Genomic DNA, 144,179 nt, shown 5'->3' on the forward strand with positions numbered 1-144,179 from the left:
ATGCCTGGCTTCAGTGCTGTCCAGAATTGTAGCCTTGCCTGCAGCGTCCTGAAGATGGACTAACCATTAGTTATAGATTGTTCAGGTCGTCGAGTGTAATCCTTTCTTAGGCCACGAAGGTCTTTCAGGGAAAAGGACCCAATAGTGACTTCTGATTTTGTGTCAATAATTGGCTTTGAGGGTCCTTCCCCTGGATCATCATTGTCCACTGGCTGATTAGTTTTGGTTGTGTGTTTTCTGCCTCTCATGGTAGGAGCAGCAGCCACTGATTGAGGCTCACTGTCTGGTTTAGCTGCAGGTTTAGGCTCACTGTCTGGTTTAGCTACAGCCTGAGTAGCTGGGGTGTTGGCTGCAGCCTGAGTGACTGGGGTAGCTGCTGATTTATCTCCCTGCCCACCTGCCTCTATCTGCTGCCCTACAGTATTTAACACTGTGTGATTAGCATAGGCCAGGGCTCTGCTTATTGCAATGAGCTTTTTCTCTGTAGAGTCATCATAGCACTTCTCTTTCAGGTATTTCCCCACCTCAGCTGGGTTCTGAATTTGTTCACATGAAAATTCTCAGACTAGGGGATCAGAAAATTCCTTCAGTGTTCCATTCTCTCCCATTCTCCACACTGCTTAGAATTTTCCACGCCTGAGTCTACTTCTGGGTCAGGGGTCTCATCAGCTCCTCTGGACATCTCAGCCCTCGTTCTAGAGAAGTTGCAGACCATATAGAGGAAGCTTACCAGATTAAATGTTAGGAAGGCGATCTCTTTAACATTCACAGGAAACTGAACATTCTCAAAAAGTGACTTAACAGATTCAAAGGAGAAGAAGGAAAGGAAAGGCTGGGAAGCCTCATTCCCTGCTCTTCCTCTGGGTGCAACAAACTGGGTAGAATTACTAATAAACCCCAAAACATGCTACTGGAACTAGGATGCAGGGTAGGATGAAGGAACTATAAACCATACATATCTTGAATGGACTCCAGTACCTTTGTAAACTCCCTATAAATCATTATTACCGAGCCCAGTAAAATAGCTGTTCTAGTCCCTGCCCCTCTACTGTAAAAACTGGACAATACTGGAGCTATTTCCGGATAAGAAAATAAGCCTAGGGACCAGAAAGGTATCAAAACCTCAAAAAAGCCTAGGGACCAAAGCCACATGAAGGCTTCCACTCAGAGACAGCATGAATTCAAGCAACATGGCTACTTACTGCTTTATTCCAACACAGAGTAAGCATAACCAAAATGCAAGCAGTACAGGTTTTTTCTATTTTCTCGGGCCCCACCTGGGAGCCAAAAACTGTATTTGTCCTGATTTAGGGCAAATTTGGGAGGACACCTCTAAAGGGGCTCCTCTAGAAAGAAAGCAGGTTTAAGCATCCCCTCTCCCAGCTGGTTTGGGGAAAAAAAGATTTCCTTGGAGAAAAGTGGAAGAAAAACCTGTTTATTTAACAGGCAAAGCATTCACCACCACAAAAACTGAACAATATTAAACAATAAAACCTCTTGTCAATCTGAAGAGATGACAAACTCCAAAAGTCCTTTTCATGGTTTGCAGCTTGTCTCACTCAGTCTGTTACCAGTGCCTCTGATGCTGGAAATGCTGCAGCCCAGGCCTGGCCAGGTGGGCCACAGGTGCAAGCTGCCGGTGCTTTTCTGGGTTTCCAGTTCAGAGCAGGTTTAAACAGTTCTAAGGATAAGAAAAACCACAGTCTAGGGAACTTCTCTGCCTCAGCCAGCTAAAAACTAACTAAAAGCAAAAGAAAGCTCTCCCGCGCCGTCTGACCGTTCTGCAGACAACACAGTTCAGGAGAAGGATGCAGAGGAGCAAGGGCAGTTTCTGATAATAAACTCTGAGCTTCTTCTCTCCCCTGCTTTGCTCTTGGAACCAGTCTTAAAAATGCAAAACTTAACATCCAGTATAAACAAAACAGACAATTAAGGATACAAGCATCATAAAGTCACCCCAAAACGCAGGCTGCAAAAAAACTGTCATTGAGGGCTAAAATTCCCATCCAGTGTTTGCAGTCTAACAAGGCAATTTTTGCCAGGAAGTATTTAATATTTTCCTCCCAATACCCCACCCTTCTCTTGACTTGCTCTTTTCTTCCATTTATTTCATAATTGTCATCTGCTATCTTCCATCATCCACTATTAATGAGATTTTAACTCTACATCTTTGATATATTTTTGCTACAATTTACATGCTAGACTATTAAAATAATTACATTTTCTAATGTGCAAATACTGAACACTGTAATTTCTAGCAGCAACATGGATGCCAGCTATATCGTTAATAAATGACAATGATTTTCCTCATATAATTTGAGTCTTGTTTTTAAAGGCAAACAAAAGACTAAAAGTGATACCTCTAACCTTTTAAAGAGCCGACAACTGATTTTTTTTTTGTTGTTTATGTAAACTAGGAGCAACATCTGTAACTGACAACATCAAAGAGTATGCCTTATTACATATCTGGCAGGCTTAGTGTGTGCTAAAAGCTCAATTTTGCTATGGTGTGTGCTTTACTACAAAGCCACAGCTCATTTAAATTTACACCTCAGTAGTGGCCACTTACATAAGAGGCTGCTGGTAGCACCATCTATTATTAGTAATGCCTGACATGTTTTTGGAAAGAAAGAATCACTAATGTTTCCATGCTTCAGGGCACAGGACTGGTATTTTTAGGACTACCTTTAATCTCAGGGAGATGTTTGTGCCATCCTTGAGCAAAATAACTGCCCATGTTATTTTCCTGGAAAACTCAAATTGTGTGTAACCTGTAAAAGTCAGTCAGATTCCAGAGCCTAAAGACCCCTGAAAGATTTAATGTCCTTAGGAAAGGAAGCTGATGCCGTGAAAATGCAGAGGGAAGAAATATTCAGTTCAAATGTATAAGGAAGAGGAGCCAGAGCAGTAGAGCAGTGGGTGGTAACATGCATAAGGCAGAAGCTGAAGACATGAAATCAGAGCTGGTGAAGCAGGAGATGCAGAGTGCCAAAGGAGATGTGGATAGTCAGGTGGAAACTGAGCTGTAGCAGATGGAGGTGAGGAGCAGATGTGTGCGACTGAACTGCACACAGAGGGAGGTGAGGAGCAGATGTGTGCGACTGAGCTGCCTGTCACAGGGGCTGGGCTCTTGTCAGTAGGGAGATCTTTAAATCAGACCCTTGCAACCTAAAGGCACAGGGGGCTCAAATCAGTCTGAGCAAAACCATCATCCTAGAACTCCTTACAGCTCCTTACAGCTTTTCATTGCAGAAAATCTCCTTGGCAAGGTAGGGGTTTCTTTCTGTCTGTAATGCCTCCTCTTCAGCTAAAGCTCTTCTGTTTATTTCTGTGAAATGCCAAAGGGCATAGTGCTGAAGCCCAATGCTTGTAAAGGAACCAATTCTGTTCAAAACTTCAGACCAGGCTAGATCAAGACAGTCTCGATACATACTTGCTTCGTGAGCAGAGTCTGACAGCGCATCTCGTACTGCCAGGGAACAACAAAAACCGGATTACGAATTTGCCTGTTTCAAACACACGCGGGGTAGAACCGGGTGCCGGCATTTCAGCACTGCCCTGACAGGACACTGCCGGGGATCGGTTCCGCACGCCCGAGGCTCCGCCGCTGGCCAGACACGGGCGCAGGGCAGCAGCACCGCCGCCGGGACAGCCCCGCGCCCGCGGGATCGGAGCGCAGCGTGAGCGCAGGCACCTGTTCCGCCACAGCGCACGGGCAGCGACACCCCGGTGCGTTCTTCCCCTCAGCCTCCTCGCTCTCTGCGTCCTAAACACGGCCTCCTCTCCGCTCGGATCACGGCTGCCGGGAGCAGGGAAGGACGAGGGGAAGCTGCTCCGCCGGGACGCCCCGGGCCCTCCCGCGCCCCGCAGCGCTCCCGGGCCCGGGCGAGCCCCGCGCAGGCGCGGAGCGGCCGCGCATGCCCGCAGCGCCCCCGCGCGCCCGGCGGCGGCGGCGGGGCGGGGGGGGCCGGGCCGGGCCGGGCAGGTCGCGCGCTGCGCCCCCGCCCCTCCCGCGCGGGGCGGCCCCGGCCCGGCCCGGCCCCGGCCCGGCTCTGCCCGGGCGGCGCCGCCGCTTCCTCTCCCGGCCCGGGCGGGCGACAGACGCGGCCTCCCGGCGCACGGCCACGGTAAGGGCGCGGTGACGGCTCCTGCCGCCGCCGCCGCGGCGGGCGAGCGCTGACAGGCGGCAGCTGCCCTGCCGAGGGGCCGTCTGGGCTCGGGGGAGGCCGCCGGGGTGTGTGGGACGGCCTCGAGGTGGCGGGGCCGGGGGCCGCTCCGGCGGCACCTCCCACCCACCGCCCTCCGCAGCTACACTTTCGGTTTCGCGCGGGGCGCGGCGGAGGAGCCGGGGCCGTCCCTCTCCCCCCGGCCCCGTCCCTCTCCCCCCGGCCCCGCTGCCTGCGGGGTCCGCGCCCGCAGGAGGGGGCGGCGGGCGGTGCCTGGCGCTGTCAGCGTAAACAGCCCGGGGCAGCGTGGCCTCCCGGGCCGGGCCGGGCTGGGCTGGGAGCGGGGCGGCGGCGGAGCGGGGAGGCGGCTGGGGCAGCGCCAAGGGGCAGCGCCTTGTTTACACAGGGCGTCGGGAGAACATGGCAGCCCGGGTGTGCTGGACACTCGCTGTCATGCGTGATCGCTCCTGCCGTGTCTCGTCCCTGGGATCGCTGTGCACCCCGCGCTGCTTGCACCGCTGATAAACAGCAGAAGTCTGCCGTACTTTTCATTATACCGCGACTGTAAAACGTCGTAGTGGGTGAGCCCAGTTCGTGTTTATCTGTTAGCTTTTTGGATGTGTTCCCTCTTGTCTCTCCCCACTTGAATAATTCAGATTTTCATTCTGCCTGCTCACCCCCCCCCCCCCCCCGCCCCCCTTAAGGCTTGTAACTGTTACCTTTCTTGTGACTTTTCTTTTGTCATTTAACTTCTTTAGCAAAGACAGCACAACCTTCCTGCAAGTTTAGAAACAGTTTCTGGGTCTAGTCCTTATTGCTCTTCCTTCTCCTCTCATTCCATCTCTTATAGTGGACAGGATTAGCTGCTTTCAGAAAGGTGCTGGAAAAAGGATGGCTCTTTTGTGTGGTGCCGTGACATACTCTTCACCTCTCAGGTTTCAGTAGTATCTGGTTCAGAAAGTGCCTGAAGTTTAGACTGTTACACGCATCTTTATGTTCAGTAGTCTCATAAGCAACTCAGGGGCTTCACCTTCATAAAGCTCTCTAACTTAAATATGACAAGTTTTTGACCTGTAGAATATGCTACCAAAGCTAATTATGGAATTTTTGCACAGTGCTTCTTTTTAGAGTATACGTTGGGCTTTGTTTTATAAACCTACATCCTCCCCATTTAATTTAATCGTCTCTGCTGCTTTATTATGTAAAGTGATGAATAATTCCTCCCTACTCTGGCTTGTGGCGGGGTGGAAATGGTTGTTAAGGACCAACAATCAATTAGCTGGAAAGAGGTACAAGTTAAGGGAAAGTATGCGAGACTTCTGTCCGAGGGAAGAGAAGGTTACAGGGTATCTTTAAATAGAGAGCAGTGGGAAGAGAGCCTGCTAATAGGATGAGATGTAGGAAGGTCCAGAAGAAGCCTGCCTGAAGCCACAAAGCTTTTTGCAGAACATTAATAGTTTCTAAGTGATTATAAGCTTACATGTTTTGGGGCTCATCAGCTTTAGCTTTTGAGGTTTCAGAGCAAACTTTGGATGTTCAGATTATCAAAGTATATATGTATGGAAGGAGGTCTTCTAGTGTTTCACTGGATTTGATGCATGATTAATTTGATCCAGCATAATAGTTTCTGTGCATTGAGGAATAAATTTACTGCTTTTTTTGTATGAAAACTTACAAAGTGTGGTGTGGCTAGGACGACTTTGCACATCCCTTATTTTGATTTGTATTTTATAAATTTTAGTGCTTGGTCTAAATTGTGAGGTACTGTAGACTGTGTGGATTGCATGCTCCCTTGACCTCGTGGATGCAAAGATTTACTTTGTATCCTACTTTTGATATAACCTGTGCAACAAATTGTAGCGAGAAGTTTAGGAGTTTTTTCTGCTCAGACAGCTTTGTCAGTAACTTAATTTTACAGTGCTTAGACCCGTTGAGTTTCAGAGAAAGAAAGCCAGGTTGCTATTTCTCCTGCACGTGCCTGTGTGAATCAGATTGCCGGAACTGTAAATATGATCTGGGAAAACATCTTTAAAAAGACTTTTTAGTCAGCATGAAATGTTTTACAGAATGTGCTATGGTTTATATGTATCGGAGTGATAGTGGCATTTACTGCTGTATTTTAGGTTCTGCCGATGAAAGAACACCTTAGTGCCCTTAGGAATACTTGTTTCTCTTAATGGGATTCTGCAGTGATCTGATCTTGGCTGGTGTATTTCTGCTCGTACAACTAACTTAATTTTCAAGCCAACTTTCTTAATTTTTTTGGTTTTGATTAAACCAAAAGAAGGCTGTTTTGAAAAAAAAAAAAAGGCTGTGTGTGATGCTACTGCTGGCTGGAGTCCTGCACTTTCAGTTACATCTGTGTAGGTATCTGCATAAATCTCCCCTCAGGATTTAGGATGCGACCTGAATAAAAGGGGGATGTTGTTCCAAGTACTCTTGTGGTGGTTCTGAGTGCTGTACTAGCAGCTGCCTCTGGTCACTGCTGCCCAGACTTCTGTGTGTTTGTCTTGTTTTTGTGTATGGGCATCTTTTTTCAAGCATTGTGTTTTGAGGGTTTTTTGGCTAGTTTAATAGTTGTGTGCTAATAGAAAGTGTGCTAAAGCTATTTTCAGACTCTTAAGAGTTTTGTTTTGAAATCAATCCTAAATAACTTCACTTGGAGTCTGGCCTAGAAGAGATGACCTTCTCTACCATCCTTTTCACAGTTTTTCAGTTATTATCAATTATTCTGTCGAGCTGCATGTTTGCTTCCCTGTTAATTTGATAGGTGGTTATGCACAGGGGAATCAACTTAAGATACTGTTTTTACAGGGATGTGTTCATCACAGTTGTGATTTGCAATGGTTTTAAGCTTTCTGCCAGAAACATACGAGAACAGTTTGGATTTCTTGTGGGCACATGCTTGGATACATAATGTAGGTCAGATAAGTGTACTATTCAATATGTGAATGAACTGGTATTTTGCAGCCTTTATTGCAAGTGCCCAGTAGCCTCTGAAGACTTGCTTTAATTGATTGTCTTGACCAGTGAAAGTTATAAAAAGTTTGAGTCTTTGTTGTGTATTTTGTGTGGTAAATAGTTAGAAGCTTCTTGCTGTTGGGGCAAAGTATTCAAGATTCAGAATTTTTCGTTTGGTGGGGGTTTTGTTTTTATTATTTGGTGATGGGAGCATGTAGATTTATTTTTGCTTTCCCATGAGATATGTATAAAAATAACAGCCAGGATGTTTCTGTGGTTGTAAGGGTTTTTCCAAATGTTTCAGAACTAGTTTTTCTCTGAATTTTCCATTACCAGGAAGAACAGCAGTGGATGTCAGAACTGTAACAACATGATTTGGTAATTTCTTTTGGAAAATCTATTCTGTGTTTTGCTTTATTGTAAGCATCTATCCAGAGAGGAATTAAATTTGTAGCAAGCATTTTTTTGGTTTTATTTTTAATCTTTCTGCAGGTTGTTCTGTAATTCAAAACTAGTTGTACTTTGAACCTGCTTCTGTGCTTGCTAATTGTATCACTGGGGACAGCCTAGTCTCTTACAAACCTGAATAATCTCTTGCTTTAAGAGTCTGAGTCTAATTGTCTTTTGGCCTTTTCGGCTGACTTAGTCTTGGGAAATGTGAATTTCTGAGCTGATTCCTGGAAGTGACCAGACAACATTTTCCTTTTACAGGAATCTAATGAGTTGGGACTTGCTAGAGAGAGGATGGGGAATAGATTCAGTGTCCTGCTGAAATTTGAGGGAGAAGCAAAAAGTCTTCCATTGAGACATACTCCTTAGGGAAAAGGAAGAAGGAAAATGCTGGTTCATTGAGAAAGGGCTGTGTCTGTGGGAATCTCACATATATGTAGGTGTGTGGGTGTGTTTGAGTGTCTGCTTTAACTTAGAACTTCCAAACCAGACTGAACTGAAACTCTTTTACCTTCTCACTTGCTGATGAGTGGGCTTGTTGTTTTCTCTACCCTGGCAGAGTTTTGAAAACATTGCTGACTGAATGTCAGTATGAAGTTCAGATCCTGTTACATAAAGACTTGGAGTACCTTGATGGACAATTCCACGTATTCAGTCTGAAGATACAGTTTTTTTTAGTGAATGCTGAGATTTAGCATCTCACACATTCTTCTGTGTACTTTCTTTCCTCTCTAAGGTCCTTACTATGATTTCTGCCCCAACTGGAAAATGAGTATTATCATTTATGTTTCTGCATCACCTTAACTTCATTTCTATAGGAAGTCAATGATTCATGTAGAGCTAGATCAGCATAAAAGTAATTGAAACCTTTTGTAACCTAGGAGACAGAAATAACATGTTTCTGAGAGAACCTGATCTTGTAAACAGCATTGGGTGTTTTGAATTGATGCAATTTGGCAGTTACTTGGCCACCTGTGTGGGATTATAGTACCTAAAATATAAATATACAGTAGATGTGGTCTAGTATTTGGATTATTTGCATTGATATTTATTATTATTTATTTTTTTTGCATTAATATTCTGCATGAGAATGAAATTAGCTTTGTGATGTGCTTAAGCAGAGGTACCATATGAAGCACTGTATGTTCACTTAGCTGTGAGTCTGAGTTGCAGGAATAATGCTGATGTTTGAAACAGGTTAAAACATCTATGTTTCCAAATTAAAATGCAATTTAATTTGTTTGTACTTCTATTTTGGGTTATGGTTCATTGGCAGTATTTCTATTGTGTATATAGATGGAGAACTCCAGAAGAAGAGGTTTTGCAATAAAATTTTTTTTTTCTTCTTCTGATTGATTATTTTAGTGTATTGATAAGCAATTGTTTTTCTACTTTACATATTTTTGAATTTAAAGACTTTTGGATAGATAAGGAGTAGTCTCTTTGTTCTAAAAATATGGAGAGTGGCAGGTGTATGTGGCTCCAAGGGATGCCTGTTAAAGGCTTTTCAGCCTGTGTCTTGTTTGGGGAGCAGAGGAGGTCTTAGATTTCTTCTTCATCAAAAGGTGGTGCTAACTTGGAAACGATGGAAAATAAAGTAATAACGTTTGGGGGGGTTGTGCTGTTACAAATTATAGTTAGGTATGAATCGTGCTTTGTCATGTAAAGTGGACTGCCTATGTGAGCAAAACACCCCTTTTTTTCCTAAATTGTGCATATTTTTTCTTTCATTTGAAATGTCTCTTGTGCTTATTCCTTGCTTAGTTTGCAGCTGGCTGGGGAGATCAGCATTTGTAGTTTTTGTTAGTGTAATCTTGCCTGTAGGAAGCCCAGTTACCCTGCATGAATCCAAACAAGCGTTTCCCTAAACGTGCAAGATTAGTTTAGTTTGAACCTGCTTCCTGCTATTGAAAAGCAGACTCACTGAGTTTGCCCATTGGAGTATTGATGATGATTTCTTTCTTCAGTGTGTATTAGATGGTCCTGTTTTCTTGCAGACTTTAGTGATTGTTGTAGCCTTCTAATGGATGGATTTTATTAAAATGTTGGGCCAAATTCTGTCTCTTGTTATAAAGCACCAATCTCACTGTTTGCTGGTGCCCTATGTTGATGTAGTAATGCAGCATGCAAGAGATTTCATAGACATTGGAAGACTTTTGAGTATAAATTATGCAAATAACTTAAAATTATTTTGTGTTTCAGCAACCTCTGCCTAGCTGTTTAAAAGCAGTGGACTGTGAATTCAAGCCTTTGATATCCTGAGGTTATCAGCATTAGTATCTTCAAGAGAGATAACAGTTCTCAAAGAATCTTCGGGGGATGCACCATGACATCAGTAGTGATTGACAATGGAGGCCCTGCCCTGGAGTTTGACAGCAATGAAATAAAAAATCAAGAGGTTAGAAAAGTAAATAGCACTATTTACTATCAAACTCTGAAACCTTTTATCTTAATTTGAAAGAAAATTTCACTGTAAACTTGCTGTGAAAACGATGAAATGGATCTGAGATTGTTGTGTAAGGAGGAAGAGTGCAGCCATTTTTCAAATACCTTTTAGTAGAAGAATTTGTTGTCACAGCAGTGGAAGCAGGAAGTTCTGAAGTCTGCAGTACAACTGTAGACTGGGTTTACAAAATTATATTCTATACTAAGCTTTCTTTAAAGATCTCAGATGGGAGGTATAGAACAAGTTGAGCAGAACAATACACAGACCTCTTTTAAAATTCGCCAGCACAGCATATTTTATTGTCTTTTGCATTCTTATCAACAAATAATAAATATATTCTACTTTTCTGTAGCTTTTAATAAAGATAATCTGGCATGGTTCTTCTTCTGCAACACTAACTGACTATATATGCTTTTACAGACATTTTGATCCTTAAATAAGTAGAGATGAGCATATAGGCTTTGAAGTAGCCTGTTCTTCTGTAATAACTTAGGCACTTAACCCAAAACATGTGTTTGAAAGACACAGGTCAGATGTAGGTACCTTGCAGTGCATAGTCAAAGCCTTTGTTACCTTTCATCAAGCAGAGGGAGAAGAATCACTTCCCACAGCTGTCTTCATTAGAAAGTGTGCTCTTTTCTAATATCTTAAGCTGTCTGGTGCTTTAAATTTTCCTTAAACTCAGGAAAACATTGAGATTTAGAAAGCTCCCTCAAATGGCTGATAACTATCTGTTATTCTTTTAACCTCTTGCTTTGGAAGAAAATTTCCTTTAAAAATATTTGAAATTATTATCATTATTTCATAAAGAATTTAAGAACATAAGAGGAAAACATTGACATAGAGTTAAATAGTGCAGTATTTAGAACTTTTTTTTCTTTTCTTTCCTTTTTTTTCCTTTCTATAGGAAAATGAGCCTGTCTCTGAATTCCCAGCAGTGGTTGTGGAGCCAGTTCCTAGTGCCAGACTAGAACAGGGTTACGCTGCTCAGGTCCTGGTTTATGATGATGAGACTTACCTGATGCAAGATGTAGCAGAGGAACAAGAAATTGAGACTGAAACTGTGGAAACAGGTAGACTTACTTAATTATTTTCTTCCATGAGGTTTTTGTACTTTTAGAAATCCCCAAGGAATGTGTCTACTCACAGGATGAAGGTCTTGACATGGGTTCACATCTCTTTCCTCTAAGCTTAGTTTTGCTGAGGCTTCATTGGTGACAGGATTACCTTGGCAGGTAAAAATGTCACGTTACATTCGGGATGCTGCATTGTAACACTGTGTCTCCTTCCTCATGAGCAGGCAGGTCTTCAGTTATGTCTTTGCTATGTACTTATGCAGGGAGTTTACTAGACAGCTAAACTTGGAGTTTTTAAAAATCAGCTGAGCCAGGAAGCTGGCTAGAATTCAGTTTTATGCTGTGTGTGAGCCACACAAGTGCAGGGCAGCTGGAAATAGGGACTGCATGGCTCTATTTACCCCATCTTCCAACTCTTGCCCCTTCCTATCTGTCCCTTCCTATCCTGCCTTTTTGGTGCAAGAGTTTGTTATGGCTGGTTTGGTTGCAGGAGTGGGTGGCTAGGGGGAATGGATTTGGCCTGTCCCTTTATGTGAAAAGCCTAATACATTGAAATTAACATATCTATCTATAAAATAACAAGTTAGGAATGAAGAAAGGAGTGGAGCTTTGCTGTGAAAGATGAACTGTTTAGTGATAAGCACAAATCTTTCTGTACACCCTCTCTCCAAAGAACATGATCAGGAGGTTTGCATTTTCTGAGGGGCACCAAAGTGTGTTTAAAGTGCCTGCAGAAACAAAAGCTGTGCTGCTATAGCAGCCTAATAACCTCTGACTGTTGGGCTGTGATTCCTGCTGTCCTTCCCTTTTGCTCTGTTGTGTTGCTTCTCATACTTCTCTATGCTAATCTTGCAAGAAGAAAAATAGCAAGGAGACCCTCAACTGTTTTGTATTTTTGTCGAGTTAAATTTCTGTTGGATTAGCTGAGCGTTGGAGTAGGGAGCACACAGAACTGCAATCAAAGGACAGGTCCTCTTGGGCACTCCATATGTAACTACCACTTGACATTGGTAGTATATGCTCCTATCCTGCGGCTGCGTTATTTAGTGCTGGAGTTTAAATTCATGATGTCAGGAAAGCAAAATAAAGGTGAGAGACTGTCTCAGGTGCTTAACTTTGCATCCCATTAAGGCTATATGCATTCCCATCAGATTAGGTAAGTTTCAGTGCAGATTTCTCAGTAAACATTGGATGCAAAGGCTCATCCATCCTTCTCAAGTTGGATGTTATCCTGTAGCGCTGCAGCAAAAATTGCAGGCATCAACTTCACAAGGTCAGCATGAGCTAGTGATGCAGGTTTTGGGACAATACTTACAATTCCAGTTACTGAAATGTGTTTTGAAAGAAATATGCTAATTAGAAGTTCAACAAGTAAATGTAAAGAGAAGTTATGAAATAATGTAGTTCTTAAATTTAATTTCTGACTCTGGTAATAAAACTTTTGAGGATAAGTGAGAAGTGAGAGTGTTCTTCCCAAACTGAGTTTTACAACTTAAGTTTATATTTGAAAACTTTCAAGAGCTTATACTTCAAAGGTTTTTTATTCAGAAGTTGTTTTTTAAACATTAAATATGCTGTTTCTAGTAAGATTTTTGTAGCTAAATGGCTAAATTAATTAAATTAACAGAACAGCTCTTTTAGGATAAAGAGCTGCTGCAAATGAGCTCTTTGTGTTTTTAAGCATAATTTTATGGCCATAATAAACTGGGGGAAATTACAGTTAAAAACTTGTAGCTCTTCTGTAGGAATAGTTTTATGTAAGCTGCTATTCAAAGAAAGGGACAAGGGTGCTTCCAAGCCTTGATATTTGAAAGTATAGTCTTAAAATTTATAGGGCAGTTGATCTGATAATTTTATGTGTCTATGGCTGGAGATGGTAAGAGATGTGTTTTGACTGTGTGTAGTTTGTTGATGTTTTCTGTGTTGCTTTTGTTATCACAGTTTGACATTAATATGTTCTTAAAATTTAGTATGATAAGATAATGATATATTTAAATCAGTTCAAATATTTATTTGTTTTAATAGTTTTCATCTAAGAATTAATGGGCAGTGAAAAGCCAATAAACAGTGGAGGAGAAATTAAAATGAATGAAGATTTTAAAAACTATGAATGCACACCTGGTCCTAGAGTCCATCTTTTAAGTATTATTTGTGTAGTGTATACACTTATTAATCCAGTGTGTTTTCATAGTGTAATTCTACATGACCAAGAGTAGTGGTCCTTGCACAGAGCTAATGTCCAGTGTTGGTGAAAGGAGTGCTTAGTTTAGGCTGTTCTGAGGGAGGCAGTCATGTGGGGCATGTGTTGTGAGTGACACAGCCAGGAGTCTTTCTGAATTATTTCTCATACAGAGAAGTAAGATGGGCAGAGAGAAAGTATGGAAGCCCCGGGAACCATTCATTTTGGTAATGCACTTATTAGCATTTGGTAATGCAATAATTAGCAATGAATTGCATTGCAGGACAGTGAATCTGAGTGCGCTGTTTTTAAAATTTAATTTTGTGGTAGAGATACTGGGCTGTGGGAAGGGAGCAATTTACTGTAGGAGAGAGGTGGTAACAGGTGGCATGGTAATTGTTAATGAGAAAGCAGGCTAAGACAATAAACAAGGTACAATGTTTAAAGAGCATTTTAAGGTGCTAATTTTTTGAAGTATGTTCCTCTATTATGCTAATGATCCCAATTTAGAGAGGTGCAACAGTTTGATTTCTGAACATCTTAGAAGAAAATCTATTATTCCTAAAGTAGTCTCAATAGATTCTGCTTCATAAATGACAGGATTAATTGCTACAAAAATTTTCATGTTATTTGATAAATATATTGTTATTGCACCAAGAATGAGGAGACTTAATACCTTTTGTGGTTCTAGATTCTACAGACAGCATGGTAAATACTAAAACCCATCTTAAAGAATCCTTGGCAGCACTTGAAAAGGATCCCTTTTCACATAATATAACCCCCTTTGTCAGTATCTTTCCTGTTGGCCATGGACCTGACTTTTTTCCATCTCTTGTGACAGTTCATTGACAATTCCAATGACTACTGATTTACATGGTTTATAGCATTACAACACACATTCAAATAGCCTTGGGCTACTTTGCAGTTAATCTAAAGCTTCATAATTTATTAAAATATAACATTATTCTAGCCTCCAGAGATCGGGATTAGTACGCTGTGTGAAAAATGTTGTAGGGAAGCTGCTGTGGGAAAATTTACTTAGGACACTAAAGAGATGATCTGTGCTGTGCACTGAATGGTTCTACTTGTGATTTGCTGTTCTATGAATGGATTTGAGACTGTGTGGACTATAAGGACAGTCAGTGCTGAGCCAAGGGCAGAATCAGGGTCTGCAATTTGGTTTTAATTAAAAAACTTCTCACATTTATGAAAACACAATTCAGACAAAATATACTCTATGGTCATTATAAGTACTCATAATTTGTAGTTAATTCTAGTGGAGTATGGGGGTTTTTGCCCCCCATCAGACTCCTTCCCACTAATCTATCTTGATTCATTAATCAAGGATCATTATTTATAATTAATCCTTTAACTGTAAAATTAATCCATTAACTATAGAAGTAAAACCCAAGTGTCTTTCAGCAAACAAAAAGACTTAGTGGTTCACTGTTTTTATTCTAGAAAAATATGCCTATTTGCTTGGAATAGAAAAAGGAGTTTTCTAGAAAAAACAAAAGATAGAAATCTGGGTCATTTTATGTGACCTTATGACATTCTATGTGGAAGTAGTGAGTGCCTTTTGTAATGATTGGAAGGGGAAATAAAATCGTTAGATTGACATAGAATTTAAATTTCTTTCTTTTTTTGTTTGATATTCTTGGGAGTGGTACCTTTTGATCGTTGAGAACTGAGTTACAGCCTTAAAATTTTGTTTACTGCAACAGTGAACATGTTTATGTCATAAATTACACATCCTTCTTAACAAGTTTTTAATAATGCTCAAATTCTATTGGCTTTCATTTCCTGCAGTTTTTTTCCCCTAAATAATTAGCCCTTCAGTTTTAGGATTTATTAAACAAAACATTTGTAGCTTGCATAATACCAGAAGCTGCTTTCTTTAAGAAGCAGTGTGTCTGAAGTTAACAATTGCTACAATTTTGTTTATTTTGTCACCACGCAGAACCTGCAATGTGGATATAAGGGAGTAATCTAATTTTGGAATTTACCGTAGGAGCAGTATGGAAGGTAACAGAGTCATGGTTTGCAGATCTTGGACATGGAGGATGCCTACTCTTTTAGTTAACTAGGATATATATTTAAGTATTGCCAGTGTAGACCCTGATTCAATTGTTTTAGTGACTCTAACATCTTGTATGAATAGTATTTTTCCCCTTATTTTTTTAATAATCATCAAAGCACCAAGTACAAGATTGGGATTTATTTTTTCACCACAGCTTTAAGATCAAAGAAGAAACAAAACTACTATTTTCAAAAAGCTGAAGTAGCATTCAATTTGTGAATTGTCACCAGATTTTTTAATTTTATGTCCTCTCAGAAATCCTCCCTGTGGTAAAAGTTGAAAGTCTGTTTTGATTCTAAAATTTATTGCCACAGGGGGGTGGAAGATCTGCATTAAAAAAATGTGGATTTGAAAATTACCCTTTCCAGGATGGAAAAATATTGAGCTACAAAGACCCAGAAGTTCAGTTGAAACTATCATGTAAATTGATAGTCATTCTTAAGGAGGGAGGATGTTGAATCAACAGAGAGTTTAGGCTTAACTCTCCCCCAATTAAAACAAATGGATAAATAAAATACATAGTTTAGGGAAATCATCTTCTTCAGAGGAAATTTCAGATTACTGGTTACACAGTTATCCCCATGGGAATCAGCTTTGCATCTCTATGTCCAGTCTTTAGTTACTGCCTGTTCTTCTTTCTGTCTTTATATGTCTTCCCTTATTATGATTAAAACTGCTTCCTTCTACTGTCTCTTATAGGAATTTGACCCTGTGAACTCTGTGGCTTTTCAGATACATTTTCATCAGTTAAATATAATCTACTAAGAACTTGGTACTAGATCTGATTAGAATCTAACTTTTGCAATTATGGTGTGTGTGTGTGTGAGGGATAGATAAAACAGTGTTAGAATTCATTCTGGCCAGACATTATTTGATTAAACTGCTTCTTAGAAAATGAATTAACACAAGCATCTGATGTACTTCTTGTTAGTGCTGACATACTCTGTTGACTGAATGTAATTTCCTTACACTGACAGCTCAGTGAGAGCTTTACTCATGCAGAGAGACCATTTGCTTTAGAGGACAGTGCTGACTACAAAAAAACAAAGAGTATGGACATTCTAACAACTTGATTAAATCAACTCTCATTTTAAGTTGGTGCTGTCTTCCTCTATTACGTTAGGGTCGCAGTTTGGAGACAGGCGTAGGACTGAATGCACTGAGATCATGCGACAACAGCTACCGTTTACCCATGGATGCCCCCTTTTATAGGGGGTTCAGAATTCCCACGCTTGAGCAGCCAATTAGTTGGGGTCTCAGCACTGCCCAGCTCACTGGCCAGTGATATGTCTGCATTCAGGGTTGAATGGGATTGGCTGGGGTTCCTTGTTTGAGTTCAAATCCACCCTATCATTGCCCCACCTGGGTATCAGATTTAAGAAGATCTCCTGACGCAGGGAAGAATGATGCACAGAACTCCATTATATCAGAAGGCTAATTAATTACTTTATCATACTATAACTATTTTACCCTGTATTAGACTAACAAGAACTGAAGAAACTCATGACTGTCTGCTGACCAGACAGTCGACACAGCTTGGACCTGATAGGCTAATTAACATAAACAGTGTCCACCAGAACCCAACCAAGTGATCACCTTGGGCAAACAATCTTCTAACACATTCCACATGTTCAAAAACACAGGAGCAGCAAATGAGATACAAATTGTTTTGATCATTCTTTTCTCTGCTTCTCTCCATTCAGAGGGCATGTGAAGTCCACACCTGGGTACTTGTTTACTCTTATTCTAGAATGAACTAGGCTAGCCAAATTGGGTGCAGTTATGGCCAAATTTATCTGTGCAACTTCAGACCAGCTGCAGCTGTGACAACTCCCCCTTTCTATTTTAATAAATGTAAAGTGTTCTTTATTGTCCTCTGCAGGCGTCTTTTGTAGACAGCATGACAAAGACAAAATGAACCTAGTTCAAGTAAGACTTTCTACCCAAATCTCCGAGTCTAGTATCCTCCAGCCAGTGATGTATCCCATGTATTGTTGGAGTTACAACATTCACATCCAGGAGCTGTCAGTCGAGATCACAGTAATACAATCTTTCAGGCTAGCATGCTGCAGGTCCATTATTTAGAAGTTAAAAATTACAACTTAACACAACAAACAAGACACAATTCAACTTAAAACCATTAAAAACACATATCCTTCTCCCACTGATGTCTCCCAAATATTTGGGTGTTGGGGTTCAAGTAGGGTGACGGGCAGATTGTCTTACCATTGACAGTCTTCTGCCTCTGACAAGCTGTTGGCTTCCTGGGTTAGTTGGGACTTGATTGAAAAACATGAGAACATGACAGTACCCAAGACTTTTGAGGGGGATGCACACCTACTCCCCCTTTGTTTTTTTTTAACAACTTAACAGGAACATAATTCAATCTCAACAAAACATGCACATTTGAATTAAATTAACAAGGTGAAACACTACAGCTGCCTATATGCTTTGTTATCACGTAGGGTCTGCCAAGGAGGCTTCTTTTAACCATGAGGTCTTGGAGAGCCTTTTCCAGATAAGGCTCCCATGTCTACTTCAAAGGAAAGTGGTCCAGCTTCTGCAAAGCCAAATCAGCCATCAAAGTGACTTGCTTTCAATTTTAGCACAGAAACACCTGATGGCATATTTTTCCTGCCACTCAAAGCCATAGCTTGGCCAGACCCAGACTGGGAGGGCTTCCCTATCTCCAGCCTCTCATCACTACACAGTTCCAGCTGAGGCTGCATAGTGCAGGGTGGCGTGAGCTCTTTTATGATACTGTCAGGGTCCCCTCTAGCGTTAATTGGATCAGGGAACCAGGGGCCATTTTCTGGTTCTCCTCCCACAGCTCTGGCAAACGTATAGTTGTCCGTTGGCAGCCGGGTCTCCCAGCTTTTCAGACGCTGACCACGGCACTGACTACCTCAGTGTTTCTCAGGCTTCTCCAGCCCTGGCTCTGTTATGATATGGTGCTTTGTGGTTCCAGGTTTCAGCAACTTTTTGCTGATGCTTCTGGGTTTTGGCACTTGCAGCTCTGCACTGGCACTGATTGTCTTCCAACCACTCCAGCAGGTTCGAAACAAGCCTCCAGGGCTTTCTAACATCCATAGTGACCATAGTGGCTTCTAAAGGTGGTTCCACAAGCCTCTAGTGCTTTATAACATCCATAGTGGCCTCCAGAGCCTGTTGCTCATGCTTTACCCCCTGTTTAGGTAAAAAGAGGGTCCATACCTTAGCAACTGGATTTTCTTCCAGTGAAACACATCATCCCATATTGCTTGGTGCCGTTTTTCTATATATGGGGTATTTACAGAAGGGGTCTGGACTTTGGTTGGCTCTCCACGCTGTGTTTGGGCAGCTTTTTTGCTGCAGGTGGCTGTCCGTGCTTGCCCTCTGTCTCCTCTGCTCTACATGTGGATGGCTGTGTCAATCATGTCGGGTTTCACCACTTAATATGTTAGGGTTGCAGTTTGGAGACAGGCACACGACTGAACGCACCGAGATCATGCGACCATTTATCCATGGATGCCCCCTTTTGCTTCACCTGGGGACTTGTTTACTTTTGTTCTAGAATGAACTAGGCTAGCCAAATTGGGTTCAGTTATGGCCACATTTATCTGTGCAGCTTCAGAGCAGCTGCAGCTGCAACGTTCCTCAAAGGGCTAAGATGAAGCCTATTTGCTAGATAAACAAGATAAAACTTTGCTTGCTCTACTGCAAGAATTAGATGCCACCTACACATTAATGGGGTAAGAGTTTGTCCTTTGGATGTCAACAAATTTTATTTTGTACACCATGCTGCCACTGCTACTGCATCCATGTGAATAGTTATTTTGCCAAGAAATCCATTGCACTTTTAGTAGTTAAATGTTGATGACACTGAGGCAAAATTATTCCCCTCCCATTGCACGTGCTATTGCTTAGTGCTTGGAGCAGTTATGCCAAGGGTATAAACATCTTTGTTTTCAGTAACATTCTGAATTTCGAAACAAAATGCAACTGCAACATAGCTTTTATGTCCTCTTTGTTGGTGTTCTCATTTCTGAGAAATTAAGGAAAAGGGCTCTTTAACTGCTCCATGGACAATAGTATTTTAACATAATGGTAACAGCCGGAGTGTGGTGTCCAGTTCTTTCTAGATTTCAGGTTTCTGCCTTGCAGCATTCAGTGCTCAATTCATACTGAAAGCATGCTGCAAGACTAACTATTTTGTAATGAAGTCTAATTTAACTACACATTTCAGGTATAATTTTTATTTTCTGAGGCTGATGTGAGGCTAATTCAATGGTTTGTGGGTGTGGGGCATTATGGGTTGGACTTCAGATGCACAGATAGATTCTCTTACAAACTCCCTTATTCCAATTGCAGCTGGGAGTGAGAATTTGTAGGCTGTTACTGTAAAGGCTCAGCCACAGCATTTTACTAATGTAGGCTGAAAAATTTGGGGGTTTTTACCTTGAAACTAGAATGCAATGGGGCATCCAAACCCATTGTGATATGAGCGCACAAGAGTTAGTGGTGTTTATTGATCAAAAAGACAGTGAAAAACAATTGACAGTAATACTTTTAAAGGCGATCTGTATATTAAAAGAGAGATTGTAGTTGACAGCAAACTGTAGGATGAGATAAAGCCGTGTCTGAGCAGGACATTTAGTCCATAAAAACATTCAGTGGACTTATAGAATAGGTGTTTGTGGTTATCAGAAAAGCCTTAAGGACTTCAAACTGATGCATCTCGGACAGAGAAACTGCTCAAGTGTGGCATAGTTTATATGCCAGCCTATTACCAGTCTCAAATACTGTTAATTTTGTAAAATCATATAGGGTGCTATGCAAATACCTGACTTATTGTCTAATAGGCTGCTCTGGAAAGAAAGAATTTCCTTATAAAGCAGGGAAGTGTAAATATTGATTGTTTGTGGGTGTGTGGGTTGCTAGTTTGGTTTTTTTTAATTTTTTCAAGACAGATGAATTTCCTTACTCTGCATGCACAAGTAATAATGCTGGAATGTAGACACTTGCTATTTTGATTAAGTGATTTTCAGTGTGTCAGAAGTAGTGCCAAATCCTTAGGATACATTTGTTTTTTCTGTTTGGAATCATTAATTGCTGTATGAATAGTGACATCAGGACTCTTAGTTCACTCAAAGGCACAGATTGTGACAGATGTTGGTATTGTTAGACTTCGGATGGTGTAGTCAAGAAAATGAGCTTTGTATAGTCATGCACCACTTTCCTCAATATTTCCCTGTGTCTTCCAGGGACACTTTGTGGTTATTTTGTTACTTGGACATTTTCTATTGTCCAGTCCACAGTTGGATGGTAATGATTATGTTGATGTGCTGATAAAATAGATGGCTGCATCTTCTTGTATGTTTTCTGGCATTTAACTGTTAAAAATGCTTCTTTGTACTGTTATGTTTGCAATGCAGTAATAGCCATCAACAGTGATGGCCTGCTGTTGAAGACGTCAGCTACTTCTGTAATTATTAGATGGGAATTTCTTTAGGATCCTGGGCAAAACTCACTTTTCTGTAACTTTAAAATTAGTACATGATTTAGGCACTTGGGACAGGGCATGCCTGGACTTCTGAAATTACTTGCAGCTTTTTGAAGTGGTTGGCATTTCAGGATTCAGGCATTTCTGTTACCATTTGCAATATCTTGTGCAGACTGCAAATACTGCCCTCAGACTGTGATAAGTTGATGCTGGCCAAATGCCAGTACACCCACAAAAATAATTTATTTATTTTCCTCTGCTATACTTAAGCAGAGGAGGGGGAAAGAAAATTCATGAGGTGAGATAAGCATTAGGACAAAAACACTTGAAGGGCAAAACAGCCTTAAAGTTTTGAAAGGTGTAAAGAAAAATTTATTAACAGAATTAAAAGAGGATAATGAGAACCAAAAATAAATGGTTAAAACACCTTCCACACCCCCCCCCCCCCCCCCAGCCCTTCTTTCCTTCCCACTGACAGCGCAGGGAGACAAAACATAGGATTATTAGTCAGTTTGTCACTTCTAAAAGTCTTCCTACAGTTCACTTAGGGAGAGGAGTTTCTTGCTATGCCCTTGGCTCTTTCCTACAGGAAATAGTTCTCGTGAACTTTTCCAACGTGGTTTTAATTTTCACGGCAAACAGTCCGCCCAGAACCTGCTTGCAACGTGAAGTCCCTCCCACGAGCAAAGCAGTCTTCCCAACTGCTTTTTTGTGGGCCATTTAACTTATGGGGTGCAGTTTTTAAGGATAAGTTGTTCTAATATAAAAGCAAGGGTCCTTTTCCTCTGTTTCTTAAAGCACGGGTTTTCTTTCTGTTCAAACCTCTCATCCGATCACAGCTTTTCAGCATCCGCACGTTCCAGCACGAGTGCCTCTTTCTCATGGCTGTGGGTGAATGCTGCATCCCTGCATGCACTTCATGAATTGCACTTCATGAATTACAGGGAAACTCTTCTGTTGTAGTCCTCACCACAGCTTGTTGCAGAAGAATTTCAGCTCCGACGCTCGGAGCACCTCCTTCTTCCCCTCCCTCTTTTGCACCGACCTTCGTGTCACCATGTTGTTCTCCTCACGTGTCTTTGCTTTTTCCTTTTCTCTGACTCGGGAGAGAACTGGTGTTCGTAGGTTAGTTTATTCTCAAGTCCTATCAGTTGAAATGTTTTTTATAGAGCTCTGCAGCGCTGAAAGGTTGATGTTGTCCAGGCCCCGCTACTGGGGAATCGCTCGCCGTGCTTCTCTGTATATTGGTCAGAGGGTCTCCGCCAGCGCTGCACAAGCCGCACTGGCTGCCGGCTCCACTCCGTGCCTGTTCTTCATGCGGGACGCTGAAAAAAGAAAAACTTCTGTCGCTGCTTAGTCTTCCTGTCCGCAGCATGGCTGGTTAAAAACGGCCAAATAAATAAAGTCCATTGCGAGCCATGCCGAGACAACTGCAGCCGTGCGGCGCCACCCCGTTTGCAGAGCTGCAGGCAGTGCCAGGATGGCTCCCGGCTGCATGGCTGCACCGGGACAGGGTCCAGCGGCCCCTCTGGGAAGGGGGCCCAGCCGGCCCCCCCCCAACCCTTTGGAGAGCAGGGAGCAAGACAGCTTCCCGCGGTTTTTCGTTCTTAAATATGTTATCATAGAGGCGTTATCAGCTTTTTTCTAATTGACTTCGCAGTGTGCTAATTCTCAGAGCCAGCCAGCGATTGGTTTTGCCAGGCACGGAGGGAGCTGCTAGCAGCTCCTCACAGAGAACCGCTTGCGTGGCTGACTTTTTCCCTCTTCACCACAAATCAATTAATGCCAAACCGGCACACAAACAGATTGCCATCTACCCTCCACTTACTTAAGTTAACTCAAACAACTCATCTTTATAAGAATAAGCAAGTGCTTTATGATAATTGCCTTTTCCCGGGGTAGCTTTGTTTTACAACTGGGGGTTGTACTAGAATACTCCTGAGGCTAAAAGTAATTAAATGCACACAGTTTTTTTCTTTCTGGTTAATTATTTGCTGTCAGTGGAAGGAAAAGGTGCAACTGGAAGGCTGTACTTCTAGCATTTCAAGCTACAATGCTTGTGGAGTAGTTTTCCAAGAGAAACTAATCTGAGAGAATGTTTTCATCATATTTGTAGGAATTGTAGGAAACACAGCTTTGCATAGGAGACTGTGGGAGTGGAGAATGACAATTCCTCTATAAGCCCTGAATGCTCTGTTAGTTTTGAGGACTGTTCAAGGAGATGATTAAGATAATTGATGATTATATTCCAATCCAAGTCCGCAAATCTGATGAGACCCACTGTTTTTTCATATTTTGAATTTACATCTGCTGTTTTGGATGCAATTAGTCACATCCAGCTGCTTTTTTTGAATTGTCTCTTGGTTTTTTAAAAGAATTGGAATGAGTTTTAACTAGTGTATATTGCAGAGAAGAAGTGATACATTTCCTTTATTGTGAACAAAGTTGTCCATATCCCTTAAGCAGAAAGCATGAGCTGATAGATATTTTACTCCTGTATTTATACAAGTATGGAGATACAATTCACTTGTCTTGAAGTTACTTAAAGCTTATGACAAAAAGGAATGTAGTAACTAGAAGCATAATTTTGAATGGTAACTTTGCAGCTTATTTAACATTTTGACTGGGTTTTTTTCTTGGCAGTTAGTAAATGTAGCATGTAGGTCTACCTGGCTATCTTGTTAAAAAATTACAATAAAGTTTATTCTGTGTATAGTAACAGTAAAAACAAATAAAACCCAGTCAACAATAAACTAGCGTAAATAAACATGTTTCTGTCTGACAAAGAGTGATGCTGGTCCAGAATCTGTTCCTCTACTTTTTTTTTACTTTTTCATGCCAGAGAAATAACATTTCTGCAATTTCCTGTGGCCCTGTTCCATTACAGTATTTCTTGTTTCAGTGGGCCACCCACAGAGTAGACTTTGTAGCCCTCTTTTTTAGCCTAGAAAGGAGGCTTTAAAAGAGATTAAAAAGTTAAATGCACATTTACCTTTTTTCCTGTTGACTGTCTTTTTTCCCCCTGAAATAATAAGATTTTAATAATTTAATAATTTAATAATTTAATAATAAGATTAGCATGACAAATCAATCACCATTAATAAAATACCAGAAATAGTATAATTTAAACAGATGAAACTGCAGGAATTTTGGAGAAAGTTGCATTCCTCCTTAAAGACAGTGTTATGCATTAATACTAATATAGATAAGGTAGGCACAGGTAACTTCATAGCTTGTTGTGGCTTTTTGCATATTAATCTTGAAAGTGCACAGGCTCACATTCATATAATTTTCAGGTGTTTGGAATCCCTTGGGCATCCAGTGATATTCTCTCTTGTGTATGATCAGAGAGAGGGAAGAATCAGAGCACTTATGTGCAGCTGTTCAAGTCCATTTCATGTGCACTGGCAAACATTGTGTTAAGTCTGTGCTTGCAGGAGTAAATAAATGCTACTTAAGAAACTGGTGTTAAACCAAGAACTTCATGTTTAATACTCTGTCTTTGTTGTTTTGTTTGGTTTTTTTTTTTCATTTTGGACCTATGGGGTTTGTCAAAAGTTACACAGTACCAATTACTTGCATGCACTTACTCAAGGAGTCCACACATCTCAGGCAAAACTTTATTGGGTATGAGTCAAACACTTCAGTTTTTGACTGAAAGCTGCAATCAATAAATTGTCCTCACTGAATTACACAGCAATCAAAAAAGGAAAAAACTGTGAGTGCACCTTTTCCAAAGTAGGGTAGCGTGAACTCCTATTTACATGAGTGTGGATCTTCAAAGGCATTTAGCATCTCAGTACAGCTTTTGATCTAGATCTAAACAGACAAACTTTTAAACTGTATTTTATTGCTTGAAGTGTGGGTAAATTATAATTTTTAACAACAGGAGGTACGCAGGACAAAGTGACGGGACTACACGGTTATTCCAGTACTCTGTACGTAAGCTGAAGCTATGGTGTTGCTACACCATGCAAGGCTTCCACTTCAATCTGAGGATGTTCTAATGAACGACTATTAAATTTTATTGCACATTTAAGTGTGTGCCCACCTAAAATGCCTTTTTTTTTTTGTCCTTGGGCTTGTCTCCACTAGGAAGATTTCTGCTGAAGAATACAGCAGAGTCCCCTAGTGGAAATATGCTGATGGGAGGAATTCTTGTTAGCACTGCTGTTCCACCTCTCTGAATAACAGAAGCTGACAGGAGCACTCTGCTGCTGGCAAAGCTGGATCTTTGTGAGAGGTTTTTGCCCTCACAGCTGGCTAGGTGCCTTTTTTGTCCATGCTTCTGGCTGTGGAAGAATCTTGACTGGCAAAATTTTAGCACAGACCTACCCTTAGATATCATGGCGTCTCATGAATGTGAGAGTGAATGATGTTACTTGAAGGTCTTGCTCTTTATCCGATGAGGCACTGAACAAATGTAATTCCTTACACCCAGGAATAATGACTGCTATCTACAAAATGCCTGATTTTTCATTTGTGTATTATAAACATTATGTATAAATACAGTCATGAAAATATATTCCTATAATGTCTTGAGAGTTGTAGTGGAGGAATAGTATTTGTCAAGAGTTTGAAGCACTGAATTTACCAGCTGGAGTTGATTTTTGCTGGATACTATTTTGTGATTTCAGTGCTGGGGAAAATTGTTTCTAAGTTGCTCCTTCTGTTCTAGGTCCTAGGACTATTGAAACTTGAGAGGGTAAGAGTTTGTGTACTGTCAGATTGCAGCTGGATCCCTTCACCTTCTTTAAATGGAGCTGTGAAGATGATGTGTTCCAGGAAGGCTCTGTAGGCAGCCGGTGTTTGCTAGATCCTTGACTTAACATTGTAGGCCTACTCAGGTGTGTGGTATTAATGAAGGAATTCCTGTGTGTAATTTCCATGCATAGCTCTGTGTGAGACATACTGGGTTTTTTTTTGGTGCAGCTCTGAAGTTTTACCCTGGGAGTAATCACATACTACCCACATGGACTGGGTCTGACTGGTGCCTCTGTCCAGGCACCTGGCAGGTAATGCTGTGGCCTTACTGACACAGGTGTTCTTCAGGGGAGAGGGGATGCAACCCTAAACAGTAATGGTAGTAGTTGTTTGGTTTTTTTTAATTAAGAGGGCAGTGAAACTTGTTTTTCACCCCACAGATCTTTTCAGAGATGAAGGATGGGTGGGACCTCTGGCTAACTGGAATAAGCCCTGTTAGTCTAACGGAGATAAGGTGGATTGCAGGCACGGAGCTTTTCTGGCAAGTTGTTACTAACATAGGTGCCCCAGGGACTTGTCAAGGAGAAATCTTAATGCGTCAGCGGTCGCCTCGGTGAGGACTGTCCGGCTTATACCGGCAGGCGGTTTGCCCCGGTCAGAAAGTGTCACCGGGGCACGGAGGTGCGGATGGCCGAGGGCTGCGGAGAGATGGAGCGGAAGGCGTTCGGGGCGTGCGGGACCGGCCGGACTGCGCCGCGTCCTTGCCCTCGGGCGCCTCCGGAGCCGTTCGGGGAGGCGCTGCCCGTACGGTGGGGCGGCCGGCGGTTCCCCCGCCCGCGGGTGGCCCCGCGCTGCGGCGGGAGCCGGCGCGGCACTTCCTGTCTGGGGCGGGCAGCGGAAGGACCGCGCGCGCCGCCCCGCAGGAAGCGCTCCCGCCGCCGCGCGCCGTGGCGGTGAGCGCTCCGCCCGCCCGCGGGAGCGCGCCTCGCCGCCGGCCGCTGCGCGCGCCCGCCCGTCAATGTGAAGCCGCTCCGGCAGCGTAAACATGGCGGCGTCCGTGCATGAGGGGCCCACGAACCAGCTCGACCTCCTCATTCGGGCCGGTGAGCTGCGCCGCGCCGGGCCGACGCGGGGCGGGAGCGGGGACGGGCCGGGGCGGGGGGGGAAGACGCGGCGCACGTCGCGCTCCGGCGGCTAGCGGGAGGCAATGGAGGGCAATCAGGAAGTGATCACCTTGGTAGCGGCCGGCCCGCGGCACTTGCCTCCCGGCGCGGGCGGCACCGCCGGGAGTTGCGGCGGGGCGCGCGGAGGAGTTTAGCGGGGTTTTGGAGGCTGGGGCGAGAACCAGGAAGTGCGCGAGGTTGTTGTCCTCCCGCCTTTCCCGGCCCTCTCCTCGCCCCGAGCGCTGCCGCCACGCTGTCTGAGCGGGCAGGCCGAGTGCCGCCGCGCACCGCACGCAGGGCCGCGGCCCGGTCTCCCCGGACGCCGCACCCCCGCGCGCGTCCCCCGCTATTCCGGCGCCTGCCCCCCGTGCCCTTTTAAACTCTGCTCTGGCGGCGGGGCGGGAGGAGGCGCCGCCGGCAGGGCCGCGGCCCCACGTGTGCGACGCGGGGGGGCGGTGGCGCCCCCTCCCCCACGCGCGCCGCGTAGCGGAAGCGGCGCGTTCCCCCGGGGCCCCGCGCGGGGGAGGGGCCGCCGTCGCTGGCGGGCGGGGGGCGCCGGCCGCCAATGGGCGCGCGGCGGGCGCGGGAGTGGCGGCGCGGCGCCGCGGGCGCGCGCGGCGGCGGAGGGAAGCCGACTGTAAACACGGAAGTGGCCGCGCCGCCGCCGCACGTGGCCGCACCTGCCTGCGGGCGCCCCCGGCGGGCGGGGGAAGGGCGGGCCCTTGCGCCGTCCCGGGCCGAAGCTTCCCTGCGGACAGCCCCGCAGCCGCGGCGGGGTGAGGAGGAGCGAAGCGGCGGGAATTCCGTTCCCTGCCGCCGGCCCGTGCAGGTGCCGCGCTTTCTCTGGCCGCTCCTCCGCACCGTCAGATCTTGCGGCCCCCGGGCGCAGCCGCTGCCAGGACGTGGGCCGTTTACCCGAGCTGTAGCACTTTTTCGGGGTTGTGTTTTCAGTCCTGCGTGGTTTGGCCTCTTTCCATTTTGTTATATCTGTCTGGCAACAGGATACTCCAGTGATCGCGGGACTTGACTTAAAGTGTGGTAAAGCCCTGGAGAACGAGCAAGGTTACAACTGACCCAAACCTCAAATGCAGTGTCAAGCATTCAGTTCTCCGCCGAAGTTGTACTAGATCTGATTTTATTTTTGCCTTTACAGCACGAAGCTCAACTTCTAAAAGTAGTCCTTGGAACCATAAACAGTACAGTATGGCATTATAGGTAGTGAATTGTGCAGTGGCTGCACATGAATTTTTAGAGAGAGTCAAGCTTTGCATTGACATGGCAGTGGGTTTTTACAGGCCTAAAGATAAATGCTCTGTCGTTTATCAGTGTATTAAGATATGCTTTCAGAAAGGACCACGTCACATAATCATCATCGTTTATTTTACTTAATGTGGAAAAATACCCAGGCTTTTTTTGGAGGAAGGTGACCCACACCCCAGACATGGAAAAATACACTATAAAGCAGTGAAGAACTGTTCTGCTGTGTAACAGAAGGGGAGTAGGTCCTAAGCATTTTGACACTTGGATCTAGGATGGAGCAATAGCTTGACTTTGCCAGTAGAACAACTTTGATTTCTGCAGGTCTCACTGCTGCAGATCTCAGTGAGTTGTTTTTTACTTTTGATCGTCCGTGAATAGAGAACGTTTAAGTAGTTGGTCATTGTGTCAACACCTTCTTAAGTCACTGTAACTAGATTGCTTGAGAGCAAGCCCTTAGATAAATAATGAATGACCTTTGCATTACTCTTTTTGATGTCCTTTGTCATACTAATCTCATTGGCCCAACCAACTTAATTCCTTTTTTTCCATATTTGCATTGCAGTGAGTGATACCTATGCATGTCTAGTATTCCCATCATCATACTATCAAGATACCATATCTGTTTGCTTTGTTTTGTATGTAGATATCATGTGGATTTAAGTGAGGAATTCTTTATCCTAAGGGATTATAATAATTATATGTTGCTTTTCCCCATGGCTGCTGGTTTCAGTGTTGACAAAACTTCAGTGTTTAATAACTGTGGGAAATAAAATGGACCAAAATTGTTACTGCTTAGTGTTATCTTAATTGCCAGTTGTAAGAGCAACTCTAAATGACTTTACAAAGATATGTTTTGGCTTTGTAGTTAATATTTCTGTCAATATTGGGCTGATAACATATGGCTCACAGTGAAAGAAGTGTTTTGAGATGATTGCTCTCATCTTTGTTACCGGTTTGCCTTTATGCAGTGGGTTAGGTATCATCCTGAAATTGTGGGCAGCTGAGAGTCTTTAATAGAGGCAGGCTTAGGGAAATACTGAAAAACCCAAGAAATTGGTTTTTGAATAAATGTCTGCCATAAAACAAGCAGTAAACTGAAGAATGCTTTCTTTTCCAGTCAAGTTTTGCATACAGAAAGATTTCTGGGCATTACCTATAGAGGCAATTCAACTGCTTTTAATTAATATGTTGTTTAAGCACTGTTATTAACTTCCACTGCTGGTTTTAAATGCTGAAATAAAACAAGCACGTGCGCACCAGTAAACTTTAATGAGGTTTGTTAGTGTATAGGTAGTCACTCTTTACTGAATTCCATGCTCGGAATTGCGAATTCTTCATTAAAATGTTGCTTTGGTTGCCTGATAGTATTAAAGGGTAAGCTATTGTAGGTGCTACAGTTAAGTGTCGGCCTTGTAAAAGCAGACATTGATAGCACTTCAGATTAAAGGGGGGGGGTGGGCTGTAGTGCAGTGCAAAAGAGTACCTTTTTGAAAATTTCAGTCCATTTTTTCAGTTTCACAAATTGCTTTCAGTAATTTTGTTAGTCTTATGTTAAAAGGGGGGGACATTGTTACCAAATGAATATGTTGCCACTATTTCTTTCTGTGAATCTAAAGTGCAGCCCTTTCAGACTTAATTACCAAGGTTAGTATTTTGTAACAGCTGTGGAGAACCTTGAGTAATCTACTATACACACTATTTGGGTAGAAAGTGGAGTTAGCGAACATTAGGCCAACAGTGAAGATAGACATCAACTAGCCTACTTAGCTATTTACACTTTGGATTTGAATTTGTTTTCTGAGTTTTTTTTTCCTACAAATAGATCAAAATTTTAAATTTAAATATTCTAAAATAATGTGCCAAGGACTCAGATTCTTTCATAAAAGCAGTAAGATGAGATTTGATTTTAAAGAATGGAAGATAAGTGGTGGTGTTAGCTCTTATGTGTTCTAGATCAGTAAATGGCAGTTCTCTTGTTACTCAGTTACCAAAGTGTGGAAAATTTATTTCCATCCACATAAATGACTTTGCTTCGTTTGGGCAAGTGACAGTTCTTTCTGAAATGGTTGGATAATGTAACAGACCTACACCTTATATTGTCTACTGAAACGATCCAGTCTATTTTAGCTTTGCGGTCTTGCATGTAGTTGATAGCATACATATAATAGAAATAGAAATGGGCATTTGTAGAGAAATGGGTGAGACACTTCAGTCTTTGATTAGAAATGTGATACTTGCGTATCAAAGTCTTGGGAAGTTGTCTTTTTTGAATTGTGGAATCCTACTAATTTTGTTTTCCCCCCCATCTTTTTTGTGAGAACTGTTGTGCTAGAAGTATAATTTAGTTGATGACACTTGATCTAGTCATTTGCACGAAGAGCCACCTGTTCTTTTTCTTGTCCTTTCTCTGAGAGAGCCTGTTCCCTCACTTCATCTTTTATGATGCCTTTTTTAGCTGTTTTTGGGTACCGTGTCTTCTATCTGAGCACTCTGACATGCTGTCTTCTCTTAGACATTTTCTAGCATGTGAGAAAGATATTTTACATGCATTTGTGCTAGGATACAAATTTCTCTTTTTTTCTTCCCACTGTGTTGGTGCAGTAACCATTCCCTGGGAGGAAATACAAACTCCTGATGTTCACTGGGTAGACAAATGCCTCTAAGGCTAAAACCATGTACTGGGTAAAGGAGAATTAGTTAGCTGTGAAGACTTGAAACTTGGTAATAGAACTGAATGTAGTAAGTGTTTTAATAGCTGTCCTTTTGGCAATGTTAGATTACTTTGTTAACTGTCATGATAGACAGACAGCATGTGTTGTTCAGCCAAAGCCAGAAGTGTTACTATTTTTTGCTTGATATTTTTTAGGTGACAGTTTTAGTGGAGTCCCAAGTAGCTCCCATGGGAAAAGCATTTGTGAAGTGTGTATTTTCAAGCGTCAGAGGCTTTTGTGGAGTAGATAGTGCTGTTTTTATTGGAAGTGGAAGGGCTGCTTAGGGGAGAGGTTGAGAGGCTCCTTTGCTTTTCTGTTGCAGTTTTGCAGTCCTAGTTCCTAATGCTGGTTGTATTTCCTTTTCCTCCACTCTGGTCCTTCAGCAGAATATCCTAGTACTGGAAAAGTATATAGGTGGCTTTTTGCTGTTTCTTGCCTGGTTCCTGCCCTCTGCTAAGTACCTCTTAGTTGTGGTGCAGCATCTAAACTGTTCTCTGTAGGAAAATTTTGTATGCTTTTAAGCATTTTGGAGGTAGTGAATTCAGTACCCTCTTAAAATTGAAATTTGTCATCTGAGTTTGAATTTCTTTACAAAAGTCCTTTATGTACTGAACCTAATGGCACAGAAGCAGCTTTCTGGTTGGAGAAGCTTTGATGACATGCTTTGAATCTTATTGCATGCATTAGAATAACAACATATTAAATACAGATTATTTGGACTTTCTAATTCCAGTAGTGTTGTAGAATTTACACATTTTTTGTCAACTATCTGAATATTGTTCCTGTATTCTGATAATCAGTGAAATTTTTTTATCAGGTAGATGAGGGAAACTTAGTAATCAAATTCTGTGCAACTGAAATTTTATTTAGAAAGGAAAATGTTTGGGTAGAGTGTTTCCTGCTACAGGAGGGCCTCTCTCTTACAGTGCAGGTGGTCAGCCTCTGACTTTGGATATGCCCAAACAGCTGCTTGGGACGGAAGCACTTGGCCAAGCATGGGGAGCATCCAGGGTTTGTAGCTGGGGAAAGGGCTGATGGTGGATAATTTGTGGTGGTTGCCACTGCTTATCCAAGGAACAGAGTGCAAAATAAAGACCCTTTTCTGATTTTCCTGTGCTCTTAGGTAAGCTTTTATTGTTCACAGCCTGGGGTGAAGCAGTGTTGGAATGTCAGCCTTAACAGGCATCTACTGTTCCAAAAGATAAAGCCCTCTAAATAGCATCCCAGGCCATAGCTAATAGGCTGTGGTGGGAATCCCATCAGCCAGTCAGCAGGTGGGCAGCAGGCTTGTTCAGCAAGAACTTTGTCACCTGTAGTTTTGCATTTGTGCGTCTTCCACATTTCATCCACTTTCAGCTTCTGGTTGATATGTTTAATCTCTTTTTTCAAGTTTTTTATCCTTGCATTTGAAAAAACTGCAGTATGCTGGAAGGTTTCCCCATGTGAGCCTGCAGGGACTCTGTGTGTATCTGGTGTTTCCTTAGGTCAGAAGTAATTCTGGCATTATGTTTCCCTGCTTTTCACTAAACGAAAACAAACCTCAAGTTATTTCTTAGACATTTTCAGTAACAGCATACGTGCCTTGAAGTTTTCGTAGAGAGTTATTCCCAAATCCTCTTTAGTTCTGTGATACTAGAGATAGGTGACTCTGCTTCGGCTAAAGATAGATCTCCTGGTTGCTGGCTGCCTTGCTGGAGTGGTTCAGCTTAGAGCAGATGGCCATAAATGGAAAGAGCAACTGAAGAGAGACAGCTACCTTGGCCAGAGTGTGGATAATGGGCAACAGGTGTTCCTGCAGTCACCGCTTTTCAGAACCTTTACAAGGGTGAGGAATATGGAGCTAGCTGTGCATAGAATTGTAGTTTTACATGGTACATTGGGGGGCTTTTCTGTGTTGCTGCCATGTTCAGGGTGCTGTGATCTGCACTGTATCAAACTTAACTGTGCTCTCTTGAAGTTGCATTATTTTTGATTAACCAGTTTTCCTAAACTTTCAGAACTTGAAAAAATAACCGTTTTTACCTTCTTCCCTTAGTTTTTTGCATAAAGCACACCCTTTATACTGGTTGTTGTGCTTTGTGGTTTTTTTAACAACCAACCTGCTAAAATGAACTCAAAATTATTTTTAATGTCAGAAATCAGAAGAGGATATATGTTTTGGAAACTAGTCTTGTATTTACATATAAATATATATATATATATGAATATACATAGACATGTATATATTTATGCACTAGACTGAAAACTTGAAGAGGTGACCTTTAGATTTTAATGGGATAATAGTTGGAGATGGTACTACTTCTCTGTTCTGCTGCGTTAATTTGTAATCACCCTCATCACAATCTGGTTTTTTCTGGTTAATTTGAAGGCAGAAGACAAATCTCAGTATCTTTCTGTAAGCTCTTGAACTCCTCATGGAAATGAGTAGCTTGCTTGTGAACCAGAAATCTAATCTAGGAAGTGACAGTGTCAGTTCTGCTTGTCTTATGTCTTCCCTAAATATTTCTGTTGATAGGAAGGTATAAAAGGTGTGAAGACATGTGATAATCTTGTGTTTTTCATGTTGAAGATTGAGAAGTATAGTTGTAAGGGATGCATGTGGACTTCTATAAGTAACCAGTTCTCATAATTTTTTTGTATCCTTCTGCAGTAGAAGCATCAGTTCATGGCAGTAATGTGCACTGCACAGATAAGACATTTGAAGCTGCAGAGGCCTTGCTTCATATGGAGTCTCCTACCTGCCTGAGAGATGCCAGGAGTCCTGGTATGTCAGCCACAGTCTCTACTCTGGGAGCCATTTCTTCTTCTACTAATCAGTAAGACAAGCAAAGTAGGAAACCTGTTTCTGTGGAGAGCTGTATGCTTTTTAAAACATTTGCCTGCATATTTAAAAACTACTGATTTGTTTGAGTTTTACATGATTTCTCCACCCTGCAACACGTATACTTACAGATTAAATAATTTATCTGAGAGGGGTTGTTGGGAAGAGATATCTGAGTAATAACATATTTTAAATTAATTTTTCCCCCTAAACATCATGGAATACTTTTTCACTGTGCAGGTGACAGAGCTCTGGCACTGATTGACCAGAGAGGCCATGGAGACTCCATCCTTGGAGATATTAAAAAGTACAGGATCCTGGGCAACCAGCTCTAGGTGGCACAGCTTGAGCAAGGAGTTGGATCAGGTCCCCTTCTAACCCCAGCCATTCTCAGTTCTGTAAATCTGACATTTTAAATTGCTAAAATAGTTATTTTAAGGGAGAAGTATTTCTATTCATCTTTCTGTTTTTTAAAGAATACCCAAAACCAATGTGTTGCACAGTGTTACCAGTCGGAAAAATCAAACCTTAATGTTGATGGTTACTTTAACTGATGTCCCTTCTGAAATTATTTAATATATGTTGGATGAAATAATGGTCAAACTGAAATGCAAAAGCTACAAAATAGGAAGTGGAGATCAGAGTAATGATCAAAGATGAAGCTCTAATTTGTTTAAATTAAAGTTGAGTTTGGTTCTGAAGAATATTGCTGCAGTCCTTGTTTTTGCCTAAAGCTACTGACAAGTGTGCATGTTTTGGGGAGTTTGGTTGATTTTCAAGATGACAGGATTTTGGAGCAGAACCTTACTACACTGTTGCATATGCTTTGTTTAAAATAATTTTATGTAAGATACATTACAATAATCAGGTAGAAACTTCATAGGATATTCTTTTTTCTTCTCTTGTAGTGGAAGTTTTTGTCCCTCCTTGTGTGTCCACCCCAGAATTTATCCATGCAGCCATGAGACCTGATGTGATCACAGAAACCGTGGTGGAAGTATCAACAGAGGAATCTGAACAAATGGATGTATCTCCCGTTCCAACTTCCCCTGATATCCATGAACCAATGAAAAAGAAAAAGGGTACATATGGCTTTTTGTAGGAGCAATCTCAAAATTTTACTTCTGTTGTCCACTGCCGTGGATGGTGCAGTTGATACAGGGGAGGATGGATTGGATGGTCTGATCTCTTTGCTCATACAACAGATTGATGGGAGTCTGAAATGTGAGTTCTTAGAAAAATGGGTCTGCATCAAGAAAAAAGAGGGAGCAAGAGAATGGGCTTTGACAAGCCATGAAGGAAGATGGTTTCTGTGTTGTGTCTTTTAACACAAAGTGGAGGAAGGATAGAGTATTCAAAGAGGACTTTTGTGGTGGGTAGCTACTGGTGTCTGAAATGTGGGTATATTTGGTGAGATGGTAGACTTGGGGTTCATGCAATGAAGCAACAGGGTAAATACTAACTTTAAAAAAAAAAGTCAGTTTACAAAATCATGATAAGATCTTCTTTATGAAGTTTTTGTCTTTCCTGTCCAATTGGCATGTATTGGAGGAGAAACAATTCAGAACGATGTTTGATTTCTAAGCATTTTCCTATCACATGAGAGGTTGGCACCTGGTAAGGTTGCTCTCTGTGGTCTAGCAGTTTTGTTAGAAGCATCAATACAGTTTAGGAACATTGACTGAATAGAGGTTCCAGACATGCTGAGATGGAATATTTACTTGTAATTTAGAGGGAAAAAAATGCAATGTAATGATAAAATGATACAAATCAAAAATCTGTGAGTCTTAGAATTAATAAAAATGCACATTATCTTGTCTGCAATTGAGTTAAATCAGCCCATGAAGTAAGCAACCAAATGATAATTACACTGGATGTGTGGTAGTAATCTAAGAATCAAAGTTCATCCATACCTGTGGCAAGGAAACAGGAAGGGGGGAAATACACAAACTGCTTTTTTTCAGCAAAGGCAAACTATAAAATTTTACTCTGCATATGATTAATACTTCTTTTTCCCTATGTATTATGTGCAGCTGGCCGTAAACCCAAGACCCAGCAATCAGCTTTATCTGATGGGTCTCCAGATCTAGGTATAAAGAAGAAACCTAGAGAAGGCAAAGGTATATTTTTCTATTCATTGAGTCTTTAAAAATAAGCAGTGTATATACATGGTATTTATCACAGGAAATGTACATATCTTTAAAAATGTGATGGATGAGATTGTATTGACTTTATTAGAGTTCTATTCAGTGTCTTTAAATTTGTTTGTACAAGATCTAGCACAAGGATGTGTGCTCTAGGAGTCTCCTCTAGTACCCTCCACAGTTAATAGGCTTTCTCGTTTTTTATTTGCTTTACTTTGTGGTTATTGACTTGTGATGTCTTTTGTGTTGTGGATCAACTTAGTGCTACACACATAATTTATTAAGCTACTGCTGTAACACCTGCTTTCAAGTAGAGGCAGCATATGGGCATTTAGAAAGGCAGTGGTTGGAACTAAAGGTAATAAGGTTGGAAATATGATTTCGTAGTTAATTGACAAACTTCAGTGGGAATATATTCCTTGACTAATAGGTTCAGTTTAGTTTAAAGAGGAAAACAAATGATGATGTCTTTCTATACTGGTTGAGTGGAGAATTATGTGCAGAAAAGTTCTAGTTTCCTGATGTTTCTCCTGATAAATAGAGGCTCCTTTCTTGGGCTCCAAGCCCCTGCTATTCATTCAGCAAGACAGACTGCGACATTTGCTCACAGGTTACCTTTGGGGTGGTGTGCAGTGTATCAGCTCTTCCCTGGCTGCAGGTGAAAAATCTGGATCTCGCCTCCACTTGGTGCACTGAAAGTTGTTCTGAAATGTTGCCGCAGCTAGGGGCAACAAAGTTTAGTGACTTGGAGTAGCAACATGAAGGCTAAAAGAGTGTGCAGTGGTTAGCTCCACTATTATTTTGAGATTTGTTTAAAAGCTGTTTACATAATTCCTTATCTGGTTACAGCTCCTGAGTCGTCATGTTTGTCAGTAGGGCAAGGAAGAATGGGACTGACTTCATGGAGATGTTTGCTCATGGAAACCAGTGCAAACACTAATTAAACTTCCCTGCAGTGCCCACAGTTGCTTTAGATTTGGTGTAGCAGTGGACTTCAATGGAGATGACAGATTTTGTATCTGCTATATTTAAAAATACATCTGCTTTCATTATTTCCTTTTCCTGTAGTCCTCTTGAATCCTTACTTTTATTTCAGGTTTTAGTATTACAGCTTTCTGTTACCTGAACAGTACTTTCCAGTTGTCCCAAGTCCTAGTTGCCTGGACAAATATTTTGAAAAAGGAGGCCTGTATTTCTCTCTGTTCTCCTTTTTGTGCTAGTGAATTCAGCTCTATAGCTTCTTGTTTTATAAAATGGGAGATGGTACTGCTCTCTGGTTTTCAGGAGATTTTTTAGCTTTCTTTTAAATTTATTTTATTTCTATGGCCCTTCTGAATGACCTACATATATCTCTTGTTCTCATGAAGTATCTCATTCCATATTTTATACTACAACTGGAAGAAAATAATTTTTTTTCTTGATGTCCTGCAAAATATTTTGTAGACTGGATTTAATTTTTGTTACTTATTTTAAGAAGCACTTGCAAAGGTAGGCTATTTCATATGCAGCATGATTTTGGAAAACCAGGAATTATTCTACAGTTTAGTACTATCAGAGTTAAGTCATGGAGAATGAGAGATGATTGTGCACATTTGGAAAGGGGATCCCTTGTTGGCATTCCTTCCTTTGTGCATTCTGGCTACTTTCTGGTGCAAAGTGAGGCAGCTCTAAATCTGATTGCATTGTGCCCTACAGTTTATTTATTCTCTTGAAATTACTGTTTGCTTTCTGACCCTGAAGCCCACGTATGTTTTTGGAAAAACTCTGTTGCAGACCTACAGCATTTGGTGGTTGACCCAGAAATTCTCTTTCTAAGCAGTAAAACCCCAGGGATTAATTCCCTAAAATCAAGGATGATTTAAAGATTCCTGAGTTCTCTTGTTGACTTTTTCCTCATATAGGTCTTACTCAAATGTCTCTGAAATCTAGTTGAATTTTGGTATTTCTTGAGTAGGTACTTGCTGTTGTTTGGAGCACATTGCAAAGTACAATTTTTCTCTATGAGGTGCTTTTCCAGAAAATGCCACCTGTGTTTTTTTTTACCCTTTGAGGTTTTCAAAGATAGCTGACTTCTCAAAATCTGCAACAGTGGTCTCTAATCTGCCTTAATTTATTTTAATTATCTTTGCATGGCATAACAACTGCTATGCTAGGCCATTAAATCTCAAAAATTTCTGACCTTTTTTCGCACACACGCAAAAATACAATTTGGTCTATGTCCTTGGAGGTAAAGAATTGTTATTAATGTTCTGAGGTTATTATTCTTGCAGATCTATCTTAGTTCTCCCTTCTCAGAAACTTAAGGAGTCTTTTCCAGCTGTACAAATTGGAATGTGATCTGCCTTTTTTCTTTGAGTTCTCTTCCCCTCTTCCTAGATGCACTAGGTCTGGTCAGAGTGCAGACAGACCCTGTGTTACATTCTTTGACATCCTGATAGTTGCTGTCACAACCTCCTTCCTAGGGCTTCTCCAGCAAAGGTGGTGTACCTCTTGAATACCTGACAAGTGCATTCAATTCTTTAGCCTGACTTCATTTTATATCCCCATAATTACAGAAAGGTACATGGGATTTCTGTCCTGCAAATACTCACTTTTAAGAAGTTGGACTGGGTTTGCACCTAGAATGATGTTGGTCACTCTGCAGCATACACTTGGGAAGAGTTAGTAGAACATGGGGTGCCACCAGTTAGTGTGAGAGCCCCAGATCCTGGACAAACTTAACCACAGTTGAGATGGTTTGTTGCTGCAGGTTGTATGCCTTTTAAAAGACACCTATTTATATCCTCCTGTTGTGCGGTGCCATAAAATGTACTGGCATTTTCATGCCCTGTTTAATCAAATATAAGAAGAAAATTCTAGTGCTCATCCTGCTGCATAGATAGGTACTGACTTGGAACACCCTCCCATACTTCTTTTCAAGAACTGAGAGTGGGTGTTGGATTGAACAGGCATGCTCCTGTGCTGTATAGCAGATCACTTGGATTAGCTCCTTTCAGAATGTAAATATTTATGGAAACTTCATTAAACTTAACAGAGTGAATGAATATGTGCAGGTTACATCCTCTGTGTAACATTGCTTGTAACGCAGATCATATGGAGAACTTTCTGTTATCTTTAAAAGTGGTTTTCTAACACATAAATGCTTTCTGATTATAGGAAATACAACATACTTATGGGAGTTCCTGTTGGACCTTCTTCAGGACAAAAATACATGTCCTCGATATATTAAATGGACTCAGAGAGAGAAAGGAATCTTTAAACTTGTGGATTCAAAAGCTGTCTCTAAACTCTGGGGAAAACACAAAAACAAACCTGACATGAACTATGAGACTATGGGAAGAGCTCTGAGGTAAAAACTCTTACATCCTTAGGTTATCTATTACATTTTAAAATCTGATTCTTAATTTTGCCCATAGAAATAGAAAGGTTCTGAAGTTTTAAAGACTTTGCCCTTTTGCAGATTTAGCCTTCCGTCTTGCAGTCCCTGTAACTTTTTATGTTACCAGTAAATGTGCAATTTTAATTCCTGAAGTATGTGTTTAAAAGGTAAGATTTTTTCAGGTAGATCCTGCAGATCATTTGTCAGTGTGTTCTAACAGCTTCTTTCCATACCTCCTTACATTGTACATTTCACTGTGATTACTTCAGGTTTTCTTGTTAGCACAGAACGAGGTTTTCTGTAAAATGTTGCTTACTATTTAATTGTACTTTCCTTGCAGATACTACTATCAAAGAGGAATCCTGGCAAAAGTTGAGGGACAGAGGCTTGTGTATCAGTTTAAGGAGATGCCAAAAAATATAGTTGTCATAGATGATGACAAAAGTGAGTCCTGCAATGAAGATTTGTCAATGCCTACAGATGAGAAGTCCCTGGAAAGAGTGTCTTTATCTGCAGAAAACCTTTTAAAAGCAGCAACCTCTGCACGTGGAGGAAAAAATTCCTCTCAGTTAAGCTGTACCAGAACAGAAAAAGCACTCACCAGAGTTGTGAATATTGCCTCACCAGCTCATGACACATCCTCATCTCATCCTTCTACTACCACTGCTACTGTCCCAGCAACAACAGCTCCCAGGTTTGTGTTAATGGGGCTGTTAAATTTCCAAAGTCCTATTGCTAGATGTGCAAAAGGTTTGGGGTTGGGTTCTTTGCTTGCTGGTTTGGCTTTTTCATTTTCTTGTTATGGTTTGGTTTGGGTTTTTTTAAGAACCAGTTAAAGACCTGTCTCTCTTAGAACTGTCTGTCCTTTTTGTCATCTGTAATGGTGCCCTGTGTTTTGGCCTAAACACACACGTTTATTTTGTAGGACTGTTCGTGTGGCAATGCAAGTGCCTGTTGTCATGACCTCTTTGGGACAGAAAATCTCAACTGTGGCAGTGCAGTCTGTAAATGCAGGGTCACCGTTAATAACCAACACAAGTCCAAACACAGCAACAACTCCAAAGGTAGTAATCCAGACAATCCCTACTGTGATGCCAACCTCTGCTGAAAATGGAGACAAAATCACAATGCAGCCCACCAAAATCATCACGATCCCTGCCACGCAACTCACGCAGTGTCAGTTGCAAACAAAAACGAGCCTGTCTGGGTCAGGAAGTATCAATATTGTGGGAGCCCCATTGGCTGTTAGAGCACTAACCCCAGTGTCCATAGCTCATGGGACACCAGTAATGAGACTGTCGGTTCCTGCTCAGCAGGCCTCTGGCCAGACTCCTCCCAGGGTGATTAGTGCAGTTCTCAAAGGTCCAGAAGTTAAATCAGACACAGCCGCTTTGAAACAGGAATGTGAAGTGAAAACGCTGCAGCTGGTAAAAGAGGAGAAGCCAGTGGATGGAAGCAAGACTGTAACCCACGTAGTAGTAGTTAGTACACCCTCAGCTATTGCCCTTCCTGTAACAATGAAAACAGAAGGAATCATCACGTGTGAAAAATGAAGAATAGGTTTCTTCCATGGACTTCTAACTGTTACGGTTTTGAATATACTGACGTAATTGGGGGGAAGGATGTGGATGCCACCACCAAGTCATAAAGGAGAGTTTTGGAATGTTAATAAACATGCATATGTTGAAGACTTACTGGAAAAAAATTATTTTCCCGTGTTTCAGTGGGAATTAAACCACACTGATAAAAACTGCCTCTTCCAGTTGGGAAACAGCTGAACCTATGGAGAAGGAAAGAGAGAGGGACTGAAAAGGGACCAAACAATTTCACTACGCTACCGGTTACCAAGCTACACTAAGACCTGAAACACTAAGAGAGAGCTGTGTGAGAGTTTTGCCTTGTTTTTTAGTTTTCAGGGGGAGAGGAAAGTCTCATTGTTACACAAATGGCAAATTTGATGCATTTTATGTGCATACCAGCGATTACTACTGTGTGTGCCCACAGTACTCAACTGGTGCTATGTGAAAAACTATGCTACTAGGTATTGTAGGAAGTGAAATAAAGGAGATTAAAGAGCTTCTAAAAGAAGACAGAGGCCTGGAGGGATTTTTGTATCATACAGCTTAAGCAGATTCAAATTGAAAGCCTTAGACTGATTTTCAGTTATCTTTCTTGAAATAAGCTAATGGCTTGTTTGTGTAAAGCTTTTTTATTAAAACAAATTTTTTAAAAACCTTGTACCTAGCACAGTATTGTTATAGAATAACATGTAACATATTTTGTATGGTAGTTAAAAGTCTGTCTAAATTTCTTAATCGTGGACAAAATAGCAGCAGGTTTTCTGCCTTCTGCTGTACCATGCCTGTTTCTCTCACTTAGCCTTGACATCTGTGCATACATTTCAGTTTCAGCTCTACTCTCACTTCAAAGGTCACGCCCAGCATGAGCTTTTGTCAGGTAGTTCTAAACCTGTAAATTTTTTTAGTTGAAGTTAAGAGGGAAGTACCAGTGTTCAGAACGAACTATAATAGTTTGTATATTCAACATTTGAAGTATATTCTATTTTGTTGTACTCTTGTTTCAAAGTGTATTCAAGTAGGTTTTAATGAAATACAGAAAGAAAATTTAATAGTGTTTGGTGTGCTGTTTATTTTTCCTTCTTCCTTTCTGCTAACCTGTTAACCTTCTTTTCTTACTTGAAATCTTCCTGGCATTTATCCTATTATAGATGATACAGTGTGAAATTTTGGGACTTCTCCCTGCTTCAAAGAGCTGACAGTTCTCTCACTCATTTGTTTAAATACCTGTGAAGCTTGCTATAGCTGGTGAGGTAACTTCTGGCAGGGGTCTAGTTCTTACACGTTTTCAGGACGGTGATCGTACGTACACATGAGCTCTGTGAACTACCTAACTGCTCCTCCAGCTACACCAGCTATTGGCTCCATATTTCCAGTCCATCTGCATGGCTTGAAATGTGGCTTACCCTGATTTCAGGGGCACCACACTGGCACGTCAGGCTGTGGTTAGTCAGGTGCCCAATGGACCCCCAGTTCCTAGTGATATGCCCTGAAATGTCTTCAGGGCAGGAACTTGGGTAATCTTGAAATTTAATTGAAGTCTAAATCATCATCTAAGTACTTCATGCCTGGAGGAGCAATTTAAACAGCTGTCTGGAACTGAGGTATTTTGTAATGCTGAAAGACACCAGAATTAAATACTTGATGTGCTGAGAAGCCAGTTACTTGTAGAGTCCCAGCAGCGAAGCCCATTCTTCCCTTCAGCTGGTAAGAAAAGTGGAAGTAACTCCACACAGCCAGGCCAGCACTGGGGGGACTATGAAAGGCTTCTGGAAAAACTATTTTTTTCATCGTCTTGAGTAGGGAAGTGGAGTTTAAGAACAAAATCAAGCTGAAGCAGATAAAAAAGCGTGTGTAAGGCAGCAATCCAATGAGTCAAAAGTTGACAAGTCAACAGATGAACTGTGTTTCTGGCATGGGGTGGAGGACAAAGCCCCTTCACACAAGGAAATGGAGAGAGAAGACAACTTTTTTCCTAAGAAAGAGGTAGGAAAGGGAATTAGGGGAAGCTGGGCAATCACTCGATCAATTTGGCAGTCTGAGAGGCACTAACGTTCTGCATAAAGGGAAATGGAGCAGTGTAAAGAGAGGCAGGTGGTACAAATCTGAGCAAAAAGACAAGAAGAGAGAAAAACAAGTGTTTTTAAACCCACTGTTGTAAGTCCAGTCTGTAAGAAACCCTGTTCTAGATGGCTGTTACTTGATTGTATCTGAAAGAGATGCTGTATCTCAGAGCATGAAGTATCTGTGTCGAGTATTTGTAATTAAGACCTTTCCAACACCTAATTTAGATACACCAGAAGTCAAATGGGGACAAACTATCTTCCTGGAATTAGATAAGGATCTCCAGCTGATGACCTTCTTGTAATGCCAAGACTTCATTATGTAATGGCAAAAACTACAGGAATGAAGGCACCCAACTCCACTACTGGTGGGGTAGTCAGCTCCTCGCCAGCTCTGTGACACTGCCAGTGCTGCGTCTTGCCATGGAACCAGTGATGGTCCTTTGGCTCTCTCCCCTGGCCACCAGTGAGTGGCACATGATACTGGCTGCCAGAGGATACTCAACTGAAGTTCATGAAGTGCTGTGAGAATCTCAATCTGTGTGAGGATGTACTGTAACTGAAATGGAAAGGGGACTAAACCTGATTCTGTAAATAAGTATGTTTTTACTGGTGGTATTGGAGGACGTGACCTCAGGATGAGGGAGCTTTGGTCAGTTTGTGACATCTGAAACAGATGAAAGGAGCACTAGAATATTGAAATGGTTAGTATCTAGCTATACTCCCAGGCCTTTGAAATCCCATTGAAAAACCTGTTTTGTACATGGGTGAAAGTGGGATTCCCTTTTACATGTGAATCTGGTGGTTCATGTGGAAGGGTCCAGGCTTAACTCATCCTTGGCAAGCAGTAACTCGTAGATGTGTGGGTAGAATGAAACTTGAGTGAAGTGAGTGTGCTTTATACAGAAGGCATTGAGACATACACAGACTTGGTACCACTGATTTTGCAGATAAAAACTTTTTATTTTTCAAACCCACCGTTTTAAGTTACAGAATGAAAAGAGTGATGCTGTGTAATCCAGAGGAGAAAAAAAAAAATCTCAGCTGTAAATTGCAACTCAGAATAAATGTCTTAGTATCAAAAATGGGAAAAATTGAAAGGGGAATCCCATTCCAGAGACAACTGCTTTTGTTAGCTCTCTCTTGCATATCTTACCCAGTGAAGGGGTCTGGGCCTTGGCACAACTCAAGTTGTCTGGGTAGAGTGTGCTGAAAGGAAGGCTGAGCGCCTAGGATTGATCCTTTGCTAATTGACTTCATCAACTTTAGGGCTCTGGAGAGTTACATCTGAGTGATCAGGGATGAGTGAGCCAGGGGCAGTCAGAAGTTGAGAAGAAAATGGAGGGGTGCTTGAAGCCTCAAGTTGGTACTCAGCACAACATGTGCAGCAGGGATCTCAGCTACATGTGAAGATTGTTAACTGCCAGAACAAGCTAAGTGCAATTCTGCCTTGTCGAGACAGTTCAAATAGCAGGTGTTAAGCTTATTAGGAAGATCCAAATGACACTATGTATTTGGGATCTAATTGTTCTCCAGGAAAAATAGTGTTTTAATAAGCTTGCAACAGCTTCTGCCTCTCAGCAAATTAAACAAGTGGGTCATTTCTTTCTGCAGCTTGCTTGGGAGTGAGGGAAAAGTGTCACTGCTAAAGCTAAGGCAGCCTTTATTCAAGAGGAAAGCAAGGGATCTGTGGAGCCTTTTTTTAGCCTTGCTATGCTTATAAGGCATACATTCATAAGAAGAGCTTGGAAGACATTTTTTTATTGTTAACAGTCACACTGCTACACAGGAAAAAAAAAATCCTTTCTGCTTCTTCTGAAAAATATTTAGTACTGATATTTATAGCTGGCAGAAGTATTTCAGTGCTGCAGGCTTGCCTTTTGCTGCATAAAGCAAGAGCAATAATCAATTTAAGTTTTCCAAAAGAGTCTGTGTGCAAAATAAATTATGGCATGTACTGGAATAAAAGGGTGAAGCTGCCTGGGCACTTACCAGTTAATTTCTGCAGCCTATCTACCTTTTTATTAAAATCCAGCAGAAAGGGTTCAACATTGCACTGTAGCAATGTAGATCTTCTGAGTAGGACAGTATTAAGAATTGCCTTGAGATGGGAAGAGTCCCCAGCCTTTTCAGTTATTCCACCCCGCCTTGCCTTCAAAATTACCCTTTAAGGAGTTGAAGCAGTGAACAGCTACTGTAAGTCTCTTTCTCCGGGCAACAACAGACAGAACAAGAGGACACAGTCTCAAGCTGCACCAAGGGAGATACAGGCTTGAATTAAGGAGGAAGTTTTTCACAGAAAGAGTGGTCAAATACTGGAATCATCTGCCCAGGGAGGTGGTGGAGTCACCATCCCTGGATGTGTTTAAAAAAAGACTGGATGTGGCACTCGGTGCCATGATCTAGTTGAGATCTTGGAACATGGGCTGGACTCGATGATCTTAAAGGTCTCTTCCAACCTAGAAATTCTGTGATTCTGTGATTCTTTAACAACGTCCAGGATAAAAGAAGAATCCCAGCCCTTTCCACTTCAGAAGAGGTTCTGCAGTGATGGCAGTATCATACATCATATCATGCTCTTTATCAACAGTTTGATTTCTTGTTTAGGAGAATTAAGCAAGGGATGAAAGCAAGGGTATGAATTAAAATGTCTTAAGAATCATAGATAGCATATACTCCACTGTGGGAGTGACAGTGGGAATTCTGCAGCTGTGATAGTTCAGTTCTTGCTGGTAAAAAGCCTCCCATAACTGGGTCTGTGGCTCTATGCCCTGGCACTGAGAATGGTGCTACACTGATGGACACCTTGACTGGCCTGAGGAAAACAGAGCTGCTTATACAAAAGTGAAATGAAATCATGGAGTGACTTCTTTTTCAGTGTGAGTGGTGGGGTGGTTATGGTTTAATTTGTTTTTAAATTACAGATCTGATCTTTGCTCTCAAGTCAGGGCTTTCTACCTCAAGTTTCTTCCAGAGAAGGAAAACTGCCAAAAGGAGTCTGGATGGAAGCTCCAGCTTCTGGTGTGAGTTTTTTGTGGTAGATGAGCAAGGATTTGACCTACTGAAGATACCATCTTATAGGTCTGCATTGTGGTGTTGATTTTAGAAGTGTTTAGCTGCAGATGACTACAGATGTTAATTAACAGGCATTTGTATCATTTCTCCTCCCTTCAAGACCATTTGAGGTAAGGTCCTAAGAGAAAATAATTGTAAAGGAGAAGCTCTGCATCTCACCCACTCTGCACAATTGAGGGCAGCCAGCACCATAAAAAGAAAGCTGTCAGTGTCTAGTTGGTATGAAACATGGCAGCAACGCTCAAAGGTCTGTCTTTTTTGTGGGGCATTGGCAGTGTTGCATCTCTTGCCCAAAATCCCCCCCAAAAGTGCCACCTTCTGGCTTCCAAGGACACAATTTGCTCTTTCTGAAATTCCAGCCAAAGGAGGTGCTGGCATGCTGCACATGCCTGGTAAGAGTGTTCACTAAGGCCATCGGCTCCTTGGTTGTAAAATCCTTTCCTTTGCAGAAAGTCAAATCCACATAAATCCCAGTCTAGCTAAAGGAGCCTCTGCTTGGAAGCAGAGCATTGCCCTCATCCTGCAAGGGTCAGGAAATGTTACAGAGCATGTTACAACTGCACAACAGCACTTCATTTGTTTACCTGATGAGGAGTATGTTTGTGGGAATTTGGGACTTCCAGTCACCAGACTCTGTATTTCCCTTCTCAGCAATGCAAGTATAGTAATTTACGGGCTGTGTAAAGCTCACACCTGTGATGCTTCTTCTCTTCAAATGAGGTTTTATAAGAAAGTGACAGATACAGCTGCATCTTGTAAGGGGCCAGCCTTCCCTGGCACATTTAGCAGCCCTCAGAGAGGAATTCTTGCACCTCACTTTGCCGGTTTGTAGCTTCACACAACTGCTGGAGAGGGGAATATTTACAGTAATCCAGTGTAGGTTTCCTCTCTAACTAGAAGAGTGAGCAGCTTAACAGCTAAGCATAACTCCCTTCCTTTCCCTCCTTGTGAAATTTGGACATTCCAAGCTGGAGAAAGAGTGTATGCTGTGAAGGCAAAGCAGCCATGCCACTCTGAGATTAGGGTTAGGGGTGGGCAAAAGAGGTCTGGAAGGGCATCAGCACCAACTTGAAGCTCAAACTAGTTGAGACAGGTCACCTCCTTGGCAACAGGAACTTGGGACAGTGAAGTGAGAAAGACAGCAGCCAAGATACTACTTTTTTCCAAAGAGTTTTATTAATAAACACCTGAAACATTTCAGAGTTACTATGCACCCTACTTCAAATGGAAATACTGCTTTATTTGCCCTGCCATATCTTCCTCAACTATCTAAATGTCAGCACAACTCCAACTGTTGTCCCTCTTCCCCCCTCTCTTCCTATGCCATGTTCTGGCATAATGGCATGTTTACAACCCATATATGCAATTCCTATGTCACCAGTGATCAATCACAGGAGTCACAGACTATACCAACACACCTCTGTTGTAGCCCAGATGCATTGCCAGAGTTTCCCTGGGTCACAGGAAGAGGCTCCTGAACACTGTCATTCTATGATTTCGAGTCAGATGCAGGATCACCAACTTCTCTCAATAAATAAATTTTATAACAGGTTCCAGTGTAGCTTTAGATTCTGAAGATAAATAAAAGAAAATCTTTCAATATTAAGACTGGCCTTTTACTGAAAAAGCAAGATTACAAATTTAAACCATTTAGAAAAGTAATACTCAAAACAGAGGAAGAAATAGTCCCTGCTTAGCTGTGTCCCCCAGAGGAAGCACAGAAGAGATGAAGGTACGGTCACTGCACAGCCTACAGGCTGTATGTGTGTGACAGATACACGCTCTTTATTCTGGAAAAGTGAGGGTATTACTCTAGGTCATAGTCAGCCTCTCTTTCCTCACCTGCTCTTACTGGAGGGGTCCTTCCTCACACTTCTAATGAATTCGTCATCTCAGGTCATGGAAAAATGACAAGACCACACTATTATGAGCTTAGCTTTTTGTCTAAACTGCATTAAACTTCCTTCATATTGCAATTAGAAAAGATTTAGGATAATCTCACTGGATAGTTAAACCTCACTCCCTTTGGTACTTGCAGAAGCTTAACATGAAATAAATAAAATCAGCATGCTGTCAGGGCAAGATGTTTTACAAACACAAGTGTTTTGATTTAAATACTAAGGCCTCCACATTCATTAGAGGATTAAATCCTTAAAACGGGGCTTAGTGAAAGAATAAAGCCATTTGCCTTCTAGTTTTCAAACCCTGATAAGGCAAGAAGAGCATGACAAGAACACTGGCTTCCTTCTTCCTCCCTCGAAGGCTGCACATTAACGAGGGCTGAACAGCAAGTGTAACTCCAAACAAGTGCCTGAAATAATGGTTAGTCAACAGTATTTCCTCATCTTTCAATAGCATCCAGCTTCAAAGGTTTTCTCTAAAATAAAAGACTGGAGAGTTCAGACACTGCAATACCAGGTGGCATTCCAAGACATTACAGCAGTCTGTCAGGGTCCTGATTAAAACTAAAGTCACACACAAGGGACAGGTGATCAGAAGGGTAATTGAATGAGGGCAGCCTGTTGGGCCCAATTTGCTCTTCAGTCAGCAAGCCCAGGGCTGAGTTCACATTCAAGGCATGCTGGGAATACCAGATATAATCCAGCGTGTGCCGGCACTCTCCAGAGGGCCGGATCTTCCAGGTGGTGTAGGGGGGCTCCGACTGACCATCAGGGCTCAGCAGCTTGTATGCACTGTTTAAATTGAGGCTGGAATTTGAAAACTCCCTGTAGACCTCCTCGGTTGGCTCCGCATTGAAGTCTCCGCAGACAATGAGGGGGATCTTTGCTCCTTGGGTGATGTTCTTCAGGTTCTGGAGGAGGTCACAGCCCTGAGCAGAGCGGAACCTCTCCCAGCCCGTGCGGGCTTTCAGGTGGGTGACAGCGATGCAGAAGAGCCTCCCGGTTTCATGGCACTTCAGCGTCTGAGCGATGGCCACCTGGTTGGTCTTCAGCTTCATGGCGGTCAGCCGGATGTTGGCACTGTTGACGAGCTCGAAGCGTTCCTTGAGGAAGAACATGGCGCAGCCATCTGGCCCGTTGTTATGCTCCACATCCAGGCACGGTGACCACGGCTTCGGGAAGAAAGTGCACTGGTAGCCCAGGCGGCTGAGGAGCGGCTCAAAGGTGTCAAAGTAGTGGTCAACTTCCTGAAGGCACAAGATGTCGGGCTTGTATGCAAGGATTTCCTCCAGGATGAGGCACTTCCTCTCCTCCCATTTCAGAGCTTCCATGGGGCACTGAACAAAGTTGTCTTTGCCTTCCCCGAGAGCTGGAATTAGCAGGGAGAGTAAACAAAAAACCCAAAAGTTACCGATAGCTGAAACAGCCTGTCATGCTCCAGATTTTACCAGTTTACGTGCTAGTGACTTTAAGGGTACCAGATTTTCCAGTAGGTGTGAGAACCCCTTCTCAAGTCACTGGAGTCACTCCAAAAAAATTAAGTTCCTTTTACAGATAAAAGATATATTATGACTTTCTCCCCCTCTGCCCACTACACAAGGGCAAGTACTTCCACATGTGGCTGCTGCAGCATAAGACAAAATAAAAGGAAGTGTGTTAAAAGTGACTTAACTGTAGAAGGTTAAGGCAGTCCCTATGAGGGAAATTTCCCACACCAAAAGATTTTAAGATGAGGCTGCTGCACCGTCCACTTACAGCCTTGATTCAAAACTAGCAGTTAAAATTATTTTTAAGCATTAAGAATTCCCATAGTAGATATGAATTTATGGATAGTTCACCAATAAGGTAACCAGAAACTGAAGAGAAACTTTACAAATAAAACTAAGGAAAAGGATGAGTTTTCTCCGGGGTTAACAACCATCTAAAACTGATGGGTCGCAGCTTTTAGAATATACTGTGTTCAGTTAAGACAGGAATTCAGGGCTACCTATGGCATCAGAGTTGCTTTTATTCCTTTCCTATGGGATGGAAGGAAAGCCACTATTTCAAGTGCTCAAAATGTTCCCCCTGGCCCTCAGTCAGTTGTATCTCATGTAGTTCACTCCTCTCCCTTTGCTCTGCCAGGGTTTTCATTGCTGCATTTGATCTCAAGCTCATACCTTGAGCTCACAAGCATCTCCTACCTTGGGCGAGGATGTTCCACTGCATGACCCGGATGGGGCGGTGGTTACTGGCGGTATTTTTCTTCAGGTTCACAAAGTTCCTCTGGAACCGGGGTGGCCGCTTCTGCAGAACAATCTGACATTCCTCCAGCAAATCCTTGGGGTCTATAGGATCCAGCTGCGCTGAGTCCAGCTGCTCCAGGCAGTCCTGGTGCTGGGATACGGCACCACTGCTCAGCGTCTTGGCGAGCACGCTGTAGAGCCGGCCGGTGCTGTTTCCCATGGAACACACTGCAAGGGAAAAACTGGTGTTAGAGATGGTCCACCACAAATCTCCTCCTCACTTGGGTACCTTGTTGCACTGCCAGCCATTGGCGGTTTGTGCAGGAGCCTGTTCCTGAGTCTGAGACAAAATAAGAAGGATGCAGAGAGGGTTAGTCCTGCGCAGTCTCATATTCTGCCTGTCATCAGGGGCTGCAGCCTGCAAACAGCCTGGTTTAAGACATCATGCTGCTGTCTTCTAAGGCAATAAAGAAGTCTTTCAACCAGAATAGCAGGGCTAAGATTAACTCTGCACATATTGTAGAAAACACAGTAAAGCACACTTTTTCCCTGTTCACAGAGGAGAGAGCCCAGCAGGTGGACAAATGATGCCTGCTCCTTATTTCATGTGCAGCATTTGCTTCTGATGGAGAGGAGACTCTGTATGGCCTGGCACCCTGTGTCCATATGGGATGCCTCCAGGCTGCAAACTCCAGTTAACCTGACTAACCCTCAGGTTAGTATTTAACAGGAATCTCTGATCAGTGTCATTTATCCCCAAAGCAGTAATGTTGTCATGACCATGAAGCAGCCAGATGGCTGCTTAGACCTCAGGATGTGGAGTGGAGAAGGTGGTGTCTCCCAGCTCACATCCCTATGTTCATTCCCCCCACCCTCATTTCTCCCTTTATCTTTTTACTCTTGTGCTGCGCCCCAGCGCAGCAGTTTCCAGCACTCCCCGACACCCTCCCTGGGCCCCAGCCACCTCCTGTTCCTTTGGCCGTCTTACCCACATGACCCACACACAAGCTGCTGTCTCCAGCTCTCCTTGCTAATGCAGCTGGCCCTCACCCAGCCCCGTGTCTCCTACAGGAAGGTCCCCCTCATCCCACATGCGCTTACAGCCGCCACGGGATGGGGATGCATGTGTATCCCTGCTCTGTTTTGCCCTTATACACATTTTGTGGTATTTCTACACAGCGTGTGCAAGAGCTTTCCAACCCTGTCTCAGGAAGGGAGGGCTTTGCTCCTTCAAACATAGGCAGGAAGGGCAGTGCTTGTTGCACCACAGCAACTTGCATAAGAGGTAATGCTGACTGAGTTCTGTTGTTGTCTCAACTTACTTATTTACTCTGAATGCCTTTTGCAAAGGGAATCTTAAGCAAAAGAACTTTAGTGTTGCACTGCTGTTGGCCCACAGTGGTTTTTAAGTAGGTTTATTTGTACATTTGAGTTACTTAAAAAAGGAAGAGGATGAAATCCTCATCTCGTGCTCACATATTGCAGAAGATTTGGCATGCTACCCAACACATCTGCATGTTCGGACTGAACTACAGCACTACCAATTTTAAGAGCTGGTGACAGACATACTGCCTGCCCCTCTAGCCTGTCATTATTGTGATGGACACCCTTACAGTTCAATAAACATACTCAGGAGGAAAAGAAAGACTCTCCAGTACAAGCCCCACGTCCTTGTATTTAGGAAAATGGATACTTTTAAAAGATACTAAAAACTACTTGCTTTAATATGTGTTTTGTGTGTGTAAGCCCATAAGGAAGTTCCAAGAAAGTTGTGAAATGGGAATTTAGATTAGATCTAGGATGTTTCTCCTCACCTCTGTCCTTTTAGTTAAAGTAATAGAGTTCCTCAAACTGAGATGTGATCTTGAGCTCACACACATCTTTCCAGGGAAGCTATGTGTAGTGTTTCCGTTTCTTCAGTCTTTCTCAATTTACAGAGAAATTTACTTCTTCTTAAGAAGCCAAGTGCTGCTGAAGTAAAAGAAGTGGCATTTAATAGTGAGGGAAACACAAAATCCCTAAGCAGGATCCTGACACAGCTGTGAGAGGAGTGGGAGAAGGAATGAAAGCATGCTCTGTGCTGGATACAGAAGGGTGCAGTTTACACACAAGCCGGGCTGTCAGGCAGACATGTAGAAACCCAAAGAAATCAGTAGAACTTTTAATAGATGCTCCACAGGGAGCCACTCACCTATTTTTAGGACAGGTACAACCCACAGCTAAGTGCTGCAACTGGAGATAAGCACAGTGTTTTCTGCTGCATCAGGGCTGCTGTCAGCAGCTGAGTACAGCCCCTGCTATGCCATGGATGAGCATGGCTCATGTGGGGCTCTCCAAAGGAACACTGGGAAATAATAACCCTCCAAGAAGCCACTAGCAAGCTCTTAGGCTGCTTGTGGCTTGACCTGAGCCAGAGGGATGATGTTGAAAGGCACAAGGCAGGTGTAACACAGCTGGAGTCAAAGGTCTGCTGGCAAAGCCCTGAGCAGCTTACAGCTGTTACAGCAGGATCAAGGCTAAGCTCAGCCTCCACCTGCCAAGCTGCAAACAAAGCCACAGTATTGTCTAAATCTCATCATCCCTGGGATCGTGGTGTATCCAGCTCTTTTTGGGGGGGTAAAGCATAGCCTAACCTGTGCTATGGCCCAGAACTGATCTGACAGCTTTTAAAGTCAGTCATGTCTCAGAAAGGAAAAAGAGCTTCAGTCTTCTTTTGAGGACCCAGAGATGATCGTGTGAAAGAGGATCTGGACTGTAAATTAAGCACTTTCAGTCCTGGCATAGGTGGCTTGATAGTTCTAGGCTGAAGGAGGGGTCTCCTTGGGAAGATTCCAGCTTAAGATGACTGCTTATCTGCACAAGTTCTTTACACCCAAAGTGCTGAAATCATGTCAACACAGACTGAGGTGTTCTGCAGAACAGGGGCCAGACCAACAACCTGAACATGGAAACTCCAAACACAGAATCCATTTTGTTATTTCTGCAATGCTGAACCGTGTCCACAGCAGTCCAGCTGTACAACTTGTGCAGCTGTACAAGTCACAGGTCACCACTCTGAAACCTTACAGTGCCAAGTTAAGTGACACTGTGACTTGCTGGGATAACGTGTGCTGCCAGTGCTGTGACACTGTGGAGCTGGTGGGGGCAGAGGCACAAGCAGACTTCTGAACTTGCACTGTAGCAGTGGATAGCAAACATGAGAGTGATTCTCTTGGTGTTATGTAACAGGGAACACCAGCTCAGCAATTACTATTCAAGGTGCTTAAGATCAAAAAGTTCCTTCCTCTCAGCAAGGGTGGTACCTCAGCATAGTAAGGGCAAGGGAAGAATTCAAACTGAAAATTAAATGTAAGAACAGGGTGTAAAGTTGGAAGATTTCTTGCATCATCCAGCACAAAAGAGATGAACTTCTAGGATCTCAGGCAATGAGCCATCAGAGACTTTACTTTAAGGACTTTGCCACAGAAGGGTATTGGGCCCTGACCTTTCGGGTAAGGTGAACAACATTCTCATTTCCTTTCCTTTCAGGTCATACCTCCCAGCACCACTTTCAGCCAGAAGCCCTACCCTGTTTACCACAAGGCTTTCCCTGCAGATGAATGACTCCACTCACCTGCAGTCTGGAGTTGCATCAGCCTCCACAGCCCCAGAGGCTGGCAGCAGCTAGATATGCCCTCCTTGGAACCCCAGTTCCAGGAACAACTTGACAGGCACCATCCCCATGTGACAAAATCTATGCTACCAAGGTATCATACTACATGTACAACCTTGTCTGGGACAGCAATGAGAGCTCGTCAGAGCAAGGCAGAAGCTGCCTGTTCTCAACAGGCAACACCAGAAAGAAGGAACCTCAAATCCTGCCTCCAGTAATATAGGGAATCAGTACTTGGCACAAGCTCTGGAAACCTTTATCTCCATGAGTGCTTTATTAATCATGAACTCGATTCTGCCAGCTCTCTGATGCACATGCTCCTCCTCCCTGTAGCACCATGAAGCTTCAATCCTGCCATATGGCATCCTGGCCTAGCTTCAGCAGGAGGAGCGGAAGCACTCTGCCCCAGCCTGGCTTCTACACTCCTCCTGTAACAGCAGCAATAGGGAATGAACTTACTTCACCCCAACCCCAGCTGAAGGCAGTAGGGCAAAGTGGATCTCCTGCATGCCAGATATGAATTACAGCCTCAGACATATTGCCCAGAGAAGCTGTGGCTGTTCTCTATCACTGGAAGTGTCCAAGCCCAGCTTGGATAGAGCTTTAAGCGACCTGGTCTAGTGAGAGGTGTCCCTGCCCATTGAGGGAGGGCTGGAACCAGATGACCTTTAACGTCTCTGCCAACCCAAGCCATTCAATGATAAAGAGATGGGCTTATCACCCCGCCCACAGCAACAGTCTGGAGCACGGTGGCTGCTGCCCCAGCTTTCAGCAGGAATGGTTCCGGGTGGGCATTCTGAGCCACGGCCAGAGTCAACAGAGGATGGCTTAAGGCTGGATCCGAGCACAGGGGTGCGGTGGGTGCATCACACCAAGGTGGTGTCCACACAGGCACACAATGGGCATCTGGGCACTTCCCAAGTCCCGTGTGGGGAATGAAAAATGGGGTGTAATTATTTACCAGTACAGGTGAATAGAGACCCGATGGCTGCTGCTGCCTCCCAGACGGTAACCTGGGCTGCTCCCACACACTGTCTTGAGTGAAAAGGCCCCGCTGTGAGCCAAGCTTATCCTGCACAAAGCGCAGCGCTAAAGAGGGCAGCTCAGCTAGCCCAGAGCAGGCTCCTGACAGCGGTACGTGGACACCGACCCTCTGGCTCACCAGACAGGTCAGCCCACCGACACCTGGGTTGACTCCAAGCACCCAGCCTACGTGTGGGCGCAGAGGGTGCCCTATCCCCCACATGGAGCCAGAAACGCCTGAAGCTCCGGCGGGCTCGCCGGCGGAGACTGCCGCGATGCTACGGGATGCTGCCCGCTCGCACCGGCTGGGCGAACGCCACGGTCGCTGCCTTAGAGGCCAAGGGCCGGCTCAGCCCCGGAGAGGTGGCTGGCGAGGGGACAAGGAACACGCCGACGGGGGCAGGACAGCCCAGATCCTGCTCCGACAGCAGCATCCCGGCACCAGCCGCCCGGCTGTGACCCCGCGCGGTTCCCGCGGCGGCTACGCGCCCTCCTCGGCCAGTACCCACCTGTGCGGGACGGCGTCCCCGGGGCGGGCAGGCCGCCCGCTGCTGCCCGCGGGGCGGCGGGGCCGGGGGGCGGCGGGTGGGAGCGGCGCCGGGGCAGCGGCAGGCGGGAGGCCGAGGCGGCGGCGGGTGCGCAGCAGAGGGCGGGAAGGGCCGAGCAGAGGCAGCGCGCGGAGCTCTGGTACATGCTCCCGGCGGGACGGAGCGGCACCGGCAGGGATCGGGCGGGATCAGTGGCGCAGCTGGTCCCGTGCCCGCCCCGCGGCCGCGCTTATAGAGGCGGCGGCGACCCGCGCGGCGCGTACATCGGGCACTACCACCCCCACCCGAGGGGGGGAGCGACAAGGTACAAACAAACCCTCCCGCCACCGCCGCCCGGACACCGAGTCCGCCCGTAAAGACCGGCGAGCGCGCTTTCTGTCATCCGTCCCGCGGGTCCCGCTGCCGCTGGCGGAGGACGCTGCGGTAGGAAGAAGGCGCCCCGTGGCCGCTCTCGCCTCCCCTACTCCGGCGTGCAGTGGTCTGGCCCGGAGGGTGTTTCCCGCCGGTGACGCCAGCAAGGGGCGCCCTCTGCTCCCACGCAAGTCACGGCTCGGCGGCCGCCGCTGTGCCCCGCCCGGCCGGGAGCAGCGGGGCTCGGCCGCCCTCGGGATTCTGCGGCGCTAGGGAGAGGCGCTGGGACACTCAGACACGCGCATCCTCCTCCCCAGGCCCGCCACGTCCCCAGGACCACGTGGAGAGCGGGACACTCCCCCAGCGCGGCATCCCGCACGTGCCGTCCCCTGTGGGAGCCTGCGGGGCGCAGGGCTGGGGGGATTTTAGGGGAGCAGCCCCCGATAAGGGGGGGTCTGGGCCGCAAAGCAAGCGTTGTTTCCTCCGCTTCCCGTGTCCTCTTGGTCCAGCGCCCTGTGTCAGGCCAGAGAGGCCAAGGGCAACCCCAAATTCCTGTGCTGAAATTAGGGCAGTGCCCGCAGCTAGTCTGAACAGGCTTCCTTCTGAAAATGTGACTCACTTTTTTTTTTTTTTTTCCTCAGAAATATACTGGTTTCCTTATGTGTTTGATTAACTACCGAGGGGGCCTGGGGGAGGCAGATGTCTTCTATGAGGGATGCTGCTGCAGGAACCAGGTCAAGCTGGCAGCTGGGTCTCCTTAAGCATCCCTGGCTCATCCCTCTTTTTCTCAGGCTTTCTGTTGCCAGAAGGATGGCATTAGGGCACAGCAGCTGATCCCTGTGTTCCCTGTGTTTTGGTGTTCCAGTGCCTGCTATCAAGGTTTTTTTCTTCAGCTTGCTGCCTACTGGGCTGATGGTTATAGCCATCCTCTGGAGGCAAGAGAGAACAGTAGAATCATTTAGGTGGGAGAAGACCTCCAGGATCATCGAGGTAGAAGGTTTTATTTGAATGCTGGTGGCGTTCTTCTCTTGGTGCAGCCCACTGCACCAACCGTACAACAGGATGGGGGACACCCAGAAAAAGGGGCACTGGGGAGGCTAAGGATGCTTCTAGTCCTGTCACATTAACCAGATGGAACCAACAACCCACCCTGCAACCTCCAGATGCTTCAAGAACTGAGTGAATGAATGGTGTTCCTCAAAAGTGTGGTGCAAGCAATAAAAAAGACCATTCCAGAGCAACCTCAGAGGAGTTGCCTCAGTTCAGCAGCATCACAGGCTGGGCTCCACTGCCAAGCAGAAGTCAGGTTTTGGAGAGGGTCTTACTTCTGTTCTTTGTGCTGTCAGGATGAATTACCTGCAGGCTGCCTGTGTGTGTGACATGTGACCTCGTTCTAAGCTGCAAGCGAAGGGGATTTCACAACCTCCCTGAGCTCCCAGAAAATTCGTCTCTTTTGGTTTTGAGCACATATGTAGGCATGCCTCTGGGTACAGGGGAAAGGGAGTTCTGACCTTTCCAGGGACTAAATTGGCTCCAGGGCTGGAAGCAGATGCAAGGTGCCATCAGAAAGATGGGACTTGTCTTTTCCACTGGCATGTCGTAAGATCTCTGACTTTCTAGGTGCTTATCTTTCCTGAGCGTAACAGCTGATCCTGCTTTCCCCAGTGCAGGAAGTACATCTTGGCTTGGGCAACACTGGTTGATCCCTGTCATTGTTCTAGCAGTCTTTTAATCTTGCAGGCTGTTCTTCATGGGCCTAGTCTTTATTTTCCCCAATGAAAATGAAACATGCTTCTTTCTTCTTTCATGTCTTCAAAATCTTTTCTTATTGCTGTCTCCTCAAGCCTCTCCTTGTCCCAGCTCTTCCCCACTGTCCCCTGCATACACCCCACCACAAGTTTGCTCATCTTTCTTTGTGTTACTCTCCATTCCAGCCCCATTTGTCATTGTCAGGTTGTTCTTCATGACAATTTTTTATGGTGCAAGGAACTTTCCTTGCCCTTTGAAGGCAGGTGCATTGTTTGTCTTTCTTTCATCACCTGGTACCACTCTTCTTGCCTGGATTTTGGAAGGCTACTTGTTAGGGGTTCAGACACAGCTTGGGAGAATATCTAGAGTCTTCTGGGATGATGGAGTTAGCTTTTGTTTTTGCCCATCCTCTACCTGATTTGCTTCCTTGTTCAGACTTTTCTGTCTCATTTCCAGAGTTGGGTTTGATCCCTTGAACCATTTTGATGCTTTGAACCCTCTTGGTTCTGACTGATTGCATCCCAGTTTCATCCCTGGAGGCTTGTGCTAATTCTGTTATTCTCATCTGTAATTTTATCTGCTTGCCTTTGTTACTTGTTTCCTTTTTGATTATCAAAGCATAGATTGTGAGTCTCACAAGCCCTCTACTGATTATGTTTTTCTCTCAATGCTGCTTTTCTCTTCAAAAACACATCTATAGAGCAGCTGCAGTTTCAAAGATGGGTCCTAGATGTTGGTGCTTAAACTTACACCTGGCTGTGTGTAGGCTCATCTAGCCCTCCCTAAGCAAAATAATCTAAATGCTTTCAAATAAACTAAAAACCCCAAGAAAGATAATTAGACAACAGGTAGGTAAATAGTACCCCACGAACTTTTCCAGTTTTGTTTTCTGTAAAGTGAAGTAGCCTGGCCTTGGCAGAGAATGCTGGGAACATGGGGGAGAAGCAGCTGGAGAACCTGGGAGGGAAAAGGCTGGAGCCTGGATTTCTCTGCTTTCAAGCATGTGGACCATTCCTTGTAGATATCTCAGGTCTGATTCATATCCTTTCCACTTTAAATACACCAAGAAGAGACAGAGGCTTGACTGCCTTGCAAGACTGGGAGCCCTGGTTCCTTGCAGGGCTCTGCACCTGACTGGGCTTGTCTGCTCTCAAGTCTGGACACCCTTATCACAAGGGCAAACCTATGACTAAGAGTTTATTTCCATGTTTGTTGTGCATTAACGTCTGTAACCAGCTTTTCCTCCCTTTTTCCTACTTCTGGAAGGAAAGAGTGGTTGGTGATCCAAGGGACCATGAGCTGTCACAATGGCCCTGCCATTTCTAGCAGGATTTGGCAAAGAAAATCCCTGACAGTAGTGGCCAAGGGGATAGGTAGCCTGGGTTTTGCTGCTGACAGATTGGAGACTTGGTGGCAGGGAAGCTGCTGGCTTCGTGTCCTGCTCAGGAGATGAGGCAGCTGGGCCCATCTCTGAGCTCCAAATCCTCAGCTCCTGTCAGGCACTTGCTGGCATTCAGGTGCATCTTGTCCTGATGGCTCTTTGTTCTGCCCTCCTGCCCCATGGAAAAAACCTTGGGTTTTCCACAGAGCTGGCTGTTAATCCTCCTCATCTCCTGTTCCAGCAGATTTCTTGGAGCTGCTCACCACCTAGCAAGCTTAGCAGTCCTTAAGTAACTAATGAATGGCAGCACAGTATGTTTGTAATTAATTTTATTTTTCTGGTGACTCAAGTAGTTGGGTTTTGGCCAAACCACCTCTTCATGTGATCTCCAAGGAGGAAGGACAGAAGGTTTCCTGCTTCCTGCTGTACTGCATGTGTTTTTCTCTGCTCTTTTGAGTGCTGGCTTTCCTTAGCCAATTAGTCTGGCATGCTTGCATGACAATAAAAGAGGCACTTGAGAAATAAAAAGAAGTCCCTGATGAAGCTGTTTTCCACACACAATTCTCTGTTCCCAGGATTAGGAAGAGTGGTGATTCAGCTCCAAAATGTGAATCAGTGATTACTTGGCATTCCTTGGGGGTGATTCAAAAGCCCTACTAGCCTTCTATGGAAAATAAAATCCTTCTGAAATTACACGAAAGATATGATTAATTTTAGGTGCACATGACTTAGTGAAAAGAGAGAAGTTCCTTGAGGAATTGATCTCAGCTATCCCATGTGCATCTGACTGGTGTTTCCACAAGCTGGGAACAGTGAGCAAATGGAGAGAAAGGGTCCAGGTGAACGGGTGCATAAGCTGTGAGAAATACTTTTTTCTTAGGTTTTTTTACCTGATCTTACCCTGGAGATGCTGATGTTTCAAACATCCTGCCCAGACTGTTAATCCTTTCCCAATGTTGTGGAAATCTCAGGAGCATAAGGCTGTTGTTACTTACTAAAAAATATGGCTTTAAAGTTTTTCCAGCATCTAATAAAACCAATGATTCTTTCAAACTCCCCTTCCCTGGGATTAGTAATGATCTGAAGATAATAATCCTTCCACCTCCTTAGTCAGTTCCTCCCAGCCTCTCATCCCTGTGTCAGGAAGGCATTTGTGCTACGTTTGGTACTACTGCTCTAACTGCCAACATTTCCACTTGGAAAAGCATGCTCTGGAGCTGCCATCTCTGGGGAGATGGACAGCAATCCCTGGAGTGTCACAGTGGATTAACAGGAGAAAGTCTGTGGCAGTGAGATTCTGCACACCACAGATGGCTGTGAGCGTGGTGGGTTTGAACTTCCTGGTGCACGCACATCCGAACACCTGATTTCTCCCATGAGCAATGCCATCACCTGGAGTTCTGGATGCTTTCCTGTGGGATGCCTTGTGCCCCCCAGGATACCCTTTTCCCCTGTCACGTCACCAGGAGCCCTTCACTTCCCCACCATTAACCTGCTGTGGAGCTTCCTCCCTTCCTGGGCAGCAGGCTGGGAGTGCTTGCCTGCTGTCCTCTCCCTGCCTCACCTTGCTTTTGGGCACCTGGGAAGAAGCTGTGAGCCAGCACTAGTGGCAAACATAGGGATCATGGTAGGTTTGAGGGAGGCTGCCCTGAAACAAGTTCACCTGAGGTGAAGTAGGGCAGAGATTTAGGTGTTTAAAACAGGTGGCATTGCCATAGATGGCCAAGATAGCTTTCCAAAGCCCTCAGCTCTCATTTCAGTCAACCATTTCAGTCACTGAAGCATTTCACAGCTCTGCCACTTGAACCCAGTATCTGTCTTGCTACCCAGCAGCAGGTCTGGGTAGCAGATGGTAAAGTGTTCCAGGCAGTTAAGGAAGAGGGAATGATAGTGACACTTCTGACATCTTGTTAAAGAAACATCCATGTCACTTCATCTCAGATATGAATATACACTACAGTGGGGATGGTTAAATAGAGTACTTCGTATTTAGAAATAGGTGTCTTTCTAAGAGGTCTCTGCCTGTGGAATCAAAATTTCCAAGACTTCTACATGAGGCAGCCAGACTTTGTCTTGACTTTCTCAGTACCTCTCTGTATCTACTTTCTGACACTTCGTAATTTTTTGAACACTTATTTATGCTCCAAGGATCTGCTATATGCCTTTTATGGGCAAAGCCATTTTATTATCCTTCTATGTGTATTAGTGACTTTGGAGGGAACTAGTGAATAGCTCTCCTTGGAGCCAGTGCAACCACTTGGCTGCAATGCTCACCTGTACCTGAACATCATTCATTTTCATTTAGCATATTTAGCAAACATTTCCATTCAGCCATTAGTCTGCTTTTGAGAGACAGAAATGGACACATTTTCCATTGAGGATGTTGTTGTGACGTGGTTGTAACTTTTGAGCAGCTGTCAGATGGTGACATGATTTTCAGGGGTCTTTAGAAAGGTCAGGCCTGGCAGGGCTATAATTTCCTGACCTGCTGGAAAGACCTGGAACACTTTGTGATGCATGAGTGGTTCACCTGCCTCTGCTCAGAGCCCTGAGGCAAACAGGAGGCCAATGGAGTGAGCACCATTGAAAAGCCTGGGATTTGCAGTCTTTCCAGAGCGCAAATCAGTGGAGGTGCTGCCCCTGTGGAGCTTCTGGCAGTGATGCAGTTCCTTGCACACAGGCGTGTAGAGGCAACAGGAGTGGATCTGAGGCTGTGTAGTAGCACCATTCATTGTCATCGGTTCTCCCTGGTGCCCATTCAGAGGTGATCTGCAAGTGCTGCCCTCTGACACATGCTCCAAGGGGCTGAAGATCCATCCTCCTTCCCAATGACTGCTTTGGTATATTTTAGGCTAAGATAAGGATAGTCTTCTTGACATCATTTTTCTTTCATTGCTACTGTCTGGGCTCCTGTTGAAAAGCAAAGTGATGGAGAACTGTGGTATTGACATAGGATGCCAAGGACCCTTGGCTGGGCACTGCAATTGTCATGTAAACAACAATGACAACTGCATGACAAAATGCATGACAACATGCATTTTACATGACAACTGCAATTGTCATGTAAAATGATGCCAGTTTTCATCTTTGGAAGTAAATGTAACTTTTATTTTTCACACTCTGTTACCCTGGTTTCATGGTACCTTGGTGCCTCAGTAAAGAAACCTGCCAGTCATCAGTTTCCAGACAATAAATTTGTAATTGAAGAGGGACTGTGATGACAGAGCTGGCAGCCAAGCCCAGGACTGGACTTTCCCCTGGGGGTGTGCTCAGTGGAGGCACTCTGGTTGGGCTGCTGGAGGTAGGACTGCAGACAGCTCCCACCCACCTCCTGGTGGCCATCCAGCCCTGGCCAGAAGCCAGCTGTGCCTGCGTCACTGGCCCTGCTGGTTGTGTAAGTGCCCCTGTTACCGGAGTGACCCGCAATGGCTTTCGTAACCCCGCTGGCAGGGCTCTGGGGGACTTTGCCCTCTACCCCAGCTGGACCCTTGCTGTCCCCAGTGCCTTTGCTCAGCTCTGACCAACTTCAGCAGAAGTTGGATAGCCTGAAATTCAGGCTGGGAAGCTCTTGGTGCTGCTGGACACACAAAATTGGAAGCTCTCTTTTGGCCATCTGGTGGAATTTTCAGCTTCTCGTGCTGTCTGCAGCCACCTTGACCTCAGGGCACCAGGTTGCAAGTGGCTGAGAAGCTCCTCACCCCTCTGCCCTGGTCCAGGCAGTGAGCTGGCAAAGCTTGAGGTTTTGACAACTCCCAGCCACAAAAACAAGGGTTGGAACTGGCCACTTCCCAGGTGGCTTGTTGGGCTGTGTCCTCTCCCCGGCTGTGTGCCGGAGGGGCTGCTGTGCTGAGGTAATGAAAACAAGTCATGGCAAAGGCCACCTGGGTTGTGCCTAGGTTTATCACCCTGCAGAAATGAACTGCTTATTCAATAGCAAATTCCTCTGTGAATTCCCTAGTTGAATTGCATCAAACATAGATTTAATTATTAATAGATTTTTGTCCTTCCAGGGCAGCTTCAGAAGACATGGAAAAGTTATCTTTCCTCTATGGGTACACCCTGGAGTTTGAGTGAATCTGCTGTTTTTCTCACAAAACAGCTGTACTTTCTGCCTTTATTGTGTTTTAGATTCTTTTTTTTGAAAGAACTTCTAGTTTCACCTCTATCCCAGGGATATCAGGGGATTGATTAGGGCTCTCCCTAACAGACTTTCTGTAGCTCAAAGTTCAGAAGACAGTTTGCAGAGAAAGTCCGACTGGAAGCTGATCCCTGCAGGGTGAAAGCATCGCTCTGCTTGGCAAGGCATGCTTCCTGTCTTCAGGGAGCTGTCAGGGCTGTCTTCTGAATCCCTTCACTGCCATGTGTCAGTCTCCCCCAGCTTCTCTTCAGCCTGTTTTGGTGCTTTACCTCCCTGGGGTTCCCTGTGTCACCACAGCTCCGACCTGGCTTTTGGGCCATGTGCCACCTCTATCTCCTCTTGCTCCTGGGTGTATGGCATGGAGCAGGCAGCCCGTGACTGGCTCTGACTGATGCCAGAGAAGTGCTCCAAGGCAGCAGTGGTCTGAAGAAATACTGTTTTTATTATCTCTTGGCTGTTTGGTGTGTTGCCCAGGGCCCTTCTGGGATCCTGCTGAAATTGTTTAAATGATATTTCATCCTTGGCCTCTCAACATAAAGTAGGGATGCACTCTGTGATGGACAAGGTGAGGGCAGTGAAAGAGTCATGCAATAGATCCACGAATGTGATATTAAAAAACCCACAAAGATACTTCTGGGGTAATTTCAGTATTTCTATCTGTTGGATGGACAAGGGGCAGTTTTGAATAACTTGTCCTTTGCAAGGGAGCAGAGACTGCCCTGTGAAAGACCCTTCACCTCAGGAAGTTAGGACCTTGTTCAACACTAAATCCATTTCCCCTCCACTGAGCTGAGTCCAGGTCAGCAGAAAATTCCTTCTGCGATGGACAACAAACCCTAGGCACTAAAATTCATGGTGGGAGGACTGTCCAGGCAACTCAGAGGCAGCCCAGTAACCTAGTCCAGCAGCAAGGCAGCACAGAGCAAACCTGTGAAACAAAAAACATGCTTGTAAATGCAGTGAAGCCGGGGTGGTTGATCATTAGCAACTCCAGAGAGGCTTGAATGTGTGTCCTGGAGGGGAAAGGCTGTTTCGCTGTCTGTTACCTAACTGAGCATCCTTCCTGTGGTGCCATTCAAGATCCAAAGTCTAGCAAGGCAAAGGTCTGATTTTCACTCCAACTTGGGACTTTTAGGGCACTGTCAATGGGCAGCATCCTGGACTGATGTCAGGATATAGAAATCCTGGAAGCATTTATTCTTTGTACAGTGCAAGGCAGACATATGCAAGAAGAGAAACGCACTCACCACAACTGACTGAAAGTCTGTCTCGCTGCTGGTGGTAGCCAAGTTCACATTATCACCAAACCTTCTGTAATTGCTATACTGACTGTTCTTGTAAATGTAGGAAATGACCATTTGTTTGTCCTCATGAAACAGCATGGTTGTACCACAGTCAGTTGTTATGGCCTCTCTCAGAAACTGTACCGCCTGTGTTGTCACCTTCATTTAAATGGCTGAGAGTCATTATGAAGACATACTCAATTTCCAGGTCCTGAGACTTGATTTAGAATGGTGTTCCCCAATTTAATGTTCCCGCTGACACACCCCAGACCATGTGCCGCTTGCTCACTTTCTCTGTGCTGCTCCTGCGATGAGACGGAGAGGAGAACTGAAGGGGCAAAAAGCCAAAGATCGCAGGTTGAAATAAGAGCGATTTACTAGAAACAGCAATGGAATAAGAAAATTAAGAGTAGCAACAGGACATTAATAACAGAGTTAAAAGATAGGCAAACTATTCACATGTGATTGCTCACCACACAATTTAGGGTTTCTGCTGTAGCACCCCAGACCACAAACTGCTCACTTCCTTCCCGTTCCCCGTGCAGCAGGATAGAGAGGAGAACTGGAGGCACAGAAAGTTGAGATAAGAACAATTTACTAGACAAGGCAAAGAAATAGGAAAAACTGTAACGACAATACTAATAGCTGAGTGTGCAGATCGGTGCACAATTAACATGTGACTGCTCACCTCGTGGAATCCAGGGTGATGTGACTGCACCACCAAAGAAACAGCACCACCCTATGTCCATGGCATGAGGTGGCATCAAATAATTGCAGGGCTATGCCCTTCCTGGCTGCTGCAAAAATTAACCCTGAGACAAGCAGGATAAATGAAATGCCCCTGCATCTCCAGGTGTCAAACAAAGGGCAGAGCTAGCCTTGCTTACAAAAACTCTGCATGTATTTATTCCCTCAGCTAGAAAACAGTGGAATTTGACAAAAATAAACACAGCCCTGGCCTTTTTGAATGGGAAAAACCTCACAAACTCATATGCCTGATGTTTTCAGGTCGTGGATGGGTTTTGTATATGGTGTTGTAGCTTTCAGCACAAACTCTGCATTACTTTAACTCAATGGTGTCTGGTGTGAGCCAGCTCAGTGAGCAAGCACAGCTGGGCTGACTCCACAGCTACACATGTAGGTGTATGGCAAAGCAGGGGCTTTTCCAAAACACATGGATTAGTGAGCATTGCATCTTTTCCAGCACATCATCTCCAAATCCTTCAGTGACTTCCACTGAGATAGATGGTGAACTCTGCAGCAGCTTATTTTTGATTAAAGAAAAAGAGTTACATATTTGTAACAATCAAATATGAAATGATGGTTATGGGTGATGGCACATTTTATTTGCAATACCACTGCAGCATCAGCACTGTGTGCTGCATATCTTCAGTCTGAGGATGTGGCAATGCCCTGCTAAAGCCCCTTGCAGGAAGAGGTGACAATTCCTTGGCTGTGGGTGATGGGTGCTGCGGCTTTGGGGAGTCTGGGTGATGGCGTGGGGGCTGCTGGGACATCACAGCTATTTATTTTTTTCAAATGGCATTTGCTGCAGTCTCTATTATATGTGTTTTCCATTTACTGTCCAGCTGCCAGGTAGCTCTGAGACAAAGCTTGGAGCTCCTTCGTTGAGTGCAGAGATCCTGGGCTCACCCTGGAAGCTGGTGGGAAAGCTGGGGCTGCCAGCAAGCACTTTGACACAGTGGCAGCTGCAGAGTGGCTTGTCGCAGGTGTAATTATAAGGACACGATATACCATTGCCTCCTTCCACTCATTGGTGGGCTTCAGCTGGCACTTGGCAGCCCTTCCAGCACTCAGAAACTCCCCGTGAGCCCAACCTTGTTTACAATTTAAATGTTTTTAATCTCAGACAAGTGCAATGTGAGCCCTCTGTTTTTGTTGCTAGGTGAATAAATGAGTTTCTGCTGGGCAGTAGTAGTTCAGCCTTGTTTGTGAGTGACCCTTGGTGATCTCCCTGCCAGCATTTTGCAGTCCACATCTCCGCTCTCTCAGGTGCAGCGCTGTATCCACACAAGTTCAGGTTTCCTGCACTAGATGTCCTGGTCTTTACAGAGAATTTAAGAAGTTGACAGAACAGACGATTTAACTGGAGGGGAAGGGGGAAGTTATTTGGAGGGGGTGTGTAAGGGACTGAAAATCATATTTTCAATTATGTCCAAAATAAGGTTTCTCTCTACAGTTCTCAAGAGGAATTCAGTGCTGCCTGAGAAAATGAGGTCCCTGAGAGCCTTTTCCAAGGAAGGTACAGGGGTCTAGTGGTCATCTCTTTGTCTGTCCTTGCCTCTGCAAGGTGCATGTGGTGGAATTGACTGTTTTCATCTTTCACTTGGGGCATAGACCAAAAACAAGAATAAATAAGAAAAAAATCCACTGATTGATATGAAGGAACAATTTTCACTTAGTTTCTGGAGTTTCTTCTGGGTGTCCAGTCCCTCTGACTTTTCATCACACACCCAAAGCCTCTCTCCCCCCACCCTTTGGTGCGAGGGTCAGTTTGAGCCTGGCAGCTGATAACCCTGGGGCTGTCGTCTCCACCCTGAAGGTATTAGGCTTGTGCTTTGTGAATGTCCCCATCCCTGTGGTGCCTTGAGAGGCTACCCGGAACAGAGGTTAGACAATGTTAAAGGAATAAAGAAGGTATTTCTTAAAAGGCCTTCAAAGACACACCCTGGGCAGTTCAGGAGCCTGGCCAAGGCTACACTCAAGATGCACGATGGGTCACGAGTTTTCACACTTTTACAAGTTTTGGTCCATTTACATGTTGGGGTTAATTGTCCAATTACAGCTTCAGGTTATGAAGTCCCATCCTCCCAGATTGTTCTCCTCAATTCTCTGTTGTTTGTACTTTTTGGCCCTGAAACTGCAACGGTGTCCTTGGTTCTCGGGCTGGAAAAGGATCGTTTTGTCTAACTAAACTGTGAGGAGAACTTGCTAACACTCTATATGAAGTTCAGAGTTATATACTAATGCAGAAAGAATCTGATATTTAGAAATAATATTAATAATCTGGGAAATAACAACAACAACAACAATAACAACAACAACAATAATAATAATAATAATAAACCAACAACTGAAGGCATCATCTGAGTTTGTTACTTTATCTTATCTTCATCAGGGAACAGTGTAGGGCCTCTCAAAGTTCCATTCAATTCCATTCAGGGTGTGGTGGTATTTTCTGGACGCTTATCCTCTGATGTGCCTTTGACCAGGGGAAAAGAGCTTACCCACAGCAGAGGGGGCGTCATGGCCCACCAAAGGTCCCCCCAAAGGGGTCTCCAGACCCTGCAGCAGAGCACTGCAGCATGATGCAACAGATCAACAGTGCTGCAAGGGAACAGTGTCGAACTGGCCGCCTGCAAGGGAGGCGTGTGGGCGTTCCTACCTGCCCAAAGTGTGTATTAATCCACTGGACTCTATGCTTTTCAGTGTGTGGTGTGCGGTGATAGGGGACCCTCAGCACCAAGGAGACCAGATGGAGGGGAGCAACGAGCTTTGTTGGGACCCTCAGAAGGGTGATATGCTTCCACCTAACCCCTGTCACTCTCTCCCTGTCTTCCCACTCCCCACACATACTTACTTTTCTATTTCTTTCTTTCTTTATTTTCTTTTTCTTTCTCTCTGCCTCTTTTACTATTAAATAAAATATATCAATTTTCTGGCATCAAAATCTAACATTTTTTGGTTTTAATCTCATTTTTGTGTATATTTTGAACCTTCAAAATTATTTCTGGTTTATACACAGAGACTTAACTTTCTTTGCTTTTCAGGGTTTTAAGCGAATTGCAAGCACTGGGAATATTGTTTCCTTTGGGTTTGGCAGGTAATGGAGCATAGAAACACACTGCCATGCCAGATCTGCATGGCCTTATCAGGTCTCACCAGGGTATTGCATCTCTCTTTGCCTGACAATGGACTATTTCTGCTCCTCTTACTGTGTCACACATACACCCTGGGTGCGGAGCAGAAAGCATTTGTGGTGTGTTGCTTCTTATTTTCCTGTGACTTGGCTCATAAACACCGCAAGAGGGTGAGCAGCTCTCACCCTTGGATGTCCTGACATACACTGTGAAGTTTGGAAATAGTCAACACTGCTACCCAAATGCAAACCTACCAAGCAGTCCTATCCATTCAGTATGGCCTTGGATGGGACTTTTGGTCTTGGATTGCATCCCTGGGCATATCTGATGTAATTGATTTCTTCAGCAACTCTGCTTCTCCTATGGTGGGGATGATCATAGAATCACGACATTGTTTGGCTTGGAAGAAACATTAAAGATCATCTAGTTCCAACACCTTCTACTAGACCAGGTTGCTCAAAGCACCATCCAACCTGGGGTGGGGGACAGCTACCAGAACCCTCAGTGTGACATTGGCAGACTTAGCAAGGATGTATGTTGTCCTTTATATTTTTGTTTATTAGGATGCAAAGAAAATCCTTTATCTAATGCAAACTTTGTTTCTCTTTCTGAACTGCATGTAGGGACACAAGGCACTCACATTGTGTTTTATTACAATTTTTCCCTGTTCTCATAGCAGCTACTTAGCACAGTTTTCCTATTCCACTTCCATTGGCATGATGGAACCACGTCATGAGCCATGCAACCTCTGAACTTGCCTTTTCTTTCCTCTTAATTCTTGGTAAGGGCACGGCAGAGCCGCAGACACCATGTGTGGGCTGGGAGGGTGTGCTACAGGTGAAGGGGGAGCTGAAAGGTGCTGCCAGCACAGGGTTTGATGCCCTATCTTTCCATAACAGCATTCCCTTGCACAGGAAATAGAGACCGAGGGTAGAGGAAACCATGTGATTGCTTGAAATCCTCCTCACCATGGTCTGTAGGGCTCTGCTAAACCAAAAGAGAAATGGAAAGATCAGCTCTGTGTCAGCTAAATATCAGTTAATTATGAAAGGTGTGTGGAAATACCTGGAGTGAAAATAATGCATAGGGAAAAAAGGTGGTGATGCCTCAGGTTTTAGCTTTTGTGTTTTTCAGATTCTGTGCTGCTTTAGTGTGTGGGTCTGGGCTTCATATGAGGGGATAGTGAGCTCTCTTCACAGAGTAGGGAGACAAAACAATTCCTTCTCTAGCTGGGGACCAAGGACAACTAATCCAAATTTCAGGCCCAAGAGGATAAACAGCATGGACTGAAGAGAGAAAAACAAGAAGGATGGGACTTCATAACCCAAAACTATAGCTAGACAATTAACTCCAATATGCAAATGGATCAGAACTTATAAAAGTGAGATCCATTTTGTGACTATTTTGGGTTCATCATGGGTATAGCCCTGGCTGGGCTCTTGTGCTGTCCAAGGTGCATCCATTGAGGATAATAAATATTTTTTAATAAATCTTCACTTTATTCTTTAACTCCATCTAGCCTCTGTTCTAGGTCAGTCTTCACAAAGCATTGGTGGCTCTAGACTGAACAAAAAAACAGCAATTGTTTTTTTGTAATGTTTTCAAAGAAAGTGGAACAATGTAATTTTATTTGGAATTTATAATCAAAGTGATCATTTTGGTTGAAGATGGAAAATTGCTTGATTATATTCACTTTTTCTGTGCTTGCATAGGGAAGTCTTTTCCCCTGCTGCTGAAGTGAAGGAAAACGTAAAAAAAGGAGAGGGAAAGAAAAATGGTGCTTTTGTTTCCACTTGATAGTCTGCTACCAACATTACCAAACACTACTGATGCTTTTTAGAGCTGTTTTTCCACATATGTTATGCCTGGGGAAGGAGGCAAAGCAGAGGCTCTGGCAGCTGCAAATCTGGATGATTTTCCACAATTCTTCAGTTCTGTCTGGCTCCAATCTGAAAAAGCCCTGAAAAAACAGGGTTGCTTTTTCAGCCTCCTTATCCATGAAACGGGATGATGCTTATTTGTTTTCTAGGGGGTGTACAAAGATTGAAGATGGTTCTCTTTTTGACATATCCCAAAAAGGCCTATCTCAAAGGTTGTTACTTATTCAGTTTGGAGAAGGAATGATGGAAGGTGTGGGCATCAAGAGCAGTGCCAAATGTTGGATTTGGGTGAGGATCTTTTCTGGCCTGGCTCCCACAGATGTATTTGCCTCTTCTTTATGCTTCTTCCATAGATATGACAATCCAGGGAATGAAAAGAAAAAGGAAGGAAAACCCCAACCCCCCCATCTTGACTATTATGGCAAATATATTTTATTTATTGCACATCCACAGACTCATCTGGACTCATGCAGCCAAAATGTGAGGAAATGTTGAGCTTCCCAGTCCCTCCAAGGCAGAATTAGTGTTAGAAGCATTAATTTTTTCAGAAGAGCATGCCCCTTGTCCATCAAACTCCCTGGCAGCAGATTGCCTGGAAGGTGAGGAGATGCAAGCACCATAATTTTATGTAACATTTCCAATAGTGCTGATCCTATGTAAATCATGGAAGTGACATTTCCCCCAGCCTATATCTGTGAGTAAGGATGGCCCAGCATGGGTGTCACCCATTCCTCCATGTATGGAAGGCTGATTAAAGTTGTTCTTATCTTTTTCCCATGTCACTGAACTTTCAGGAGCTGTCACCACCTGTGTTAGGCTAGCAGAGCATTCAACAAATAAGCCTGAGTCCTTGCAAACCACCAGAGGCTGAATAGCACAGAGGAGGGAAAAAGATATTTCTTTTGTTGTGAAAGTACATAAGCAGGGAACTGCTGAACCTCGGGGATGCAGAAATAGCCCCAAGCACAGGCACAGAGAGTGGAACTGGTAATAACACAGGGCTCCTTTAATCAGCTCTTCTTGTGCTTGCCACATCATGATCCAATATTTGAGCATGATATCTTGTCTAGGAGGTTGTCTAGGGGAGCAGGGGATTCCTGGGTTGTCCTAAGCATTACCTGGAGATGGCTAATCAACAAGCAGAGACTGGGAAGGAGATAAAGACAAGCCAAATTTCTCCCAGTATGTTCACTTTGCAATCTGCAGCCTTTTAAACTGCTGTGGTTTGATTTTGAATGCTGCAGCCTGCCTGAGTAGAACTGGTCGTCATAAACCACTAAGTTTCTGAAACCAGAATGGTCTGCTTTGGTCTTTGACATCTGGAGGACTCAGAAAACCTTTGAGAACTTTCTCCCTTCCAGAACCAAGGACAAGCGTTTTGTAACTGTCTCTCCTGCCTTGACCGCTCTCTAACATCAACTCACTGAATTTTTAGCATGTCCTTCATGTAAACAGCTATCAGCTGAACTTTTTGCAAATCTCCCCATCTCTTGGTGTTCCTCTGTTTCCTTATCTTGTTTACAAAACTGTGTTATGTGAGGCAAAACTCATTTGCTGGTTGGGAAGAGACACCGTACTCAATGGGACATTTACTGTGTAGCTGAGATATGATCTATTCTCTGCGGTGATACAGGCTCCAAAATGAATGGGTATTTATTTATAATAACATAGCAGACAGTCCATATGGAAGTGTCATCTTGTTTGTAATCAATCCTGGCACAGTGCTCTGGTTGCAGCAAAGTAACGCTTTGCTTTGCTCGGCTTTGCTTTTTTAAAGTGATGATTTGGTTTAGTCTTCTTATTCAGACTGTCATGTTTCTTTGCTGAAGATGTATTGCCTCCATTATGCAACCCTTGTAGGTGAGCATCAAATATCCATGGGTGCTTAAAAGGGAGCATACACAGGGATCATGCATAGTCCCATGGCTGCTGATTATGGGGAGACATGTTCCAAATAGGGGACTCGTTGCAGCACAAGCCACTCTTGTGGTGAGGTAAGCAATGATTTACTCCTCTAAAGAGTGTCATTATTGCACTAACATTGTATTTCTGGATTGATTTCAACTCAGAATCTGATGACAGACTGGATATTTTGCTGCTGGTGAAATAGACCATCCATGACATCAAACAAGCTAGATATATTTCAGAAGAGACATCCTTGGTATGCTGAGGAAAACAACAACAAAACCTCTAGAGGTCTGTATCTGGGTGCTGTGGAGATGCAATTGATATGTCTGTGTTGTCAATTCATGGCTGTTACCTTCAAATGGGAAAATCTGCCCATTGCTCATGAGTGAATCACCAGAAAAATAATAACTTGCTTTATGGAAGATACTGTATAAAATGGAGCCATATAGTAATATTTAAAGGCTGTCTCAGCTTGGATCTGGATATTTTACCATGCAATGCTGCCCAGAGAAGGAGGGCTCTGAATGCCAGCAGGGTGGTGGGATGGCAAGAGAAGGTGGAGCTGGCAGGTACTTTTGTCCCTGTGCCCTTCCCTCCCGTGCTTGTCCAAAGCCTGGGACACCACCTGTATCTCGTCAGGGATTTTGCCCAGATCACTCATCCAATGGCCCTGTGCCTCCATGATGTCCTTTAATGCGTGGTGGGTTAGACTTGTTTGTGTGTGCCTTGGCTTGTCCTGACATAAATAGGTTTGAGGGCTGAGAAACACTTAAGAGAAGGAGAAAACAGGCCCATTTTTCTCTTGTGATACATGAGAAAAGCTTGGAAATGGCCTTCTGTCTTTGTAAAATCAGAAACACCATGGTTATGAAGGCTGCTATTTGCCGTATTTCCCTTCAGGCAAGAGAAATGTTTCATTTCTCAAAGAAGCAGCCGAGGTGTGCAGAGACAGCTCTTCTCCTTGTCTCTGGGATTCAGGGAAGGGGTGAGAAAAACACACAAAGCATCCAATATATGCTTCATGGTCTTAGTAACAGCCACTCGATTTTCAGTAGGAGTAGCGCAGATCCTTCCCCTCTGCCACTTTTCCATAAAGCCTTCTATGCTGGCTTGAAAGCAAACCAGTGGGGGATCCCAAGTCAGAACTACAATTTAATAGGAAAATTAAAGTAAAATGCAGAAGTACAAAACCACTGACAGAGTCAGAGTACAACCTGACACCCTGTGGGTCAGGGTGTTGGTAGCAGTCCCATTAAATGGTGGCTGCAGTCCTCCTGCAGTGACAGGTGTGGTTCTGTTGAAGCAGTGATCCTGTAGAAGGTTGTAGTTTTCCTCTGAAGATCCAGGGCTGGTGTAGATGGGCCTGGTCTTCCTCTGGGAATCCAGTGGAAAAGAAAGCTGCTCCCCTGGGAATCCAGTGGGAAAAGGCTGCCTGTGGTGTTCCAAATCTCAGATTATCTCCAGGTAGGAATGCTTGGTTCCTCCCCCTGGGTGGAGCATCTCACAATGGATGATGTAATTTGATCAGTCATGCAGTGACACTCAATGGCCCATTAACAGAAGATAGCTCATGGAAGAGATAAAGAGCACTGCCCCACCTGGTTTTAACAGATGGTAATAGAATACATACTTTTGGTTACATCATGCATTGCAACCTAGGGCATCTTCTAAGATAAACAGGTTATGTAAAAACACATTGAAAAGCTGGGAAGAAATTGGCAGGTTTGAAAGAGGCTCAAGGACATCCTTGTCACCCTTCTATGCAGCACAAAGAAAAACAGCTGGAAAATTGCTTTTGTTTCCTAGGCTGCCTTTGCAGACCAGTAGAGCCAGAAAAATTATTTCACTCTCACAGGCTGCACTGTTGTACTGCTGCTGTCCCTCCTGCCACCACTTTTGTGATGCCTGGACTCTTCTGTGGACACTCCAGCCCATTGTGGTTGCATCCCTGTACTGCTGGATGAACCAGGCTCTTCCCATTGTCCCTTCTCTGGCTGTGCAAACTGGCTGCTGAGCTAACATAAGAAAAGGCCTCAAAATCTGTTATTCTTCTGAAGTGGGAGATCCCACTGGGACTTGAGCTCATGCTTCCCTGCGTTTGGGATGAAACACAGGCTGCTGGGTGGGTATCTGATGTGTGCAGGGCAGAGCGTGCTGCGGACATCCTCCCAGTCCTCAGTTTACTCCTTAGAGATGCCCATGACTTCAGACTGGGAGGAGGCTTTGCAGCCTCAGACAATGCAGGTGTGGTGGCACAGAGCTTGGTGGGGACTTAACCCCTGGAGGGCTTGCCTATTTCTTAGGCATGTTGCAGTGACAGGCTCAGCCTGTGCCTGTCTTCTTTGCCTGAGGCTGACTTAACAGGCAGCTTCCTGTTCTTGACAAGGGCACATTTTTCTTCTGCTATTGATGGTTCCTGGAGGGAAAACAGTGGAAAAACTATGTGAAATCATTATGTAGGGAAACTGCTGATACTCAGGGTCCAAGGGCTCAAGGTAACATCAAACAATCTGCCATGAGCATCACTTTCAACTTCTACTGACAGTCACTTTCCAAACTCTCACTCTGGAGCATCCTCTAGCTGTTGTCTGTAACTCCTTTGATCATTTCCAGAGCTTTCACTGTAATGCCCTGTTTTATAGTGTTACCTTGGAGATAGGTTGTTAATTTGCTCCCAAAACCAGTGTACCTGGCTCTGTTACATGCAGTCTTGACCTAAATATTTTGTTATGGCCAAATTCTTCACTCTAAAATCCAATCTTTTGAAGAGAGGGAGCTTTCACTTGTATGGCTATTTTGACTCTTCCTTGCTCTTTTTGGAAAGTGAAAATTGAGGTTTGGTGTGGGTTTTTGAGGTTCATTATCTACTGCAGAGCATCTCCTTGGTGTCTGGGAAGTTGTGGGGATCCTGGCTGACACTGCTATCAGACATCTCTTGGATCTGATTTCAGCTTGGATACATACCTGGAAGGTGGCAGGACAAATCACTCCTTGTCTAAATTTTCCTATTTATTTAATAAATAATAAATAAATATTTAATTTAAAAATATAAATAAATGTTGTCTCCATTGACTCATACCAGGACAGTGCCATCATTTGTGAGACATGTGGAGTCATCATTGCCAGGAGTTTACAAAGTCCCAGTTCTTTAAGGGAAAATCCTCTGTTGTCAAGAGATAACATGCAGGATTTGAAAATTATTCCTGTCTCTTGCTCACTGTAGCAGTTCTGCTTTTTCCGAGGTGAACTTTGCTTTAGTGAGTCTTGATGCTTCTTTACCACATATACACCATGAAGGAGCTCAGCCTTGGGCTCATCCTTGCAATGCCTTTTTTTATTTTTTTGGACTGGAAACTATCTTTTTGCACACTGTTGGCATTTTGCTTCTATCTCTCTCTGAGCCCTGAGTCCTAGCTGTGTGATGGGACATCTTCTCTCTATCTGCAGATGAGATAACTGGTTAGGTTCCTTCTGTGTTCTCTTTGGATGCTTTTGATCCTGAGAAAGGATTTAGGTCTGACGCTTGATTTTCCTTTGTGCCTAGTTCTCTCAGTCAATTAAAACTTCTTAATTTTATCCTAATCTTGCTTCTCCTCTTCTCTTCTCTTCTCTTCTCTTCTCTTCTCTTCTCTTCTCTTCTCTTCTCTTCTCTTCTCTTCTCTTCTCTTCTCTTCTCTTCTCTTCTCTTCTCTTCTCTTCTCTTCTCTTCTCTTCTCTTCTCTTCTCTTCTCTTCTCTTCTCTTCTCTTCTCTTCTCTTCTCTTCTCTTCTCTTCTCTTCTCTTCCCTTCCCTTCCCTTCCCTTCCCTCCCCTCCCCTCCCCTCCCCTCCCCTCCCCTCCCCTCCCCTTGTTTGATTGATATAGCTGCTTGCAAGCTTAACTTCCCTGTAATATGTTTTCTAGCTCTGTCACACAGCTGCCCTGCTTCCTGTACTAGCAATTTCACAGAGTCAGCAAAATCATCTCAATTCACAACTTTTACTCAGTTATTCCTGTCTAAATCTGGGACTGGGCAGGTTTTGACAAGGAATTAAACGTGTGAAAACCATTGCAGTTCAATACCATGAGTGCAGTGACCTTGCAGAGTTTTATTTGCAATGTCCACATCTCCAGAACAGCTGAATATTAGATTGAAAGTAACCTGACCTAAAAGGGAACAAGCAGAGAGAGAGAGAGAAGCATGTGCATAACAGAGGCCAGCATGGGAGCAGCAAGGATGGCAGTGTGTTTAAAGTAGAAGCTCAACACCCAGCAATAAAGCCAAGTGCCAAGATCAGAGGAAGACAAGTCAGAGATGGAATAACAAGCCTTTAAGGATGTTGTTGGTAGTATGTACACGAACATGTTTGTGGTAGGACTCCTTGGTAATTCATAGATATCTGCACTGGAGGATATGACTGTCTGCAGGACTGGCTTTTTCCACTGGGATTTTCCCTCCTGAATGTTTGTTTTATGGTCTAGAAGCAGCCTTGCCTGCAGAATAAGCAGGTCCTTCTCTGTGGCACTTTGTTGGGCTCTTCTGGGGATTGTTCATGGCCCAGCTGTATTTTGAACAGAGATTTATGATCACCTTCCCAGTCAATTAAAATTCTAGGTATTGCAAAGGCAGAATTCAATTAAGGCTAATTGGAGCTCCTGATAACTGATTTTCCAAACAGAAACAATGGAGGGGGTTGCAGATCCTCGAGGGTTTCTATCACTTTTAAATAACTTTCAGCTCTGTACTTGCTTGATGCCGCTCTAATCTTTCCTCAAGCCCCATGGTTTTTCTTGCAACAAGCAATTCAAATGTTGATTTTTTTTTCCTGTCATAATTTATCATGTTGACTTATTTGTTCTTTTTATGTCTACTGCTAAATGTGAGGGAAAAAAAACCAAACCACCAAACCCTGCAGAAGCCTGGAAATCTTTTTGTATCAGTCCCAGTGGTCAGACATGAAAGATATATAGCCACTTCTAAGAGTTTGATAATTCAGTAACATTTATCTAGACAGTTACAATAACATCTCGCTTTTCTTTTTCTGCTGAGAGGGAAGATGAGGTTTTAATGAATTGTCAATAAGGATTAAAAAAAGAATAAAATACCAAGAGTAGAAAAAACCCAGGTGCAAACACAATGCCATTAAAATACAACTCAGGTTTTTCTATTCTACCCTAAATTTTATTTCCTTGGCATCAAGAACTATTGTGACAGTTCTTTGCACACTTGATTGAACAGGGAAAACACATGGGACTGTATCTTAGTCACTGAATGCAGAACATGTAGCTCATTGCACAGAGCAATCTCACAGAGGGATGAATAACCCTTTCAGGAGTTCAATTTGCCAGAATTTGCAGCATGTTTTTTACTGTGTGGGGACTAATAACAAACTGACAAACAGGAATTTAAAAAGTGAGAGAAGGAGTGATTTATATCTATATCTATATCGATATAGATATAGATATAGATAGATAATAAATAGATAGAGAGAGAGAGAGAGAGAGAGAGCAGTAACACCTGGAATGTCCAATTTCTCCCTCCTGTAGTGGGTGGTTGTCACTTGCCAACTGGAATACTTTTTCCTGAGGTTTTATTTTCCATGTTTTCAGGACTACAATTACATTTCTCTCTGCATACATCTTGTGTCTTGCTGTTTAAAGGAAACCAGAGCAACCCTCCACATAACTGTGTATTTAGTGTTTCCCTCTCTTCATGTGACAAAAATGGCAGAAAGTTATGGGCAGTTATTGTGCGGAAGTTAAAGAGCAAAGTTGCTTTGATAAGAAATGACTGTGGAATTATACAATTGCCAAAGGAGAACAGGTGGATGCACTCTCTGGTGTGTGATTACTAATAAATTCTGTGTATTCCTTGTGGAAATAAGGCACAACTGTAAAATTAAATAGTCAATGCCTATTTGATGAAAGGATTTGCAGTCACTGGTGTCCTTTATCAAAATACAGTGAGCCTTGAAGGAACAACTAAAATAAAAAGTCTCAGCTTCAAGTAAGGCAAGCTGAGTGAAAAAACTCTACTGATTACTTTTTCCCTGGGAAATTTGTTTATAATGTGTTCTAGTAGCAGAAACCTTTGGCATGGGAAAATGGTGGGTAGGGTTTTACCAGGAGGCATGTGGCTGCTGAAGCTGTGGTCAGTGCCATAGGGCAGATGAGCAGCAGATACAAGACTAAGTGTCACATTGGGGTGTGAGTGTTCACATGAAAATGTGTTCAAAACCAGCTGCTATTGCAGAACTCTTTGTGAAGGCTGAATTTTCAGAGAGGTGTGTATACATAAAGGAGAAAGCCTCTTAATTCATCAGCACATTCAGTCACAACTTCTGGCCTGAAGTAGTGACTAAAATGTAGCAATGTGAATGGAAATCTGGGTTGTCTGCTGCCCTGACCAAGGTGCCTGGTGTCCAAGAATAGCAGAAGCTATGAAAAATGCTTTGAGGTCCTTTGGAGATGCCATGGGTGAGCACCTTACAGAAACATCTTAATTACACACTAATGAATGCCAGAGTTGCAGACAACGGAAGGACAGTGTATTGCACACATATCCTAGGTACAAGATGACAGCTGATTATTGAGTACCTTTTTTCCTCTATAGGAGGAAAGTAAATAGTAAATAGTGATTTTTTATTTTGGTTTTTGGAATGTTTGAATGTTATTATTTCTTATTTCTGTAGATATGTCTATATGATGGCAATTTTTTTTTTCTATGTGTGTTTAGGTCATTCATTTCAGAACTTGGAAATGGGAAGAAAGTGGTTGTAAGCACAACACTGTCTTGTGTTCTAGCCACCTCCATTTTCTTTATTTGAACACTGACTTGGTCATTCAGGGTGCCTGGTTTCAGTCGTGATCCCCCCAGTCTGAATGTATTAACAAACACATTAACGAAGGTGGTTAATCACCTTGCAGCAACTGCATGGTGTTCCCAGCTCTGCTCCTCAAGGGCACTGGGGCAGTCTGTGCTTTCGGAAGGTGCTGTGAATGCTTGATGAGGCTGTGGCATTTCTCGAAGCCAGAGCTGTGCTGCTTTCTCCAAATATGCCATGAGATGGCAGCAAAGGCTTTTGGAAGAATTTTGTACCGCAAATTGTTTGTTGCCTAGGGATTCTTGTAAGAGAACTCGATCATAAATCCGGGGTTTATAATGCATCCTACCAAGTATCTGCCGTATTGTTCCCTGAAATGTAAGGTTTATTTTTCAGTAGAGAAGGCCCTTTTCCCCATCTGTTCTATTTCTTATTTTCACATCTAGTATATTCCCATTGTTTGGTATTACTTGAAAGAAATGGACAAGCAAAGCCTTTCGTTTTGGTAGGAAGGAACCTTAAAGGTAGTCCCATTCCAGCCCTCCCTGCTATGGACAGGGATACCTTTCAGTAGCAGCCAGGTTGCTCTAAGCCTTTAATATTTGCCTTGATCATTGCTGGGGATGGGACATCCATAGCTTCTCTGAACAACCTGTTCCGTTGTCTCACAACCATCACAGTGAAGAATTTGTTCCTAATATCTCATCTAAACCTACTCTATATCAGTGGAAAGCCTTTCCCCTTTATCCTGTTACTGCATACCCTTACTAAATGCCCCTCTCCAGCTCTCCTGTTCGCTCTTTAGGTACTGGAACGCGCTATAAGAGCTCTCTGAAGCCTTTTCTACATCAGCCTGTTTTTATAGGAGAGGTGCTACAGCCCTCTGGTCACCTCTGTGGCCTCCTCCCACAGGCCCACCTTATACTGGGGACCCCAGAGCTGGATGCAGGTGGGATCTCTCCAGAGCAGAGCAGCAGAATTCCCTCCCTCTTCCCGCTGCCCACGGTGCTTTGAATACAGCCCAGGACACAATTGGCTTTCTGAGGTGCAAGTGCACATTCCTTGGTTGTGTTGAGCTTCTCATCCACCAGCATCCTTAAGTCCTTGTCCCCAGGGCTAATGTCAGTCTATTCTCCACCCAAACTGTACTTGTATCTGGGATTGCCCCTTGCACTAAGCCTTGTTCAAATTCATGACTTTTGCACCGACTCCACAGACTCACCTCTCAAGCATATCCAGGTCCCTCTGGATGGCACCCCATCTCTCCAGCAGGCCAACACCACCACACAGCTTGGAGTCATCAGCAGACTTGCTGAGGATACCCTGAATCCCATTGTCTGTGCCTCTGACAAAGATGTGAAACTGTGCCAGTATAGTGGGTTATTCCTTGCCAAAGAAAGAGAATTACCTTTGTCAAATGTATTTATATTCCACAGAGAGAGAGAGAGATCAGATGCAGGAAACCATTTTTGCAGAGATCTGTTTAGTAATGGGAAAATAGTTAAGTTCTTCTTCTTTTTTTTTTTTTTTTTTTTTTTTTGTTATCAGCTATAGCTATCAGGTAAAAATTCGGAATTAAAAAACTTGTGGGAAGAGAAACAGAAGTTCTTTTCAGCCACGTGGTGACATTATGTGCACCCTTGATGATAATGTGATGTGGAAAGAATGGCAGATGTTCATGAAGGTGAGGAAAAACAGACTTACGTCTGCCACCCCCTCCCACTCTTCATCCTGTTCTCATCACGGGTATTATTTTTAGAACTTTCTTCTTAGCAACAGTAATAAAAAGTAGGTGAAAAGCCATTAGCAAAACTGCCTCCTTATCATCTTACAGGAAAATGTTCTTAAAGACAATGTTGTACATGACTTGCTCAAAAACAGCCTTACCAAAAAGAATTGGTTATAACTGCAGAGCTACAGTGCAGAAAGCAATTTAGGATCCTTCAAATTGGTTCTGTGACATGCTGGTGATGAAGTTGATGAGGGACTATGTTGCAAAGGCAGTTGCCATTTCATTCATATTGATGGACAACTGGGATGCTAAACCAAACCTATTTTCTTCCAGTTTTAAAGTCAAAACCCTGTCACTACATGCCCTTGTAAAAATCCATTCAAAAGTCTTCACGTACAAAGTCCTTGAATAGAAGAAGAATTGAATATATTTAGTCCCAGGTATTTTACAGATAATTTATTAGAAATGAGCAAGTAATTATTAGAGGCTTCTGTTAAATTTTTTTGCTGCTAGCATTGGCTAAGCTCATCAATGGGTGGCTGTGTCCTGCAAATTATCACTGAGGCTGTGCAGTCTGCATTTTGGGGGCAGCAGCAGCAGACAAAATCCCTGCTCCTGTTTTCCACCCTCTGCTGTGTGGCTGAGCTGCTTTCTGTGACTGCAGAGCGAAATGGATTCAGGAAGATGTGAAACTGTTTGGTTGGGGTTTTTTCTCCCCTAGGAGTTTTCATCTGAACCTGTACCCAGCTCCCTTTTATCACGGAGTTGTGGCAAATATTAACGCCATGCCTGGATGTATTGCCTAAAGGGGAAGGGCAGGCAAGTGGGTGGAAGATTTCTGTTAGTTTAAATATTGAAACTTCAGGGTGCCTAAGGCCAGAGGGATGTACACAAGTTTCCTGGATCCTGGAGGCTCTGTCTTCCAGTCTGACCAGTTTTCTGTCCTCTTTTCTTAAAAGTTTGTAAGCATTTGTTTGGGTCTCTGTAATACCAAGGATGCCATCTCCCTGCACTGTGCAGAATCAAGGCTTGCACCTTTGGGCACAGGCTCAAAGTATGTCTTTGGGCAAAGCTAAAGCATACAGTTGTGATCAAAGATATGCACAAAATCCAACACCATTATTTACACTATAAATTCTCAGTTACCTTTGTGTTTCCAACATTCTCAACATATTTTTCTGGCTCCTCTTGTAAAACAGAAAAATAACAGAGCACTTACAGGGAACTCCTTCCATGAGTGGCATAGAGTTTCATTGAAGTATTCTTGTCTTGCTTTCATTTGAAACCTAAAACCAAGCAGACAACATTTCTGTGACACAGTAAGGGAGCTGGTATGAGAGAATTCATTCTCACTGGTATGAGACAGTGAATTCTCAGCTCTATCATCCTGAGGCATTTTGTCCTCTGTGAAAACTGTTTTTATAATTCACCCCTGTCCATTCCTTGACTTTTATATTGTTGTAGGGTCTGATCCTGTAGAGAGGGATGGGGAGAAGGATTAGTTTATAAACAGACTCAGATTTGAGTTTGGAGTGGGAATTATGAATCTAATCAGACATGCATCTATAGCTGTTGGATGGAGTCTCTTCCCATTATCCCTCTGACCTTCTCTATATCTTCATAAATTGACAAAGTGAGGAAATCCTTCTGCCTTACACATTTGTTACACAGGCCTGCAAAAATCTCTGTGTTTTTTTCCTCTGAAGATTTGCATTGACAGGGAAGAAAACCACCTCACAGCTGAAACAATACATATTTTAAACATTTTCTCTTCATGCGAATCCCAGTTAACATGCCATCAAAAGTACAGCTGGATAATCTCTTGTAGAAAGAATAATTCCTTGCCTTTTCCACTTCCCAGCTGATTCTTAATGTTTTACCTCAGGTACATGTCTCCTCAGTCTCGGACAATGTTCCTGTAATTCATGAATACTTTTAGCTGGTGCCTGCAACACAAGGTCTGCAGAGCTTCTCTTGCCTTCAGAAATGCTCAGAAACATTTGATGGTGTGATATACAGAAGGTGGTGTGATTCCTACCTGCAGAGGCAAAGGTAACAGTCATGGGAACCCCTACACAAGGCAATTAAAAGCAGGCTGGGATGGAAAGATGGGATTGACAGGGAGATTATGAGAAACAAACTTGCATCTTGAGAGTTGTTCATTTTACACTTAATCCTTCTCTTAATGTTCATGTCATGCCTTATTTTTGCCATAGCCATGCATGAAAGCAGAGGCATAAATAAAATAGCCAGGAACTTTCTCTGTGCTAAGACTGGACATAGGAGCCCCAAGAACTGTCTTCTGTCCTTTCCACAAGGTCTGTGGCCCCGGAAGGGAATGGGATGACATCTGAAAAGCAGAGTTAAGGTCATTAAATTATGTAGCCCTGTTTTTCCATGCTGTGTTCCACACTGCCATAACCCCTCCAGGGACAAGCAGGACACATTAGGCTTGTAGGCTACATTCCTGTTTAATTACTAAAGAGTGTACAGAAATTTGCAGGGTTTGCTTATGGCCATACTTTTGTCCGATCTAATAGTTTTCTTTTGTATTTGTGAGCACAGCTCTACCACCCAAAAAAAACCAGGTGCCCAGAGAAGTTGGGGATGCCCTGTCCCTGAAAGGCTCAAGGCGAGGTTGGATGGGGCTTTGAGCAACCTGGTCTAGAGGAAGGTCCTCCTGCCCGTGGCCAGGAGGCTGGAATGATGGTACTCTTCTGGTCCCTTCAAAGCCAAACTGTTCCATGATTCTAAAGCAAGGGTTGGCATTTGGGACAACCTCCATAAATTCCCTGGAGAGTTTTGCCACGTGCTGGCAGAACAGAGCAGAGCTTGGCAGTCTCACAGGCAAGAAGGAGAATCAGCAGCTTTCCCTTGCAATGAGAAAATAGGGAATATTGACTTGTGTGGCAATTTGAGGTGGATGATTAAATTTGGCCTCTTAGGCCCTCAGCTGAAAATTCAATTTCGGTGACTAATTTTCTTTTCATACACTGCTTAAAAATCTTTTGTTCTGCCACCACTAATATTCCTGATGTTGATGGTCTTTTCACTTTAACAAAGTGCAGAAATGCCCAGCCTGTTCTGCATTTCCATTGGCTCTGGGCCATGAAAGCATAAAGAGAAGACTGCTTTCGGTTTAAGGATGCTTACATCCTTTGGTTTAAGGATGAAAACATAAAGAGAAGATTTGGTTTTATATGTTCTACCCTGAGATAGACTGACTGTCTACCCCGTTGTCTCGGTTTGAGACAAGTTAGGAGGAAGTGTCCTGAATGGAGCATCCCCTCTAAAGAAGGCAGGTTTCAGCACTCCCTCCCCCTACCACTGCTGCAAAAGGAATTTCTTGGAGGAAAGTGAAAAAAACTGTTTATTTAACACACAGAGTGCACACAAACATGGGAAAAAGGATGAATAATGTTAGATATGAAAATCTTGCTGCAGAGAAAGCTGGTGGATTTTAGAGTCCTGCTGTATGCAGTCCCAGGAAAACTTTTTGCCTTAGCTAACAAAAAAGAAGCAAGCTAAAAGCAAGGATGTGCTCCCTCTCTGTGCTGCACAGCTGAGAGAACATGGAGGAGGATGTGTGTTTGAACACAGACCGCAGAAAGAATTCCCCCACTCTTGGACCCAGCTTAAAGTTAAAACACCTCTTCCTGGACATAAATTAGAGGATAGGGAATACAAAATTATCATAAAGTCACTCCAAAACACCCATAAAGTCACCCATTGCTGTTGCACTCTGTGCAAGGAGTAGTCAAGTCAAAAAGACTATAACTCTTCTGCAGAATTAAGTTTTTTTCAGCTATTCCAGTTAAAGATGCCCAGGTGTTGGACATATTTTTCCTGAGGGAAAAAAAAACCAACCCAAAACAAAAAACCAAAAAACCAAAAAACCTACCCAGTTTGGCATCAGCTTGGTATTGGAACAATCTACACAAATAGTAGGACCATAGGATAAAACATTCTCGAAGCATGTGTGAGGGGATAGGAAAGATAAAGATGAAAAAGGGGAAGAAGTAGAGGAGTATTCTGTTCTGTGGTATGTTCACTGGGATTTACTTATGCTAAGGAGTCCGAATATCAATGTGAGAGCAAATACTTCTGAAATGAGGCAAAACTGAGTGCTGATGGAGGCAGCTGACTGCACTAGAGATAGTTTTGCCGTGTGACACATGCTTTCCTTACTGCTTATGGTTCTGCACAGACTAATAATACAAGTGGTTGATACCCGGAGGATAATTGCAACTTTAATGGGAAGTGCTATTATGCACATTATTTACAGTGCTGTCCTGCTTTCACGAGGATCATCCAGCTGCTGCCTTAACTAATGTTAAACAGGTCATTAGTGGAGAGTACACAGATTTGCTGCTCCATATCTTACCTTTTAAATAAGTCTATTCTGTCAAAGAAACATAGGGATTCACTTGAGAAGGCTCCACTGTTGCACACACAACTTATTTTTCTCAGGTAATGAATGCAAGCACTCAAAAAATGCTTTTGGTTGACAGACTCCAAGAAGAGTGTTCACATCATTAAGGGATCCAGAAGAGCAGCAAAAGGTTCTGAAGAAAAGAATATATAAAGGGCACTTTGGAGTGCAAATCCCAAAAAGCAGCACTATGGAGTGAGCTCCTGATTGCTACAGATACACTGCTGGATGATTTTAATGAAGTGAGATACAGCTGAGTTTGGGTTTAACAGATAAAGCAGATTTAGGTATAAGATTAGAAAAATAAGAGAAAGATAGATGTGTACACTGTAAAGGATAGGCCTTTGCCCTTAGCAAAGCTTTCTTGTTCTGAAAACAAGTGGATGGGATTTCCAACATCATCTCAAAAGAAGGCAAGGACTGTGCAATATCCTTAGGCTGGCCAAGGGTAGGGATGAGGCAATCTGTGTTGCCTTGCTAAGTAATGTTTATTGCCTATAAATAGGCACATTTGAAAAGCATATTTGTAGAGTAAACAAAGGTGTGATTTCAGTAGAAGTAGGTAGAATGTAGATTTAATTCTGCCTGCAATAACCTCTCTAAAGAAACTGCGGAACTGACTTTATTATGCAGTCTGCAACTGGAGGAAAAGCCCTGCAGCAACACTTTACACATGCTCCAGGTGCTGGGTGCTGCATCCTTAGCTAATGACTACCAATACCTGCAGCAAGTAAGCCACAGAAGGAATGAGAAGGGACAGACTCTATTACTACATCTCTAATGAAAGATGAAAAAGATGAAAACACTTAATTTCCCTCTTCCATCTTTTGATCTCAGCCTGAAAGAAAAAAATGCACAAGTGAATAAAATGAATTGTGGGTTACAGGGAGCAGGACAGATTATAATAATGCACTGCATTAGATTCTACTGGTGGTGCCATTTGCTGATGATTACATTTACTCTGATCAGAGTATTTATGACTACTTTCTATGGAATGTGAGCTTACTGTAAATAAATACAGATTTTAAGATTTGTAGGTGGTGGTCAGACAGCCCTTTTCTGTGTAAAGTTGGAGAAAATTGTCAAGGGAAAGCTGTGATTATTGTGTTGTTTTAGTGCTTAAGCACGTAGTGGAAACAAACAGAAATATGGCAATATATACTGACAATCCAGTCTTCCTTCCCAGGGAAATAATGAAGCCATTGTTGTATCAACAAATAATTGAACACAATTGAGCCAAAGCAATACAATGATGTGAGTGTACATTAGAACTGAAAATGCAAGTCTGACTTGCTCAGTCCTAGCACAGACACTTCAACCACTGTCAGTCTATGTTATGGCATTAGCCTGATAAAATAGGAATACCTTTCCAGCAACCCTGGTCTACCTCCCCTTTGGTGCTGTTACTGTGCTTTTTCCACATCAATGTGTGGGGCTCATGACCAGCCCTGATGCTGTTGAATGACTGTGGAGCTGGCTCCTCACATCCTTTCACAAAGACACCATATAATTTACAACATTTGAATGGAATGAGGAGATTCCCTGAGTTATATTTAAGACTTTCAGCTCTGCCTGAAAGATTCAGCTGTTGCAATGAGAATGATGAGATAATAGGGATGGGGATGATGCTTTTGATTTGGCAGATTACTTGGTTAGTTGAAAGTAATAAGAGTAATTGTGCCAGGAGATGCCTGTGTCTAAGCTGAGGGCACAAGAATGTATCTGCATTTGCTGCAGTAGGTCAGGGTATGATTTCTACATGTACTTTTCTCCTGGCTGCCATTTTACCATTTCTTCCCTAATTTTTGCCAGTTTTGCACAATTGCTAGTTGATTTATGATACCTTTTTCCTTTCTCTCCCCCTCCCGCCAATATGCATAAATAAATATAAACATTTCTTCATTTCCTTTTGGTGCCTGATTCTACCCAGCTCAGATGGTAACCAAACCTGGCTTTTTGGCTTACCAGGACTGCAAAGAAAATGAGGAGCTTAGAAACTGAAGGTGGGGGAAACCAGAATCGATTTGGGTTACTTATTATTTCCTGATTGAAGTTCTAAAAGAGTCCTAAGGAGATGAACAAGCCAAGAACCGACCAGATGAGACAAATATACTCATGTGCAGCACTTCATTTACGTCATTATCTGCTTGAGTAGAAATCTACAAAGTGTCCTTATAGAAAAAGAACGTCTGTCTGGGGCTACAGGTGAGGCATTAATTTTCTCTGAGATTATTTCGAAAATAAATGGGTTTTGATTAATGTCATAGGTAAGTAATATTTTGGGATTTGTATTCAGCAGTCGTTTGTACTCTACTTTTACTACTAAAGTGCTGGGACCACAGCACAAATATTTGCCTCTCTGCCAATGAATATGTGTTGCTGCTCAGGAATGATGGATGTGGTAGTTCCTGCCTCTGTGCAATTCCAATCTTGAGATTGTCATGAAAAGACCTGATGAGTCCCCTGCCTTATTCTCATTACTATTTGCGACATCAGAATGAATCTGTTTCACACTGCCAGCTGCTCCTGTTGCAATCTTCATCACAGAGTCCAGAACAAAAGAGAAGAGCAAAAGGAAGAAAAGGCCTGCTTTCATGTGGGAATTTTGCTGAAAGCATGCAAATGTGGCATTAACTTAGTTACTGAAGTAAGAGATATGGCTAAGGTGGTAGACTGCAAACGTGAATACCCTGATTTGCCTGACTGCTAGGGATCTTGTGGGGATATCACTCACCCAAGGGAAATCCAAAACAATGCTACTGGTTTAACAAATAAATAGAATAAAGTCCGTGATCTCCGTGTTTAGGAAATGACCTTGCAGGTACAGGAGGGAAATACATGTCCTCCGAGTGTTTTCAGTGTGTTTCCCTTAACTCAGTTCAGTTGCCTCGTGTGGAATCAGTGATGAGAGTTTAAATTTATCCATAAAAGAACTCGGGGTGAAACTGAGGGCAGAAGAGGAAGGAGATGAAAAGTATGTGCATGGAAATGGAAGGAAAATCTTGGCAGAACTCCTCTGCAGGAACAGTACTGCGTTTGGACCACTCTGGTGGAAACTTCACTGTATCGCTTGGCTAACACATTTGGAAAGCAGCTGGTGCCAATCTTAAGGATGGACTGAGACAGTGAAGCCAGATAAAACAGTTTAGGTATGCGGAGGATAATCCTTTCTCCTTTTTTCTATTTATGCTGGCCTGCAGCAGAGTTTGATTGAGGTAGTGGCGTTTTCAATTCCCTTTGTATACTTTTTTCCCTTCAAGAAATATTGAAGTCTGAACTCTGAAACTGGAATAATTTCCTGGTAATGGGATCATTATAGGTAACTATTGAACTACTTGCAGGGGGCATAATGGTTCCTAAGCCCAGGTGGTCAATAGAGAAGCATTAATTACTACACATGGTCTGCCTTAGAGACGCAGTGCCAAGGCACATCAACTCCTTCAGCATAAAGTTCAAGTCAAAGAAGACACATGATTGGGATATCAGGTGGTATTTACAGATTTTGTTAGGAGGCAGGATGAGCTGGGGCTGCTTATTTACTTTTCTTGTGGAGCTTTAAAGAATTTTGTCTGAAAAGGCCAAGAAAGAAAGAAGGTGCTAAAGGAGGAGAAACATATCCGTGAGCTGTGTAATGCCAGCTTCCTTTTGACAGCTGTTCCCTTTGCACAGCACCTGGTGGAATGTGGGAATTAGTAAGATGGAGGTATGGTGGGAATCCTGGTTCCCTCTTTCAGAAAACCTCAGAACCCCATCCTTGTGCCTTGCCGTGATCTAGGGGAGCCTCCTGCCATGGAACTTGCACATGGAGCCTGGGGACAACCCTGGCTTCAGGGAGAGGGAATTTGGTTTGATTTCCTGACCTGCTACAGGTGTCTGAAGTGATGTTTTTCTCTACCTTACAAATGGTAAAGAGAGGTAATGAGAGGCAGACCAAGCCTGTATCCAATCCTCTCCTCGAGTTCACACCTCTGAGACAGATCCATCAAAATTGCCTGAGAGAGAGTAAGGGCAAGTGCATTAAAGATTATGAGGTACTGAGGTGTGACCAGGAGGGGGATGAGTAAATACTGATGACAGATTCATTGCTTTTTATGTCTATACAGACAGGATAAGGCCAAGAAAAGTAACAGGCACCTCTGGACTTATTACCATGGTTACGTGCTCTGTCTCCACTGAAATCACCAGAGTGACAGCTACCATGCAAGTAACAGGGAGTCCTGATACAGTTCATAATAATGAGAAGAAACATGCCCGATGAAAAAAAGCATATGTCAACTGATTGCAGAAAAGCTGCAGGAAAGGCATCTTCTGTAGAGATGCTTGCTTTAGGGGCCTTATGCAGGTCCATATGCTGAAGATTAAATCCAAATATGCCTTTGAGTTTTGAAATTTCAGGTTATTACTTTGCTGCACTTTGGGATGTATTATTTGTTCTGTCTTGCACAGGCTCTGTAAGATGTCTTCTCTGTATTTTCCCTGACATCTAGTCTTATTTCCCCCCCCTCCCCCCTGATTTAATAAACCAAACTGTCTTTTTATTTATTAGGACAAAGCCAGCCCTGGAGAAAATGGATACAGTATGCTTCCATGTTGCTTTATTTTTGCAAGCCTTGTCATATCAGTAAAGCAGACAGGTGGCTGGAATAGCAAACTAGCAGAGGTACTTGGATGACTGAAAGCAGGGAGCAGAAGACATGTGTCTGAGCGTCTTGAGCTGCCAAACTCCTACACCCAGCCCTAGGGACTAGGATCCTGCTGTTGCTGTCAATATAAAACTCTTTAGTCGGGATTTAATGTGCCTTCACCTGGAAAGCTATATTTAAACTAGTAATCCTAATTTTTCTGATTGTGTGAAGTAAGTGGATTTTAGGATTCTCATGCACTTGCCTGGGTGGATTATGGATGCAGAAGGAATTTATGTTAACAAACTCAAAGGGTCCATAGTACTTGTTGCTCCTTGAAAGGAGCTTCTGTGCATCCACAGAAAAAGAAAATCCTATGAAAAAGAAAATAACTGTAGAGGCCTGTTTCAGGGCTTGTGACTAAGATCCAGGCACCCTGAGCTGCATGAAGAGAGGGAATGAAAAACATTACAGACTTCTTAAGTTTGGAGAAATGAAAAAGGCCATGTCTTTTTCTTAACAAAACCTTGACTGGTTCTTTTGTTTTTATCCTTTTTTTAGGCTGTCTTGGACCCTCTCTCTTGTAGACTTGCTTCAAAGTCTGAGAAATGAAGTTGGCACCTTCTGGAAAAAGTTTGGCCACGCTTTTCTGCGTGCCAAAAGCCCTGTTATATAAACTCTCACCTCAGGATAGTAGGTTATGAGGTCTCTGCTTTTCTTCTCCTGTCTAACCTGAAAAGCTTTGCAGTGCTAATTAGGCTACTGTAAGGATTAGGAAATGGCATTTTGTAAATTGACTGATGCCTGGAAAAGTGGTCTGTGAAGCCATCACGAACTGTTTCCCCTCTGCCAAGCCACTGCAGCCTTTATATTTTTTCCAGCTGCCCTGGCTCTGAAGATCAAATGCACCCCATTCCACTTATGCACTGGTGCTCGAGCCTTGGTATTGGAAAGCAAGAAGCTCCTTATTGTGCTCTTTGTTAGCAGTTTCTACTTTTTGCAGCTTTATATAAGCTTCATAGGTAATTTCCTAAACATTTAGGATTGCTTACTTTGTTAGTCCGTTAGTAGCCCTTCCCTACTTTTCTCCTTTCTCTTCAAGAGAGATCACAGAAAAGCTGCAGTGGTGCCTGCTTGATTTTTGTTTGTATGTTTGTTTTCTTGACCTTGTCCTCAAATTAATTGTAATTGGTGTGATGAGACTTCACTGGGATTAAATGGTCAGGAGGTTTTGGAGTAATGTATTTAGCCCGGTGGAGAAACTGAGTTCTGAATATGCAAAAAACTGTGTTCCAAGTAAATTAGACACCACTACCTGACCTGTGCTCATTATACAGTAAAAACATGACCTTTCATCATTACAGCACTCTCTGGTCCTTTCTTTTCAGCCAGAGGGTTTTAATGAGTCTATTTTGCTATATAATTTATTATCCTTAGGGCTTCTCAAAAAGAATCCATTTTGTTGAAACAGGGTCATGGGACCTGCAGCTGTTTTGTGCTATTGCCCTCCTCATTGGTCCATAACTTTTGAACTCTTGACCATCCAGCAACTGGCAAGAGAAGTCTCCTTTTAAACTGTAAGCTAATAATAGGTCAAGCTCTTCAGAATCCACACCTTGAAGGACATACAGAGGAAAATGATTTTAAAATGGAGATATTTAGGTATTATTTCACATTTTTGTAGCTAATAGACTTTTCTTCTTTACTCTTTGTTTGCTTTATGGAATTGCCAGCCAGATTATAGAAGAGAAAAATAGTAAAAAAAAGAAATCAAAGATAAAATAAATCATATTATCATGAAAAGCAGAATACATAGATATCTGTGCAGGTACATTCAGAGAATTCAGTAGGATTTTTAAGGCCAACCTGAGTAAAATACAATTTTAAATTTGATGAGAGTTACAGAAGCTACAAAAATAGTTGAGGAGAACTGCCACTTTTATGAATCCGAGCTGAAGAAGGGGTCCTTTCCATTGGTGTGGCAACCACACAGGACAGGGAGAGAGAGCAGAAGATACTGAAGCACAGAATAAAAGTAATTTTTGGGTGGCAGATAATAATTCTTTTTATTACCTCAGGCTTTAAATTTCCTTTAAAGTCCCTGCTGTTACTGAGGTTGTAGCAGATGTATGGTAGCAATGGGTAACTCCACTCTGCAGGAACCTCCAGCCCAGACACACTCCAGTAGCCCATGGGTTTCTCCTGGCATCTGCTTTGATACAGACACCTGCCTTCATAAAGCAGATGGATTGAAGTATTTACACCTCCCATAATGCCCTGGCTATTAGTGTTTGTGAAGTGCTGTCTATCCTCTGGGTTACCTTTAAAAGTTTATTCAAAATATTAATCATTACAAACACAGCCTGTACATCCTTACGGTATAAAATGATTTTATTTTTACAACAGGTTATCACAATGCACAATAATTATTCATTATTCCAGTGCCCATTTTTTGTTACATAAAGACAAGGAATATAGAAACACAGTATTCCCACACATGCCTATGTAGTCGGGGCATTATTTAATGAATAAAGACTTGCAAGTATGTGAACAGACATTAATGAATACTTGGCTATTCAAAATACTTAATTGACCAAACATCTTATGTATCTGGAATAGGAAGAACGTGTCTGAACAGAGCAACAAAAGTAATAATGACCTACATCAGTTAAATCTAGTATCGTAAAAAAGTCATTAACTACTTTAAGAGAGAAGGCATACTATATGTTTTTAAATATTTTTTGTGGACAACTAGAGCTATAGGTACATAGAGAACTGTGGCATTTCTCCAGGCAGAATATTAAATGGCTTCTGGGTTGAAAGACATCTTTCTCTTAAATAAAAGGAAATATTATATTGTACATTAGCTGGCATATGCACCATAAGCATCAGGAGCAGCTGCAAGCAACTGTTGTAAGCAGCATAAAATGAGGCATTCCAGCTTTCCAGCAGCAAGAGGAGGCCAGCTGTTCACACACCTCTTCAAAGCAGTGAGGACTTGACTCCTCAGCAGTAATGGTGCAACAAGTATATTTTTCTGCAATCAAAGGTAATTTTTCTTCTCAGGAAAAAAGCAATAAAAGTGGGGGTTTCATTCTTGAAGAAAACAAATAGGATGGGCATAATCTTTAAACTCCATGCTTTGAACCACAGACCTGCAGTAGGAGGCAGTGCCCATGGGGAATTGATTCAAATATGCTGGATGCCTTTCTTCCTCAGAGCAGATGTGTGAGACAGGTAAGAGGATTCAGGAGGAAAGATTCCTTTCCTTTCTGGCCACAGAGGACAGTATGAGACAGCAATGAAAAGCCCTTACTACAAAGCAGTGGGGCACACCTTTGGGCAAGATTGCACCTTCATGTGGTGTAAACACATCACTTCAGCTCAGATGCTGAAAGCAGGCTGTCTGCAGCAACAGGGAGCTCTGAGACCACTAATTTGTGCGGCAGTAACTGATGGGTCTGTCAGTCAAACAATATTTGGTCAGTTAGAGGATGTCATCTGCTGATTCTGCTTGCAAGCAGGGCTTCCAAATCCTGGTGTTAGGTTGTGTGGGTACAGTTGTAGTTCCCCTGTGCTTTAGTAAGGTGTTCTCTAAACATACAGAAGCAATCCAGTTTGTTCACAGAGCTTTGCATGTATTTTGGATGTAATATATACATAGGATCATACAAAGTCTTAAATGAAAACTTATCCTAATGAAAACAAGCTCTAGAGCCTGTATGAATTACGTTTGATTCTTAATTTTACAAAGTCCAGAACAAAGTACCAAAAAAGAACAACCTGCACAAATCAATGGAAGGTGCTTAGTTAGAATCTTGGAGATATGGGGTACAACACATCAAACCCCAAGTGAGAGACTTTCCACAGTTTGTGATCCAGCAGCTGCTTCTGCTTTGGCAATTTGTTTTCAATAACAAACAGGCAGAGAGCCCTATGAAAAATGAACCCAACAATAATGATTCTATAAATAAAATCCCATGCATTTATTTTCAGTCAGACTGAAAAGGAGACAACTTTTCTACGTTATTCAATACACTTATGAAGGGGAGTGTGTGCTTACACTGGTAAACCTTGTTTAAAATGGAGAGATAATAGAATAATGATGTTTAGGTTTCTAGTGATGATTGGCCTATACTTCTGTCAGCTTCAAGGTGCAAACAGTGTAGACATAACAGATAAATTATATAAGACATGTAGTTAATGGAAAGTAGCAGTTAGAGCTAATGTGACGATAGCATTACTAGAAGACCGAAGCAGAGGACACCAGGGCAGTCTCTGCATGATACCATGGGCAGAATGGAACCCTTGGACAAGATTTATCAGTGAGACCATCCCGCTGATTCATGAGGTTCAGGAAAGGATTGCCTTGCTTTCTAAACTCCTTCTCAGAGGAGAATCTGGGTGTGACTGCCTCTAATCCTAGTCCCAGTCTTGGTCAATGGTTTATGTCTGACCTGTCTTAACACAGGTTATATGTATGCAGTTGAGCCTTTATATGCTGCTGCCCTGGAGGATCAAGGATGACAAGCCACATATATCTGCATAGGACAATACAAATGGTATATTAATTGCCACATCCTGTCAGAAAACAGTTTTTCATATCCTCAAATGTTTAACATTTTAACTGATAAATCAGGCTTCTTTCAGCTGTCTTCAACACAAGAAGCAGATGATGCTCCCTTCTCCATCTACTTTTTCTGGTAACTTTTGTCTGTGAAGAGAAGCCCAAGGCCCTTTCTCCCCACTTAGGTGCTACACATATCTGGGATTAGTTTTTCTGTGATGCATCATTACTGTTTATGTTGAAAAGAGTCTCATGAAAATCCTATCTTTCTCTGTGTGTGTGCAGCTGCATTAGGTCTGTACTTATTTTTTCCCCTTCAGCAGGTGCTGTGTGTGGGTCCTGCTTGAGGGAAAGATTCTGGCTTCTTCTCAACCAGAGTGTGAACCCAAGCCAATAGGGTTTTTTTGACACAAGCCTCTTGCAGAATTGATGGAGTGCATTGGGGTGTTTCTAGGCTGTCAGAGAAGTTGATTGTCCTAATTTTATAGTGACAAGGTGAATGAGAGATGATACTGAGGGGGCCATCCTTCACCCTCAGCCACAGGGATCTCCAGTGCAGCCAGGCTGTGAAGACCCACAAGGTGTGAATGGAGGCAACTGTGCTCCAAGCATGGCCCTAGGCACAAGGTGGACCATCATAGGATGAGGGGCAAAGTCGGAGCTTCCATACTCCTTCTGTCCCTTTGTAGATCTCCAGATTCTTCTGTTAAGCTGTCACAGAAAACTAGGAGTGTATAAGCTTGGGGTTGCATCAACAAACTGGGAGAAATCCACAAATATACGGTGTCTTACACTCGACATCTATTCTATTTGGCCTGAATTATTAGTTAAATAACAGAGAGATTTATTAAATATTGCTTGCAAGTTTTACATTCCTTCATTATTTGAAAGCTGCCATGCTTGGACAGAAGTTTTTCAAAGTCCTATTTTGCACATTGTGCTAAAAGCAGAGCAAACTGTCTGACAAGCAGGTTAAAAGACCACAGGGAAAGAAAAAGGCAGTGAAGCAAAAAGTGCAATTGGCTGCAAAATTGTCACCTGCAGTGCTTCTAGATCTGTATAGATATTTTCCATTTAGTACTGTCCAAGCTAGAGTAAAAGAGCAATAAGGAATTCAGCCTGAAGGCACTGGAGGAGCTTGTGCTGATGGGGTTGCTGAGAAGATGATGTCGGGAGTACCAGGTGGATGTTGGCATATCAGACCAAATCCTGTTTTTTACTGCAGTGTTTGCAGTCTTGAGGGTCTCATCCAGCTGAGCTAGGGAACACCTACCATTGCCCAGCTGCTAGCATCTGACCATATTTTCTCCAATACAATATTATGATTTAAACAAGTGGTATGTCTCCCATTTTAGAATTGCATGCTGGAGCAGAGAGCTGGTGCAAGCTCCAGTCTTACAAAAAAGGTTTCTTCTAATTTTCAATCCATTGTAAGAAAGGATAACATGCAGTCTAATCTTATCTATAATTTTGAAGGTTTATCTAATCCAAGTTTATTTTTATTTTCTTTTGCTGGTAATATTCTATTTAGAATTAAACTTTAAATTAAACCAAGGTATCTGAGGGAATGTTCCAACCTCTTTGCTAGCTGAGCATGTGGTGACAGCATTATCAACTGTCCTGCATCATTAATTTTGAGGATAAAATTGGAAGTGCTGTGTCTTGGTCCGACATTGAAAATTGATCTTAAAGTACTTAAATTATCCCAAGGTTTTTCAGTGGCTTATACAGGATAGGTAGAAAAATAAAGAGATAGAGTTCTATAATTTTTTACTTCTGGTCTCTTAATATTTTCTACCATAATGAGTTATGGGGAATATTTTTGGTAATGCAACTGATGGAATCCTGATGGCAAAGTAAAAGGGTTTGGGGACCTCCCATTCCCTACTAAGCAACATTGCTTATATATTTTTTCTGTCCAGGTCGTTATTACTGGTTTTGCCCAATATATGTCAAAGTTGCTGCAGCCACACATCTGTCAATGACTGGAATGTGAGTTTCTATTTTCTGGTCTTTTCAATTTTAAAGTTTTCTTTCCTAAAGGTGGAGAATTTATTTCCTTCACTGCAGTCCTTCAAGAAGGGGGCTGTTCTCAAAGAGTTTTAGGAAGGTATTTCCAATAGCTATTCCTTCTACTGTGTCTTTAAAAACTGTGTGACCCTAGGGCTCAGTTCAGCAGAACTAGCACCAGCTTCCTTATTTTATACACTTTTTAAAGATGTCTCAATAATCTTTACATGAAAGTCACCTTTAGCCTTTAATTTGCATTCTTTTTATGCTTCCTCTGTGTGTGTGTGTGTGTGTGTGTGTGTGTGTAATGTAACACCAAAAATAGAGGCTTTTCATGCTCTTTACTTCCCAGCTTGACTATCTAGATGACGGAAATTTCTCGGAAGATGCTGTGCACTGTCAGATCCCAGCTACAGCTGAGCCCCATCAATGAGGGAGCTGTGAGGCACAGAACTTCCCTGGAGACACTGAGTGCCCTGTGAAGGAACTGCTCATGTTTTAGTGCTCTACCAGATCAGGTTTCCTTCTTTCCAGGTCTTCTCCCCACCACATTTTGTCTTTTAGCAATGTCTGTTTCATTCTGCTTCAGTATTTTCCCCAGCTTTTAATATGAGAATTTTCCCCAGATTTTAATATGAGAATAATCCTACACGCAAAAGAAGAAATATCTTTTTCAACCAGGACAGGCCAGTCTGCTTTTGCAAAGTTGTCCGCCTTCAGCTTCCTAATTATCTTCCTTCAGTAGTCAACACAGGGAAAAATGGCCCCACTTCTACCTAATTCTTACTCTGGTCTTAGGCTCAGAATGCTGACTTCATTCCAATATTCCAGTGAATGTCATTCTAAAAAATCTGTATGCCAGGTAACTGTGACAGGGACAGGACTTCACAGTCTGGTTCTGTGTTGGCTTTTTCTGGTACTGACTTGTTTGTTATTAGTCCAGCTGGTTCCCTTAAGATTGGTTGTCTAATATGAATGTTATTCCTTAACTGAAAAGTCTGACCACTTTAAGTAGGGATCCATCTAGAGTTCTAGAAAGCAAACAGCTTCAGTTCACACATACAGACAGAATAAAATCAGGCAGAAACAGAAATAATCTGCTGTAGCCCAGTGCCCCTTATCCCTGCATCAATTACAGGTGAGGTGATTGTGCAGCAGCAGCTGATGTACCCTAAGGGAAATGGTTATCAGTGCAGCTTTCCTTTATATGTGTAATATAATATCTTGATCTGTGTCTATGGCAGAGGGGATGATGTACAAGTCAGGGAGCAGCAAACATGGGAGTCACTGGAGAAAATCCAGCGTAGGCTGTCCTGCTCTTGAGTCTGGGTTCTGCTGCTCAGGCACTGAATTTAGAAAAAATTGGTCTACCTGTCCTGTATCTTAGAACACTTATCCATGAAAAGGAGAATAATCTCTGCAATATGTAGAGTGCTTTGAAGTCTTTACTGAGCAAGAGAGACAGACTGTTTAATGCCTTTTCTTCTAATGGAGCTCTGGTGCTTAAATATGCAGCAGCGAGTCAGAAGAATCAATTTGTTGCTTCTTTGAGGGGCATAATTCATCCTCCCTTATTGAAAAGGTCAAGGACACAGAGGCAACTCTCGGCTTCCAAGTAAATATTCCTTTTATGTTCCTTTAGTGCAAATACCAGGCAGTAAGCAGGGAAGCGTAAAAGGAAGTCATGCTGCAGGCTTTTACCTGAAGTAGGTGTTTTGTCATGGATTAATGGCAAATCATAATACATTATTTATCAGATAATAAGTGTGATAATTGTTCCTATTTATCATGAGCTTACCTCAGCTCATTCTCCTTTCATTCCTTCAGTCAAGCTGCCTCTGGAGATTTGCAAGACAAAAAACAGTCCAAAGGTCATTCCAACAATTTTTACTCATAATGACATTCTGATTAACTCCTAATTGAGAAGTATAAACTACAGACACTTTGGGTAATGCAACTGACCCACATTCTCACAGCATAATGCTGAGAGTCCTTGTCTGTCTCACAGCCACCCAGAGAATAGCATCCCCTTTCTCTAACAACCATATCTCCAGAATGAATTAGGAAGAAAGTTTTATTCTCATTACACTTTCCCTATAACAAGAGTATGATGTTGATGCATAGATATGATATTATGGAAGCAACTGTGAGTTGGGCTCAGTTCCAGGACTGCATTGTAGCATAGCATTTTGGCTTTCAGTCAAAAATCTATCTCTTCTTGCTCTTCTTGTTGATATAGCGTGAAGATAATAATTACCTTCTTTTTTTTTCTACATCTATATTTATATTCCTTTAGGCATTGGAAAAAATAGAGCTCACATGCAGAAGTACTCATTGCCGTAGGATTAGAAAAAGAGGGGGATATGTGTAAAACAGTAAAAAAAAAAAAAGAAAAAAAAAAAAGAAAGGTCTAGACCATAACCCTGTAGGAGGCCCCAGGCCTCTGGACAGAGCTCTGTAACTTGTTAATGCTTTCTTGCCTTGCATAGCAAGAAAGCATTGGCTGTTAATGCCTCCCACAGCTGAAGGCTGGCTGCTTGCTGGGAGAAACACTAAGAGCTTTTTTCAGTGTCTCACCCTCTGCAACAAAAGAATTAGCAGACTGAAGGATCATATCCAGTGACTTAAATTTGCTCTTGTCTAGTCAGCCTGCCCAACCCTGCCTGAGCTTGGGTGACCCCTGAGCCCCTTACAGTGAAGGCATTTTGAAAAGGTTTGAGTTGGAAAGCATGGAGTTGTACCTATTTGCTGCTAGGTTTATTGGCAGGAGCTGGTGATGTGACTCCAGAACGTGACTTGGAATTGTCTGTGTTTTCCTTGGTAGATATTTCTTTGGTGGTATTAGCTGGTATAATCAAAATTTGCCAGTAACTGGAAAGCTGCAGCCTTTAAAAAAGAACATAACTTGGTAGAGGATCATGTAGAATATGGAAAAGGCACATAAGACTTTGTTAAGTTATAAAAGTTGCCCATTATTGCCTGCTGAGCAGCAAGTGGTAACCTTTGAGATTTCAGGAAAAAATGGATTATTACTGTGGATAATGGAAAAAATGCCTTATATTGCTGAACTGATTCAAGTTCAAGGGAATGCCCTCTATTTTGTGTCTCTAGAAAAGCTAATGATATCCCTCTGTGAGAGAACAGTGTGAATTGAGTGTAGTGGATTTAGAGCTGACCAAATCACCAGTGCACCCACTAGAATATATTTACTCATTTTTCTGCTGTAAGATATGGATTAGGAGGAGGTGGGCAAAACAGGCTCAAAACTTTAAAGGGTATAGAGAAAATTTTATTAACAGAACTAAAAGAAAAAATAATTAAAAATCAGAATAAAACCTGCAGAACCCTTCTCCCCCTCCCCACTCTCTTTTCTTTCCCACTGACAACATAAAGAGACAAAACTTGGGACTTTCAATCAGTTTACCACCTCTAAAATAGTCTTTCTTCAGTTCTTTTTGGGAGAGGAGTCTCTCTTGCCATGCCATGGGGACTTCTCCCAAAGAAAGTGTTCTTTTAATTTCCACGAATGGCTTTTAATTTCCATGAATAACAGTCACACAGAAATCTGCAATCATGAAGTCCCTCCCATCTTTTGCAGCCTTCCCACAGCTGCGTTCATGGGCTGTGTTGACATATTGCGGTGCTATTTTAAGGATGACCTGTTCTAGCATAAAAACAGAAGTCCTTTTCATCCATCTCTGGGAACAGAGGTTTTCTTCTGTTCTTGGGGAGAAGTTTCTCATCTCTCTCATCTCTCTCTGTTCAAGCTTTGTGTTGGATTACAGCTTCTGCAACATCTGCTTATTCCAACACTGGTGCTTCTGCTCATGGCTGTTGTTAGAACACTACACACCCCTTAATGAATTACAGGGAAAAAACAAAGTCTCATATATATCAAGTATATCTTCACCATAGTCTTACAAAATAATTTCAGCCCGAAACTATAGCATCTCCTTAATCCCCTCCCATCTAGAATTTGGCTCCTTCATTGACCTCAGCGTCCCATGTTGTTTTCTCTTCACCCTTTCCTTTTCCTTATTCAGGAGAGAATTGATGTTCGTAGGTTCCTTTTTTTCCCAAGCTTTATCAATTGAAACAGTTTTTATAGAGCTCTGCACTGTTGAAAGGTTGATCTCATCCCGGCTCCACAATCGAGGAATCGCTGTGTGTTCCGCTGCCTATCACGTGGTTGCTGCCAGCACCATGCAAGTTGTGCTGGCTGCTGCGGGTAGGGATATTTACATTACACCAGGTTGCCCTGAGCTCCATCCAATCTGGCCTTGAACACTTCCAGGGATGAGACCTACAGTTTCTCTGGGCAAACGTGTTCCAGTGCCTCACTATCCTCACAGTAAAGGAATTCTTCCTAATATCTAATCAATCTTCCAGTTTGAAGCCATTGCCCTTTGTCATATGACTACATGATGAAAGAATTAAGACTTTGCTGGGAGAGACATATGCATCCAATTACCACGCGGACTCTATAAAATACCTTTTGGTGTGTTTCAAAAGGGCAGTATTGTACTTCAGAGAAACACGTATCCGCATTCAAAGTCTTTGTATTAGAAAGCAAGTCTTCTGGACAAGTGGGGTAAAACCTGCTAATTTGGTTCCTGCATCACCAGGCTAGGGGGTTCATGTTCCATGGAGTCACACAGGTGGCCAAGCTTTTTGCAAAACCCAGTTCTTAAAACAGTAAGAGGCCAAATCCATTGAAGTCGGTGTAAAAGGATTAGATTTGCTTCTACAGAATCCTGCTACTGAATCCAAGGGTGCCAGAATTACACTAATGACTGGGACTTGTTTTATAGTGTTATTATATCACACTTGACGTTGCTGGAGGTGTATCAGATAAATGACTACAAACAGGAAATTTTAAATATGTATTTTATTGTGTAGTAAGACAGAAGAAAATGTAAATTTATTGTATTTACATCTTGCAGAGAGCACCTTCTGAGAAATTGTCTTCTGCTGTATAGTCTTCTGGGAAACTGGGACTATAGCTGTTAGACATAGCTTGATTGAGATACTGCTAGCAAACAAGAGGGAGAAGATGTCCTGATTTGTCAGTAGACATTGTCAAACAAAGCAAAGTTGAAACCACATTCCTATCAGCATTATTCTGCAAGCCAGGGCAAGGAAGATTTTCTTTCTTTTAAGCATTGTATGAATTCAGGCCAAATAATGAAGATGACAAGCAGTCCCCAGCTATACATGGGAAAAACTAGCTCATGCTGACTTGTATACAAGTGGATTTATGCTTATCACAGAGTGACATGGCATCAACCATGCTGTCTTTTGCAAAGTATTTATGGCCAAAATAATGTGTAGTGAGAGATTCAGTAGGTTAGGCAGGGTGGAAACTAAATTCATTCTCTTTGGATGAGCTCAGTAATGGCTAGTAGTGCAGCAAAGGGATCAAATTGCTTTCAAGTGCCAGACAGCTTTAAGGTTTTTTTAGTGGTTATAGGTTTTTCTGGTTTTGACATTGTTTGATATGAAATGCTTTCAGGCTATCTCAGGAAGTGGGTGTGTATAGCAGAAGAGCATCAAAATTGCTGAGAGTGTTACACCAAAGGTTGTGGTGTCTTTTTCTAGCATAAAGGGAAAAGGACTAGTGCAAAGTGTACCTTCCTCTTATGACCACAAAAATGATCTGCAGTGAGAAAATATAAGAAATATTAAATATGTGCTTCTACATGAAACACACACCAGAAAACAAGAGAGTCCCAGGGATGTATTTGTTAAGTAACTAAATTCAGACATGCTTGGCTTATGGTATCAAAGTTCCATTATTACTTTCATAGCTCATTATGCTGTTTCTCTGCTTTTCTATACCCTCAGTGGCAAGAATATCTAGTCTGAACTCAACTCTGTATCTTCCACAATGATAAATGTTTCTGCTACACCCAAATCCGGATGAAGGCTGGGAATAAAACCTGCCTGTATTGAAATGATGGAAGGAATATAAGGGCACTGTCATGCATTTGCTTAGCTGGTGTTGGGCTGAGTCTTGTTTCTGCAAGTATCAGTACTGAACTGAAGCACAGCCTGCTCTAGTGAGGCATATTTGTCTAAATGCTTCCACATAAGCTAAGTCTCTTCTGTGCTGAGGTCTTTTTCCCCAGTCATCCTTGCATACATATACTGCTTTAGGTTTTGACACTAACAGCAGCACAAGTTAATCAAATTCCAAAAAGTTTTCCCATCCATATGATATTTCACTTCAGAGCAAGATGTAGAGACTTGTACAGCAATGTGTGCACTTTCAGGGAAAGAACAGGGAAAATCAGGACAGACTGGTAAGTGACCCAACTAACCTCTCTCCCTTTACACAGCACTGACTTTTTTCTTCAATAAAGTCTCACTCAGAGCAATCTCAGCTTTTCATCACAGAAATTTCCAGTGTACACCCAGGGGGTTTACATAAATCTCACTGTCCTTTCTGAATTTTTTTTCCTTTCACACCTCCCACACCTGAGTCCCTGTGTTGCCATTTCTTTAAATCTTTTATCCTTAGGTTAGTACTGATGGCAATATGGATTACCCATTACCACCTCCAAATACTGCACAAAGTCTTCTCCTGTTCTCACCCTGCCATGCTTCCAGCCACAGAAGTGATGAAAGGAATTTGAAAGGAACAAATCCTGTACCAAGATCAGTGCATTTCCCTTTTTACAGCTTATTACTTTCTGGATGTTTCTTTTGACTGGTCTTCAGTCATTGTGGAACTCTGAAGTGATTCCTGAAATATCTGTTCCTCTCCTAGAAGTTAATGGCAGCACATACAGTATGAGAAAAGAAGGGCACTTTGGGCATCAAGTTAAACAAGAGCTTTGTTCTGAGTCTAGGGTGGGTGGTTTTTTTTTTTTTTTGTTTTTTCGTTTTTTTTTTAATGTGAGGGATTTTCCTGCAGAAGCACAGTAGTTAGACCTCTGTGTGCATAAGTGGCAATCAGACACATGCAATCTCTGACAGAAGAGCTCCATGGAATCTGGGGGGAATAAAAGCATGAGAAAACCCCCCAAAATCATCAACACCACCAACAAACTAGTTTAGAGTTTCCTTTTAGTCTCCAAATCTTCCCTTGCTGAGCATTTTTTAAAGGAACACAAAACTTTGCAGGCCCAATGAGTTCACAAACAAGGGCAGATCATTGCCTGGCTAATGAAACAAATTCTTAAGCCTAATATACAATCTCCAAAAAGTGAAAAAGGTGTAAGGAGCTCTGCACAGCCCAGGCTGTAGTTTCCAGTGGCTCAGCTTCTGGTGTGGAATTGCTGGTGGCTCTTGCTGCTGTTCGGCCTTGCATGAGGGATGGTGGGATGGCTGACACTGTGGGATGCTGCAGTGAGTCACCATGTATTCCTGTCAGGAGGTGCTATAAGCCTGGGTTTTCATTTAAACACTTCCCCCTCTGATGGAGTTGCATTCAGTGTTTATGGGATGGGAGCTGGAAATGAGAAAAAATAACTCTTGCCCTTATCCTTCTTTTGCACTGGCAGGACTCTTCCTAGAGCTTTGGTTTTCCTCCTTTCCTTTGCTGGGATTAATTTCTTGGATTAATTTAATTTTTAAAGGCTCGTACTCTTAGAAGTGTGTTGTTGCATTGCAGCTGATCTGAAGCTGCCCCCTAAACTCAACCAACCTAGAAGAAAAGAAGTCCCCAGATAAAGTGGGGATAGGTTGGATACAAAAAGCAAAGACCTCAGCCAGCCCTGTTCTAGCTTAGATGCAGATACACCCCTGGCCAGAGAGCTGGGCAGAGAGGTCTCATCCAATTAATTACCTAATCCAAAGCCCCTATAAAAGGGGCAGCCATATTAAACTCATTGCTGTTTGCTGATGACCCACTGGTGTGTTGCATGCCTATCTCCAATCCATGGCCCCGTGTACCACAAGTGAATCATCCTTGTAATTCAGCAGCAAGCTGGAAATCTTTCTCCATTCTTTAATTAAACTGGTCCATTGATTAGAGTAATTTTTTTTGGAAGCTCTGGAAGCTTTTGGGTCAGACTCTTTGAGTTTAAGATGTCAGCGTGAGTTGATTAGCTCAAATAGAAGAGTCCTATCAGATGATGGATGAATTCTTATCTCCAGTATTGGCACTGACAGTTCATTTTTCATTTTCCATCAGCTCTATGCCTTACAGAAAACTTGCAAATGAAGAAGTTTATTTGTCACTAGTGGATAGCAAGGTGATGTAAAGACGTGTGGATTAGTCAGACTTCAGTGACTGTTTACGGCACAAGATATGAAGTTAAGAGCTAGCTCTGAGGTATGAAGTGAGAAATCTGATTTCTTTTTTTAAATGCTGATGAAACAGCCATTCATCCCTATATTCTGTACTTACACAAAACATTAATTTGTCTCTGGAAATTACATAAAGGCTTCAGTTAGCCCCAAGTTTAGAAGAAGTCACTCTCAGTGGATTGTCAGAGCACAAAATCTTCCCTGAGAGCCAAAAAGAACTTCTCTTTTTAGACATTGTAAGGTTTTGCATTTCTTGGAAATCCCAGACTACATAGTGTTGTTGTTGGAAGGTTTATATGGGTTTCTCTAGTCTGCTTGTCAGAGCAGTCCTTCCGACCACATAGATTGTGGTGTGGGAATATGAAAAACCCATCGGTGTTGTGTTGGGAGTGAAACACTGCCTTACTCTGCCAGTCTTTTATTGTAAAACAACTTTGTAACTGGTTTGATAAGAAAATGGACAGAAGAGCAGGTTTTGCTCTGGCTTTGTTTCAAACCTGAAATTTGGATAAAATATTCGGAAAGCTTTTCCAAAAGCAGTGATGGTAAACCACTGGCAAATACTGTTTGTGTCATGAACTCTTCCATGTTGAAGGCCTCTAGGAAGAGTTGTGAGACACAGCTGGGGGGGAGTAGCACAGGGAGAGAGGAGCCCTGCATTGGATGGATCATGGGAAGGGACTGAGCAGGCTTATGGGCAAGGTGAAGTCCTGAATGTGTTCCTCTGCTTCTCTCTGCCACCAATCTGAGGCAGGTGTAATTTTCTCATGTAATTGCAGCTCTCTACTCCTGTCAGCATCTGCTGATATGTTTTTGTTCAGGAATTGGACAGGACAGATTGAGATGTCTGTACATTTAGTCCTGTGGGAGGACCTTCAAAGAACTGTTACTCATTTTCAAGATGCTGAGTGTCAGGATTGGTTGTGATTTTTGAGGTCATTAGCACCTAACATTTATTTATAGTTCTAGCACTTCAAAAACCTCATATTAAAATTTTCTTTTTTCCCTTTTCCTGCATTTTTGCTGTTTGCTTCTTACTGACCAGGCAAGTCCAGTAACTGCTTGCAGTATATAGTGCCTTGAGTAGTTAAGAATTTAGTTGTTTTAAATGTAACTCTTTTTTATAATGTTCTTTTTCTCCAGGTGATACAGATATAAATATTGATTGGTTGCCTTTTTCAGGCTGAAAGAACAGAATTAACTTGGTTCTCTAATTCTACTGCATCCAGTAACTTATCAGCAGTCAAAGCCATTTCTCCTGTGCCTTCCAACTCAAAAAAAAAAAAAGAGTAAGCATTTCTATTTACAGTCTTTCTATTTACTACTTTCACTTACAGTCTGAGCACCAAGATTACCTCTGCCATAAAGAGGGGTTACTCAGTATTCTCTCTGGAGCAATGTCTGCCAGATATTCATGCAGTGGTGAGTGAACATCCTCTGTACTATGTTCTCAGCAGCACCCATCTGGTGGATTGCTGCCTTTTCCCTTGTTCCCTGCTTTAAATAGGAGATGATTTTATATCTGTGCAGAAAATTCAGTGTCTGCTGTGGACATAGGAAAGAATAATACAATTTGTAGGATCAGTCTGTCCCAGGCTTGAGCAGCCTGGGAGCTGCCTACTGGAAACACAAAACTTCCTTACAGAGTGTGGCAACATTTTTCTAAACACTGAGGGCTGAACTTGTAAGGCCACAAGGATGACAAAATCTTCCATTTAAAGTATATATAAGCCAGTATATATTGCTGTATTAAACTAACATAATAATTAAAAGAAATAAAATTACAGCTGCAAATGTACGGATCATTTTGCCACTGAATCTTTTACATTGCCTCTGCAAAAATTTTTTGTCAACAATATTTTCTATGTCGTGCTTCTTTCAATGCCTGAAGTGCTATCCTACATGAACAGGAGAGAGTTGTTACTTTCAGTGCATTCTCTTTTAAGACAGAATTTTTAAGATCTGTAATAATTTTTTTAATGAAGGGGCAGTTGTTTCCTGAAAGAAATAACTTTTTTTTTAGTCAGCTGTAGTTTTGGTACTTAGATGTGAGAAAACAAAGGAAAGGCCTCTGCACTATATTACTCATTATGCTGGTATCTCACTTGCTATCAACAAAACTTTGATATCTCATCCACAGCAGATACTTTCACTCCTTCAATAGTAAATGACAAGAGAGAAGCACCTTGAGGGATCTGTCCATCTAAAGGCAGGTTTCTAAGATGAAGTCACTTCTAAGATGAAATTTTTTTTGAGATGTTTCTTTTCAGAGGCTATAGGCAGAACTCAACTGGCTGATTAAAAGTAAATGCCTTTGTTTAAAGTATTAGTATCAACTGGATAAACCCAACATTATGAAAGCTCTCCCTTCTGGGAGAATGAAAATAAACAAAAGGATTTCATTAAACTCTTTATGAAAGCAGTGAGTTCTGAGCAAAATCTGAGGGTAAGCATTTGTTTGAAAAGGTATTTGTTCTAGAATTGTTTTGCAGCTCCTTATTCTCCAGTGTAATACAAGCTTTCTGTGGTGCAAAATGTAAGAGAGAGCATGGGAAATCTGAGTCATGATGAGGGCAGGAAATAATCATATTTGTCTTCTTAAAATAAAACACTGAAGAGACATGTGGGGAGGGAAACACTTCTAAGTTTTAAATTTTATATATTTTAGAGGTGAAAAATGAAAAGATGCCACAGAAAAAGATTTTAGTTTAAAAGCAAAACTCCCTGTTTTTCTTTCACACCTTTCTAGTTTAAACTGAAGGTTTTTAGGGTGAAGCTCTCGTGACTCTGGAATGGAAGTGCAGTGGTATGCATTTTGTTTTAAGGTCTAAAACCAGGCATGACTGCTTAAGGTGACTTAACCAGGTGACTGCTGGAGACAAAAAACTAGAGAATCTCCAGAGGAGCACTTCTTGTGTAAGAATCTTTTCTTACATGTTAGGATTAGGAGGAAACCCAGGCTGCTTTGTGGTCTGCCATAAATGCAACAATCCAGGCTAGCGGTTCTTCCTAGCTTTCATCCTTTTGGGAGACTCTTCCTTGACTAGCAGAGTTACATTCATGGCACATGAAAATAGAAGTGTCATCAGACTGCTCTGTGGTCACAGTTTGTGTGACAAACACATTGGAATCCCTTTCAGCAATAAATGTGAACGACAGACAAGTAAAGAGACAAAAGAAGGGCAATGCACCTGAGCAGTCTAATGCTCAGCTTTAGTGAATGGAGCTGAGGGATGCTGGATATTCTGTTCCATATAATTGCATAAACAGACTTCATAATTCCCACCCCCCCCACCATGCAGCTCCTCTGAAGGCAGTGTGGGTGAGTGAAGCATCCAGTGGTGGCAATCATACCTTTTTCCATCTATCTCTCTTTTTTCTTTCTATTTTTTTTTTTTTAAATTTATTTTGTACTCTGTGGAGGTGTTGTCAGCTACCTGCTTTGTGTTCATCATTGTCAGGGCTTGCAGTGTAAGAGATAACTGAATGGATTCAAGGCCACCCAGGAATGGCACCTGACAGGAGCTCATTCATCACTTTCATTTCAGAGTTCTGCAAGGAAGATCTAGCATCAAAAAGGTAATCAAGGCTCACAGGGCCACATGGGTGTTTGGGAGGAGTGCTCTGAATTACCAATAAACTGAGATATCACATCTGGTTTGTAAATTTGGGGCTTTTCTGGAGAAAGTATGACTATAAGTGTCATCCCAAGCATATTCCCAATAATATACATCTATTGTGACTGCTGGGGGCCACAGCCTGATCTTTTCCCAGCTTCCAGGTGAAAAATAGCAGCTGCAGTCAGAAGATAAATTGGTGCATTTTAAATTGTGTTTCATCTGTAATGGTTTGTTTAATCAGATAGCCTCTCTATCTTCAGTGCTTGTCTAGGCATTTGGGCTCCCTTCATTGCGTGTGACCAGCCCAGAAAGGGTGATGCTTTGGCTGCTGAGGTTCAGGAACACCCTGCACTGTGCTTCAGGCTCTGTGGACTTTATGAGAGTAAGAGAGACTGCCCTTAAGATGAAAGTACCCTGTCAATATCACAGAATCACAAAGTAGGTAGGGTTGGAAGGAACCTCTGCAGTTCAACTCCCCTGCCAAGGCAGGCTCACCTCAAGAAAGTGACACCAGAACATAACCAGGTGAATTTGGAATGTGTCCAGACAAGGAGACTCCAAGACCTCCCTGCTCCAGTGCTCTGCCACTCTCTACATGGAGAAGTTCTTTCTGTCTCCTTCAACATCAATGAGTTTTGCATGAATCCTCTTTGTAGGTCAACTTTTCTCTATTTGAATGGTTTTCCTTATTCAAAGTACATTCAGCTAATTTAATCTTTGTCTTTCTACAATGTCACTGTAAAGATTGGCCAATAATGAACTGCATATTATAATTTGTAACTGTGGTAAGTGATTGTGTTGTGAATGAGGGGAAAACTTGTTTGTTCTTCTTCGAGAGGAGCTTTCTCACTTGTTGATAGAGCAGCCATTGTTCTGCTTCATTCTGTGTGACTCCTGGGAAAGACATCAAGGGGTTTTCTTCCATGAGATCAGCAATTAGCGGTCCCTACCTGTGAAGAACAGGCTAAAGAAAAGAGGCATAAATCAAGCATAAATGAGATGTGGGTTCACCCCTAGTTTGAAACCCAGACTAAAATTATCTGGTTCTTCATCGGAGTGGAGATTTCTGGTGTTGTATGGGTGGACTCTCCATTAAAAAAAAATCTAGAATAACCTTTTTCATTTGTTTGTTTTTGGTTCTTGTGGTTTTTTTAAAGATCTATTGCCATGCTTCCCTAGAGCCCACTTTTTCCAAGAGGACATTTTTTTCAGTTCAGCCGTATGCCTGGGAAGAGGGGTAATGCTTTGTTTTTCTCATGCAGATTCTCCCTCTCTCCCTCCCTGTTACCTAAATTCGCAGAATAAAAAGTTTTCATCGGAAATTTTATAATAAATATGAATAATGAATCGAAAACCTCTTGACACTGGGGGACCTGAACTATGGCTCATAACAGGTTCTGGGAATGGGTCTCCAGGAGGTCATGTAACAGGTGTGTCACAGACATATTTTATGAAAATCCGTTTGTCAGGATTTTCTTCTCCTGAGAAGCTGAGGTGCCTCAGGAACAAAATGTAAACAATGGCTATCTGCTGCTGTGGAATGCAACAGGTGGATCTGTGATTGGTCTCAGGTGGTTGTTTCTAATTAATGGCCAATCACAGTCCAGCTGTCCAGACTCTCTGGGAGTCACAAGACTTTGTTATTCATTCCATTCTATTCCTGTCTCGCCTTCTGATGATTCCTTTCTCTCTGTTCTCTAAGTATAGTTTTAATATAGCATTTTTAATATAATATATATCATAATATAATAAACCAGCCTTCTGAAACATGGAGTCAGAATTCTCATCTCTTCCCGGGTCCTGGCTGCCCTGTAAAGTTACACAGGTGGATTAATACTCTGGTGAAGGGATTCAGCACTTCGACAGTCCTCTCAAAGAATATGATTAGCAAAGTCTCAATCAGCAAATTGATCTGTGGTGAGTGCATAGTCCTCTTTAACCACTGTTAAAATATCATTACAGATGTAATCCTTGCAGAAAACTTTTTTTTTGAAACTTGGGTCTGAATTTCCTTTGCTCTCTTCATTCTGTATAATAATCTGAAGAAATTTGGCATGAGGATTACTGGTGCCATGTTAATGACTAGTGTGCATGTGTCCCAGGAGAGTGGAGAAAGACCTCTTTAATTTCTTTTTGCCTACTCAGGTCTCTCATTCAGTAATTAGCTCTCATTCAGTAATTAGCTGGAGCGTTCCCCTCACTTTTTTTTCACTTACACTCTTGATGACTCTTCTACAGCCCCTCAGCTTGAGCCTAGGCATTTCTGCCCAATGTTTTTCCTTATGGTGAAGGCTGATTGCTCTTCATGGCTGACATAGCTTTTCAGTATGTTGATGCTTGGGGTTGCCTAGAAGGCATTTCATTCTGGATCATAAAAAAGCAGAAAAAGTCGTAGAGGGTGCCTAATTAAATCAAAGCTGTATGAAACCAACTATTTTCCTTTAGATAGGAAAGTTTATGTCAGAAAGAGGTTTTTGGCTGCAACAACCAGATTGGTGTAAGACATCACTATGGAAATAAGACAAAACCCTCAATTATATATTTATATATAAAATATATATACACACATATATATATAAACATATGTAGTTGAATATCCTTAAAGCAAAATGATAATCTGAGAGAGAGTGTCTGTTTTTCTGCTTGAATTAACTTTTTTCAGAGTTGCCACAGCTTCAAAATATCCAGATTGATGCTATTGCAGCTCTGCCTCAGGGGTTTTGTTTAGCAAATACTGACAGGTTAAAAGTCTGGTTTTTGTAAGTCTTACAGATTTGGCTGGTATAATGATGTAGGTTGAGAGAAAAGATACCTGCTGCCAGGGTATTTCGCCATGTCTTGGGGAAGGAAGAAAGACAGCATTACAATTTAAGTGAAAACCATAAGCCTAAACCTAGCAGTAGGTAGTATGTGGAATCCAAAGCTGGCCATTCTGAGCATGGTTTTGACTTCCGAGGGGGCAAAATATTTCTGCAACTGATTGTGGACTTTTCTGCCTTACATTACTGGACTGAACTGTGATGGCTGACAACAGGCTTGAAAGTCCAAGCCTCACGGACTGGATTCCGACCTGGTCAGCTGTACCCATGAGAACTTGCCAGCTTTCATGAGAATGGAATCCCATAACAGTGGAAATCTGCTTGTTCTCATGGGAAGGTATGTGACAGTTAACTGCACCTGGGACAGCTATCCTGGATCGCCGAGAGAAGAATGCAAGCATATCCAAAAAAAGAAACTTTAGCCAGCATGGGCCATGACTAACCAAGTAACCAATCAAATGGGTTAGCTACTCGTTACCAACCAATTATAGTGATGCTTTTAGAAAAGGATATAAATTTGGGCTGTGGATAATAAAGGGACCTTTTTTCACTGCTTGAAGAATGTGTGTCTTGTCCATCTCTAAGATGAGGTTACAGCGACACTAAACTGATTCTAAATTGTCAAAAGAGTTTTGAGACTAAGGACATTCTCTCACATATATTGCACAAAGTCCAGTGGATAAAAGGGGCTGATCTTAATCAAGCTCTATGAAATTGAAGTTTGGTAACTCCATAGAGGTTTCTCCATTCTGAGATCTGTTTTAAGATTAGTAAATTAGCTAGTCCTAGTTATCATAAATTTTCTTTAAATTTGTCTCTTTATCATGTGAGTTATTCTCATTTCTGGGAAAATGTAGTGCAAGCTTAGTGGTTTTTGTCAGGAGAGGCTGTCATTATCTTAAACTGTATGACATCTTAATATCTGAAAAAAAATATTTATAATGCTTATAATTATTTGCCTCTGCTGAAGCTATCTTCATTTTGCTGGTGATGGTGAAGGAACAGAATTGAATTGAAGGTGGCTCAGTCAGGTCAGGTTTTTGGCTCTTTGCTCTGAATATTTCGCTCACAGGAAGACCACAAAAAGAAGAGATGAGGTGAAGGATGTGCAGAGTCCACTTGCTTGCTTACTCGGGGAAAATGTTTTGATTTTTTTCTTCCTGGATATTTAATTAAGATAGAAGACATATCTTTGTGATTTCAAAACATGCTGCTGGCATCTTTCCTTCCTTGATAGCCTTTGTGCAAATGCCTTACTAGTTTTCTCATGAATAGAAAAAACTATTTGTAAATTGGTCTTCAAGAAGTTAAGACACCTTTAAATGTCAAAGAAGCAAATCAGTGTTTTCATGATTAAACAAAGAACAGTGTAGCTGTATTGAAGAAATTCTAAAGAAGTTCTCTGTGTATTTTAATATTCTTGGATATCAAAAGGACAAAACTTTAAAAAAATGGTTGAGAAACATTTTTTTCAGTGGAATTTTATGGGGAAGAAAACAAGTTGGTTTAACTTAATATTTACATATCAACCCTGTTGAAGTATGGATTTTGACCCAAACACCACCTTGAAACATTCTGAACACAATGCAATTTATTTTAGAAACAGAAAAGGGCTTTTCTAAAATATCCTACTAAATTCTTTTTCAGTAATAGAATTCTGCTTTTACCTCTCAGCCTGCACTTTTGCATAAGATTATTTTGTTTTTTCTTTGTGTTTTATCCAAAATAGAATTCTTGGTAAATTCATTTGTCTTTTGTAAGAAAATAGGCTTATGTGGAATAGACTTTCTATCATCACTCAGAACTCACTAGAACAATAGGAAATGCAAAATTCTAAAATAATCCAGATTATTGTTATTAAGTGTTTGTCTTTACACTGTTTGTTTCATCTATTAAGTCTTGCCCTCTGATTTGAGAGGTGAAAACTTGAAGACCTAAAGGAGAAATCTCCAGGAGTGCCTTCTTATTTTCCTGAGCACTTAGTTTAACAAAATATATAACCACTAGCATCAACAGAAAATTGCACCATCTCTATCACCATCTGTGTCTAATTGTAGATTACCTATTAAGAGTGCAGTGGTGGTGATTACAGGTGGGAATGGAAGCTTCAGTTTTCACTAGGGTTGTCTGACATTTCCCATTATAAAGCTATTTTCTGATCTGTTTGATAATTTTCCATGCTGGGTGATTGCTTCCACTCTTGCTTTGTGTTTGTTTTTGGTTTTGATTTTTTTTTTTTGTTTTGTTTCATTTATTTGGAGGAATTTTCATGTTGTGGGGTATTTTGTTTGTTGTTTTTGAGGTGAAAAAGCTGACAAAATGGTTTTGGATATTTTTTCCCTAAGAAAATAATCCCTGTGATCTTTTTCTCTTTAAAGGCCTTGTCTCTCTCTTTATCCCAGCCCTTCAGGGCAGATCTGATATATGATTTTTTGCAGGGATCCAGGATCATATGTGAATGAGTTTATTTTTTTAGGTGAAGGACTATTTGCTTTTATTTGGGGTTTATAATTTTCTTTATTTCTCAGCCCCCTAGAGAGGACTGCTTGGTTTATGTTAGTCACAAGCCTTCCTCCCCATTGATAAAGAAGTGCCACTCAGCTGCAAGGATGAGAGGAAATAGAATTAGGAGCAACATAAAGCTTCTTATTGTCTCACTGGAGTAGTCTTCCAATGAAAAAAGGGGGTGTACTTAAATTCTGTTTTCGTTGCTCTGTATCTATGTGGTGAAATGCCTGGCTACTTGGGAACTGCCCGTTTGTCCATGTAATTCTGTAGCATACCCAAAAACCGAAGTAACTTGAGGCAATTATGCCATCTAAAAATACAGGTCCAGTTAATAGGTCTTAATCTTCCCTCATCTGAAACAAAATATACACTTGCTAAATCCTACAATTTTTTCTTACCTACATCCATTGGGAAAAGGGAAAACAAATACTAAGGTTACAGAACTGGGGCTGTATCTTATATTATTCATGCCATATCAGCACTCTCCTTTCCTTCCTTGTGCTAATGTGCTCAGTCCATAAGGTGTGATATTTGGCTGTTTGTAGCCTGCTTGGTGCTTTACAATGTATATTCCACACAGTATAGCATTTATAATGTAGCAAGGGAAAAAAAAAAAAACAAAACCAAAAAACCAAACCAATCCAATAAAGTTTATCTGCATGTAAGGAAGAATTTCTGTAGAAATAACTTGTTTCTGCAATGTCTCACAGTAATGAATTAAGTTTCTTAAGAGCTAGGGCCAAAAGGCTAAAAAGGCTAATAGGGATCTCTTCTAGGATGCCAATCTAAGGAAATACAGGGCATTTTATTCATTATTAGCACACCTTTAATTTAAGGCTTTCATGCTCCTGAAGCAAATAGTATGCACAGTTTTGAGTAAAGAAGATAAATAATAGCTGGTGAAGCTGTTCCTTATCAGTTGATAGTTATATAATCTAAGGCTAGTTATGGCTTGATAAAGGACTCTGTAAATATTTATTCACAAAGTCTGCCTGGCATATAAAGATAATTCGTCAGAACGAGAGAATTTCTTTATCTGTTTCAGGCTGTTCCAGGCTGGGGGTGACCTGCTGGGGAGCAGCTCTGTGGAGAAGGATCTGGGGGTGCTGGTGGACACCAAGTTGTCCATGAGCCAGCAGTGCCCTAGAGGCCAGGAAGGAGCACCTGGGGTGCATTGGAAAGAGCATTTCCAGCAGGTCTTGGAGTTTCCCTCATGGGAGGTGTTCCAGAGCCATCTGGATGCAATCCTATGCCATGTGCTCTGGGATGGCCCTGCTTAAGCTGGGAGGTTGGATCAGATGTGTTCACTTCCAATCTGACCCATTCTATAGCTCTGTAAAGCCTTTAAAATGCCATTACGGAAATGACAGTGAATATGTGCAGATATTCCTTTTGCTCAGTAAGACTGCTTTCTCACAGAATGCTCACTGGTTCTTAGCTGCCTACCTGAGGACAAAAACCAAGTTGTTCTCTTGTTTTAAGAAGTGTTTTGATACTCTGTAAAGCTTCTCTAGCAAAGAAGGCTGTGTCTGTAGGCTGTCTCTCCTGCTTTTCTGAAAGATCGGCCAAGTTGCTACAAAGGTTGCACCAAGATAACTCTTATTCCTAAGAGTTCCTGCTAAGTTAGGAAGTAGCCTTCTACTTCCAGTGAACTGGAATTGTGAAACCAGTTCTTGGTTGAAAAGAACAGCTCACACTTCAGGTTTGTGATCTTTTCTTTCTCTATCTGCTCCTTCCATTTATTTTTAACTCAGTTGGCATGATTTGTCTGCCATTCAAAACTTTTTTTGGGGTATGCTACACATTGACTTGATCAAACTATAGGCAAGAAAAGGGTTAAATAAACAACATTCAATATCATCTTATGTAGTGACATCAGTGCTGGCATTTTTTTTTAAAGTCACCTTCTGCCCTCTGTTCTCCTCAGGCATTTGTTCATTGAATAAAAATGAAGGTAAGGTTAATTTTCAAGGTATTTTTGAAAGTAATTTTTCAGATGATAGACACATTAAAATCAAAATGGATTAATAACTATGCATCACAACTACTGCTTCTTTAAAATAAAAATTAATAATTTTCCCAAATTAGCTGTTACTAGACTGACTTGCCTGCTGATTTAGCTACTGCACAGTTAGGGATGCATGGCTTGGTGAGTGGGTTTTCAGAATATTTTTTGTGATGTCTTTATCAGTCAGGACAATTTATTACGTGATTCAAGTTTATCAACTTGTACATAGAGCTTCATCCTTTACTGGATTATTCTCTGCCATATCTGCCATGCTGCTGTTTCCAAGAGGTTGCCCTGCAGGGGGATTGGGCTGTGTGAGAGGCCAGGAAGTGGAGGTATATGTGCTTCCCTCAAAATGTGAACAGTTTGCCGTTTTTTTGGTGAAAAAGGGAGGAGGTGGAGTTTGGGTGCACAGGGAGAAGAGCAGGAAGCATGGCAGGTTTTATATCCCACCCAAAACCTAAACGGGAAGAGTCAGGGCATTACAGTGTCACAGATGAGGTTTTGCTGCTCTCCCTCACAGGTGCCCTGACACTGTCCAGCTTATCTTGCTGCTGGTGCTGCCTGGTAGTTTTATTAATGCTGATTCTTTCAGCCATGCACAGTAGGCACAGCCAGCACTGATGATGGCAGCAAGTCTCTCCCTGGGTACACAAGGGGGTTGAAGTCTCCTTAAGGAGCTTCTGCAGTGAATTCTATCACTTCAGGCTAATTCCATCACTACTTCCCTAATGGCTGCACTTTCAAATGTTTCAGTCATCCAGTTCTTTAATTTCCTCCTTCTCCTAAAGGCATCCTGTTTCTGCTTCGGGATCATGGCAGAGGTGTCTGGTACAACATGATGCATGATGCCTTTGATGCCAATGTAGGGCCACACAGGAGGATTCTGAACTGTGATGGCCCTCTTTTCAGGACAGAGCGGGACAGCACTTCATCCTGAAGCGACTGCTGCTCCAAGCAGAAGACAAAGTGTAGTATTTTTTTCGTAGCTATAAATAACTGTCTGGCTGCACATTTACCAGTACTTTAACCTTTTAGTGGGAGACAAGAAGGCAAGTAGGAGAGTAGATGAAATAACAGCCTGCTTTTAACATTGGAACTTTTAGGATATCATCGTGCTTTTAATTTTTTTATCATCAGGTATATTATTTCAAAGGGATTTTGTCTCTGTTCCCACAGTCCCAATAGTGTGCGGTCCCTGTTTCTAAGGTGAGAAAGGTCAGCAGCACTGCCAAGTGATGTGGTAATAAATGAGAAGTGAGAAGATAAACTGCTCAGTCCTGAGCCTCCATGCTTTGGATGCAAATTGACTCCAGGACGTGCAAGGGCTGCCAAGATGTTAACCTCCTGAAAAAAAAGTGTGCAGCAGCAACAAATGAACTGTCCTTTGGTGAAAGAATCTTAATGCTTCCTTAATTAAACCCCTGTAGGGTATGCACAGTTTAATAGCCAGCAGTGGAGGTGGCAAATGGAACTTAGGTCTTGCAAAGTTTTAGAGAAAACAGGTACTGTAGTTTCAAGAAGTGATAAGGGGATAATTGAAGCAGATTGGAGAACTGAGATTTAAAATGTCTGATGTTATTCAATTCTCTTTCCTTTCTGCCAATACTGAAATGAAGATGTTCAGTATAAAAAGACCTCCTTAGTGAACATTCTCATAGATTGTCTATTTGAATGCGAATGCTGTACACAGTATTCCAGCAGAGTTATACTAGGAGATTGCCTTTTTGAACAGTTGTTCAACCACAATCATTTTGTGCCTAACCGCACATGCATGAGAGGGCAAATACCTCCTAAAATAACAGATAGACCTAATCTAATAGATTTGTTAAAATTTCTGATTTTTGCTATGCTAATATCTGTTTCTCTTTCAGGCAAGAGAGAATGTAGCTAACCTGCCATGTATTCAAGTATGGGAAAACGGAATAATTTCGGTTTGGTTTTAAGCCCTTCCAACCATGTTGTTTGAAAGTATTTCAGATTGAAAATTATTAACAGAAGAGTGATTGCTGTAATATAAATCTGTCAGCATTTAGCCTACAAGTCGGCAGGCTGCACCAGCCTGAGGTATTGACATGCCTCCTGACAGTTGCCTAAGTGGCTTCTGAGCAAGGCATCTCCTGTTTGCTTGCCTCTCTGGGATTTGCAAATTAGGCCTAATATTTAGGGTAATCTGAGTCTGTATTATATATTATCATATGTATATTAGCTGATGTATTGAGGATCTCTGCTTTTGTGATATTTATATGAAAGGGGGAGTGATTTATCCTGGGAACGAAGAGGATGTGAAGTTCCTGGAACCTAACAGCAAAGCAGATTTTCTGCTTGGACCGTCAGCAGGATGTTTATTTAGGTCCTGTGTCTTGGGACCCATGTACTCTTCAGTTTCTCTTGCTTGAGGTGCTGCAATACTGGCCAGCTCATTATTTGGACTTTTCCACTCTGCTTTCATTGACATGAAGAACCATTGACATGGTGTTGTCACATTATGCCACAGTACGAGCTGGCTTGTACTGGGCAATTAATTTGGCTATAAATAAGAAACCCAGCCAGCTCCATAAAGCCAATCTCTGGGTTGAAAGACAGGAACCTCAACCAATTATGTCCCATCCTAAGCTGCAGGCATCTCTCTGGTCCCGGATCTGGGAGCATAAAAAATCAGACCAGTGAGCTATCCAGACAGGGATTTTGAGACACCCCCTTTATAAAGAGGGGCTCAAGGAATAAATTCTCTGTTTCCACATGGACATCAGGGGAGTGGTTGTCTTTGTCTCCGACCCACTCCCCCACGCATTCACAACACGGGGCAAAGAAATCCAGCTACCTTGAGGCCTGAGTATTTTTCCCTGTCTCCCCTCTCTCATTTTTTTCTGAATTTTCCTGCAGATTCCCAAGGGGTTCAGTGAAAAATTAACTTTTTGCTGAAAAAATCAGATAGGTGAGGGGAAAGAGATGGTGTTTTTTTTTAACAAAGCTAGTCTTTGGGAACTCTTATGTTTCAGAAATATTTTTGCTTTGAAGTGTTTAGGCTTCAGTGTATTTAGGAATTAAATGCTTCCAAGTATTTAAATGATGTCAAAACAAAAGGTTGTAAACACAAAATATGTTTTCAACCAAAATGATTTGCCAGATTTGGTGTTTATCAGTAGTCTTAGTTGCCTTAATTCTGAAATTTTCTGGGGCACAATACATGGTTAAAAAGTTGCCCACCAATGTATCCGGGTGCCTCCTGTACAGTCTTCTTCAAGGGTCTAGCCCAAGCCAGCAGAGTTTTGGCTCCAAAGGCAGAAAAGCCAGGAAATGCACAAATATTTCTAGGTACATTTTTGGAAAATATGAGTTTACTAAAGGGGAATAGAAGAGTTCAGCATAAGGAACATGTATGATGCAGGAATCAGTATATTTGGCTTATTTCTGTTAAAGATGATGAGAAGAGGTGGGTACAAAGCATGCTAGACCATCTGCTGGTAACATCTCTTAGAGCATTTTCCAAAGGAAAGATACTGCTGTCGAAAGTTGAAATATTTTTTTGCTCTTCAGAAGAAAAGCTTCATGTAGTTCAAGTCACTGCTGAACCGCAAATTAGACTGGAACAACTCTGAGTAAATTATATATCTAAAACTGAGTGCTGTAGTAAAGCCTTTGAATTGTATCTGAAACTTGGAAGTCAAGAATGGATGAAAGATTTCAGCATATCTGAGCATTCTTTTATCTTATATTTTTTAGGGAAATGAGAGAGAAGGAAGGAGAAGCTCCTAACAGAACAGTGTTGAACATTGGCTTTTGGTTGGCTGTTCAGAACAGCTGCCACCTTAAAATGAATGTCAGTATTCTAATCAAGGCAAATGAGCCTCAGAACAGTGCAAGCTCATTTTTTCCTTTACCTCACTGTTTACACAGATCTGCACTGTGATTCTCCAGTGCTTACAACAGAAATTCTGGTTTCTCCTGTAGAGCTGGCTTGTGTCTTTCTGCATGCTAATGCAATATTCCATTTCTAACTGGAATGTAATAGATTAGTGGATACATGAGGCTATCATTCCTCTGCTAATATGAATCCAGCCAAGCAGAAACCCTGAGGTTTATCATACACAGGCCAGTTTCTGGGCATTCTTCATTTAAAATTCAATTTAAATAATTTCTAATTTAAGTGTCTACTTTGTTTTCTGCCTTTCAGCTTTGATGCACTTTTTTTTCTTTTTTAGAAAAACTTGATGTTTTACCCTCTAACGAGGGTAAGGATGGATGATAGAACTGTTTTCATTTTTCAGCTAGTTTTCTACCACTGTCATTCTCTTTATGAATAGGAGGTGTATTGTAGTGATGTATGAAGTATTTGTCTTCATTAGGATTTCAAATGGTGTTTCAGTGCCTTTTCTGGACAGGGAATATAGATTTCTGCACTTAGTTTTTCCTCCTCTTTCTGGCATGGCTGCACAGATTGTGTTGCAGTCCAAAAACATGACTAAAAACCCACATGCACTATATCCCAATTCTAGTCTAATTTTCCTTTTTTTCTGTACAAAGAGGGGTGGGTGATGTTGTGAAACTCATGTACAGCATGCTGGGCTCAATGAGGATATAACAGGCTGCTAGATGTGATTTTATTCCTGTTTTCAAAGTGAAAGAAGGGGACATTGTAAGGTCTTTTAGGAGATCAAGTAGGTTGATTTAATGATGTAATCAAACCATATTTGCACAGCCCTTTACCTGCTTCAGTGTGCTTAAAATATTAATAGTCTCCCTCTCTGGTCCTTAAGGCCTGGATGTGAAAAGTTGTGTACGTACCTTACCAGGCCTGGTGACCTAGTACCAAAGTATTCAGATGAACAAGTGCCACCTGGTGCTTACCAGAGGGAGGAGAGTGGAAAAAGGGCAAATTCTGGGGGTGTCTAAGTGTGGGAAATGGCCAGAACACAGCAGGCACCCCACTGATGGGGTTAGGATGAAGTTATTTGGGTGTGCAGAACATGACTAGCACGGGGTGATGCTGGCCCCAGTGATCTCTCTTCTGGCTTCTTCCCGTGGTTGAGGATCTGGGTGATTCCCAGTGGTCAGGGAAGTTGTCCTTGCACAGGAGCCACATCTGCAGTACTTGTTAATAGTTCTCATCCTGTGTGGTTCAGAGATGCCACATCACAAGCTCAAATGTGCTCGGGTAGTCTTGGCAGAATAGGAAGGCAGAGTAATGCCCATAGGATGGAAGAATGTTGGGTTGCTGCTGACATTTGGCATTTGGCTGGGGGTGTCAAGTGGAGAATAACCCTTGAGACCAGGCACTACAGTTACAAGTAGAGTCAACGAAGGTACAGCCCTCCTTCCAATTTGCTTTTTACAATTTTTAGACTTTGCATTTTTATGGTTAAATTTTTCTTCAAGGATTGCTTGTACTGAGAAAAAGAAATCATAATTTTAAAGTCTGTATCTGTTTGCCTTGGCTAATCTCAGGATGATATACAATAGCTTGGGGATCTGAGAAATAAGACATGAGTCAATAATATTTTTCTGTTCCTTTATATGTTATAAGCAGATTCACGTTACTCATATAATATCCTCATATACTTGTATTTTGAAGATGATTTTATCTTTTTCTCTATTATTCATAATGCTTTGATATCTATGTGTCAAAGAATTGCAGAAAAACCCCCACAGTACAACTGAGGGCAAGTGTGGAACATTTTAGGTTGAAAAGTGAATTTTTTTCATTAAGGTATAAGTAAGAGTGTGGATTATATTTGAAACTAGTTCTTTTTTATTCAGCATCTATGTGAGAAACCACAGCTATGGTTGTGTTTTACAGAATAATATTATAGAACATTTTCTCTTTGCCTCTGTAGACATCAGTGATCGTAGTGAATGACATTAAATTAATCCTGCCCATTTTGACATTCATGGGAACATTTCCACTGACTACAGTGAAGCCAAAATCTGTCTAATATGTTTTACATTGGGTGACAGAGTTTAAACCAAGGTGAACCTGTTTCCTGCCAACACTGTTATGATTTTATTTTTACTTATGGGTATTTCCTGACTGTGTAATGGGATGTCAATCCAGACTTCCAGGTGCTAGGGGGAGTGTAAGAAGAAAGAAGAGGTGTTTCTTCTTACCTTTTCTCTCTTTAAGAGGTTTCCTGTCCCACAGAAAACTTGATGAGGAAGCTTTCCTTCGTATCTGCACATATAACAGGTGATCAGAAATCAAATCATAAAAGCCATCCAGGTGATTGTTGCTGCATGCTTGATATAACTAGTTAAGGTAGAACGGCATTGCAAGATTACCATCTATTTTAGATGTTTTATTTTCTTTTATCTATTGGTTCCTTCAATAAGTTTCTTTAAAAGTGTGGATTTTAAATGGTGGACTTCTAACTAGGCATTTAATTTTTTATAATGTCAAACTACTTGTAAAATGAAATTTGAATGCTAAATGCTACAGTTTCCAAGTGCTGTAGTAATAATAAGATTAATTATTGGAATTTTAATTTCAGTACTGGAGGTTTTTAGAATGTTGTGCTATTTTTCTTCCAGGTTCCCATAGCACTGCACTGCCACAACCTCTTCAGTGGTAACTTCGATTTTTTTTCCTTTTTTCCCAGTCTTACACAACTATCACTGAGTATGGCCATGTTATCTTTCTGCTTCAGAGAACACTGTAAATAATTACAGCTAACCAACTCTGTGGCTCTGGCAACTATTGCAGTTGTCACTATTTCACATGATTTAAAGTTGAAAGACACTTATTCGGTCTGTCCAATATTATATAGAGTATTTTTTCCCCAATTCTTTTTAGTGTGATATTTTTGAGACAATTGGTTTTACAGCTTTGGCCCTATCACTAGAAAATTTGGAAATTTAAAATTGTACTTGGTAGAGAAGAGAGGGGAGAGCATCTAAACATTGTTCCCTCTTTTTCCTAAGAAAAATAGAGCAAATGACAAGTGTTCTTATCTTTTGTTTCTTATATTTCTAACCACACTTAACTTTCCATAACTCCTCAAATTTGCAGAGATTACACAGTGGAAAAGTTACTTTGATTTTTTTTTTCTCTTGGATTCCTGAATAGCTTCAGTATTGAAAGGAATTAAAAAACCTAGAGTGAAAGATGAGCATGCAAAAAATCAATCTGTGTGTTTGTGAAAACAGAAGTCTTCTTTCTGATGCTCTCCATATCCTGAGAAAGCAGAAATATTATAAAGATGGTGTAGTTTTTTCCAGAACATGCTTGTTTCAGGGAACCAGTTCAAGATGAAAATTTCCTTTTGAAACAACATAAGTGAAACCCCCTTACAGTCATGCTAAAAAAAAATAGATTTGAGTGACCTATGTGAAAAAGTAGTCAAAAAATATTTTGATTTGTTCCATGGTAAAACTCTGATCCACTCAGTTGAGCAACATCTTGCAGCTGCCACCATCAGCTAGAAGGGCTACCAAGGAAACCTTTGGTGACCCAAACCTTTGGGGCTTTTTGCTGCAGCTGCCACCACAGATTCCTGCAGCTCCTCAGAAAAAAAACAGGAAAAAGAAAGCTACCAGTCCTGAGGCTCATATCCCAGGCTTGACCCATGGATAGTCAACACACAGCCTCATCTCTCTGTGGAGGAATGTGCTTTGCTGTGAGAGCTGCAGGGGGAAGCAGCTGTCACGGGGATGTGGGAGGAGTGGATTTTTGTTGGTCAGGATTGGGACATGCCGTTGGAATGTGCTTGCTAGGGTTCTCCCAAAAAGCAACAGGGTTTCAGCATTCTTCCCCAGAGTAGCCGTGTTGATTTGAAATCTCAACAGCATATTTCTGTGTTCTATAGGAGGAATTTTAACTTGTGGCCTCTAGGTTTACTTCCAAAACACTGGGGATTTTGAGGTACAAAATAAACTTCCCTGCAGTGCTTGCAGGCCTAAGGTCTTGTATCTTGTCTCTCAGATGGAGATGTGAATTGAGCCTTGACTTGAAATGTTAATACCACAACTGAGAGAGCTGCTATATCACTCAGCCTGACTCCAGAGGGAAAAGACCAATCACTTCAGAGTTAAGATGCTTGAGTTAGAAAAAGCACGTGGGCCATGATTGACATTCAGATATAATTTTTTTGCACTGTTGGCTGATACCTGAGGAATTCCCTAGGCTTAGAAAAATAAGGGTCACTGAAGAACATGTCTCAAGGCTGCTGCTCCCCCATAATATATGGGTAGGATAACGAATTTCCACACTCTGGAGAATAAGATGCTATATATAAGCTTTTTGAAGCGTGGACTGATTTATATGACAGGGGCTTCCTTTTAGCTAATGACAGTGTAGAATGTCCTTGGTGAGACTCGCTGGAAAGAGCAGGCTAAACATTTAATAGTTTTACAAAAAATATGACCTGCAGTCCCCTAATCTCCACAAGCAGCCAATTGAATTTGTCATGCCAGATCCTAATCTGGTAGTGCATTGGGAATCCTGCACGAATACAGCTGGGCATCCCACGTGCAGTCTGGAGAGTCTGGGTTTATTATTAAGTTATATTCAATAAAACATGTCAGAATGGATTCCTTTTCAGGAGATGATTTATAGCACTAAGTCTGGGTTTTGCAGCAGTTCCATGAAATACAGTTTTTCGAATATATCTTAAAAAGTTAATGCAGTTAAGATTTCACTCAGCCAGTTTATGGAGCCTCTGAAAATAAATTTAGTTTCAATAGAATGACATCTCCCATAAAAGCCAAATCCGTCTTTCTTGAAATTCAGTTTTTGAAATGAGAGCTGACAGTGGCTTGTACTGTCAAAAGCATCTTTGCTGGTTCAGTCTCAGGACAGTCACTGTGTGACTTATCCTTCTTTAAGGCTGCAGAAGACTAAAAGTCACAAAGAGAACAGCATTTCTCTCCCACACCAGAGCTCGCATTAGCTCTCATTAAGAAATTCTCTTTGTACTCACATCTTGGTTTTGGCAATGCCAGCTGTGACCTCCATAATGAACATGTGCAGGATCTACAAGGAGGGGATGTGGAGTGGAGGGTAAATGACAGAAGCATGGTCATGGAAGTCCAACAGAATCACCTAGTGCTTGAGTATAATTTGTCTCAGTGAAATTTCTTTAACTGGTGATTCTATTGCTGGAGGCTATTTTGTGTTTCAGTCATATTGACCAGCATACAGCAGGTTCCTATGCTGACATCAAAAGAAAATCAGAAAATTTACCTGCCTTTGTTTGGTCAACTTGAATCTCTTAAATGAATGTTTGAGGTTTTCTCCCGTGTTTCTTAGAAGAATTTATTTCCCTTTTTTTTTTCTTTTTTTTTCCTAATTGGAAATAGTCCTAGTTACAGGTATAAATGTTCATATTAAAGATCACAATTTAGCTATTTTAGATATTGTGGTTTCTGAATAATCTGTACATAGCCCAACTTTCCCAGTGTGTTACTCCAATACTCTGAACTTCAAAAGTTTGAAACTCTGACATACTTCTTGTTTGCCATAAAAATATCATGTCCAAGTCAAAATTAAAGTCTCTGTATGCTCCTCAAGCACTTCAGTACTAGTTCCAGAAGGATCCCTTCTGACTTTCTACAAAGAATAGGTTTTTGGAAGGTTTACATTAAATTCCACAAAGTGTAAAACTTCTAAATACTGTGCTTGGTTTGTGTCATAATTTGGTTTCTAGAATGATATTAAAAAACTTAATTTCAAAATTATGTGCCTGTAAAACACTGAATGAAAAGCAAAAACGAGTAAAGTTTTTTTTCAAATTTGTTTTAGCATACATGGAAGTATGAACTTGGGGATTCTTTATTATTCATGGTATTTAATATTCTTCACTGCCAATGCACATATGTCAAAACACAGAGATTCTCTTTTGGGCCTTTCATTACTGATCCTGCTGAGAAACTTGTTCTCCTGTGCATGAGAGACAAACGTGCACTTGTGTATCTCATAAGCAGGAGGAAAGTATTTGTAGGTTTTTAGCACTTCTAATGCTGTTAAATCACCTCACACCTGTTGACATCATCATCAGAGGACCAGGACAGCTTTTTAGCAGCTATTGATAAAGATGTGACAGGACCTCTCACCCCTGACACAGTAGAAGCTCATCTGCTTCCCCCTTGGCTAGGTCAGGCCAGAGTCAGCTTGCCTTGGAAATATCCTTAGCCAGCAATCAACATCCTGCCTTGAATGCTTGGGAAGGGATGAGCTAAAATTTGTGACTGACAGATACAGCACTTCTACATACTACAAAAGACCACTGTAATTTTCATAAAATCAGAAATCTCTTACACATTCTCTGAGTATGTGAGGAGTTCTCAAAAGCCAAGATGTCAGCCTCAAGTAACTTTTCTGGGAACTGAGAGAAAGGAGGCTCTTTGCACACCACTGTCATTTGTTGGTAAGTGACACTGGCTTCTAATTCATACTGTTTCTTTGCTAGCTGTAATATAGGTACCTTTATTAGAGTGCATTGTCTTATAGATGCCTCAGGTTTTAGTTTTTATATTTTTCAGATTCTGTGCTGCTTTAGTGTGTGGGTCTGGGCTTCATATGAGGGGATAGTGAGCTCTCCTCACAGAGTAGCTAGACAAAACAATTCCTTCTCGACAACTAATCCAAATTTCAGGCCCCAAGAACATAAACAATGTGGACTGAAGAGAGAAAAATGAAAACCAAGAAGGATGGGACTTCATAACCTAAAGGTGTAATTAACTCCAATATGCAAATGGACCAGAGCTTATAAAAGTGTGAGACCTTGTGACTGGCTGTCCATTTTGTGATCTTTTTGGGTTCATCTTGGGTTTAGCCCAGGCTGGGCTTTGGTTCTGCCCAAGGTGGTTCCACTGAGGCCTTTTAATAAATACCTACTTTATTCTTTAACTCCATCTAGCCTCTGTTCTAGATCAACCTTCACAAGGCATCATTATGAACCTACTAGTAGTGTTCTTTTGTTTCTCCTGTGTAGTGAGAAGCCTGTTTAAGCCTTACATCTGCTTTTCCTGGTGTCTATTCAATAAATATTCATGTTGTAACAGACCTTAGCAGTCATTATTACGAACTTGTGAGTGAGAGTGGGTTTTGGGGTGCTGGCCACCTTAATAAAACTGCTGCCTACTGCCAGAAAACTGGGCAAAGGCAGGGGCTATCCAAACTCTCCCCCCTCCCCCGTTATGGGGAGGATGTGAGGAGTCCTCCTCAAAAGCCAAGATGTCAGCCTCAAGTAACTTTCCTGGGAGTTGAGAGAAAGGAGGCTCTTTGCACACCACTGCAAATGGTGCACACCACATGGAAGGACTTGAAATAATTAAATGACTATGTTGCGCTAACCCAAAATTGAATTTGAATGATTTGAAATAGTATTTCTTAGTGTATTTCTTTTTTATAAGTGTTGAAGTCTCACAAAAGAATGTTACGGAGCAAGCATATAAAAGCATTTGTAAGATGAGCACTGTTGGCTCTCATCTCACTAGAGCAAAAATGTTATAGAAGGCTTCTGTAGTGCTATCACAATGTTGTGATAAATATTAGCATTGCCTATAAATTTTGAATTTCCTACATTTATGAAGAGCAATTATTTTAAGGAAGAAAGTGCATAATTCCATGCCCAAATTCTATAGTCTGTAGCAAATGTCAGTATTTTTGATTGTTTTGGCACATTCATTGTTTTTACATGTATCATAAAAAGAATAACTTTTTATTTACATTTCTCTATTTTGCCTGGAATTGGAAGCAATTTGTGCCACTTGGAAATCAAGCATTAAGTGTATGTACAATTCTGCAACTGGAGGGAGGACAGCCTAAGAATAGCAGTATGGAGAGTAATTGCTTTTGTGTAACATCCTTTGTTTGCTGAGCATTACCTTACAGTGATATGTTCAATGTGCTCTTTGCTCTGTATTTGAAGCAGGGAACTAGGTGTTCCCTGGAAGCAGATTTTCTTTTCTGTCTGCCAGTTTATACTAACTAATTTGATAAGGACAGCGGCTGTATCTGCCTCTTAATTCCTTAACCTTAGAGGAAGAATTAGAAATTGATAAGTCAGAGATAAATGTATCTTATAGCATTTGCTCCTGAGAAAAAGCCCTTTAAAAATATTGCATTCTGGACTATAGCAGGATTGGCCAGCACAGTGATGAAAGCAATTTTCTACTGCTGGAGGGAATTGTCTATGGTGACTGAATGGAAAGGATAAGTGTTACGAGATAGTAAAATTGGGGAATAAAATTTTGACTATAGGCAGTGAAAATACTTTTGTGGGCTGATCTAAGGGTGCCTTGGCTCCAGGAATAAGAGCGTCTATGGGTTCTGGCTAGTGTGGATGAACTTACTACAGATGTCAACCAAAGACCAGGAAAATAGGATGCATTTCTTTGGGAAGCAATGCATTTTTAGTGTTCCTGTTGCTGAGGGTTTATTATCTTTCATTATGTGATGCTTCCTGTTCCACTATTATATCTCAAGTGTGGAATGAAATATGTTTTTAATTAAATGAATTATTTGGGTATACACACACTACAATTATTCAAGAATTTCCAAAGTTTGCAAAGATTTTTTCCCCTCTATTAAACAAGGCATCACTGAATTAATATCTGGAACTAATTTCTGGAATCTCTTTGATGTACTTTAAGTGAATTTACTGTGAAGGAAAAGTCCTACAGTGACCACAATTAAAGTACTTTTTTGGATAGACTTGATTTAGCCATCTGTAACCATCTATTTATTTATACATCTACTCTGGATGACAAGTATTCAGGGCTCTTTGCCTTTGATGGCCTTTGCTGAGATAACCAGGAAGGCTCTTGGAAAGTGGTTTGACTGTTTCACCAATATGGATGCGGTTCCCTAGAGGCTAGCCTGAAATTGTTATTACTCTTAAATGAAATTAGCAGGTTAATTTTTATTGCTGGATGAAGGACTAAACCAAATTCAAGTGAAAGATTCAGCAGTTTTTGATGGTTTAAAGGAGGCCATATTTTTGCTATTTGAAAAGAGATTTTACTCTTAAAAGCACTGCGCAGCCAACCTGTTTTATTATCAGCAAACACAACATTTACTCAGTCACAAAATTGCTAACAATGTAGTATGCACGGAGTAGAGGATAGTAGAGCTTTGTGTTTTTCTGGGTTTGACCTTTCTGTCTCATTTAAAGACCATTGTGAAACAGCTCTGAGGGGGATCCCAACATCTTTCACTGAAAAAGTGAAAGCTTTGATGTGAGTCCTGAAAAGGGAAAATTGGACTGCTGATTTCTTTGTGAGTTTTCTTGGGAAAAAATAAAGACTATATTGAGCATAACTCAATAAGTGTTTATCGATGCTAGATGGCTTTTTTTCTTTTTTTTTTTTTTTTTTTACTTAAATTGATTTGCAGAAATGGAGTTTCCGCAGAAGCAGTCTCAACAAGCTGCATGGTGCAACACAAGAACTTCCTGCACCCTTAAACTTAGTTTTCTGTTCACTAGCTGGGGAGATTGTCTGCGTTCCCCTAGTGAAGTGCTAAATCTTTGAGGAAGTCTTAGTGTTTGAAGTAATCTCACGTAACATCCATTTGCAAGATTTGTGTGCTAACATTTAGCAAGTTCCATACTCCTTCTATCCTTCCTATTTTGAGGGAAGCTGTTTGTTTTTTTTTTTGTTGTGGAACCAGACTGGAGAACTCTGAGATGCCTCTCTTTATGGAAAAGCTGGTCATCTGCTCTTTCATGTTCACAGTGATGTTTCTGCTTGCCTTTGGCTCTGGGAGGGGAGATGGATGCTGGTGTTCCTTACTACTTCAGTTTCAGGTGATTTTATTGTAGGTTTTCAACACTTGAAGAAACACTTGAAGAACTCAGATCTGTCTAGGCAAGACCATCATCTTGTGTGTGCATGTGTATTTCCATGAATTTTTTTTGTTCTGTTTGACTGTTACTTAATCATATGTACCTTTTCCTTTTTAAATGAAATACATCAGTGTTCTGTATATTTGAAGCAAATTGATGTATTTTTTTTTGTTCCTAATTCCTATTCAATTGCGATTTTAACAAAACACTTGGAAAGAAGCAGTGTACTCTCCCCACCATTCCTGGGTGCAACGAATCCAACTCTTTCTAGGCTGATTATGTTTCCATGAAAAGTGATGAAGCTGCTCATCTGGAATGATAACTTAGCAGAAATCAGCTGCAATATTAATGAAGCAAAACACCACTCAGCATGAGGAATGCTGGTAGGAGAAGGTGAAGTGCAGTTTAAAGCTTTAGCTGGGTCTTATAATAACCAGATTGTTTGTTCTACACAGCCTAAGTGGCTGAATGCAGAGGTGTCCATGATAGAAAAATGATGGCATGTGGTGATGCAAATACCGGCAAGCTCAGAGGACACATTTGACATTGTGTGCCTATTCTAGGAAGCAGCAGTGAAGCAGTTAAGATAGATGGGGATCATGCAGCTAAAAATCCTGCATGTATTTTGAAAACTCATCCAAGGTACTTGGAGCCCATTTTTATTGCTGTCTCTCAGGATTTGTGCACAGTTTCTGGAAAACACAATGTATGCTGCTGATAGAAATAGGTATCCTTTTTCTGCCATCCAAATGCCAAACAAAGACGAATGGAAACCAAAGGGAAACAGAGTCCTTTTGTAAAACCTGTCACTAGCAGGGTATTTTGGGGTTAGCTTCAGTCAGGTTGCATCATTCTCTGGATGCCCATGTATAAAGTAAATTTCTGCCCAAACAACATAGGTGACTTGCTCCTTTTGTTTACCAGGACTTTAATTTGAAGGAGGTAGGCATTACTTTGGTAATTAAAATTATGGAGAGTTCATGGACTTTCTCTGCTGAGAAAAACAGTGAGTCCAATTTTACTGGACAGGACATCTGAGTTTGTGATTGGTAAAACAGGGGCTGTACATTTTTGAAATTATTTATTTGTGAATACTTGTGCAGAAACCAAGAGTTATTTCACAGCAAAAAAATGTAGGTGTACTTGAAACAAATTATTTGCTTCTAAAAATGAACTTTATTTTAAATTCAAACAATCCTAAATTCTTCAGGTTTTCTGTTTTTGTTTTAAATAGACTAAATCTTCTTTGAATACTGTCTTCAGAAGTTTATTAAAGACTCCAGGTGTTATCTTCAAATCTGAGATGGAGAATGTTCAATTTATGCACCATGATGACGGATTTCCTCTACTTGAGGATCTGCCTCATGCCAGCCATCAGTATTAGCACATGAGGGGTTTCCTTCTGTGTTCTTCCAGAATAGTCATAGACATTATTTGCAGGATGTATCAGAGAACAGTAATTTGTTGTGCTCCATAACCTGTAAGTAACTAATTGCAATATTAATTGCAATATTAATTTCTCTGGTGGTCCCAGAGCTCATCTGGCAGCTAACTGTAGTTACAAGCAGACCATTGAACGTGCACGGTGTTTCTCTTGGGTTTTTTTTGGTGTTCACATGGGCTTACTGGATATACTGGACTGTTTCATAGTAATCATAGTAAACATAGTCATGTTTCATAGTACTCAAAACTGCACTCAAATTACTGCAGGATATAGTAACTCTAAGATTAACAAATTACTCTTGGATGCCTTTTAAACCTGTATAGACCTTCTATAAATAAATACACATAGTGGTCTCGCAGCTGTGGTTGTCTGAAGAGAGAAAAGACTTGTAGAAAGAAGTTTGGTTTTCCATTAGTTGGAAAAATCAGAGAAGCTTTCAAATACTTATGTCAGATACCCTTTTTTTTGTTTGTTTGTTTTGCTTTTGTTTCAGCAAAATAGTCAAAGTAATCAATGTATCTAAAAAGAGCATTGCAATAATGTCTTGGACATTAGCAGAAATCAGAGTGTGTGGACTCCAAGAGTGATCATTTTGTATTGAGAACTAGTTGCTGCATCACTACACAAATACTCCTTGCTCAAATATGTTATATATGTTTGAGTGTTTTTAAGTCTCATTGGGACAGGCCAGGGGAGGCTATCTTGGAGAATCATGAATTTAATTTAAATAAAAAGTTCTTCTGATGTTAACATCGCATCTACAACATCAGCAATAAATGCTGGAATAAGGAACTGAATTTCACCATTAAAGTGTTTATTGTTGGTTAGACACTGATGTGTCTACCAGCAGAGTTCATGTCTGATCAAAAACAACTTTTTCATCTGCACTTGGTGTCCAAGCAATGAAAGGGACATTATCTTGATTCACCATTCCAGAAAAGCCCTCAGATCTGTCCTCTCTGCTCCAGTTACTCAGGATGCAGGCCATTGTGAGCTGGTTATTGTGAGCTCTAACAACAGAAGAAACCCTTTATCTAGACCTCCATATGGCACATCACTGGACTACCTAGACATGTGCACTTTTGTCTTTGGTCATTACAAACAGAAAATACAATTAGACTTGGCTGTCCGATGAGATCTGTCACATTCCTCTTGTAGGAGCTGAACTTGGTCCAGTGCAATAAATACAAAAAATACTCACCCATAAAATTGCAAGCAGAGCCTGTGATTTCGCTTCACTTGGCTAATTTTCTGTGGGGTCTGGTAGGTGCCACTTCTTGGCTGAGCAGCCTGTTTGTATGATCAGCACCATTTCCTGCTCCACCACGCAGCAAAGCAGCATATGGCTTTGTCCCAGCTTCCTAACAGGGCACTTTCCTACAGAAAAATGGGACTTTCTTTCTGAGGAAGAGCCATAAAACCAAGATATGTTAAAACGCTTTGCTAAGATTTGGGCTGTGTGGGATTCCTGGTGCTTAAGGCCTACCTTTCAAGGATGAGGGCAACAGATGTCTTTAACAGAGAGAAAATCTGTGGGAAAAAATGCAATTGTTCAGAATAATTATGTTCGGCAATACAACTTGTGCTCTCTCTGTCATGATAGGCAGGACTGAGCTAATAGCCTGTGCTTTATAACCTCGGGAGTAGATCAATTGTAGTCTGCTGATAGTCCCAATGAAAAGTTTGTGCCTTCATGTTTGAGAAGGATCTTCATGAGGTGAGGAGTGTCACACCTGTATATGGTGTTGAGAGAGCTTGCTTATTGTTCTGCTGGCCCTTGCCTCAGGTTTATTTTATTCTTTGCATCCTGGTCACTTGAATGGTCAGCTGCCCATACTTTTAATTCTAGGGAAAGACCCATCATGTTTTGATGTTAAAGTGCTGCTTTTCAGAGGCTTTCCCAGGCACTGGCTTTCCCAAGCACCGGCTTTCCCCAGCACCAGCTTCCCAGCTTGTTTGTGAGTAGGTGACTGGGCTGCAGTCACTGCTTCCTTTTAGGGTGGAAGGGAGGGGTCACTGTCAATGGACTGAATTGATGAGAAGTTGCTATTGCTGTACCGTTTCTAGGCATCCAGGACAAAGGTGAGTCATGACTTCTCTGTGTAGGTCGTGTGTATACTCTGTGGAAATAAAGCTACATTTATCAGGTGCTATTAATCCCTCCTTAAAACCATATTCAACAACAGGAACAGGGAAGGGGAAAATGATACTCTACAGAGCTGCTTGCATTCCAATTCCCTTTTCTAGCACTGTGCTCTTACTGCTCAGTGCTTGAGCTCTTTACAGTTCAGTCTTTTCTTGTAATCATCTTCATTTATAATAGTTCTGCTTGGTGTGAGATATGTCACTTTGACAGGAGCCTGTTCAGGGATTTAATATTGCATCAAGGAGAACAAGATTAATCTAGAAAAGCATCTAGAATGAATGCAAATGTAATATATCTCAGATGTTAACACTGTAGAAGTCAAATAACAGCAGGATGCCCTAAGGTTGTTATAATTGCAGGTGTAGCTAATTCCCAGTCTTGGTCTTGTCTTTTTTTCATTTTATAATATTGTGGACTGAAACTGGAAGAGGGCTCCCAAAAAAAAATTGGTATTTTTGCTAGTGTACAAAAAAAAAACCTCAGAAGAGAGGGAGAGGGAACAGTCCCCTCTACCTCAGAGGTGGGGAAAACAGTTCAATAGTAGATTGAATACAGTGTAAACATAAATGTAGGACTGTCATTAACCAGCTAGGGCAGTCTGTCCTGTACTAAGAATCAGCAACATAATAAACAGAATAAATTGTTCATTGAAGGTTTTCTCTGATAAAGTGATGTGTTCTTTGCATTTTGCCTTGTTTCTGTGTGATGGTGCATGGTTGTTTTTTGTTTTAAAGCTGTAACTTGAGCCTTTTGACTTGCACTGGAACTCAGCTGATGACTTCTCCCCCATAAGGAAGACGCTGCAAACAATTGCTCTCCCTGTGCCTTTTTGTGCTGCTTGAAACTCTTTTAAAGATCAGTAGTCTATTGTTCCATTTCAAGATTCAGACACTCATTCTATGGACCATTACCCATGGAAGAAGGAAAAATAGACTATTATAACTGTAAGTGGAATACTCTCAGCTAATGGCCAGTATAAGATGTGTACTTTGCACATACACACTAGTCTTTAAGAGAGAGTGCATGACTTTGGTATTCCTTTCTCTAATGAAAAAGCAGTTAATAACACTGAACAGTCTTCTATAGAATAGACAGAAATTCCACCCACTTATCTTACATGGGAAGAACAATAGAATAAGATGTGTGAGAGAGAGAAATTCCTCTAGGCTCAGTTAAGAGAGATTTTTATACTGGAGTCCCACTAGTGATGTACAGTAAAACCCTTTGCTTTTAATTTCTGAAAAATTATGATGGAAATGGTGTGAATAAAATGGAATGCCCTTGCAGAACAACAGCAAGAAAACAATCTCCTGTGCTATAATAAATAACAAGGGGTAAAGTGGTGCACTTAGGATTTGTTTTTTTTCTGCTAGTGTCCCTTGCTTTTGCATTGTGTCTTTTAAGATAATAGCACAAATTCAGTATCCACATATGTGTACACACAAATTCTTTTTTTGGAAGAATATATATCTATATCTATATCTATATATATATATATAACTTTGGTGGTACTCTATGTTTACAGATATATTTTCTTTTTTGAAATGGACTAAGAAGTGGGTCAATTGACAAATGACTTATATTTGGATAAGTTCCTATCAGTGAGATTTGCTTTCAGATAGTTTTTTTTTCTTAATTCATGTGACCAGACACCCAATTCCTATACCATTTTTGGTTTGAAAATATTCTGTTCCACAGGGACTTCCCATCCCCCCCGCCACCCCCTCCCCCCTGCCCCCTCCCCAGACTCATGGTACAAACAAAGCTAATCCTTCCAAGCAGCACCTAAAAATGACTGCTTTCAGTTTCCACAGTATGTGCCAGGTCAGTAAAACTGTTTCAGACCTTATGTGATTGGGACCTGTCTGCAAACTGTTTCAGCCTTCAACTACAGGGTTTCTTTACCTTGCCGATCTACCTATTGACAATCACAGATTATGTGTGCTCTGTTTCTTCTATACATGTTGGCACTGAATTAATTTGCCTCCCCAGCACTACATAAAAGGGTATCCCTCTAGACAAATTTGAAGTGGGTCCGAAATGTGTAAATAACTAGACCCTCCTAGCAAAAAGGAGATGCACAGCCAGATGCACAGCTTTCATGTTAGATTCTTAACACATGGGAAACCAATAGATAAATTTTTTTATGACTTGACTAATGGCTGAAAAACATTGTATTGTTTTGGCATGGTCTGGTTTTTTGTACCAGGGAAGGCCCAAAGATATCTCCTGTGAGAAGCTGCTGGAAGCTTCCCACCATGTCCAGCAGAGCCAATCTCTGATGATTCTGAAGATGGACATGCTGCTGATCAAAACTGGACAAAGGAGAGAGGTTGGTAATGCCTCTGTGATGACATATTTAAGAAGGAAATCAAAATAAAGTCACAAGGTTTCTGCTCCTAGCCAGAGAAGAGGAGGAGGTGAGAACATGTGAGGGAAAACAACATGGAGACACCAAGGTCAGGGGAGAAGGAAGGGAAGGAGGTGCTCCAGGCACCAGAGCCGAGATTCCTCTACAGGCTGTGATGAGACCATGGTGAAGCAGCTGTGCCCCTGCAGCCCATGGGGATCCATGGGGAATGCAGAGATCCACCTGCAGCCCGTGGGGGAGGTGCCCTTGGCAGAGTGGGAGAGCCTGGAGGAGGCTCTGGTCCAGTGGGAGACCTGGTGGAGAGAGAGAGCCCAGCTTCCAGGCTGGAGCAGCCTGACCTTGGAGCACTACACCCCGTGGGAAGAGAGACCCACGTCACAGTGGTTTTGGGAGGACTGGCTGTCTGGGAGGGACTCACATTGCAGCAGGTCCATGTGGCTGCTGCTTGTGAGAGTGAACCCAGGCCAGAGAGGTTCATGGAAAACTCTCTACCCCTGGGTCCCACAGGGGAAGGAAGAGCAGCGGAAGAAAATCTCACTGATGAACTGACCAAAACCCTCATGCCCCATCTCCATGTGCTGTCAGTGGGAAGGAGGGAGGGGTAGGGAGTGGGGGAGAGGTGTTTTAAGGGCTTATTTTACTTCTCATTATCCTCCTGTGATTCTGTTAGTAATAAAATTCACGTTGCAACTTAAGTTGAGCCTGCTTTGCCCTTGAAATATTTCTCCCGGTCCTTATCTCACTCATGAAGTGTTTGTTAATTATTTTCCCTCCTCTGCCCAGCTGTGTCAGGGGAGAGTGAGCGAGTGACTCTTGTGGGTGCCTGGCCTTGGGCCAGTGTCAAACCATGTTAGAAAAGCCTTTGGGTCACAGAAATCATACTAAAATTAAATACTGACATTTTGTAAAGGCCTAGGTGATTTTGGTATTTGAATTTTTATTTTCTTTTAGAAGACAGTTTGTGCACTAGTCAGAAAATGCTCCTTGGCCTACTTAATTTTTTTTCTTCCCATTTTCACAGTCTGCTCAAATCTGTTTCTTTGTCCTAGTCATCCTAAATTACTCAGTCTCTTTCTTAGTCTTTTAAGGCACATTGGTTCTAAGACCATTTCCTCATCAGATGTAAAAGTTTTGGTTGGGGGTACATATAGGTGGAGGACCTAGTTTGTCCTTCAGCTGGTTATAGTGAGTGGTTCAATAAACGTGACTAATAATGATGCTTTATCTTACATGATCAAATACCTTTGGTGGCCAGTCACTACTGGGATCTGTGCTGGGGCCAGTTCTGTTTAGTTTTTTTTTTTGGTTTTTTTTTTTTTTGATGACATGGATGAGGGTATTGAATCTATCTTTAATAAATTTACAGATGACACTAAGCTGGGAGCATATGTCAATCTGTTAGAAGGTAGGAGGGCTCTGAAGAGAGATCTGGAATGGTTGGATGGATGGGCAGAGTTCAATAGGATGAAGTTTAATAAGTCCAAGTGCCGAGTCCTGCATTTTGGCCACAATAACCCCCTGCAGTGCTGCAGGCTGGGGACAGAGTGGCTGGACAGTGCCCAGGAAGAAAGGGACCTGGGGGTACTGGTTGACAGCCAGCTGAACATGAGCCAGCAGTGTGCCCACATGGCCAAGGAGGCCAATGGCATCCTGACTGGATCAGGAATAGTGTGCCAACAGGAGCAGGGAGGTCATTCTTCCCCTGCTTGGCACTGGTGAGGTCACACCTTGAGTGCTGTGTCCACTTTTGGCCTCTCAATTTGGGAAGGACATTGAGACGCTTGAGAGCGTCCAGAGGAGGGCAACAAGGCTGGGGAGGGGCTTGGAATACAAGCCCAGTGAGGAATGACTGAGGGAGCTGGGGTGTTTAGCCTGGAGAAAAGGAGACTCAGGGGTGACCTTATCACTCTCTACGACTCCCTGGAAGGTGGTTGTAGCCAAGTGGGGTTGGTCTCTTTTTCCAGGCAACAACTGACAAAACAAGAGGACACAGTATTAGTCTGTGCCAAAGGGAAATTTATGCTGGATGTTCAGAAAAAGTTTTTTACTGAAAGAGTGATAAAGTGCTGGAATCGTCTGCCCAGGGAGCTGGTGCAGTCACCATCCCTGGATGTGTTTAAACGAAGAGTGGATGTGGCAGTCAGTGCCATGGTTTATTTGAGGTGTTTTTAGGGCATGGGTTGGACTTGAGAGAGACTCTTGAAGAGGCTCTTAAAGGTCTCTTCCAACCTAGTGATTCTGTGTGAACTTTTCTTTTCCATATACATGATATGAAAAACTGACTTGTGAATTTTATCACTGTATTTATTTAATAAGCCTGGTAGGAATATGGATCAGAAAACAGCTGGCTGTAGCCCTTGAGATTTCTCTGAATTATGTTAATGAGTTATGTGACATATGGATTATGCTATTTTAAAAAATTGGTTACACATCATAATTCCAATAATATTTGGAGTTGAAAAGGAAATGTAAAAAAACCTCCAACCCCAAAACAACAAAACACCCTTACATATATGTAACTAGATTTTTTTCTTTCAAAGTGCACAAAATTTTCTTTTTTTTTTTCTGCTTTGGAAATCAGTTGGAAATTTCCTCTTAACTGGAATTACAACAGACAGTTTTCTGGCACTAAGTTGTTTGAAAATGCCATTTCTCAATGTCACTTGAGTGTTAAGGGGAAGGTATAGAAATGCTAAGGGCTGATAATGTGGTTGTGTGATCTTGTCTGATGTAGAAGGAGCTTTCTTTTAGGTGGATGGAAGGTTAACTACATCTTTATGATTCTGGGTTTAAAGCAAATCATAAAGTTATGAATGGCCAAGGCTTATTAATGATGTGTGCAACACAGAATTATAGCTTTATCAGGCTGTTCTGTTCTGGGTCTGAATTGTAATTCATCCTTGCTTTGAGATGGGTATTGCCACCTAAGGCTGATTATTCTTGAAAACTCAAAAGTTTTATTATTTCTGTAGGCCTAATTGTTCTCATTGGGTTGTTTTGCTATAGTTGAACAGCTGAAGCAAAGAGAGATTATTTTAAATTAGGAGGGCTTTTGTGGAAGGCAAAGAGAGGGAAGCTTTGTGGCATGTCTAATTTGAGCATTGATCTTTCATTTTGAGAGTTAAGTGTGAGATGGTCTTAAATCCTGAAGACTGGCTAGGCTATGTCTGCTCCCAGGGGAAGGCAATGCTATTGCACTTAATAAAAATACAAGACCCTCAATAGTTAAAATAAGGGCCTGTGCTTAAAAAAAAAAAAGAACAAAAAAGAACAAAAAAAGAACACAAAGCTAAAGGTGAAAGTTGAAAGTTTTGCTAACAAATCCTTAGTTTTTGTAGACTCAGGGCAAGTGGTATCTTTGTACTTTCTTAGTCTCTGGCAAAATATTTTGTGGCGGGAAATGCAGAAGGAAAGCAACATTCTTGTTTTAGGGCAGGCAAGTCAGAATTCAGCTTGTTCTGTAATAATACATGAGAGATCAATAGATAATTTTAATCAGAGAAGTGAAGGAATGAATACTACTCAAATTCATTTGAGAAAGACATCCACAAAATACCATTACATCCAATTTCCTTTGCTGCTTATAAATACAACTCTGCCTAAGCCTTTAACAGGTCAGTAGCCATGGCATTTAATTGCCAGCTGCCTTTAAACCTTGAGCAGGTCAGCAGAGACACAATGCTATCGGGGATAATTTGTCATTTTTGTATTTCCATGGAGTGATATACAATGTCTTGCTGAGAAGGGTCCTTGTGGGTGTCAAATACTGCTTCTGCCTGTAATGGAAATAAAGGGAAAAAATAAAAGGCTGGCAAATAGATGTTTCTGTAAATGTAACTTCTAGTTTGCAAGTAGCCTTGCAGCTAAAAGATAATTCCACATCTGCTGAGGGGAAGTAAAGAGGTGGCAGGTGAACAATTCAACCTCTGTGTTATTTATTGATTGAAAACAACTCCTGGCATGTGTGCTGCTTCCGAAATTTATTAAAGTCAGTTGAACATCCAGAGTGATATACACAGACTTGCTCCCTTCCCTTGTTGAATTTCAATTTTTAAGTGCTTCCTAGAGACAGATACAGAATGAGTCGTCATGTCTGGCATGTGGTGTGTATTTAGGGCTGGAGCCAAAACGCATTGAAGTTATTGGTTGTCTTTCAATTGACTTCAACTGGTTTTGGCTCAAGCCTTCAACAAAAAGAAAACAAAAAAAGAAAAAATACGACTGCATGTGGTTCAGTCTAAAAGAGCTGAAACAAACCCAAATCTTGCTTACCTTCTCAAAATAAGTGGAGATAGGGTAGATGAAGCGACCTACATAGACCTGCAGCATTGTGGATGAAGATCTTTGTCTCTCTGTGCCTGCAAGTCCCCAGCTCCTTGTGCTGTGTAGCCAAGCTGGAGGGCAGGAATTCAGGGCTTGTGCTTATCCCTGTGCTCCTCCTGCATGGGGACAATGGATGCCAGATGCCTGTAGTTAAAGATGTTTGTCACATGTGTGCTGATTCTGCTGGTACCACCAGCTGCCACAAACTGGTGTGCCACATGTGGTGGGATTCTCTCATATCTTGGGCAATTACTTTGGTCATAGGCAAATTGTTCTACAGAGGAGGGCACTTTAACAGAATTCACATAATTATCTTTCTGTTATAAGGAACTCCTGCCAGTAGTGAAAGCACACTCACCAATTGAAATTCCTTATGGCGTTCCCTTGGCTGATAGGTGACAATATTTATAAATTTTTTTTCAAGTTTGTCTTCCATGGGTCTGACGTTTTTCTCCAGATGAGGGAAAGGATTTGGGGGAAAAAAGGGCCATTTACTCTTTCAATTAATGCTTAAAAAAATAGAAAGGTAAGCCATAATGGCTTTTGTCAAGGAAAAACTTGTAAACGGAGAGAAGTTCAGCGCTCTGCAGTGATGCCAACTACAGCACTGGGGAATGCAGTGCTGCAGTAAAAATCAGGAAATGGTGATCCAGTTTTGGGATACCATTTTAGAAGATATATTTAAGCTGTGGCATCCTGAAATGTGGTATAGAATATTCCCTTTTATGCTCTCAGGGGACAGAAAAGCTTTTGTAGTGCAGAATGAGTTTTTCTTCTAATCTGTTTTTCTCTTCCTATAACTTTCTAACTTCTCTGTGATGACTTTCTGTCTCTGAGTTAGTGTTTCTCCTCTTCCACAGAGACAATCTCTGCTTTTTGTCTCAAACACTGGTGTCATATACTCAGCTCAAACCAGGACAAGGGTCTTCTATACCATATATGTCCCAAGGCCAGCAGATTTGGGCTGGTTATTAATGACCACCAGGTCTTTAGTATAAGACATACTTTTTTTTTCTTTCTTTCTTTCTTGTTCATGAAGAATGCATTTTATGCTTAAAGAGAAAAAATGTGATACCCTCACCACCATATTTGGCGAGGGTATCACATTTCATTGTTCAGATAGGCTCAAGAAATTTATCTCTTCTTGCATCTTGGTGGCAGAGAGGATGTGCTGTGATGATTTCGTACTTGGCAGGTTGTACAGGACATATGGCATTTGCATTGCATTACTGCTGCTGGCAGAACAGAGCCAAAAAGATGGATGAACTGTTTGTAGGATCGCCTCCTATTCCTTTAGCTCTCTCTCACCCGGGTGTATTTTCTTCCTTGCACCCATCCTTACAGACCTGCTTCAGCAGAAGCTTCTCCCCTGGTAGAATAGTATTAAAATGTCACAAATGACGTTTGGAGTTCCTTTAGATGAGAAGGTTTCCAAGCAGGCTGTTTTAATTCTCAGAAGCATTTTGTGTATTTCAGATCAAAAGGTTGTGTTTGTCCCTTGGTAGGATTTCATTGGGGAAAGGAGAAATTATGCCTTCCAAAGCAAAGGTGTTTCAGTTTGCTTGGATTTTCCAGCAGGAAACATCTGGGTGAAATAAGAATAATGCTTTGCTGCAGGGTGTCATGTTGCATGTGTTGGGGCCATGCTTTGTTTTGCTGCTGACAGCCCTGCTTTGCTTCCGGCTGTGGACATCCCTGGAATTACGCACCCTAAAAATGCTGAAATCTGGCAACCCTGGCAACAAAAAGGACTTTTATGCTTTATTAACACACACCCATCCCATATTGTTTGATGCTGCCATTTTGTGTTTGCTTTTTCCTTTTTTTTGTCCCACCTTGCAAAGGCAAACTGGCACCTGCCCCAGATGACCCTGTTTTACTAAGAGTTTGAAAAGGAAAGAGGTTAGATCAGGAGCTTGAGCAACCTCTGTCCTTGGAGTTGGGCAGAGAATGTCTGAATGCTCCTTGTGCTAAATGACCAGACCTGCTCGAGGCAGGGCTGGAACTGGGGACACCCCATGTTCTCTTTCATCCAGGTGGTCCTGGGATCTTCTGATCCCATCATCTATTTCTCATATAGTTTCACCCACTCTCTCCCTGTAAATATCCTCTGAAAGAATGTCAATATCCCAGTAAATATCCTTGATCATGTACGGCATGCTTTTGAAGTTCCTAGAAGTTTCCAGAAAGCTGTGGTGCAAATGTAGATTGCAGCCTTACAGTACATAAAGGATGCTTGTGAAAAAGAGAGAGAGTGCTGCTTTTTACATGGGCAGATAGTGGTACGACAAGGGGACCAATTTCACAATAAAAGAGGAGAGATTTAGATTAGACTTTAGGAAGGAAGTGGAGACTGATGTAAGTCTGGGGGTGAGTTTTAGATCAGGCTGTACAGGGCGGGTTGCTGTGCTCAGGGACTCCTGAACAGCAGCCCAGAGCCCTGTCCAGACCTGGGATTTCATGTCAGCCAACTGGGTGAGGAGAGGGTGGAGAAGGGAGCATCCCAGGAGATTTAAACAGCTCCAGGGAGCTTGAGCAACTTGGAATGCATCCAGCTGAGTGGGCAGTGTGGCACAGCAGTCAGGGCAGGCAGGGTGAGCAGGAAGCTGTGGTATCCTTCCCAGTAGTTCAAGTGGAGTGCTCAGAAATGGTTTCCACACAGCAGCCTGCTAAACACTCTGTGTGTGCCAAGGAGGATGTGGCAATACAAATGGATCTGCTGTGGAAACATACAGGGGTCCAGGGACGGGGCTGCAGGGAGGGCCAGAGCCTGGCACTGGCACCAGAGGGTAACAGATAACACCTGGGTGAGGTGAGAGCAGGTCAACGATCTGCTCTGCTTGCTGGTACAACTCAAAGGGGAGATGGAAAGGTTAAGCAGTAGGGATCTGAGGAAGAGATTGACTGGTGGAACCATTCTGAGCCTGCCCTAAGGCAAATGCACCATACAAATGCACCTCAGGAAGTGCTGTGGTCAGCACTTGGGCCCTTCACTTTAAAGGTCATTGAGGTATTGGAGTGTATCCAGCTAGGGCAACAAGGCTGGTGAAGGGTTTAGAAAACTTGTCTTAGGAGAAACAGCTGAGGGAACTGGGTTTGTTTAGTCTTGAGAAGAGGAGGCTTAGGGGGAAACCCACTGCTCTCTAAAACTCCATGAAGGAAGTTGCAGTGAGGTGAGGGCCCATCTCTTCTGCTGTGCCTTCAGTGAAAGGAGTAGAAAAAATGGCCTTAAACTGAGACAGGGAAAATTCAGATTAGATATTAGGAAAAAAAATTCTCAGTTTGGGTAGTCAAGCATTGGAATAGGTTGCTCAGGGAGGTGATGGAGTCACCATCCCTGGAGGTGTGTAAGAGGCATCTGGATATGGTGCTCGATGACATGGTTTGGTGGTTTAGGGGTTACAGTAGCAGTGCTGGGTAGATGGTTGGACTGGATGATCTTAAAGGTCTCTTCCAACCTTGATGATTCTATTCTCCAGACAACTTACATTTTCTAACTATATATCCCCAGATCTTTACCTATTGGTATTTTTATTATATTCTGATATTTATTGTAAGACAAGAGACCATAAGGTACAGCTCAGTGTTTTCATGAAAATCTGGATGTGTCTCATAGAAGAGATGATTTTAAAGAACAGCCACAGCTTTATTTTTGAAATCTGGGCTTGTCACACAGATATTCTGTCTCCGGGTGGGATTAGGGTACTGTTGAAACTTTGTATGAAACAGTGATATTTATTTTATTTAATAATAGAAAAAAATCCTTGTATAAAACCCCCCCATAAATTAAAAAAAAAGGTTGAGAAAATCACTGCTAATATTTTATGTGAAATGAAAGGCCACAAAAAAAGGATGAGGACCAAGAACTACTAGCAACACTTCAGGATCCATTAATGCAGAGACAGTTACAAGATTAGGCCATAATTACCTAACGTAATACCAATTTAAATAAAGAAGCATTTCTTTTACTATTCCCATTGGAAGAAGCTTGCAATTTTACAAATACTAGAGCTTTCTCACGAAAACCACTGCAAAACTCTCAGTGAGGCAAACAGGTAAATTGGCTTTAAAATTCTACCATCTGGAGACAATCTGGAAAATTGGTCTTTAAAACAGATAGTAATAATACTTCAAGAAGCTGTCATCAATTTTTTGACTCTGACTGCTGTTCTCAGTACAGTCTAGGTTGGAATATGGCAAATACTTTTATTGAATTCTTGTTCCTCTGCACTCAGTATGATACCTTTGGTGTATGTTCATGATTTGTGGTTTTACGGCAAGAAAATTTAGCCACACAGTTTTCAAGATTTTTGTAACTTAAAGAAATGCCTGAAGTGGCAAGGAAGAGAAAAAAACCCTTGCACTAACTAAACAAAAAAAGAGAGATCTGAATTACTTAAGAATAAAAAAAAGTGTGATGGGGCAAAAATTGGTGATGTCAAATCTTCAGTATTACTGTTATAAAGAGATATTAATAGAGCCATAAGTTTTGTCCCGTTGACCAAAACTGTGGGTAAAATATATTCCTCTAAAGTTAATTTAAAATATCTGTATTAAAATTGATGGCATGTGTATTTCTGCATCATAATTGATTATAGCACCCAAAGAGCATGCAGATACATGAGATGAAATACCTAATGTGGTGCAAGAGGCACTTACCTGGCATGAGACAGGTAAATTATGGTGTGGCCAGCCTTAGATCTTGGCAAACTGTCCAAATTAAAATTTAGCAGAAATACTGTGTTCTTCAATAGATAATCAATAAATAAGACACATTCTGCTGTTCTTTGTCTTTTGTGTCTCTACTGAATGGGTTTCTTTCAGAGATCATATCAGCCCATTGCAGAGGCTGCACAAGCATTAATAAGCACTTTGCTGAATTTTTGAAGACTGGAAAATAGAGCTGCAAAGTGCAGATCAATTAACCCTTGGTTACCAGGTAGTGCAGCAATTGTCAGGGGAGTGCTGTCAGTGCCATGTTAAGTCCTCTGCCACGTTTCTGGGTCTCTCCTCTTTCTCCACCTCATGAACTGAGGCACTTCTCAGGCTTCTTGCTTGGTCTACTCAGCATTTAAATTCAG

At 42.1% G+C, this 144,179-nt stretch overlaps 2 protein-coding genes and 1 long non-coding RNA gene across 9 annotated transcripts; 1 reads left to right on the forward strand and 2 right to left on the reverse strand.

The window, feature by feature from the left end:
* Positions 1 to 1,419: 1,419 nt before the first annotated feature.
* LOC119700259 lies at positions 1,420 to 3,908 on the reverse strand. The gene is made up of 2 exons (XR_005256722.1): positions 3,695 to 3,908; positions 1,420 to 3,469 (listed from the first exon to the last, which is right to left on the reverse strand). It is a non-coding gene; the product is annotated as an uncharacterized LOC119700259 (long non-coding RNA).
* A 79-nt stretch (positions 3,909 to 3,987) lies between these two features.
* On the forward strand, positions 3,988 to 41,656 carry ELF2 (E74 like ETS transcription factor 2). Of its 7 annotated transcripts, XM_038135035.1 has the most exons (10): positions 4,001 to 4,127; positions 4,573 to 4,747; positions 9,780 to 9,984; positions 10,931 to 11,096; positions 33,329 to 33,442; positions 34,408 to 34,581; positions 35,533 to 35,619; positions 38,800 to 38,992; positions 39,363 to 39,716; positions 39,948 to 41,656. In XM_038135035.1, exons 3-10 carry the CDS (start codon positions 9,904 to 9,906, stop codon positions 40,573 to 40,575), a joined length of 1,797 nt encoding a protein of 598 aa, XP_037990963.1. In that variant the 5' UTR covers positions 4,001 to 4,127; positions 4,573 to 4,747; positions 9,780 to 9,903; the 3' UTR covers positions 40,576 to 41,656. The 7 variants fall into 7 exon arrangements, with proteins under 7 accessions (XP_037990962.1, XP_037990964.1, XP_037990963.1 ...); XM_038135034.1 differs by lacking the exon at positions 4,573 to 4,747 and having other exon boundaries at positions 3,988 to 4,127; XM_038135036.1 differs by lacking the exon at positions 4,573 to 4,747 and having other exon boundaries at positions 3,989 to 4,127; positions 9,780 to 9,975.
* A 5,238-nt stretch (positions 41,657 to 46,894) lies between these two features.
* Positions 46,895 to 55,970, reverse strand: NOCT (nocturnin). Its single transcript, XM_038136382.1, has 3 exons — positions 55,048 to 55,970; positions 49,822 to 50,091; positions 46,895 to 49,007 (listed from the first exon to the last, which is right to left on the reverse strand). Exons 1-3 carry the CDS (start codon positions 55,229 to 55,231, stop codon positions 48,172 to 48,174), a joined length of 1,290 nt encoding a protein of 429 aa, XP_037992310.1. The 5' UTR covers positions 55,232 to 55,970; the 3' UTR covers positions 46,895 to 48,171.
* Positions 55,971 to 144,179: the final 88,209 nt, after the last annotated feature.

This window comes from Motacilla alba, chromosome 4 (genome assembly GCF_015832195.1).
Source record: "Motacilla alba alba isolate MOTALB_02 chromosome 4, Motacilla_alba_V1.0_pri, whole genome shotgun sequence".
Lineage (NCBI taxonomy): Eukaryota > Metazoa > Chordata > Aves > Passeriformes > Motacillidae > Motacilla > Motacilla alba.

Bases quoted from the DNA above. Each gene is read 5' to 3' on its own strand.
- ELF2 (XM_038135034.1), top strand. From the start codon at position 9,904: ATGACATCAGTAGTGATTGACAATGGAGGCCCTGCCCTGGAGTTTGAC. The intron at 35,620-38,799 runs GTATATTTTTCT...TTCTGATTATAG, and splicing joins GAAACCTAGAGAAGGCAAAG to GAAATACAACATACTTATGG. The intron at 39,717-39,947 runs GTTTGTGTTAAT...TTTATTTTGTAG, and splicing joins CCAGCAACAACAGCTCCCAG to GACTGTTCGTGTGGCAATGC.
- NOCT (XM_038136382.1), bottom strand. From the start codon at position 55,231: ATGTACCAGAGCTCCGCGCGCTGCCTCTGCTCGGCCCTTCCCGCCCTC. The intron at 50,092-55,047 runs GTGGGTACTGGC...TTTCCCTTGCAG, and splicing joins GGGGACGCCGTCCCGCACAG to TGTGTTCCATGGGAAACAGC. The intron at 49,008-49,821 runs GTAGGAGATGCT...TGCTAATTCCAG, and splicing joins GTGGAACATCCTCGCCCAAG to CTCTCGGGGAAGGCAAAGAC.